This window comes from Empidonax traillii, unplaced genomic scaffold (assembly GCF_003031625.1).
Source record: "Empidonax traillii isolate 1590-97213 ecotype Southwest subspecies unplaced genomic scaffold, ASM303162v1 scaffold45:size3623477, whole genome shotgun sequence".
In the NCBI taxonomy this organism is placed as follows: Eukaryota; Metazoa; Chordata; class Aves; order Passeriformes; family Tyrannidae; genus Empidonax; species Empidonax traillii.
Window position 1 is genome coordinate 2,218,454 of NW_020955238.1, and position 115,639 is coordinate 2,334,092.

At 36.9% G+C, this 115,639-nt stretch overlaps 3 protein-coding genes across 11 annotated transcripts; 2 read left to right on the forward strand and 1 right to left on the reverse strand.

Annotated features, from left to right (window-relative positions):
* Positions 1-1,732: 1,732 nt before the first annotated feature.
* Positions 1,733-19,984, forward strand: COCH (cochlin). The gene is made up of 10 exons (XM_027878797.1): positions 1,733-1,738; positions 3,154-3,344; positions 9,412-9,545; positions 10,703-10,768; positions 11,633-11,677; positions 11,780-11,927; positions 13,355-13,458; positions 14,930-15,156; positions 16,986-17,502; positions 18,199-19,984. Exons 1-10 carry the CDS (start codon positions 1,733-1,735, stop codon positions 18,372-18,374), a joined length of 1,614 nt encoding a protein of 537 aa, XP_027734598.1. The 3' UTR covers positions 18,375-19,984.
* Positions 19,985-28,590: 8,606 nt separating this feature from the next.
* Positions 28,591-92,031, reverse strand: STRN3 (striatin 3). 6 transcript variants are annotated; one of them, XM_027878763.1, is made up of 19 exons: positions 91,534-92,031; positions 71,742-71,845; positions 66,198-66,271; positions 65,479-65,560; positions 64,999-65,178; positions 64,422-64,554; positions 62,578-62,719; positions 57,154-57,264; positions 50,829-50,969; positions 45,750-45,883; positions 39,314-39,489; positions 39,138-39,185; positions 37,280-37,401; positions 35,574-35,741; positions 35,173-35,313; positions 33,210-33,317; positions 31,636-31,722; positions 31,328-31,529; positions 28,591-28,809 (listed from the first exon to the last, which is right to left on the reverse strand). In XM_027878763.1, the coding sequence occupies exons 1-18, from the start codon at positions 91,846-91,848 to the stop codon at positions 31,360-31,362; spliced, it is 2,436 nt and encodes an 811-aa protein (XP_027734564.1). In that variant the 5' UTR covers positions 91,849-92,031; the 3' UTR covers positions 28,591-28,809; positions 31,328-31,359. The 6 variants fall into 6 exon arrangements, with proteins under 6 accessions (XP_027734564.1, XP_027734565.1, XP_027734563.1 ...); XM_027878764.1 differs by lacking the exon at positions 28,591-28,809 and having other exon boundaries at positions 29,834-31,529; positions 65,479-65,557; XM_027878762.1 differs by lacking the exon at positions 28,591-28,809 and having other exon boundaries at positions 29,834-31,529.
* On the forward strand, positions 91,163-114,768 carry AP4S1 (adaptor related protein complex 4 subunit sigma 1). Of its 4 annotated transcripts, none has more exons than XM_027878769.1 (7): positions 91,163-91,185; positions 97,567-97,714; positions 98,813-99,013; positions 100,391-100,477; positions 101,591-101,659; positions 104,728-104,751; positions 114,063-114,768. In XM_027878769.1, exons 3-7 carry the CDS (start codon positions 98,876-98,878, stop codon positions 114,189-114,191), a joined length of 447 nt encoding a protein of 148 aa, XP_027734570.1. In that variant the 5' UTR covers positions 91,163-91,185; positions 97,567-97,714; positions 98,813-98,875; the 3' UTR covers positions 114,192-114,768. The 4 variants fall into 4 exon arrangements, with proteins under 4 accessions (XP_027734570.1, XP_027734569.1, XP_027734573.1 ...); XM_027878768.1 differs by lacking the exon at positions 91,163-91,185 and adding an exon at positions 92,051-92,135; XM_027878772.1 differs by lacking the exon at positions 91,163-91,185 and adding an exon at positions 92,052-92,135 and having other exon boundaries at positions 104,728-104,739.
* The last annotated feature ends 871 nt before the right edge of the window (positions 114,769-115,639 follow it).

Consider the following 115,639-nt stretch of genomic DNA (forward strand, 5'->3'; position numbering starts at 1 on the left):
ACTTGGATTTAGAGTATTGCACCACATAAGTATCCAGAGAAATGTCTCCACTGCAACTGCTCTTGCATTCTTAAATTACAGTGATTAAAAGAGACAGGTTTTATCTCAGTTACTTTATATATATTTATATATAATCTCTTATATATATACACATACAATCTCTTTGGCAGTTTCTGCCATGTTGAAGTATATTGGATAGACTAAAAAACAACCGCCTTCTTCAATTTTAATAGTAATATCACATCATGTGAAATTTGTGAGAATGATTAGTATGTAAGCTGGCAAAGAAGTATTTTGTATTTTATAGTGTTCAGGCCTCATTAATACGTTTTTCTGTTTGTGATAGAATGCTTGTGGTTTTATGGGTTGAGTGGTTGATGATACATTAACAAAAAGGAAAGAAATTTACTGCAGAGCTGATATCTTAAGTCTTAATTGTGGTAGTCAAAAAAAATGGTTTTTATTTTGATACTGCACCTAACATTTCTAATATTAGTCTCAGTTATAGAGTTATAGCTTATAGAAAACTGTACCGACCTACACAGAAAACCAAAATTGTTTTTTGATTAACAACATTATGTGCTTCAAAGTGTGCGTTTTTACCTCTGCGCTGATCCAGCTGATGTATAGACTGCTAAAGCCCTTAGCTACAGTGTGTCAGCTCTTCAGTTTGCACAGCAGCCTGCTCCGCATGCACAAACAAGGATTGTGACATCCTTTAGGCTGCCAGTACTTTAAAATCCCATGGCTGGGCTATGATGGATTTCTGTGTTTTCATTGCCAGGTAAAACACAGAAAGATTACTTTTTTTTCTCCTCATCTCCTGTGCTATGCAAAATATTAGTCTTCCACATGACAGTAATTAGTAAGTACTTGGTGATGAGGGAAATACAGATCTCCAAGTGATAAAGCGTTTATTAACTAGACGTGTCTAATTACTGTCTTTGTATGCAAAGCCAGCCAAGGAATTCAGTCAAGTACAGTACATTAGAAATGACAGGAATTAAAACTTCCTGTGGAGTCTTGCGCTTTTAGAGGCTGGAAAAATGTTACAGGGTGCATGGCACAAGCAGAGCTGTGAAAGCAGAGAGTACTAGTGGTGCTCATTGCAGGGACTCCTCCAAGGATTTCCAGCCTTCCAGCTGCTGTTTAACTCTGATGCTCTTGCTAGTTGTAATTTCGTGGATATTACTTAATCAGTGCCCAGTAATAACCAAAAACAGTTACAGAACTTCCATGGAAGGATTAGGGGACTCAAAACAGCAAAACAAATTTACTTTTTTTAGCATAACACCAGTAATACAGCACTTTTAACAATGAAAATATGGACTTCTAGATTTAAACAGTGGTGATTCTGCTTGCTTTTTCCATCCTTTGTTTTTAAGGCAAATGTAGAAGACTAAGCACAGAGAGGATGTAGGTAGGTAAGACTAAGTCCTAAAAGAAACTTCTTTATTTCTTAGAATACTTGAGAAGCAGATTAAATTACTTTACAGTGTCTGGTTAGGTAGACAGCTTTTATTATCTTGAGAAGGGAAAAATGGAGTGCTTACTGCTTTCTTTTTTTTCTTATAATTAGCTATTTAGACAGATTTAGCATGTAAAGTCCCATCTTTGTGCTAACAAATAGCAAAGATTTTTCAGGAAGATGTGATTAGGTAGTTTTAAATAATTTCAGTACAGCATTAATGGGGATTATATATATCTAACAGTAGAACTACGTGCGTGGTTGATGAACGTAGGTATGTTTATGTAGCCAGGATGAACAGACACACTCCCCTGTACATCTCTGGCTGCAACTGTTCTGCTTTTCAATTCCAAAGTCAGTGAGATTTAGCAGGAGGTGTGATCTTTCCCATCCCCTTATGAAGAACAGCATACGTTTCAAATACTTTCAAATACAAGCAGCATATGTTGGTGTCAGTAAACCCCCTAGGATAAGAATGAAAATAGGGCAGTAAAGCACGTGAGAGACAGATCACTGATCCCTTAAGCATACTCTCCTCAGAATATAATGCTATAGTGCATGCACTGATACATTTGCCAGCCTCTGTCAGCTTTCATCATAATATTGTGAGAAAGTAATATCCCCAATGCATATAGAAAAGGTTTTTGCACCTTCTAGTACTCAGCAAGGGCAAGATGTGTCCTTAGGAAGTTCAGAATAAACAGCCAGTCATGGGTTGGGCTTAGATCAATATCAATTTAGCATAATAAGTCAAACCCCTAATTTGCTGTGCTACCAGACCAACTGAATGTGCTGTCTTGTGTAGTAGCAGGTTGGTAGTAACTATTCAAGATAAAAGATCTCTATGTTTTCAAAGTGAAAAGCATGTTTGTCAAGCAAAACTGTATACTGATATAAATCTCTGTTTGCATACCTACATTGCACATAGGCAAGAACAGTGAAAGCTTAATGATGATAACCTGAGGAGCAACTTTTAAGAAAAAAAAAGCAGAGTTCTGTGTTAAAAAAAAAAAATTCACATGCCTCAGCTGAATAAATAACTTTTGTCTCACTGTGTGATTCTGAGAGTCCTTTGCACAATGATAAAGATGTAAAGTTCATTGTAATGAATTGATATCAATGTTCTAGATGTTACTGTACTACTGGAGCAAGAAGAAGGGTATTTTTTTTTTCCCTGCACTGACCTCAGTTGGATTTATTGAAGAAGCTAAGGGAAATGCTGAATGCTGCTATCAACCTGCTTCATGAATGCTGCTAAAGAGAAGATTCAGAATTTCCCAAGTGATCCATAGATGTCTTATGGCTGGAGATTACTGTGGGCATGTCAGTCATTTAATTTCTCCCATGGAGAGTACCACCCATGTCAGTGGGCCACCAGCCCTCCAAGGTCTTCTTGTCCCTCTGTCTCTGCAGTAAACTTACAAATGCGAATTGGTTTTCCTCATGTGATGTTCCTTGAATGTTATTTTAATGTTGTTTGCACATGGTTGGGTTTTTTTTACTCTTTCCACCTTTTTCTGCCACTTCTTTCCCATAAATAATAAAGTGTGTTCTTCCTTGTCGTAACTGCACATTTGTAAGTTCCAAAGACACCTTTACAGGCACTGTACCTAGTTTCAAATTCAGATATTGCTTTAAGCTTGGAAACTGTAGAGATTTAAGAAACCCCATCAAAAACCCCTTAGATTTTCAGGTCAAAAGTTGTTCTTTTCTCTTTAGCTTCCACTGCTATCACGTGTTTTACAAGAGGACTTGACCTTAGAAAGGGGACAGAAGATGTCCTTTGCCCAGCAAACTGTCCTCTGTGGCAATTTTATGTCTTTGGGGATGGAATTTATGCTTCTCTCTCCAGTATCTGTGGAGCTGCCATTCACAGGTAAGTCAAATGATTGCTAATCAATGTGTTGAGTTTATGTAGTCTCTAGTCTTGCTATGCTTCTAAATCCTAATCTTTTGATGCCATCATAATAAAGATCTCTCTAGACTTTGTGAATCCTGTTAACTCAATAGGAATAGCATTACAAGGAAAGAGGACAAGATAAAAAAGAATATCTGGGCAGTTTGCAAGTTATCTGAGTTGAGTTTAAGTGCTCTGGAAAGCCACTTCGTTAACTTTCTTTAAAATGGTACAGCAGCAGATGGACTTTCGCTGTAAAATTATCTATGTGTCATTAGTAGATATGGAAGAATACAATGTAAATAGTAACTAATTAGGGAATAAAACCAGATTCCTGACTTTCTTAAAAGCTTAAGTCAACTCCTTTAAAGAAACGGAGGAATGGTTTCAATCTCTAGGGTTTTTATCATCAAGAAACAGAAAGAATCTCTTCCAGAACATATTGATGTGCTGCTGAAGCTAGCAGTATTTTTTATTTAAAAAATCCTACAACTATGGACTTAAATTTTTACAGAGAAATAAATTACTAGAAGACAAAGGAGGAAAATAACATGGGTTTTGAGTTAGTATTCATGGTTCGATACTTTCAATGCTATGAAAAACATACCAAGCATTTTAAATAATATTTAGCATGCTGTCATTACTATCCAGAATCTCATTTAAAGTATCAATTAAAATTCCATAACTTTTAATAAGACTTCAAAAATTCACACTACTTGTATAGTAATTAAACTCCAAACTAAAATTAACTTCTTTTTTTAAAACAATTGATATAAGGAATGGTTTTGCGTACAAACTGTCTGGAATTTCTCAAATGCTGTAAAGAAGACTTAAGAGCTAAGGTAGTATAGGAGGAGCTAGAGAGAGCTTAGAAGGTGTTGTTGGGGTCTGTGTATTTGTTTTTTAAAGATTTAGAGTTTGTCTCAAATATAATTACATGTCTCCATGTGTATTTTAGAGTGTTTTAAAAAAATTAAACTTTGGTACTTCACTTTTCCTAGTTTAGGTATATATAAAAAGTTTGTGAAAGAATGTCTGAATCAAATGCAGGTTGTGCTTTTTGTTTGGTTTTGTTTGGGGGCTTTGTTTGTTTTTTAACTGAGGAAAACTGATCTCTTTCCATTGTCATAGTTTTTCTAAGGCAATTTGTCCATAGTTTTTCTAAGGCAGTGTTTGTATTTAGTGATGTGATTTATTTTAAAGTTCCATGTCTTTACTGATTGCCAAAGAAGTCTTGACAGCAAGAGCTTTTTTCTCTTTAAGTAAAGACCTTTTTCTACAGAGATTAAAGACTTGAACATTTTGAAAAGACAAGAAGTTTCTAACCTGTTCAACTAGGCAGCATTCTTGAACGTCCCATGCCAGTGGTGTCTGTGACTGTTAGAGAAATCCCACAAAAGCTGCTGGGACTTGGTTCCATCACAGCTGGGGAATACTTTATAAAAGGAAGAGGTACAACATATGGAAGATGCAGACTTCTTTTCATGATTTATAGTCTTCCCCTATATAATAAATGCCTACATAATCGTTTATATGTCACTTAGCATTTCACTGAAGTCTGTATGCTCTAAACTATGTGTGCCGTTCTCCAGCCAAGAAGTGTAAGACTATAGAAAAAACCATATTTTTCCTTAGTAAGAATCAATATAGATTGTACTACTCGTGAAATATGTAGCCCTGTTTGTAAATCCTGAATCTAACAGTCTGTCTCCACAGACATTGTGAGAATAATGAGGGCTCCAATAGCAACAAAGGGATTAAAATATAGTCACCTTTCTAATCTGTGTTTTCCAGAATAGATGTAAATTAACATTGTTCAAACTTTCTGAATATGATAGAATGCAGTAAAGTGTTTTGAAAAAGCAGAATAATGGAGGACTGCTGTTTTTGAAGACAGCCTCAAACTTAAGGGTGACTAGACCTGTTGGCCTTTCATACTCAGAGTCAAATTTGCTACACGAGAACATTTTGTTGTCTTTGCTGCAGCTGTTAGCAGCCATAAATACTGACTCTATTGAAAAAAAAAATTGATGAATGGAGGACAGGCTGTTTAGTTCTCAGCTAATCACAGTGTAGGTTGCAAAATCCAACAAAAGACTTGTTGCTCTGTCTTGCAATGTCTAAACTCCATATTAGTGTGAAAGTAACTTCAGGAGGATATTCTTAATAGATAATCACCTTAGTTTGCTGTTATTGTGAGGTAAGAAGATATGTGCTTTGAGAACTTTGTAAATTTCTTTCAAAGAACTGAAATAACCACACCTAGTTTAAAACTAGGTATACCCTCCATTTGATTGCATGGTGAGTGCAACAGCTCCACACCTTTCAGCACCGACAAGTATTAGCCCTGTGCCACCTACAGTGGTTGCTGTTGTGACACTAAGGGAAAGCAGTCAGACAACTATCCACCATTTCAAGAAGCATCAGTCTTGGGAGCAGTGCTTTTTTTTTTTTTTTTTAACTGAAAATGATTGTAAGAACATGAGTCTGTTCCACATACACTTCAGTTTGTATGCTGGGTCCATATAGAGGCTGGATCTCTTAATTTTACATAAAAATAATGCGTATTCCTATGAGTTGTTCCATTACTGTGAGGCAGTTATTAACACAAGAAAATACTATACAATGCATGAAAAGAATTTAGGAGAATTCAGCTACAAATAATTCTGTGTACTACAGATAAATAAGCTTTCTGCCTGTTTTAGTTTGTTATATTTGGCTTTTTCTCTCATCTTATGTGTAATTACTCTCAGGAAACAGAATATTTGTATAATACTGTTCTTTTTCTGGGCAAGAGAATAAAACATTTCATCAAGGGAAGAATGGAGAACCTCCTACCAGGCTGATGCTATGTAGGCATGAAGAGCTGAGTTAAATCTACCACTGAGTGATTAATTGGATTAATAATCAGAAGGTCAAATGAAGGACTAGGTTCTCAGCTTGTGTAGTTCTGTTCTAGTGCCAGTTCCTCTAAATGGAAACCTAGCCCAGTGTAGTATCATTTAGATGTTAAATAGGCATGTAAGTTTTTTTCCATAACCTTTCTAACTTGTCACAGGGTGAAACCACTTCTAATTAAACACTGAGGTCCCAGAACTCAAGTCTAACAAAGGCATATCATGGTAATACCAAGCTGGTCACAAAGTGTCCTTAAACACACAGGGCACCTGAACTGCTGTAGTGCTTGCTAGAAGAATATTGACAAAAATGTTGTCTGGACAGAGGGATTTCTGAGCAGCTGTAGATTCCCTGGGAAACTTTGGTATAGTGCCTGCTTCTGCTGCTTAAATTCTTTTCTGCCAAAAGCAATAGGGGTGCAGAGAAGACAGAAGGAAAAAAATCTAGGGGGCTGGAGGAAATGCTGAGCAATTGCATATTGGTGATTGATGGCAATCAGGCAGCAGCAGGAGACTGCAGTTTGGAGAAGAGAAGGATGCTTCTGGGAGTGATTAAGAAAGGCAGATTTTGTGGAAGGAGTTGGCAGATGATAATAGTAGGAAGGAAAAATGGGAATTCAGGTACTTTAGCAGTCTTGTCTAAAGTTCCTGAGGATAAACTGACTGCGGGCACATCTGTAAGGCTCATCTCCCATGGCTGAAAAAGTTTCTTTGTGATCTAGGCATCAATTTTGATGTGCAGACTACTTGAAGAATGCATTAAAAATTCAGGAAAAAACCCATATCTTTTTCTCTGAGAGTGCAAATATACAGTTCTTGTACTTTACTTTGAGGAGGTGCATGAGGCTCATAAAAAGCTTCAGTTTCATCTGGTGATTTACCTCAATTCAGTTCTGATTTTTAAGTATGTTTTGGCTGAAATTCTTGTATTTCATTAGACCTTCCCATATGTTGTGCTGCCCTTGGCTAGTATACTTTCTTTCATGAGCTATTGTGCAGTGAGGTACTGGATTGCTGCTTTGTGTATCTGCTTTTCTGTTCAATTTGTGTCCATTTTTGAGTGAAAAATACTGCTTAGGTATAAATTGTGATTTGTTATTAACGATGAAGATAGCCAAGAGAATGGGCTGCAGCTTTTATATAAAGTTGCTGTCAAGCAGCACTGGCATTAACATGAAACATAGTGAGTAAGGAAGTGAAAGCTGTTCCTGGACAATCTAGAGAGTTCCAGTTTAATAAAAACAGCCACGGCGTGCAAGTCAATCACACAGGGGCAAAGCACAGCAGCAAAACTCAAGGCAGATTATAATGACATAAGTAATTCTGAGGAAAGGCATGGGCACTTCTTCACTCTTTAAAAACCACTGCAGATCTACACAGGATTGATCTCACTTTTAAAGTCAGTCATAAATGATTGCAGAAAGGATTTTGCTGATCTGATTCAGAATGCAAAGGTAGACTGACAATATATGGTTTATTCCCCATCAGCATATGTAAGTATGCATTTTGAGTAGACTTGCTTGAAGAAGCAGCCCAGGTAAAACTGATGAGATTGTAAAAGGTGGATTAAACTGTTAACTCACCTGCAGAGCAAAATGGCAAGAAAGGAGGAATAACTTCCATAAAGCTACAGTTCATGTTATATTTACATCTAATATCAGCCCCCACTTGCATTAAAAATAGCAAAGCTTTTGTATGAAAATATTGTATCTTCAGAAGGTAGTATAGAACTTTGACTTGTGTTTAAATACAGAAGCAAATGTTTTCAGCAAATAGATAAGGAACAAATAAATCTACTCCAGTTTCAGCGTGAGGCTTCCAAATTCAACAGAGACTAGGTAATTATTTTTCCCCATAATTACTAATTATATTTAATTACTTAATTGATGCAATTAAAATGTAAAGACCAATAGACAAAATGGAACAATATAGACAAAATGGAACAAGATAGACAATATTGCATAAAATGCAATAAAATAAGCTGAAAACACTGTTTCCAGAATAATTCTTAGGTTGAGCTTTCAGACTGAACATTTTCTTGAGTTCAATTCAGCCAGCGCTCAAAGTTGTGAGTCCACAACAAAAGAACTGGGAAGAGATACTAAACTCTTCTTAGAAGCTAACTTGGGCACAGATCAGGTTTGCATATGTAAGCCTAAAGTAGCCTCACTAAAGTTGCAAGTACAAACTTAAACAAGAAACTGTTCCAATTAAACACATATTCTCTATTTTTGACACCTTTCCTTATCTGTTAAGACTGAGACACTAGTGAAGACTTGAATGCCAAAGAGAACCAAGTACTGGAGAAGAAAATTATGTTCTAATTAGACTGAAGTATTCTAAATACATTTATATGTTATTTTTCTTAAAGATGATTTTGACTTACTGAATTTTCTTGTCATTTAAAACTAACCAGTTAAAGGCTCTGATCTGATTTTTCTCACACTCTTTTTTTTAAAGAACTATAAACTGCTGTTTGCCAACTTTATAATCTGATTTTAAACTCACTTGAGGTAACTTTACTAAAGCTCGTTTTTCTCCATATTTTACACAGTATCCCTAGAGCAGAAAGTATCTGTCTAGTTTGAAACTGTTATTATAATCTTCCAAGCTACAAGAATTAAATATATATAACCACAGCTGCATTTAGAAATGCAAGTCACGTCCATGAAGGAGGAATGTCTTTTAACAGCAGTCCACATAGAGCTTAAAGTGGAAGTTGCCTTTGCCACAGATACCCAAAGCTCGTATTACCAGAAACATGCACAAAGTTTCCTAAACTGTAGTCTTGATTATTCTACTTTCACAATGTTTTAAATCAGATTGGCCTTCTGCTTGAAAAGAGGTTCTGGCCTAAACAGAATTGAAAAGTAAACACAAAGGAACACGTTGCCGTGCTAAATAGTCTTGAAATTAGTGCTTGTCTCCCACATTTTTTTTTTTTTAATAAGTCTGTGGGATGCTGTGTAGAATAGCTTTTTTAAGGTCTTTTCAGCAAATCGCAGCTTGTTTTAGCCTAAACACAACGGTCTGCATATATGGCATCTCTTTCAGGAGGCAGGTGGACAATATTCCAATGACAGTATAACTGTATTGCATTTTCTTGTGATTAAAATGTCTGATTCATAAAAACTCTTTTTGTATCTCAGGGGGGTGATCACCAATGCAGGAGGAGCTGTGAGGGTACAAACTCTCCCAGGACAAGAAAACTATCCTGCTGTAAATGCCAATGGGATCCAGTCTCAGGTGCTCTCTAGATGGGCTTCATCTTTCTCAGTGACTCGTAAGTGGATCACAGATTATTTTGCAAACTGTATTTGAAATGTTGATAGAACTGTAGGAACCTTCTTCAGTGCTCCATGCATAAACAAATGTGATTACTATCTGTTGTGTAGTAATAGTCTAATTTATTGTTTTACCTTCATTTTTCCACAGTTTCCTAAATAAAAAACATTCCAGCTAGACTAACTAGTCTGTAGCAGAAGTTGATACATAAAAATGGATCTGTTATTCAGAATATAATGACTTGATGGCAGGCAGTTGACAGTTCCATGGCAGTTTAAGCTGGTCAAAGTCAGTGCTCTGATCCTGACACTGCTGTCTGGTCCTCCTACCACTTCAAGCCATATAGTGTTACCCTTCTCTCATCCTGCCTGCATTTGTGCAGGTAGTAGCACTAGTCAGGCCCTTCAGAGACCTTGTCCAGCATTCCCTGCAAAAAGAACAATGACTCTCTAAAAAATATCAATTACGTTGACTTACATGTGATGTGCGGTCATTAAGCTGCAGTGTGACATAGTGGCTTTTTTCCCAGAAGTTTTTGTCACATAGTTGAGATAGTGTCCCCAGCTGGAAACCCATTGTCATGCCTTGCCACTTAAGTGAGGTTAAACCACCCCTATCAAATCATATGCAAAAGCATATTGATTGTATATGTTGTGGTTTCAAAAATATTAAAGCATATGTGTTTTCTGGTATATTTCTTTCAAAGTTTGTGAAACAGATCTCTCTAATGTGTTCTTATGTTTACACAGCTAAGATTCAGCCTACTGTCTCTAAGATACCAGTAATCCTTGTTTAGTGCCCACAGCAAGTTAATAGCTAAGAACTTGGAATCACAGGTGCTTTTGGTGAGGGTGAAAGTGCAATCCAGTTCTCCAGATCAAGTCCTGACTTTATCTGCTAGAAATAAAGAAATAATGGCTATTAGAGCTCAAAATCTCTCATCAAATAAATATGCTGTAATTATGTATCAGCTGTTGTTGCTTCAAATGCAGAAATTAATTACCTGTAAAACAAGGAGTGCAATATTGGATTACACCAAAGGTTTGTCTAGACTCATAGTTAATGGCAGATGATGAAGAAAGATTATTGGATATATAGTGTTCTTCAAGCATCATCTAAATACACTAAAATACTGTAAATATATTCTTATTTTAGCAGCTACCAAGGAAACAGCGCTTGAAGCAGTTGGACGATCGGTATCAACAGCACGTCCTTCTACAGGTATGAGATCTCCACAACAAGGGAAGCATCTTGTGATATGATGTGCTGCAGTGTGTGAATCTCAGGCTAAAATTACATGTTTCATATGATTAATTTATTTTTAAAGAAGAAAATGTACAATATCTGGTTTTGCAGTGTATCTTTTACCAGAAAAAAAGAAGAATCATATGTGATCTTGGAAATCGATTCTAATTTCATTAGTGTTCATGTAAACTAAAAAAAAAAAAACTTGAATGAATTTGAAAAAGTAATACAGATAAAACAAAGGAAGAGTTCATGAGCTAATGGGATAATCATTCTTTTTAAGTAACAGAGAAGAAAAAAGTAAAGCATTTGTTTTTACAGAACTGCTCAACAGCTGAAAGCTGCCAGGACTTGTTTAGCAAAAATTTAGTTATGTGAATTTCACCACATAAAATGCTGCATTAAAAGGCTAGATCAGTTTATATGAAGGTTAGTGCTATATAAATATTGGACTTGGATGTTGTTTCTGAACACACCATTTGTTTTACAGTTTAAGTCATGGTTTGCTTCGAAACCATTAAAACTGTGCATTGTACAGCAAAATTGCTAACTGAGAAATAGTAGCAGTTAGGAAGGTGAGATCCAGAAATCCACCCATCTTTGTATGATTCAGTAATCAGTCAGGCAGGTGTAGAAAGGAAGGTTAAACTGTTTCATTTGCAAAAGAATATTCTCCAAGGAGCAAAGCAGTAGTAGTGCAATTTTAATAATTAAACACATTGACAGTTCCTACTGCAGATAGATTGTGTTGTAATTTTTGGAGTCTGAGCTTTTTCTGGTTTACTTCAGTCTCTTCATCTTCTTGTTCTTAAATGATCCATGCTCTTTTCTTCATTGAAGGTAAAAGACCTAAGAAGACTCTTGATAAAAAAGCTGGAAACAAAGGTAAGAATACCTTTGTTTCTTTGCAAAATAATCTTCTTTTGCAAAGAAAAATCCTAATATTTATTTGGTGTTAATAAGTCCAATTATTTTGCATGTTCACAGACTGTAAAGCTGATATTGCATTTCTCATTGATGGAAGTTACAACATTGGCCAACGTAGGTTTAATTTGCAGAAAAACTTCCTTGGAAAAGTAGCTGTAATGTTGGGAATTGGAATAGAAGGGCCTCATGTTGGAGTCGTACAGGCCAGGTAAGGACAGATCTACACAAAATATAACCGAGTCATTGGTAAGAGAAATTAATTAATACATCACTTCCTATTTTGCAGAACAATATCACTCCATAATGGTTGATGCATAACAAGAGAAAGCAAACTCTTTTGAGCTGTAGCTTTTAGGTTGGAAAAGACCCTTAAGATCATCTAGTATAACCATAGTGTGTATGTTCACAGAGTTTAGTCTAAAAACCACTGGAACGTCCAGCAGGAGGTTTTTCTGAGCCACAGCTTAGTTTGCTAATGACCAGCAATTGCAGTTTTCCAAGGTTTAACCACTTTGGCTATGGCATCTGGAAAAAAGGAAGCACAAAGAACCCACTTATTATGGAGATTAACTCACTTATTCCAAGAAGAAGCAGCATCGGCTAGATTAGCATAGGATTTCTCTATCCCATCTTTTTTCATCATTCAAGTCTGTTCCTCTCCCTGCCTTTAGGCAACTGTAGAGTAGATAGATACCCAAATCTGATTTAGTTACCTAGGCTTGCTGTTGCAGCCACTACAAATAAAGGCCACATTTGTGGCACAAACCATCTGAACTGCTTTGCATGCCTCTTGTAGGATGTGATGAACTGCATCCTGAAAAATCCAGTTTCTGTCCAGCAAAAGCTAGGGGAAATGAATTCCACTCTTGCTGTCCTGGGTTTATATATTAAAAGGTGGGGAGCAATTCATGGAGAAAGTAAACAGTTTAGCACCTTGAACATTCAACTCTTCATTAGAAATTAATCTTACAAACAATAATCTTTATAGCTCAAAATGTACTCTTTTAACAGTTATTCTGCTTGCCACAAGGGTTCATTCTAGTGATTCTGATGCAGAATTGAGCCATTTATTCATAGTAGCTCTTTGGCTTGCAGGTGTTTATCATTCTATCCTTCACTTGGCAAAAATAACTTCATTTCTTTTTGTTTTCTACTGTAAATCAAAAGTGAAATCTGGAAACAGTGTGGTTAAAATCTTTCATTTCTTACATGGAGTCAGTAGCTAGCATACCTTAAAACTTTTCAAATAATTCAAACTACATTGTGCAGGAATTTTTTGTAAAGAAGTTATTTCTCATACAAATAGTAGAAAGCCTGCCAATTTTATTTACACAAATGCATTTACTTTAACGTCTAGCAGGTTCATTTTTGTTTCCTTTATATATTTTCAACCAAGTGTTTTCAGCTGTTTGATAAGCATAAGAATCAGGCTGTTCTGAATTTACTCATTCAGGTAGATAATTCCTCTTGCTAATGATTGCGAGACTTACTAAGCAAGAAGCATACTTTTATTTTAAAATACAGAGAAGAATAGATATTACCAAGAATAAAATTATTCCAAGTGTGGTTTAGCTTGGAATGTCATAGCAATATGAAAAGTGAACTGCAAACCTTATTACTCTATTTTTCCCACAGTGAACACCCAAAAATTGAATTCTATCTGAAAAACTTCACTGCTGCAAAGGAAGTTTTATTTGCCATAAAGGAACTAGGGTTCAGAGGAGGCAATTCCAATACAGGTGAGTTTATACTTTCACTGAAATAGAAATTATTGTCTTACGTATTTTTATGTATGTACATTTGTGTGTGTATATTGAAGTTCATATAATTCAGATAGGTAAGAAAGTGTTTTTAGATGCCACACTTACCTTAATCGGGTTCAGTGTGTTTCCATTAGAATGTGGCCACATCTTACACCTCATCTCCAGAAGTCAGGGTTGCTTATTACACACTTACTACACATTTTATTGGAGTAGAACTGTAAATATCGCTTCCTGTGTTTAAACTGTAATTGATGCTTGATCAGTAACAGTAAGAGAGACAAATTCATAAAAGGTTTAGTGTTTCTTTCTTTTTGGGTGACTAATTAAAGAGTTAGAATAAACAGAGAGTAAGTAGTAAGTGGTTGTGAAGAGCAGCCAGCAGCCAAGCACCACACAGCCACTGGTGGTGGGGGAGAGAACTGGAAAGATAAAAGTGAGAAAATTCACAGATTGAGATAAAGACAATTTCATAGGGAAAGCAAAAGCCACACACACAAGCAAAGCAAAACAAGGAATCCATTCACCGTGTCCCATGGGCAGATAGGTGTTCAGCCATCCCTAGAAAAGCAGGGCTTCGGCACATATAACAGTCCTTGTCACCGCTCTGAACGTCCCCCCACCTTTATTCTTATTCCTCCAGCTTCATATGCTGAACATGACACCACATGACATGGAATACCTCTGTGGTCAGTTGGGGTCAATTGTCCCAAGTGCGTCTCCCTTGTGCACCTTTTCTCTAGAGGGGTGGTACAAGAAGCAGAAAAGGCCTTGGTACTGTGCAAGAGCTGCTCAGCAATAACAAGAACATCCCTGTATTATCAACACTGTTTTCTACAGAAATCCAGAACAGTCTCCTACTGGCTACTCTGAAGAAAATTAATTATCCCAGCCAAAACCACCCAAATGAGGAAACTGAGCTCCAAGTACACTGTAGTTCAGGAGCTACCTAAATTTAGTCGTGTGAAATGTCTTCCTTCCAACCCATTTGGCAGGCACCAATATATCTACTTCCTAGCACAAAACTAGACCTGTGGGGGGGGGGAAAAAAATATCAGTGAATTCTTCCTTTATCTGTGTTTTCTGTTGGGTTTTATTGTGGGTTTTTTTTTTTTTTTTTTTTTTTTTTTTTTTTTTTTTTTTTTTTTTTTTTTTTTTTTTTTTTTTTTTTTTTTTTGGTTGGGTGTTGGTTTTTTGTTTGGTTTTGTTTTGGTTTGGTTTTTGGGGTTTTTTTTGGCTTGGAGTGTTGGTTTGGAGAAGTTGGTTTTTAGCTTAGAGGTTGCTGAAGCTTCATTTTTATCAAATTTCCTGGGACACCATTTTAATACTACACTGGGTTAGCCTGTAATCATAGCATAAATGCAGCACAATTTCAGACAGGAAACTGGTACCAAAACATACCATCACTGTATGTATTATTTCTTCATATTCTTTTTGTGTTCAAAACAAGGAAAAGCTTTGAAGCACACAGCTCAGAAATTCTTCTCTTTGGAAAATGGAGCACGGAAAGGAATTCCCAAGATCATTGTAGTGTTTCTAGATGGCTGGCCCTCAGATGATCTAGAAGAAGCCGGCATAGTGGCCAGAGAATTTGGAGTCAACGTATTCATTGTATCCGTAGCAAAACCCACAACAGAGGAGCTGGGAATGGTACAAGACATTGGTTTTGTTGACAAAGTAAGGAAAAAAAAAATCATTATTTGTTTTTCAGTCGTGAATATCATTCTGGAGAATTTACTTTACACTAAAATTCTAATTAACTAATATATGTATATATAATAAGTTATATAGATATAAAAATATTCTCTCAAACCAGCCAATGAAATTATCCCTGCTTGTAAGTGATTTAAAAGAATAACACTAGGAAGGTTAAAGAAACACTGGAAGTTTTTTTTCTGCTAAAGGGGCAACACAAAGGTACCACTGTCTTCCCAGTTCAGAGGCTTGGCCAATTTGTAGTTCCTGGACTTTGTATTTGCATGAAGACTCTCAGTGCAGGAAATTCCCCTATCTTGAGAATGATTAATTGTGCCAAAACAGTGAAATGCTGAGACAATATACTCCCTCTCCTGAAATGGCAGACAGGGAGGCCTATCTTCCTGTACCTGCTCTATGGATAATTATTTACTTACTTCCAGTACGAAGAAGACAGAAATATGGCAAAACCTATTCTAGCAAGTTTATATACAAGACTTTCATCTTGGATGCAGTTTTGCATCCTGTTCTGTTTGAATTCAAACACAGATCCCCTACTCTTACATGAGCTTTCTGATCACTAGGTGTTACTTACTCTGCAGTGAGAAAACCACTCATTTTCCACAAGGAGGTCTTAGATGTCTAATTTCAGCAGAAATGGCATGAACAGAATGAAGCACTACAGCTCTGCTCGTTCTAGGTATAGGAGACCTAGCTGCTAATCCCAGAGATACTGCAGGCAGGTCCAACCATTATGTACTTACAGAAGCATCATAGAATGGTTTGGGTTGGAAAGGAACTTAAAGATCATCCAGTTCTCAGCCCCTTGCCATGGGCAGGGATGCCATCCACTAGACCAGTTAGCTAAGGCTTGGCCTTGAACATTTCCAGGGATGGGGTATCCACAACTATTCCGGGCAAACTGTTCCAGCGCCTCACCACCCTCACAGTAAAGAACTTCTTAATAGTGTGCCTAAATTTCTCTTCTTTTAGCTTAAGACCATCCTCCTCCCTTGTACTATCACTGTGTGCCCTTGTAAAAACACAGAAAGACATGACCTTTAAGAGGTTGAGGCCTGCCCTCCCCTTCTGCATTTTGATCTTAGCCAGATTAGTTTTTAAATTTAACTCCTTTCTTAATTACCTTGTACTTTACATGCATCTTATGGAAGCTAGGGGAAAAGAAATTTTACTTTGAATCACCTGGGGCTATATTTCTACCCATTCTATGTCTGTGCTTATGACACATTATAGATTAAAAAAAAAAAAGGTCTTACCAAGTTCCAAGGGAAACACAGAGGCTCATTTTCAGTGGACAAGCAAAAATACAGAACTTTCAATCCTTTGGCTATTCAGTATCATGACTTAGCTCACATTCACAAAACATATTTTTCAGTTCACAGATTATTCTGAGTTGGAAAGGACCCCCAAGGACCATTGAATCCAACTGTTGAGTGAACGGTCCATAAAGGGTTCAAACCTGGGACCTTGGCATTCTTAGCACCATGCTCTAACCAGCTGATCTAATCTCAGGGTTGTTGTTACAGTTCTTGTGAATAAAGCTAAATTATTTGAAACGTCCAGAGCCTTTGGGGCAGGATTGGCTTTATTCCTGGGTAAAATAAGCTATATTACAGCTTTCACTGATTTCAACTGCAGTTTCTTCAAAGACAAAACAGGCAAAAAAGCCACCTAAATTCCCACCATGAGGCTCCACTAACCTGCCTTTGAAGAAAAATCATAGGTGTCCAATTATTATCCATTCAACTGGTCTGTCAGCATCCATCCACTGACTTTCTGTTTTCCAACAGGCTGTCTGTCGAACCAACGGCTTCTTCTCTTACCAAATGCCCACCTGGTTTGGTACTACCAAATACGTAAAACCTCTCGTCCAAAAACTGTGCTCACACGAGCAGATGTTGTGTAGCAAGACGTGCTACAACTCCATCAACATCGGTTTCCTGATCGATGGTTCCAGCAGCGTCGGAGAGAGCAACTTCCGCCTCATGCTGGACTTTGTCAGCAACATCGCAAAGGCTTTTGAGATCTCTGACATCGGCTCCAAGGTCGCAGCTGTGCAGTTCACATATGACCAGCGCACTGAGTTCGGCTTCACAGACTACGTCACCAAGGAAAAGGTCCTCTCAGCTATCCGGAACATTCGCTACATGAGCGGGGGCACGGCTACCGGGGATGCGATTTCTTTCACGGTCAGAAATGTGTTCGGGCCAGTGAAAGATGGACCTAACAAAAATTTCCTCATTGTTTTGACTGATGGTCAGTCTTATGATGATGTGAGAGGACCTGCTGCAGCTGCACAAAAAGCAGGTAAATTACGTATTTTTAAAAGCGGTGCAAGTTGATCCATCTTGTTTCTGCTCTACTGTAAATGTTAAGATTTTAAACTTTGCAAAGTATCACACCTGCTTTGAATTCACCAAAATGTAAGCCCCAAGGAACTTGGGGGGAACTTGTTTTCCATTAGGATGAAAAAAACCCAACAATCAGTATTACAGAGCAGGGTAAGTATAGATTCACTTATGACAGCTCAGTGAACAACATATACCCAGCCTTACTTCCCTAAACGGTAGAGTAAGAACAAAGAGCCAAGTAGTGAAGCTCCATCATCATCTAAGAAAGGAATAAGCAGTTTCGGCCAAAAAGCTCATTGGACTGATAATGCTTGAAAGCACTAAGCATACACAAAGGAACCAAGCTCATTTTCAGAATCATTTTGACAGTGTAACCTGTGTTTCAAGGCTGACATTATAACTGCTGCATTCATGTGTGTCACTACAAAACCAACTAAGACACTAGCTTTTATACCTCTTATTTCCTTCAGGATTTTTCCTGAGACAAATCTTCTAATTCCTGATATTTCGTGGCAAACTCTAATTACCTTTGACAGACTGCAGATATTGAAACACACTTTTCCAATCCAGATTAACTCATGAATGTAGAAATGGCTGTTTTTCTTGTATCTACAGGCAAAACAGCCTTAACTAATTTTTTCCCCTTTTGTAGGAATAACAGTCTTCTCTGTTGGTGTTGCCTGGGCACCTCTGGATGATCTGAAAGACATGGCTTCTGAACCGAGAGAGTCTCATACATTCTTCACCAGGGAGTTCACAGGATTGGAGCAGATGGTTCCTGATATTATTAGAAGCATCTGTAAAGATTTTTTGGACTCTAAACAATAAAGAAAAATGTCTGCTGTTCACTATTACTACTTCAAAACTAAAAATCATGAAATTGAAATGGTCCCTCTAAAGTACAGATGTTTTACTCCTATATATACTATCATAATACAAAGAAAGAAGAAGGGCTACTTTTTGGTTCTGTAATCGGTCAAGGATTCTTGTGAGCTTGTTAGAAGTTGTATTTGATACTGAAGTGCAGAATTTGGCCAACAGCTAATATTTTCAATACATGCATAGTACCCCAAAGTTTAAAACTATGCATATCATGCACTTAAGGATAGCGGATATCCAGAGGAAATAATACAGCTCTGACTTTTCTCTGCCTCTTGCTAGATATCTTCTTACCAAAAATAATGTAATTTTAAATACAAGGTACTACCTTCTATAAGCCTTCTGTAGCTTATGATTTTGTATCTTTTCAAGGAGTTCTACTGGTAACATGAAGTACTCTCAGTGCTCCAGTTGCAAAACATCCATTATTGCCAGGCAGTTTAAGAAAAGATATGACAGATTGTAGCTAAAACAGTCTATTTTACCACTTAGGGTTTTGCTATTGTGAATGATACTGCCATCTGGTTGGCAAAATTTACACCAAAAGTAATTTAACTTCTGTGCACAGATTTCTGTGGATCTATTGGTTCTTTTGGCACAGATTTTGAAAGGTATTTAAGGCACAGTAGTTCTTTGAGAATCTGGATCCTAAAATATTAGCTGTTACTACTGCTTCCTGCACCACTGAAGTCAACAGTGATATTCCAAATATAACTGACAACTGGATATTTCCTGTCTACTGCCGTGTACTGTCTTGATTTAACAAAGTTGTTATTGGCTAGACAGTTAGAGACAGGAATCTTAGGTCAAGAGATTAAATTAGACCACACCATGGGGACTGAAAGCATTGAAATTCAAATCCAAAGGTATCCCAAACCTTGAAACCTAACTGATCTATATCAGATTACATGGTTAGAAGAGAGTAGGCAGACACATTAAGTGGGATTTAGTAGTTCACAGAATAACAACTTCATAAGGGTAGCAAAACATCTTTACAGATGTGTGAGGTTTTCTGAAGGTGAAAGAATAGTTTTCTTGAAAAAAAGGTTTTCATTCGATTACATACCTAGTAATGTTGATATATTTATGCACACGTGTGTTTAAAATGATGAGATATTCACAGAGCTATTCCAGATTCTTGGTGTGAATAACATATTTCAAGTATTCTTTAGAAAATAAAGGGAGTTTGCAAGTAAAATGTATAGTAGAAAACAAAATAGCACTTTCCCTATCAATCTGGGGTTTCCCTTTTTTCCTCTCTCCCAATATTGATTGTAAAATTTCTAGTAGTTACAGAGTGGCACAGAAGGGATTGCATTCATCAGGCTTTTGCTATGTAATTTTTTAAGAATTTATAACTGACTATATGTTACTCTAAACATGAATGGCAAAGATGCCTTGTATTTTTCTAGTAATTGTTATCTCTAATTTTGTTATGTGCTTGTAGATAAGAGTATTCAGCTTTTGCTGTATAAATTCATATGTTGTATCAACTTTGTGCTAAAGTTTCTTTCATTTAGTTTATTTTATAGAAATATAATACTGCAAGAAAACTGGGACTGCTGCTGTTTTAGTATCCCATAACACAAAAATCCTTTCATGAAGAACCTCATATAGTATAGGTTGAGTAAGTTGTGAGTGATGCTTCCTGTCTGTATTATCTTAAATCCCAAATCATCCTCAAATAGCAGGGGTACTATTTATACAAATATTTTGAACGATTCAATACCAGACTTTTAGTCATTGTTCATACTAGGTATGATACTAGTTAAATCTTCTGAATACAAATTGCATGTTAGCTAATAGAATCATATTTTCCCTCCTACTTTGTTTTTACTATTTCAAAGGAATAGGCAGTTTTAACTCATGTCATTCATTCATCAAACCAAAAGCAGGTTTGGATCCCTGGGACACTGGAACCTGCAGAGCTAACTGTCCATGTATTTCCATTTCACAGGAACGGTGATGCCACGTTACTTGTACCCTTCACAGAGTCCTGTTACACTCGGGTAGGAAGTGAGCACAAAGTATTTTTTTAAACATACAATGTTTATGTGTAAACAAGCATTTGTGAGCACAATTTTGATCTGGGAAAAACTTTGGTGGGATATGGATAAAAGAATTGAGACCCGATGAGATACAGAGGCAGGGTGGAAAGGATGTGGACTGTGCTATAAGTAGAAGGTAAATTTGGAGGAAGAACAGCAAGGTAGAGGGTAGCAGACATGATTTGAAATTCTGGCTTGGGTAAGAAGGTAAGTAAAGAATTCAGACAAGGATTCAGTTTTATGCTGCTGGACCAAGCAGTACAAAGAATGTGAACAGAGCTGCAGCTACCATCAGTCATGCAAACTCAATTTGGGAAAACTGCAGCAGATTTGGGGCTGCTGGGAGATATAGTCTGCAGGTGATCAGTTCTGTTCTCTAGTGAGACCAATGAAAACCATTGTAAAGGGGCTGAACTACATGATCTTTAAAAGGTCTTTTCCAACCCAAGCCATTCAGTGATTCTCTATGCCCCATTGCCCTGAACAGTACCCACAAGGCTCAGGGGCCCTCAGATTTGCAACCCTGCTGCTAATGACATACCACTGCACATAAAAAAAAATAAAGATTCCTCCACTTGAATAGAAAATTCTGAGCTTAGAGGTTTAGGTATTTACTGGAACTCCCATTGAGCTGTTTTGAATTTTACATTAAATACGTAACACAGTTCAAAACTCATCCTTCCCAGTGGTGCTCCCAAAGCAACCTAAATTTACAGAGTTCTATTAATTTTCTATCCTAAATAAATTAAAATTACTTTTTGTACTGTGGTAACTTCCAAGAAGGGCTACAACCTACAGCTGTTGGTTAGGACATACACCTGAGCACTGCAAGTGTTCACTGCAAGAAGACCAAGGAAGACACCAAATCTGTTTCTTACATTTCCTGGGTAAATTGTCCACTCACAGGCTATTTTATAACTGAAAGGAGCACACAACTTCCTTTGTCATTGGCAGTATGTCTTTCTCAGTCCTGGAAGGAAACTCAGGCCAGTGTTTTTGATTCTGCTTAGAAATTTTTTGCACCTCAAATATTGCACCTTGCACAAATCTTAGGCATTTAGGTCCTCTCTTTATCATGACTCACCTTGTATATACACTTCTTGATAGCATGACTCATTCTAGCTATAGATTTGTCTGATATACATCCTCAAGCAAAGTGCAAGAACAGGTCTCAGAAATTTACTGACTTTTATTACCATTTGTGAAACCTAATATTGAACCAGCAAGCAACAAGAAAGATCCACAAGAAAGACCATCCTAACAATCTTAAGAGAAAATAGTAACTTTAAAAGTATTTACTTTGCCTTTTAAAATAAATGCCAATAAAGAGCTATGCAGAAGTGAGCCAAAAAAACATTTGCATCAAAAGCCAACAACTATAATTGTCTACAACCTATAAAGCAATTTTGAAGTGGGAAGACAGAAGAAAGAACAGGGGTGTTGTTTTTGGCACAAAGTAGTATAGTTTCATCAGAACAGTAGATTCTCCCATAAAGGTTTTTAATTATTTCCATTTGCATTTCATATTAGTGTTGCCACATAAGCTTTCACTTCTGTGAGGTATGGCCCCATACAATACAGACATTATATTTTCACTTTCCCTGTTCTGAAGAAGTGGGGACAAGACTTAAAAGCAAGACATAAGTTGTTTCTAATGGGGCAACTCTCATTATCACTACCAACAATTTTTTCAGAACTTTCTTCCTTTCATTAGGCTGAAGGGTAAGTCAGCTCAAGGAGGCATCAAAGCCAAAAAGAATCACAGGAAAGTTCACTGTTTCAGGCAAGTGCCACAGAAGGCCTGAGCACACTGTCAAAGATGATGAACTTTTATTTTAAACAAACTGCATGGAAACTAGAGGCTTAGATCCCCAGCCTAATTAAATAAATGCAGAAAAATCTTAACTGACTAACTTTGGTTTGATCCTGAGACAGTAACCCTAAATGGTGTTCTTGAGAAGTGACAGCTGAATGTGGCTGAATAGGTTGTGATCAACTGTCATTCCAATATGGACACCAAATACATTGAGACTTCCAGGGGACAGTTCATAATTAAAATATGAGCAACTGTCCTGTTATATATGTCTGTCAACTGGAATACACATTCTTTTGCCTTCATTGGTTTCAACAAGAATTTTGCCTCTAGCTTCAGCTGAAGGAAGAATAGGTCCTGAAAATTTGCTGTCTATGACTAAATCCAAGGTCTTAATCTCTGCTTTGAAGCAAATGCCCACTTTTAAATTTAATCTCATTAGGATCAAAATTTTCTTTCCTTTCAAACAATCAAGTCTGGTTAGTGAAGTGTCCTTGATTATAAGCTGCTTTCTTTAACTGAAGGGTATTTATTGTTTTATTACTCTTAAAATTTGTTTACATTCATCTGTATACAAACCATTACTGTGTCCTTACTATTTTTCTCTACGTTTCACAAGCAGAGCAGTGGCCTGTAAACACTAGTAGGGGCAGCTGAACTTCAGCTATCCCAGGATAATGAAGTGAAAGAGCACTGCTTTGGCCAGTTTGTTTACTACAGCCAAAAGGAGCAGGTAGCATTTGCTTCCTGGCTGCCAGGAAGCCAAACCTCACACTGAGGGCACTCTCCTGGGAGCCAGGTGCTGTCAGCCTGAATATACCTACAGTTGAACTTCATACTGGACCAGTTCCTCAGACAGCAGCATGTGAATCCTCCATTGCTGTTTTGCTAGCAAATGCTAACTAAACTTGTCCAGCCTTTGCTGAGGTCAGATACTGCCTTTACTACTTAGCAACCGGAGTATGGCAGAATGCAAGCAAAGGGATAAGAACTATTTTTCTGCCCTGGTGGATGTGATCAGATTACAGATATGATAAACAATTATCTGCCAAAGAATACAAGTTAGAGACAACAATAAGTCAAAAGACTGAGAAAAAGATTGGCAAGACTTAGGAAAATAATTTAAATTAGATGGGAAAAATCACAAAAATTACTTACTATCTTAGCACTACTTTTAAATTTTTGGTAAATTCTAAATCAAACAAACTATATAATTAAAATAGTATTTTTTAAAATCAAAAACAAATTCACAAGTATGTAGTGACACCCTTGGGTATTTTAATAACATACTACTTGTTCAGACTGGTCATTCTGATCACATTATCTCCCTACACCTCCCCCTACACAACAAGCAACATGTTGTTCTCTTTAGTATATATGCCCCAACCCTCCAAGTTGACCCTGCCGAGAAAGATAAATTCTACACTGACCTACACCGCCTTATCCAAAAGGTTCCTGCAGATGATAAGATCATTTTCCTTGGTGATTTCAATGCCAGAGTAGGAAAGAACTCTGAAGCCTGGAAAGGAGTACTAGGCAAGCACGGTGTTGGGAACTGCAATGATAATGGTCACCTTCTGCTAGAGTTTTGTGCCGAGCAGCAGCTTACCATCACCAACACTATCTTTCAGCAGAAAGATAGTTTGAAGACAACCTGGATGCATCCTAGGTCCAAGCACTGGCACCTCAATGATTACATCTTGGTCCGACAGAGAGATACCCGTGATGTTTGTCACACCCGCGTGATGCCTAGTGCAGAATGCCAAACAGATCATCGCCTTGTGCGCTGTAAACTTAACCTCCACCTTAAGTTCAAACCTAAAAGGGGTAGCATTCCAAGGAGGAGACTTCAAGTTAACAACCTTCAAACAGCTACAGTGAGAGACATCTTCCAGGCCAATCTTCAATCCAGGCTCCAAGTTCATTCCATAGATCCCTCTCCCGAAGCGCTTTGGCAAGACGCCCCTAATCAAATGAGAAGCTTCATTCTCAGAAAAGCTTTTTCCTTAGAAAGAAAACAATCCCCACATATTAATTAAAACAAAATTCAAAACCAAGAAACTGACCCATTTCAAGGTACTAAAGAGCAACTGGAAAGATACCTGAAACAATGGAGAAAAACCTGCTTAAAAAAGCCAACCAGGCTAGTCACCACAAAGTCACCAACACAGTGCAACCACTTTGGAAAGTACTCCTTTCACAAGGGAAAACCACGTCCCTTTGGCCAGCTGCTGTTCATGAGCAAAAACCCAGCAGCTATCAGGCTCAGTCTGAGAAGTGTCCAGATGCAACCAGGAAGTGTCCAGGCCCACCAGGGTCAGAAGAGCAGTGACAGCTTTCCAAGAGCCATATAGCAAGTCAAGCTGCAGGTAGAGGCAAAGCCCCAGGAAACACCTCAGGGATATGTGACCAACAGTGGAGAACATGAGCAGCTGTCACCCTCTGCCAACAACAAAATATCTGAAGGCAGGGAGGGCAAAACCTCTCCTGCCCTGCCTAATCACAGCTTGCTGTGGGACTCCTGCAGCTCCACTCTGTCCCCAGGCCATTGTCACCTTCTCCAGATGGCACTGCTTGGTAAACCCCACCAGCTTCCTCCGCCCACCATGGCTGGGCCACAAGACCTTGTGCACAGAGCTTATCAAGTCACCCTCTCAACTGAAGTTCAAATGGTCATGTATTTCTGTAGATCATGCACAGATTCACAACCCAACATTTATACAAGCTACTTTTTCCTCCTCTCAGAGCCTCTGAAGCTTTCAAGAAAAGCTGAAAGCTGAAAGACAAAAGGAGATGGGAGAAGGAGGTTAGCAGGTCAGCTGGCACTGATGAACGCTTAAGACTGAATACAATTAAGAATCTTTATAATATGATAACAAATGTTCAACTGCAAAAAGCTATCCCGTTTATTTTTGTCAGAGAGGAACCTGATGATAGAGCTGCAAATGATTTGTCTTATGGTGGTATTCTCCCCTCAAGTTAAAGCGTCTCCAATACATCCAAGTCAAAGATATCCTAAAAGCAAGTAGTCCTTGATCACCAAGTGATATATTTATTCTGTGGTATCCAGCATTCTCTGAAGTAGAATGGAGCATTTAATCTAAAGGTTATAAACTCACACTGTGTACTTTGAGATAGCAATAAAGGATTCTACAAGTCTTGTAACAATTAAGCTAGCATTATCTTTATTTTTATTTGAAAGATCATCTCTTTTCAAAGAATTAATGCCATTTGTAAAGAATAGGTCAATATCAATACTTTGGAACAGATACAGCTCCCAGTAATAATCAGTTTAAAAGAGGCAGCCTTTAACACACACAGCTAATACAAGATCACTTATAAATTCCTACCTGTACTCTTGGTTTTCCAAATATATATATAAATTCACACACTGATCCTTTAGTTTAGGAAGTTTTAAATTCCGTAATAAATCCATTACTTTGAATCAATTTAAAATGAGAGTATCAAAATGAGAGTATCAAAAGTTTCACAGCACTGATAAGATTTAACTAACAGAACACTCCATGTAACTGAAGACAACTGTGTACGATGTTCACAGATGAAGATACTAAATGGGTAAGTTGCTACTTGCTATTTGTTAGTGGTCAACACCTAACAACCAGCAACAGCTTATGTTCCTAAAAGAATGTAAAGTGGAGCCATATGCTTGTAGGAATCAGTTCTCTCTCCCTCAGTTAAGACAATACACTAAAGATTTGGTATTACTCTCAGTGCTATGCCATAGCACTGCATACAATCATAGAAAAAGTTCTTCTAGTGCCAGGTTAAATGCTCTAGCACTGCTCCCAGACACTGTTGATATACTAGGGTGGCTGAGGGTTGGCCAGTGGCTGGCATCCCCAGTTACTTTGCTCCAGGAAAATTAGACCAAATCAGCTCGAACACGGCATGACCTTCCCAGAGGAAGTTCAAGACGTATGCTCATAATAAGGTTTTAGATCACAAAAAAAAACAAACCCAAACCCAACAGGCCTCACTGATATTTGTTCCATTTTATATGCATCTAAAGACATTAAAGCATAGCTACTGTTAAAGTGCATATCAACACTTACCAGTGTACTGTTTCCAGTGGAGACTATTACAGCACTGCAGTCAGGAGGGTCAGTGATTCGTGAAAACGAGAGTCTTATGACATAGGTTACCTCACATTGTCTTATTTTCATTACTATGGATTTCACCAGAACTCTGCAAATATTTTTTTTAAAGTATGTTGTTGCTATACATGCACTTTCAGAGAGTCTAGATGACTTCTCTTATGTAAGGGGCCATTAAGATACCATAAGGTAAGAAAGAAGACTAAAAAGAAGGTATGTTGTTTTACATAATCAACACAAGAGTTTTATTCTGTGTTAAAATTAGAAAATAATACATATCTAGGACATTTTAAAGTTTTTGTACCTTGAACTGCTTATTTTAAAATCTGTTAGTATATTTAATCTGCTTAGGACTCCAGGGTGTGCATTCTCCAGCTATCAACAGAGCAAGTATTAAATATGGAACTTAAATCTTCTTTCATGCTCACCTCAGAAGCAGCATTTCAAAACAATTCTGGAGCCTTCTGCTTTTGTTATTTCTTTTAAAGAACTTCTTAAAACCAGAACATAAATACATGTGTATATGTTTACATACACGCACTGTAGGGGTAACCAAGCATTTGATATACCTGAAGGACGGGATGCCATCCAGAGGAACCTGGAAGAGCTCAAGAAGTGGGCACGAGGGAATCACACGAGATTTAACAAGACCAAGTACAAGGTGCTTCACCCGGTTTGGGGCAACCTCCAGTATCAATACAGGCTGGGGAATGAAGGGATTGAGAGCACCCTGCTGAGAAGGTTTGGGGTGTTGGTGGATGAGAGTCTGGACATGTTTGGGGCTGCATCCAAAGCAGCGTGGCCAGATGGCTGAGGGAGGGGATTCTGCCTGTCTACTCTGCTCTCCTGAGATCCCACCTTGAGTACTGATCCAGGTCCGAGTTGCTCAGCACAGGAAGGACACTGACGTACTAGAGCAAGTCCAGAGGAAGGCCACAAGGTGATCAGAGGCACGTAGCACCTCTCCTATGAGGAAAGACTGAGAGGTTAGGGTTGTTTAGCCTGGAAAAGAGAAGGCTTCAGGGTGACCTGATTGCATCCTTCCAGTATCTGAAGGGAGCCTACAAGAAAGATGGACTTTCTACAAGGGCCTATAGTGGAAGGGGGAATGCTCAAGGCCAGGATGGATGTGGCTTTTAACAACATGGTTTAGTGGGAGGTGTCCCTGCCCATTGTGGCAGGGGCAGGGTGAGAAATAGATGATCTTTAATGTACTCTTTAACGTTCCCTTCCTTTGGAATTGGAAGCCTTTCTACAATTCCATGAAATGAAACCGAACTAAAACAAAGTCAATCATGTTTTCATACCCCGTACCTCCTCTACAGAAGAAAAAAAGATACACATCTTCCCAGAAGGATTTATGTAGACTACCCTATCTGTGTGTTTAGCCTCCCTGCAAAAATACCAGTTGCTCAACTGTTGCTTGTTTGAGACAACATTTTTATGTAATATGGTAGAAGAAACAGAAGTCAGCACTGCGACCAAGAGGCTTGCCACTGATTTAAGATGGGAAGTGCTAGAGGAGAGTGCTATCAGTTTTAAAGTAAATCAAAGCACATAACAATAAGAGCATGCCTAGAGAGAGTGTGCTGCCATGGATAGCCCTGATAATGTAAAAAAACTACCAGCTTTCTCCTGGCAAATAAATTCTTTCTTAGTACTTCTAAATTAGGGAAGGTTCTTGACCAGGGCTTTTTAAACTCGCTTTCATATGTATTTGCTGTTTATGTAAATAAGGTGCTGGACTACAGTCACCACTCCTCTGCTTAGAACAGTTTCTACAATAAGAAAGCAAGATGGAGAGTAAGTCTGTTAACATCAATCATACCCTAAATACTAAATTATTAAACATATTTATCTTTCAGGTTCTGAGCACAAGTCCTTTGGGTCTTACTTACAAAAGAGAAGTCAGTCCTTTCATAAGTTGAAGCATTTTTGCTAAGTAAAAGTTTCTTTCAGCACTATCATTTTTTCCCCCATCACCAATACTACAGCTCTTCTGTTCTAAAAAATCCCAAACCAACAAATAAAGGTTTTAACAAGTTATACCCCAAAACAAATAAACTAAGACTGTATTAGAGATTATTATTAATATTCAATAAGGGAAGCCTCACTACAGTATTTGATCCACTATGCAACAGCTCACTACGATGAGAGTTGAGATATCAATTAAGGAAAATAAGCAAATATTTTTGGTTTTATCATTTCAATTTTAATACAATTTAAAAAAAAGTAAATGTTATGCATGGTAATGTTTATTAAACAATCACATTTCATTTAAGCATTAAAATGCAGCAGTCTGGAAAAGCTGCCAGAAACAATGTTTGGCTTCAGAAAAGGCGATTATGAAATTACTTCCAATAAAATTCAAATACTCTCTTGTCTGTTGATTAGTTGAATGCTTTAGACTGGAAGGAACAAAAAGTGCAAATCAGCTGAATGTTACTTTCAAAAGTAAAGTCTTAGTGTCCTACAAGCAGTTACTAAAAGGCCTCACCTCAATCTTCATGATAAAGGACAAAGTTCTCCAATTCATATATAATTTACTGCAACATTTCAAGCAATGCAACATTATTACTAAAACAAAATAATCTTAAAATATGACTGCAATATTCTGCCTACCACAAGCACCTCTTTTTCCTTTTCTTTAAATTCTAATTTGCTTGACATGAGATGGCATGAAATACATTCTTACTGCAAAACTGGAAACTTACATGGAACAATGCAGTTAAACCACTTATAGGAACATGTTCTAACCTCAGGTAACATACCCAAATACACTCGTTTACATGAAAATCTAATATTCATATTCTGGTATTCTGCTTCTGCTGATAACACTTTGAGTAAAGTGACTCATCACAGAGTAGGCAAATATTGACCTGCAGTTGAGCCTTTTGTGCATCGTCTTTATTGAAGAACTTGTAAAGAAATGGACTAAGGTAATGTCGTGGTTTTTATCTGAACCCATGACAGGTAAATAGAAAACATTCGATACATGGGCAAATTTTAAGCATTTAAAAATCAATTTCTTTTTTTAAATCCAATACAATGATTCAGTAGCAGTTTGAAATAAAAACAGAGTACACCTTTCTGGCTCCTAAATCACTTCAGAATGATTTCATATACGGAGATAATGAAAACCACTGTGATTATCATCTTATAAAGGCTGTAAGAATACACTAGCAATTTTCACTTTGTTCTTGTAAAAATCTTTTAAAACATTGCGGAAACATGTTCTTATATGTGGGTACTGCTGCTTGAAACTGAACAGTTGGTTGACATCCAGACAACTATTACAATTTTGCAAAAGCAAAGCAGCTTATAAGCATAATAAACAAATGGTCATTTTGCTAAAATTGAGACCTAATTTAGTAATTTGTAGAATGACACTTTCAAACTGAGCAACACAAAATAATGTAGCCAACAGTAACATACAGGTACACCATTTAATATTTATTATATGCATTTTATATACATTATTTTTCAACAGCTGTACTTTTGCTATGTGGTACAATCTTAAAAATTTGCTGATTCATAGTTTGTAAAACAGAAACCTTACAAAACTCATCAAAACTCGCAAACTGATCAGAAAAGTTTTGTGGAAGACTAGAAAAAATACTTCTTTGTATTAATCATGCATTACACAAACAAAATTTTTAGTTACACCATAAACTGAAGCACATCTGGAAAATAAAATAAAAGCAGGGAATAACTAGTCAAAACACAGCAGATTTATGAATCTTGAATCAACTACTTTTGTATTCTATTTGAAATGTAAATAAAAATAATTTTCACTCCAAAGGTTCTGAAACAAGATTGGTTTTTTGGAGTCAACTCCACTCCAAGTACTTAACCAGATGTAAAAGAATTTCTTGATTCGCAACTTTAGGATTATCAAATGTCCCGTTTTCTCATCTATTTTAGACTGTTCAAAGAGTGCCATAACAGATATACAGGGCCCTTTAACACACTACATAAAAGGATATAAAGACCAACAAAAAGTGAAATAAATAACAATAGGCCATTAGCAAGATGGGTAATCCTTGATAAATAAACTCGTAAATACAGTAAGATGTACAAAATATCACATAGTGATAGGATGCCAAGATTAACTTTTTTTTTTTTAAGAGTTCATTCGGGGGTGTTAACCCCTCTGTGTTTCATTTGAACACATTTTACAGTCCTTTATTTATGAAGACAGTTATGCGATGATGAATTAGCATCCTTAAGCAAGGACTTAGCTGAGCTGTATTAGGCAAAAGAAGGGAAGAGTGTGGTTACACAGCAGCGGGTCAGTGAGATCTCTGTGTTTTAGGGTTCTATAATGCAGAAAAACATTATCAATACAATCTTGAGCACTGTTGTGACAGGCTAAATATATAAAAAGACTTATAAAAACTAGAATTTTATCCAAACATTTTGTGCAACTAATGCTAAAATATTTTAAGTTAAATTTCCTTTTCTTTAAAGCAAAATAAAAGTTTAAAAGGGGAATCTGTGGCATTCAACTGATAAACAGAAGATTACTAAGAGATGAAAAGAAAGCTACTCTTGGAGCTCACTTCCCTCCACAAGAGCACCACATTCCTAACCCTAAGGCAGCACACAGAGTCCAAAATAAAAATCTTTTGTAAGATCAGACTCCACGTTTGCTTAAAGACACCTAAAGAACAGACATACGCTCAGTTCATATCCAGTCAAGGCTACAAATACTGGTTTTCTTTTTTGTATTTGTCCCCACCCCCCCAAATACAGTAATTACAGTTAAATGAATGAGCCTGACATTGTTCAAGATGTGGTGACTTTTCACCAACTTATACCTGCCCCACTTAAGAGCCTTCACCCAGGCAGATCAGATGTAGTGTCTTATTGGTAACCTTATAATTGATGGCAGTGACGCATTCCCTCTTTTTTGTCCAAACAGACCTGCTGTTATGATGCAGGTTTGTTCTGCTATGTCACACGAATACTTTGGCAAGGGCATCAGCTCCTGCACTGGCAATATATGCTTTTGACGGATGAAATGCTACATCATAAATTGATTCATCCAGCTTTTTCCTATGAGCTGTTATTTCTTGCACACATGTCTTGCTGTCCAAATTCCATAACCTAATGGAACAATCATGGCCTGTTTTGGAAAAAAAAAAGACAAAAGGCAAAGTTATATTTGTCAGACACTTCAGTGCATCATAAATGCATAGAGTAAATAGAATATGAAAAAAAAAATCCCTTACTTCCAGACATTAAATAGATTCCATTAGGATCTACAGCTAGACTTGTGACAGCATCCAAGTGAGCAACCATAGAATGGATCATTTTACCTAAAAGCAAAATGAACAGTAAATCTCCTGTGAAGTATTGTTTATTAAAAAAAAAAAAAAAAAAACTCATTAAATGCAATATAGGATAACATGCTTATTTATATTCCAGTAATATCTGAATGATACTATTCCATTAGAATTTAAGAAGTTTCAACTGCAGACTCTTGTATGGCCATAAGAGTAAATGACACACAACTCTCAAAAAGGCATTCCCAATGTAAGCAACCCTTTTATCCATCTGGCATCTTTACCGGTAGCAATGAAAACTAAGACCAAGACTAAAACGACTAGGTGAGAACCTCAATTTTTAGTCTGTTAAATGTTCTAACAACTGCCCCAGTAGGACAGAGCATTGACAAAGCTTTGCAAAACGAGACTTACTGAGCCTTACCAAAGATGCATCTATCTCTGTCATTGCTAGGAGATGCCATTGGTGATAAACCAGGAGGAGAATAAAAACAAGGCAACTCTAAGTGACACTTGTCCAAAATATCCCCCATCTTCTAGTAATTAACTGTTTAGCTATGCCACAAACCAAAGTGTTACCTCTGCATTCAACTACTCTTAATACATTTCTTTTCAGTGACTTCCATTCCTGGACTCTTAATAACATCTTTTTTTAGCATCTCATGATGCTTTTTGGAAGGAGTTCTCAAACGTTTACTGCACAGGAGAACCATCACCTCTTTCTGTTTGGAACCTATCATCTGCTGGGGGTTCACAAATGAACCTCAGTCCATGTATTGAAAAAGAGCAAATAAATCCCCATAAGACCATAACCAACACGAAGAAACTCTATCATCTTTTTCCAGTTGTGTGTCTTTCTGAAGCATCTCAGTCTATTTAGTTCCTAAGAGTCTGTGAAGAAGCTAAAAGCTACTGAAGATCTTTTAACCATTCCCTGAAGCATTTTAATTTGGCTATATCCCTTCTGAGATAAAGGAGACTTCATTCAAAGTATTCATCTAAAGGTAGTAAAAACAGCCTTCTTTCCTTTCTTTCCTCCAGATCCTTTTCTGTTTTATAAATTTAATCAACATCTTAAGTATAACACGATTCCATTAGTACAATGAATTTAGTGTTATTTCTTGCCCTAATAGATACTAAGCAATGTTCGTTACTCATAAAAGTTGGAAAACATAACTGATACATGCTTAGAGTTAAAATCATAGAAATTATAAAGAAAGAAAACAGCAGACATACTTATATAAATTAGGAAAGCTCTAAATTAAAGATAGCTTTCTTGTTCCTCACAACTATCTCTGCCTGTTTTGAGAGTGTTTTCGGACTGCTGAAGTCAAAACTGCAACAGATACTACTATTTCGTAAAAAAGGCACTGAAGGGGTTTATTCTTAGAAACACCAAAAGTTCTGTTTTGTGTAACACTACATCACCAGTAAGTTTCCTACACATGGATTCTCCCTACGTCCATCCAACTTTCTTTAAAAACATTCATACATAAAAATTAGGTTCTCTTCATCCTTACCCGTTTTGTTGTCAAAAAATTTGATGTGTCTATCTTCATGTGCTGTAATAGTTACAGGAAGTGTGGGATGACTTACTACCTTGTTAATATGATTATTTGATTGTACACCTGAAAATAAAAGAAAAAATATGCACCTGTCTTAAAGAAAGTGTTAAAATGAGAGTATTTCAGCATTACACTTTGGATTACGTATTTCTAATATCACATAAATAATATTTCAGGATCAAAGGATCCCCTAATAAATAAGTAATAGTTTCTTGCTTTACAGGATGGGGCTAAGTGAGGTAGACTCTAGGCAATGTACTGTAAGGTTAAAGCTGTACAAGTGCTTTACACACATGAAAGATTCTTGAGAGAAACAAACTGTAGCATCTGTAATATAAATTTATCCATATCACAGCAAAAACTATTTAGCTGGGGGTTGCAGGGGGGTAGGGGGGAAGACAGAATCATAGAATGGTTCAGGTTGTAAGGGATACCTTCCACTAGACCAGAGAATCCAAATAACCAAAATCAATCTAACCTATCAGCTTCTGTCAGAAATATTTATGTCTTTAATTTCGACCTAAACAATGAACGGTTTAAAATCTCTTCAGAAGTCTTTAGAAGACTTCTTAGGAAACACTTTCTTATCTTGATATCAGAGTGTTTTAAGGTTTGTTCCCTTAATTTCTGTGTTTAATTTTTCTTGATTCCATTTAGGAGTTTTCAAACTAGGAAACGTATTGCTTCAAATTACAATGTTCCTTCTCACTTCAATGCTAAGCTTTGCCACAGTTTTCTAAGCTGTATTGAAGTCTGTAAGTGTAACTATCAAGTAAACCAGACTACTTGGAGGGGAGATGCAAATTTTTCCCTTGCATTATTTTTTTAATTACATTTCACAGAAAGGAGTGACCATAAACCGGAAATTTTCCTTATGAAACACTTTCAGAAGTTCACAAAACGAAGTCGCCTCTATCTAGAGTTTCATCAGATACATACAATGAACTCTTGAAGAGCTACATCTTTCTAGCACCTTACTTGCAGCAACAGGATTCCTATAAAGTTTCATAGGAAAACATGTTTAATTTCAAGCTATACAGAATTCTACACTGAACTAATATTCTGTTTAATTCATCTATTTACCTATCTTAATATCCTCCATGTCAAGACTATGTAATCAAAAATGTGGATTGATACACAAATCAGACAACTGAATCTTAGGAAATCTTAGCTTAGAGACCAATAACTGCTGCTTTCACTACTTTCAAATCCAGCTAATCTACAGTCATAAAATGGCTTGAGTTGAAGGGACATTAAATACCATGTAGTTCCCACCCCATGTGACATAGGCAGGATCACCTTCTTCTACACCATGTTGCTCAGAGCCCCATCCAACCTGACCCTGAACACGCCCAGGGATGGGGCATCCACAACTTCTCTGGACAACCTGCTCCAGTGCCTCATCACCTGCACAGTAAAGAATTTCTTCCTAATATCAGATCTAAACCAACTCTCAGTTCGAAGCCATTCCCCATTGTGCTGCCACCACATGCCCTTTAATTAAGTTCCTCTCCATGCTTCCTGCGGGCCCTTTAGGTACTAAAAGGTCACAATAAGGTCTCCCAAGTACCTTCTCTTCTCCAGACTGAACAACCCCCACCCTCTCAGCCCATCTTCGCAGGAGAGGTGCTCCAGCCATGGGATGTTGGTGGCCCTGCTCTGGATTCGCTACAACAGGCCCACATCTTCCTTATGCCTGGGGCCCCAGAGACAGACGCAGCACTCCAGGCAGGGTCTCACGAGAGAGGAAGAGAAGAGCTGAATCACCTTTCATCATGCTAGTCTAGTCCGTCTTTAAGCATCTAACCATCTTTCAAACTGGATAATGCAGAAGAGAAGTAAACTTCTTTCATTTACCATATAATACTACAGGCACCTCAACCAAGATTGATATTTATTACAGAAGAGCTTTACTTACCAGATTCTATTTGTGATGAAAACATTACCACTGACTGGGATGTTTCTAAATCATAGATGACTGTGCTGCCAGTGTTAAAAGATGCCACCATATGAGCAGGGTCACAACCTATAAAGTCAACTGATGTAGGTATTCCGTGCTCTGGAAAGAGAGAAAAATATCTTTAAAAAGAATGAAGCACTTTTAAAATTTCTGACAGTTTAAACATTTAGTTTATTTTATACTCTTACTTTAAAGAAGAAATTTGCTCTTCTAAAGTAATGCTACAGCTACATTAAATAATGACTATTTCATGTTCTTCCTTTAGCTTTGTTACCTAATTTGGATAACTTGAGTTAATGAGCCTGGATGCATCATCAGCTGCCTCACAGCTGATTTTCAAAACCACTGCAAAAAGTTACCTTTCTCTCCATTGTAAGTGCAAATACAGGGAATTTTTTCTGGTGGGTTCCACAACCTAATAGTGCCATCTGCTGAACAAGAGAGTAAGTGATTCTTTACACCACTGTAAGCAAGACCCCAGACTGCATCTGTGTGAGCAATTAATGTGCCAGCTAGAACGTTTGGCTCTGGAAAAAAAAAAGTTCAGAAATGAAACTTTTAGTGAAGAAACATTAAATAAGTATTTCTTGTACCTACACATAAATTAAATTCCACATAAAACAGTCGTATATCCCACCTGCCCTTTCTGTTTAAGCAACAGTTAGAATATTACACAGGAGGTCTGTTTGCACACCCACTGCCATCTTTCTCAAAAAAACCCAAAACAACCAAACAGAAAAGCAAACAAAAATACTCAAACCACAAAACCCTACCAAACCAGACAACGAAAAAAACCCCACAAACAAATCAAACAACTACCTCTTTTTTTCCAGAATTATATACTCTTATTACCACTTCCTCTCTTATTTCTTCCTACCAAATTTAGCATCTTAAAGATGCGTGATAACAGCCCTTCCTCTGTAAAAAGTGCAAAAACATCTAGTAAAATCAGCTTTCCACCTAAACACTGATGCTTAATGCTGTTTTTACTCAACATACTCTGCTAACACAAGGGTATGTTCTAAAACTCTCAAGCACCCTAATAATTAAAACAAGATAATTTCTGCTGGGGACTTGAGAATCTTATTTTCATCTCCTTGATAATTTGTAGTTGTCTTTTATAGAGGGTTTTTAAATCTATTCTATACCAGGTTTTGAGTAGAGAAGTGGGAGAAAAAGACAAATGGAAAGGCATAAAGTGAGATAAATCACTAAAATTTAGTTTTGCAGAAAACTTAGAAAAAACAAGCTGGTCTTGCAACCCAAGAGCCTGCAAACAAGCTTTAGGAAGGAAAGCAGCCTATCAGAGCTTTCCCTTTTAACAGTAACTTTGTCACTTGAGTATAGATAGTTTTGTCTGAGGCCCATAAAAACTACATCATCAATCCTACCAGCATCAACAAATTGGACTGTATTGAATATATTTTCAGCAGAGAGGCACAACTGGAGAATATATTGGTTTTAAGGGACAGGGTGTAGGGCTTTTCCTGAACTGGTGCAAGACAGTACCCACTCCTCCTCTCACAGCCATAGATAATGCAGCCTGAGTGTTGTAGCAGACCATTCATTACACTGACACGATCACCATCAGTGGATGGAGAGTGATGCACAGTTATCAGCTATTTAATTTTAGAGACATCTAAAATTAAAGATATCTAAAGACAGGGAACAGAGATGCAAATCAGAAACACAGGACACAGAATTTGAGTATATTTGTCTTAGTTTTCTGGTAAAATTCTATCAGAATAAATAAATAACCATTCAAAAGTTGGAATTCGGCTTCAAAATTTTTGCTTCTCAAAAATGAAACTTATGATTAACTTTTTCTTACTATATAAATCTCAGGAATTGCTACGTCTCCCTATTACAGTTCTACACAAAGTATAGCACCAATTCAAGTGGGAACTTGTGGTAAACTAATGGGTAAACTAATGTTTACCACACATAAAAAGTTGAAAATATACAGTTTAGATGATAAAAGCACTAGAAACAGATTAACATCAAGTAGAAAATTAATTTTGAAGAAGAATGGTTGTAAGTTGTTTATGTTTTAAAAGGTACTTACCATAGGTATCATATGGATCCACATTAGGGCTGGGCATGTTCCACCACTGGATGGTTGCATCAACACCACCACTGAAACACTGTTCTCCATTGGAACTAATTGCCAATGACAATACAGGTCCACTGTGGGGAGAGAAAGAAAAAGAAGGTGATTGATACTGCCTACAGAATAGAAGTGAAAATTTGGCTATCAACTTTCAAAAAACATTTGGATTGGATTAAGCAGTTAAAACCCCTTTAAACTCCAAAGAAACAACACTATTAAAACATTTTAAGTCTCAACAAGTGATACCAGTCTCTATTAAAACAATCATAAGAAATTAACTAAAACTATGCAAATTGAAGCAACTCAAAGATCACCACCTTATTTCTCAGAACTAAGTACACCTACAAATGGTGGGGTTTTACAGTGCATCTATGCCAATCTCATACCTAGCTGTGCTGAAATCAGTGGCTGTAGTTGCCTCCCTGGCAATTATTTACTCAGCCTACATTTAGAAATGGAAAGTAACCTACACCCTTGTAAACCGGTTCAGAGAAATGATCCTAGAAATTGTACCTTTTGACAAAGGTGAAACTTCTACTGTTTTAAGTTCTTAAATCTGTTTGCTATGATACCAGATAAGCACAAGCTGCAGCCCAAAGGAAGAAACAGGGCTACTTTTTTGTACACACTACTAACACAGGTTTAACTGTACTGTAAAACCATATCCCCAAAATTAGATGCCTGGGTCATTTGACAGGCCATGCTCATGATATAAATAAGAACAGATAAGCAAACTAGAATTATATATTTGAAGATGTTGAAGACTATTGGCTGAATCCATCCATTTATTCGGCAAAGTGAAGAATGAAGACAGGCTGAAAGGTAATGCTTAATGCTTGCTTGAGAGGAAAAATAGTAAAATTACTTTGTTATGTCACACTGGAGCCACAGGGTGGGCATTAGCTCTGTATTGAAACTTGCCCAAACCTAACCTTCTGGTATTCACTAACAAATATCCAAATCATAGCCCAAATTTAGAGAGAGAAAGATCTGAAGGAGAATTCAACTGGTCAGCAACCCTCTATCACACACAAGAACATATTACAACATGAGGACAAATCAGTCATCCAATCCTGGGGCAGAGAGTCTTACACTTTAGTTAATAAACACAAAAGTAGCACATTATGTTCTATCACATGGTGTAAGGGAAGGAGGAGGGTGAGACAACAGAATGCATAGATGTCCTAATAAAACTACAAATTTATTTTCTTTTGTTGTTGTTGTTAAGGTCAGGACAAGAAGTGTTACCCACTTCTGTGCTTATCAAAACTCTTGTGAAGCTTACCTGCTAACCAGGTTGGAGACTGAATCTTTATTTACATAAGCAAAGTACACTCAAACTACTCTGGCTATCAACTGAGTATTTCTGTCTTGCCTTCTTATTGAAAGAAAGCAGAATTCATAATTAGCAAGTGAAACTCAGGCAGTAATAAAACAGTTAAAACAATTTGAAAAAAAATCACTAAAACTCAGACCTGTATCTGAAGGTACTAAGCAAGACACTAGTAACATCTATCTTATTAATGTTTTCCATATATGTAAGATCTGCAGTTCAAGACATGTCTCAGGTGATTTCATTATCATCATCTACAATCTCTCCTTTCCATTGTAGCTAATCACATTTGCCACTTTTTTTGTCTTGTGTTACCATGGACAGTGCAATTAATGACAGGGACTCAGTATTAACCTGTTTTGCAAAGGATAACGCACCTTGTCTCTACAATGTAAAAACAGATTTGTGGCTATTACACTGAAGTTTCTTACGAATACACGACAATAAATTTGTCAACCATGAATGATGTCAAACACTTACATGTGGGCCCTAAATGTGTAGATGGGTTCTACATCTAAAGAGGCACTCCTGAAAGAGAAAGAAAAGTTATTAATTACATGAAGCATCTACTGAAAAACTCTGAAAATATGAGTGTTTAATTGATTTCAAAGGCATTTAAAGCACAACTGATGTTTTATAAAAACCCATATACTTGCTTTTTGGCAGGAACTGTTTTCTGCAAATTCCAAAGTTTTAGAGTATGGTCCTCAGAGGCTGTAACCAGCACAGGCTCTACAGGATGAAAAGCTAATGCTCGCACTCCATCAAAATGACTGCGTAGCGTATACTTAGGGTTCCATGTCTTTCGGAAGGCATCTTTATTAGCTGGCAACTTAAAAGGAGAAGAGGAAAAGAGTAATTTTATCTTGGATTTAAAATTATGTAATATATATATATATATATATATATATATATATATATATATATATATATATATATATATATATATATATATATATCCCCTCATGTTTTAGGAAAACACGTTATGCTTGATTCAGCTAATACACATTTAATCTCAAGTTTACATTTATCTATTGATTTTTCCATATGCATACCTACAATCCCTGTCTGGCATGTAAGGTAGTCTGCAAATTTTTCTATTGTAATAAGTTTCCATTGCCCCAGACTGTAATGGAATATAATGTTAAATACACAGACAAGAAGCCTTGATTTTCAAAAATTGGTTTTAATGCACAACAATACTTTATTCTTCTTCCTTGAAGAAAGAGAAATTGTCATTGCTTATCATGTTGTCACCACCTCAGGAAGAGATGACAGCTGTCGAAAGCTCATTTATTATGTAAACACAATAAAAACAAATTTCAGGTGCTTAGTAAGTGCTCCTCCTCAGATGAGTGACTGAGATTGACCAGAAACATATGTAATTCTTGAATACCTCTACAGGTGAAGGTATGTACACAGAAACAGGTAACTGAAATTTCAAAACACATTTATCGTGATTTTAAATGTAACATTACATACAAATATTTTGAAGTCTTTAATGAATTTTAAATATATTTGTGAGACAATAACTTAACTGCTTTGTGAAGTAATATATGCAAACTCTACATTTATATATGTTGTGAACATCCAATTCATATTCTTAACCTACAGACTGCTAGGTTAAAATACAAAAACTACAGCTGCTTAATATTAATTATAGGTAACTCAGAAGAATTACCGGAAAACCTCAAGCCTTTCTAGTACTTTACAATTTAAATTTATGTAGAGAGTAGACCCTTAAAAGACTACATCCCATCCTAAGCCTCTAGCGTAAGGAGAAATACATGAACAGGTACTTCTCTCCCTAAAGGGATTTTAGAAAACTGACTATAATTAGAAAACCAAAATTAATAAACTAAGAATGAATGGTAGTTAATCTTATCCTCTGTCTTACTATCTATTCACTATGGAACTGTTAAAGCATGTTACTCAACTGAAGCCAGAATATCTCAACATCCCAAACTACTTTCAGCAACACTAATAAGAGACTAAAATCTCCCATAGCTAATAAAATCTTAGTACCTTATATCTATCAGGACTGAAAATAAAAATCAAATAATAGTGTAACATATACTGTAGTAAGTATTCTTGGACCAAATTTGTAACATGGACTGAATTACCACTACTCACTCAAACTAAATTCAGTTCTATCCAATCAAAACAAATAGGTTCAGACCATAAAATTTACTGTTGTGAGTTAAAGATGGGCAGACATTTGCTTTTCCCTTATATTATTGTAAATTTTTGTCCTAAGTGCAAACTTGACCAAATTCAGATCAAGCCACAGAAACTTGTTCTACCAGACATGCAACCTGAATTTTTAGGTTTTTTTTAATACCAATCAAAGAATACATATAACAAAACAGCATCATGTTTGCAATCTTCCTACTTCAGTTTACACTGAATTCTGCAATATTTTTACCGAGAATCAAGTTATTTAGCACTACACTGAATATTATATACAAGTTTCATAAAAAGAATAATCTTTTGTTTCAGGAAGCAGAACAGAGTGGAATTCTGGAGTTCTGCATTAAACTTAATAGATTTCAGACCAAACTGCCCATTATTAGCCTCCCCGAATGGCTAAGAGAAGGGGAAAAGAAAGAAAAGAAAAAAAAAATGGTACTTTTCTAGAAAATAGGAGTCCCTTGGTGTTTTTAATCCTCATTACATAAGGTATTCACTCATCTCACTAACTCATGCTGTCTCATGTAATTGCAGTGATCTGGGGCTTAGAGAAACAAATGCCAAAAATTTGAAATAGCAACGTTTAATTTTAGCACATGATATTATGTCCCAGATTATGCAGAAGACTTTCAGTTCTTTGGGTGCAATGTCCATCCAGATCACAATAACTTTTATTACAGTTGTGATGAAGAGTCATTCAATAAAACCGGGACTGAATATAGTGGCCCTTATTTTTCAAAATAGGAAGAGAGCTCATTAAATTTGTTGTTGTTGTTGTTAGAAGAGTTGTTGCAATGCTAATTTCCTTTTCAGAAGTAGAAGGGAATCTGCTAAAATGCAAGTTACAGAATTTACACAAGTTATGAAAAATAAGGTACATTTCCCATTTACATTTCCCATATACATTTCCAAGTATAGCTTTAAAGCCTTCAGGTTTTTAAAACAGACTGGAAATCTCAATTCCTTTAGAACACACTTGACTAGAAATCTCGTTATAAATAAATCAATTTTTTTTTTTAATTCTTTTCCCCCATTCGTGTTTCTAATGCATCTTGACATCCTTACTGCAAGACATCAACTGACACATCTTTAAAGAGATCCTTGCAACTCTAAGAAAAAGCTAACCTGTAGCATATTAAAACAAAACAAAACAAAACAAAACAAAAACAAACAACAAAAAAAGAAACCACCAAAAAAAAAATCCAAACGAAAAATCCAACCCCACCTCAGAAAAACACAGTCAAGGACTTGGAAAGGGGACTTGATGATTACAAAGGACAAATGTGAGATACAAAATGGGCCAGAGGTATAATGGAAAAGAAGTAAAATGTGATAATGTATATCCATGTTCTAAAGTGTGACACCTCAAGGTGTGATTGTGCTACAAATCCACAGTTATGAGGAAACAACTTCAGAAATTAAGAACTATCAAGGAATTTTCAACCTGAGAAAAACTGTAATGAAGAACTAACAGTATCTGAATTTAAGTCTCTTTCAAATCCAAGACAGGACAAAAATCTTCTTAACTACAAATAGAAAAAAATTCTTTCTGTCTTTTCTGACACATGAAGTCAGAAGCCACCATGTATTTTTACCTATGCTTTAAAAGATAGAAGATAACTCAAGAGCACTGGGAAAGGAGGACTGGACAGCAAGCAGGGAAACCAAGTGACAATTTTGGTCAATCACATCTTGTTTCTGTTTGGTGAATGGTCCAGTAAGAAAACAAAACCCTACTTCTATCTTTTGTCTCCTGTATGTGCCAGATATTAAGCCATGAAATAGCCTCTCTTTCCACCTACCTCCCAAACCAAGCTGAAATTAATGAGCCTCTATTATACAGTCTCTGAGAAAATTTTGAAAATTCAACTACATTGAACCAGTAAGATTTCTTCTTCTTCTACAGGATTACTAACACTTTCAAACTTTCAACTAATTCTGCTGCAAATTCCTTATTAGTTCAGGCAGTATTTCATACTTGTGTATTTATCATTTGTTCTCTGCTTTAAATTTCCACAGAGCAAAAGCAACTTCAGACTCTATTCTGCATCACACTTTGCACCATGGAAACTGTACCTGTCACAAGTATCACAGATTCTCATGTAACAGTTTGATCAGTTGATGTCAATTATAATATTCATGGTAACACTTCCTGAGTTTAGTGTTGGCTCACCTGTATATATTCCTCCATCTCAGAACAAGCAAAATGGCAATGCACTGTTTTATAAAGAATTCATACTTGACAAAAGACAGTAATATACTGCAGAGTTGCAATTTGCAGTCAAGCATGATGTATTCCTCAAAACTAATACTGCTCCTGAAAGTCTCTCACAGACCATCCTCTACTTCCCCTACACTACTACGATCCTTGAGGGAGACATCACAAATTTCTTCTTTTATATAAAGACATTCTCACAATCTCTCTAGCATGGATTTAGCATATATTTGCCATTATGGCATCAAAACATATTAATGATTGCATCCTTTTGATCCAAGATACATCTAGTTCAGCGTTGGTGTCTGACAAGAGCTAAAACCAACTAAAAATGTGGAAGAGAAAGTACAAAACCAGGGATGCTTCTCACTGTTCTTCCAGACTGCTATCACACTTCAACCAGGAACTTCTTGTTACCTTTAATTACTTGTTCCTAGTAATCCTCAACAGAGAGCTAATTGGAGAACAATGGAAAAATAATGATCTATAATAGAGATATAAAGTATTCTGCTAATATGGGAGTTGTACAGATACTGAAATTTATGCTATTAATTGTAATTGACAATAATTTTCATGATATTAAAAATAGTCAGCCAAGAAAGGAGCCATGCAAAATACAGTACTATAGACCAACATGAAGACTCACCCTACTAATTAGTCCATGCAAAGAAGCTGACTTGGGATTTTGGTGGGCAGAAGGAGAAAGTAGGGTGCTTAACAAATATTTCAGATTTTTAAAAGAAAAAAAGTATCGTAAAAATCTGTGGTTATAAACATGTGCCTTAAGAGCTAAATGCTGTCATGCTACCTTTATATATGTAATGAGGTTGCTAAGTGTGACCCAGCAGAACTTCACATTCCAAAGTTCTGAACTTGGGAATAGAACATATATAAAATTCAGTGCAACTACAACTTCTGATCTAATCTCACAATTGTAGCTGCCTCATTACTGAAAGTACACCATTTAGATTTCAGATGCCTCATATTTACTGTCAGTAAACAGGAACAACATTTAAGGAAAATACACCAATCAACTACGAAGTTCATAAGCATGATTTGAGATTTCAACCCGCTTTAAAATAAACGGTTTTACTTTTTTACATTAGCATTAAAACACCTTTTGTAATTCCTTGATAAACCTAGAGACAGGAGCATCTTAGAAGTTAGAACCAAAGAAAGAAAACACTGTGCAAAACAAGTTCCCAAACTATTCAACTTTGTAATTTCCAGGGGAATTTACTAATAGTTAGGAGTAGTAGTTAGGAACATCCAGTTCTGGATATTTCAGGTTTAAGCTGCCTTAAAGCATTTAGAATTGATGTTTTTGAACCTTTTTTTTTTTTTTTAATGTCACTCATTCATAGATTTCACTGAAACTTCAAAAGAGAAGTGGTAATTTTCTAAACAATTACACATGATCCTCAAGTCAGACACATTTTAGAAGTGATTACACAACAGGTTTAGCTGAATAGAAGGCAAAATACTGAGAAAGTTAAGATGCAAAGATCTGATATGTGATTTTCTACAAGTGTTATGTCATGTGAAACGAAACAGAACCTGAAAACTATTCTCTGCTGTGAACAGGATGATTTATTAAACAAATTTACAAAGTACTCAAAATATTTTAAAAAGGTCTTTCATTTATTTTTATACAGTGCAGAAATAGGATGGATAATTAACATTTTCATTTGTTTTTTTAGGAAATCAAACTATGTAACGTAACACCCCGCAATAATGGAGAAACCTAAGTATTAGCTCTTACTTCATTAGTGCAATTAATAATGCTACCCATTTTAAGTACCGAAAGACAACTATGATTAAAAAATAGGTGTGTAGTCACACACAATTATTTTCAGACCCTGTAAAAAGCTATAAACAATTTATTTCTTCACTTTGCAGATTCTCAGATATTAATAAAATTCTTAGTAATGGTTTCCAGTGCAAACACCATGTATCTGACTTCAAAAGTTAGAGAAACAGAGAGGTACCTTATCAACCGTAATTTAAGAAACTCCAACCCTCCGCTGTCAACCAAGCAAAAGAAAATCCCAACAAAATACAACCAACAAGCCAATACCGCAAGAGATTTTAAATACAATACCACATGCAAAACTTACCTGAACACTTCCCTAACCAGCCATTCAGTGTTACTAACCAATGAAAAATTCATGTGACATTATTAGTAGAAGCTTAACGAACACGGTCAAAGGAATGTTAGAACACCCTGGATTATAATAAAAGTACCCCATAAAAGCTTACATCTGAAATTTATTACACTATATATTCTATGCTGTTAACACTACATAATCACAAAAGGGACAGTAAAGAAGTAACTTAATATTACGCTTTACGCTGTCTTCTCAATACTCCATTTCAGTGTATAATTGCCATTTCTGTTCAAATTCACATTAAGACATCGCCACGAATCTTATGTCATAACATATTCTCCCAGAGACAAAAATCTCAATTAAATTATTTACACCGAAAAAACTATGTCATCTCACTCAACTCTGGTTTACCCAAATTACTTAACTCATTCACCAGATGCTCTGTCCTCCCTCCCAAGGAGTAGCTTTTGCTAATGAAACCTCTGTTCTCTGCATCTGTAATGTTCAGGGTGGAGGAGGGGGGACCCAACTATTATTGATTAAACTGTATAAAGAATTTTAAAATAAAATTGCACTTACATCATAACTATAGTCTGCATCATTTGTAACTGTCAAGTCTGCAAGGTCTCCAAGGCCCAGTACACTTAACAACACATCATCAGAACCCATAATAAATGACTTGCCTCCTCCAGGTGGAAACGTTATTGGTTCAGCTACAAAGAACAAAACAGTTTCTTTAAATCTCAAAGTAATAATTCAAACTGATGAAGAGCTACATTATTCATCATTTAACAGCAACGCAGAGTTTAAAACCAAATTTGTATGTACTACACACGGCCCCAACTAAAAAAAAAAAAAAGCATGAAGACACACACACATGTGCAAACACACACACATTATATACACAATTCTTATGTCATGCTTTGTCATTTGATTTCAACTTACTTTACACAAGTGTTCAATACTATTGACAAGTGACTTGACTGACGTTACTTTACATTGCAACACCAAGTGTACATCTCAGGTCTTCAAATTGTCAGCTAAGTAAGTATTTTATTCACTACGTGCTTCCTGCCTTCTATCCAAGTCTCTGTGCTTTATACTAGTCAAATATCTCTACTTCTGTATTTAAGTCTTTTTTATCTCTCGGGTGAAAGACTCCTGCAAACATCTCTTCTACTTTGAGTTTTTTCAGATGACTGAAAAAATGAAAACATCTATTATTCATTCATCTCTCAGAATCCAAAATTATACAGAGAAACTAATTTGAAGTACACTCAACTATTACTTATCTTGGCTAGCTAAGCCTTCCCCAAATTAAAATTTAACAATTCTGTTAATTATCATTTAGAATGAACAGAAGTTATATATAACCATTTATTAGAAATTCCCATCTGAATAATAACTTTTCAAATATTCTCCCATATTCTTTACACTCCTCAACAATTCTGTAAATCTCTGTCTACCCACAAATATCAATTCAGCAGTAAGGAACAGGAATGAAGGCTTATACATTGTAATGCTTCATCTTAACTTAGAAGCTGTTTTTACTACTCAGTATTCCTTTCCATTCAGAAATTGCAACACTTGTTAAATAGAGAATATAAAATTAGGCTATGTGTGAGCTAAGTACAAGCATCTGCAAAATATGTTAAATGACATTTGACATCTTGAAAATTTAAACTTGTTTGACTTTTGAATTTAACTGATCTGGCAGAGAGAGTTATGGTCTCACTTTAACACCATGCCTTGTTTCTCCTCCTCTCAGAAATCCCCTGAAACCTAGAGAACATAAAGCTTCCAGATGTGAAAAATATCCATATCTTGTTTCTTTGTCTTATAAAAGTGGTTCCAAACAAGAGGACTAACAATTAACATATTGCTGTTTTGAACACGCATCTTCACTATTTCATATTGCCTCTATCTGAACAGTACCCTAGTTCTGTTCCACTCTCATCCAAGAAAAGTAAGTAAGACCAGGTGTAAAGTCATGGCATCCTTGTTATGGCTACACAAAGAGGAGCCAGTCCATCTAGATCAAAAAATTCACCTCTAAGGAATAAAACAAGTTCTAATGCTTGAGAGTTACTGTGTTATTAAGAAGTAACCTTAATAGCACAGCCAACATAACTGGATGTGAGAATCTAAGAAGATAATCTATGTAAGAATAAAGACTGCTGTTCCTACAATTACATAAAAAGAGCAGATAGTACTCTAACTATGCACAATCACCTCTTTTTAATCCATACACAGGTCTTGACTCATGAGAATGCAACATTACATCAACAGCCCAAAGTGGCTTACCATGCCCTTTTATGAATAAGTTTTTCGTGTCCATTAATATTTTACTAAAACCCTCAATCTGACAGTCTATTGCATAGAAAGCCATATTCCTACAAAGTTTACTGTTACTCCTATTTGATCTTTAGGACAGGCCTACAAGGTTTAGGTAAGTCCCATAACTTGTCATACTAATTCTCTGTGAAATATACGTTATCTGACCTTAACAAATCAGCTTTTCTATGCTTTATACTAAAAATGAATCACTACCACATTAAGAGTTCATACTATAAATTCAGCAAGTCTTATTCGCATGATGTGAATATCTATTTAAAGTTTCAAAATTAATGCTATCCAAAATTTGGAAGAATATTTCTCAATACTAAAGTTTTCAATATGAATTTATAATATGTTGTGTAATTTAATTTATTTGCACATTTTATTATTTTAAAATAAGGCATATTTGAGAGGTTTAAAAATTGTTGCAAGATGCTTTTGTAAAAAAGGCAGAATAGTAACACAACGAATGATGCATGCTATAGCTACTAAAAATAAAGACCCAATCTCTGCATATCAAAAACAATCCATCAATAGATATGCAAATGATAGTTAAGAAATGACTTTTTAGTGTTTCTCATATTTAAAAAAATATCCAAGTATTTTTCTAACAAAAGATTACCCTCATAGCATAATATATATGTTTAATTGAGTTTGCAATCAATAAATATAAAGTAAAAATATGACACTACAAGTTTCTTTGAACGTAAAACTAGGTGAAATAAATATTGAAATATTAAAATATAAAATGGTATTAATAAATACTTGCTCAGCCAATCCTAACCAGCACTTCTGACCTTTAAGTTCTAGACATCATACACAATTAAGTAAAAATGAAGCAGCAACATTTGTACAGATTGAAACTGCTTTAATCTCTAATCAGATACATATGTTCTATAGGCTGCTGTTGTCTATTACATGACAGCAACATTTAATCTCGTTTTCCACAAAGTTAATACATGGTATACCAAAAGTAGCTGTTAAGACCCAAGCAATTAGCTGTTACTGCTTTATTCTGTCAATCTGTAGACTGACATCTCCACAACCTATAGATATTAAAAAGGAAAACAACCAGCGTTGAGAGCAATTCTCTGTAGAATACACTGGATGGTGAATCATGCTGCAGTTGAACCTGTTTCTGAAAGTCATGTAATATGTCAAAATGGAAACCCCACTTTCTCATGACCAAAACTATTAAGTCCAATTACAGCATAACAATTTTCTCACCATATCCAGCCAGGCACTTGAGAGTGGGAAAAAAAAGGCAACAAAAACCATCCATCCCCCCCCCCCTTTAGAAGCATAAAAGATCCATTCCCTGCCAGTTAGAATCAGTTCCTCCCTGACACCCCTTCAAGAAAAAAAAAAAAAAAAAGTAAGCTCAATAACACTTTCTCCTCTTGATGAAAACAGAATTATCAACAGCTACCTCAGAACTATAGTATTTCAAAGTGTAACATAAACCCTTCATACACTCACAAGAAAACTACGGCTTGGTAACATTTATCAGCATAGGCTGATGTGTCCCAGGAAGAAAGCCTAACGTTATCTGCACAAACTCGGCTTTTAAAACATATCTGAATAAAGGAGTAAGATCTGCATTTGTACCACACGGTGCAAAATCTGCATTTCATGATAATGAACTATTTGGCTTTGTAACACATCTAGAAGGAATTCAAACGCTGTTTGTTTGCAGCTTTGCACCACATGGTAAAAACAAACTCAAAAAGCCACATAGTATTCAGGATAAAAACAGCAAAAGTTATATTCTAATATTCAAGTTTAAAAGCTGTGCAGAAACCACAATTACCAGATAAGATGACAGAGATATTAATATTACTCCTCTTAAAGAAAAAAGCCCAAAACTACACCGACAAGTTGAAAACATATGGACACAATTAACAGCATGAAGATATCAACCTGAAAGCAATAACAACAGTTTATTTGAAAACAGTGTGAACAATCTTTATTTTAAGGGCAGCACAGTGTTTGTGCAGGCAATGCAAAACAGGTCCCTAGCAAATTCAAATTTGGCATCTATGTCTTCAGAAAGACCGTTTTGTCCAGTATTATATTAGATGCAAAGTTTTATGGCCTGTTCTTAACAACGAAGGTCCGTGTTCCTTTGCACAATATGTATGGCCAAAGAAAAACAGCCCAAGACAGACTGAAGAAATTGTAACTGTAGGGTCATGTGTCCTTCCTACCCTAACAAGGCAAAAAGGCAACTTAAAGCAGGTAAACACTAAACCTAAATAGAACCTCAGCATATGTCTACAAGTTTTAGCAAGTGGAACTTTTGACCAGTAGGTTTTCCAATTGCACTCCACAAGTAAATCGGATACTGGTTCATCTTTAAGTTGTAAATAAAAATAAAGATGAAAAGCAAGGCAGTAAAAGAGACTTTTGTAAAGTAACAGTTTGGGAGAGCAACAAAAAACTTCTTTGCAACATTTCAATTTTTCTGCATGCCTGGTGACAGGCATTTGTGGGGCCAAGGGTGAAGAAAGAGCCGGAGAACCAACAGATGACAAGGATCAGTAGTAACACAAATTCCACTTCTGGTATAGGTGCTACTATGCCAGGGCTTATGGGTCAAAGATCATCCTAAAGGACCCAAACCTGAATACATTAGAGTATTTTGAATAAATGTGTTCTGAGTAGAGGACAGAATTTACATATTTTAATCTCAAAGTCAATACAAGGAGAAGAATTCCTTTAAAACAACATACTTAAAAGCTAAATACAGGATTTTTGACTTTTTAGACAAAAGCATGCCACTAACTTCCATTGTCTAAGATAATCCTGAAATGGAACAAATACTTCATAAAGAAATAAACAGTGTCTTTACAAACTTGTAAATGTAGACCAAAAGAATTTTTAAAAAGAGAACATTAAACTTGAGGAAAAAGAGACAAATTAATCTTGTAACTTTAACCATCACTTTTCACTTTAAAATCCAAACTGTGCATCCAATGTTAACATTCACCTTTTTTCCCCTAAATAAATACAACCTATCTGTGAAAGGTGTTGCTAATGGGGGGGGGAGGGTGTCTGCAAACAGGGACTTAATAGTGAATAGTTTCATAACACACTGCTGTATATAAAGTTATTTTAAAATACTCATGAAATAATGGTGAGTTACGATAAACTACAGAAACTCAAGCCACAATCTCATAAAATCATTTGGGAAGAACTGCAAATAAAATAACGTGGCAATCTGCAATTTCATTAAGCTTTACAGAGGGGACAATAAATTACAGCGTGTGCTTTCTAAAAAAAAATCTCCTGAAATATAATAAGTAGCTGAATTTTTTGTACCTTCCTCTGCTCTTGCACCTTCATGATCAGGCATTCTAGAAGAGGGTGACCTAGATTGATTAATGATTCCTGAAGGGATGTGGGGTATCTCATCATCGCCCAGATCAGCTATCATGTCGTGAAGTTTTGTCCTGTTGACTCCTGTAAATTAATGTCAGCAGCAAAGATTCATTTGATTGCTACCGCTTGACTTGACTGAAGTCTAAAAATCCATTAAATAAGAATAATTACTGATGGGACCTCCTTAAAATAAATAGTGCTTTGCTTTTGTTTATTAATATTTCGGAAATCAAAAGGAGTTCATACATCAAATCTGAAAACTACATGCAAACAACTTCAATTCACTAAATCAAACAATGACAATGCTCCTTTGTGTTCTGTAGATCTAGTCTACAATTTCCTGCAGGAAAGAGAAAAAAAATCATCTTACAGCCCTACTGAAGTCAAGCCAAATATTAAAAGAGCATGAACTATTACACAAAAAACATATGAATTAAACATTTTCTAATAATATTACACAACTTTAACTATACTAAACAATTTAACACTGAAAAACAGAGTGCAAATTAAAAATATACTTAAAAATGAGGGCAAAAGTACAGACAACTCATAATGGGGGTGCAACGAACAATTAACTTTCCCTGCTTTTGAATGATACTTAAATTGCATAAAGTGTTTATTAAACATGAGAGCAAGAATACTTCCATCACTGTATGAAACTGCAAATGTATATTACCCTTATTATAAAAGCATGCCTCTAGAAACAAAGCATGTTGAATTATATGTGCATTTAATTATGCAGACACTAGTAAACAAGAATAGTATAATTTAAAATATTTTTAAATTACTAAATTAATTTCTGCTTCCACTTTTACAGCTTCCACATCAAAAAATCAAGCTTCAATCATAAAGTGTATTTCAGTGAGAGAATCCAGAATGATGAAGGACATAACCAACTTTTAACCAATAAAACAGCCTTTCCTGGGACCGTGAGAGAGATATTGTAAACCATTTAGTAAAGGAAGCATTAGGGAACAAGTTCTTATACTCTGAGATGAAATGTACCACTTTTATTAAAAAGGAAATGGAAACTAAAACAAAGCCTTTATTCTCAAAAAAGTAAAAGGTAAAGACTATAACAACAGATGACATCAAAAGCAGAGCTGTTCATTCAACAGTTAAACACTAAAACACACTCTTTCAAAAAGTATCTGATCGTTTCAGACCTCACCGGGTAAAGGTCAATGTGTTCAAAAATAAGTATCTAAAAAACATTGAATTCTCTGAAGATAATGGAGAATTCCCTGCAGATAGGATGACATCAAAAAGTATTTCCTGAGGTAGAATCATGGCAAGTATATCACACATACCCCTATATGACAATTCTCATCAATACTTGCAAAACATTTTCATTTTGCCACGTAATACAGAACTTTATATACACATTTTATATTTTTGTGCTTTTGATATTTTTTCTTTCCTTTATGGAACATTCAGTGTTCCAGTTAAATCTACAAAGGCTGATACCCAGAAACTGTTTGAGAATAAAAATGGCTTCCTAAAGTTTCCCTTCAGTAACAGATCACTTGAGTGGTTAAGTTTCATTCCACTCTCGTGTAGAAGTATATCTAGAAACCTGTGATCTCAGCTACTGAAGTGAATGCAAAATAATAAAAATGAGGAATGACTTTTTTGAACAAACCTTTTTTTTCTAATAGCCTAGGCTGATAGGATTTGATTTCAAAAGTACAATACTTGATTGTAGTCAGGAGGTAAGATCTCATATACAGAAGTCATGCTTAAAATGGACAGGTCTCTACCACACAGGTCACAAAGTTTGCTTTTGTCTTTATTCCAGATGGCCATCAGAGGTACCTACCATGACCGACAGCAGATATATTCTTGTAAAGAGAAATTGATAAATGATGTGATAAAAGTAATGACTGGTACCCTAAACTGTCTACTTTAATAAACCCTTTGCTGTTCAGAAAAAAAACACATTTGTCTTCTCCATGTTGATACACATGAACCGTTCAACACATTGATGCAAAATGCCAAAAATGGATATTACTCATATCTAAACTGAAAGGATCTTTTGGAGACAGTTTGTCTCAAAGCAAACTCAGAAGTAACTAGAAGTAGCGCCTGTGGTCTGCTACCTTAAAACAGCCATTCATTTAGTGTATCACTTATTAGGGGATGGACAGCCTTGCCTTAAATGTTTTCAGTAACTTTGGGCACTTCTTGTCCTTCAAGCGTCACTTTAGAACAGTCCTCAATCCATCATACAATACAGAGAGAAGCTTACAAGAGAGTAGATGCTGTTCTCACAACTTCTGTGTATTTCATGCCAAAAAATGTCAATATTCAAGATTGTGCCACCACTACAGAAGACTGCACAGATTTCTGCTTTCAAATAAGTGCAAGGGTACCTTCATATAACTGGTGAAGTATTTTAAATGTTACAAAAAGATTTTTAAAGAAAAGAATGAGCTGTCTCTGCATAAACAGCTATGCTCAAGGCACAAACTGGCTGTGTTTTACCCTCAAAAAAAAAAAGAGGAAAAAAATAAATCGGTAAACAAACCCATTATGAATGAAAGCAAAACATTTACAATATCATCTCAGTGTATTCTCCTTCAGAGGTCGAAAGGGAAAATGAGCATTCAGTGATGAAAAGTTGTAGTATGAGAAACCCTAAGCAGATTTCTATTAGCTCTGAAGTGTACTAGTCCAAGTTTGAATATAACATAGGGATCTTAAAAGGTGATGGTAATGAAGATGGTAAAATTCAGATCTATTTTCATGCCTATAACTATTACACTGTATTTCCAGAAATCAAGGCTAGCAAAGTGAGTGGGATGAATACTGTTTCATAAATACAGAACAATTACACTAAGAGAAAAGAGCAGGAAAGTAAAAACCTGTGACAAGCTTCAAGAAAACTAAGGAAAAACATTAGGAGTATTTTCACATCAACAGTGATGTGCACATACATTTTAAGATGTGAAAACTATTTTTCAAATTGCTGAGAACGCACTATGTTGACCTGATAGTAAAAAATGAGATATACAACACCTGCACATTATGTCCTGCAAATGTGACAGGCTATATCTGAAAAACACTCATCCCAATTTACCTGCCAAAACTGATCTTATCAAACTTGGAACTCTTCAATAAACAGCTTTTGCATTATTTTACAGGTGATATTATGAAGGCAATTTCAGTGTGGAGGAGTGGATTTTTGTTGCTGTTTTGGTGGGGTTTATAAAGATTGTTATAAAGAGGTAGTACTCCCACATAACATGGTGATTGTCATGACAGACACCCTTCTCCTCCCCACCAAAAAGAGAAACACGTGTGCTGACAGAACATGACCTAAATTAAGGTGTTCTACCTAAAAGAAAATATATGAATACAGACTACAGAAGTATCAAAATAGAATCAGATCTACTTCTGTTCACTTATTTATATCTACATTTGGATGAAAGTTTCCCTGTCAGGGCTATGATTACCCTCAATGCAGTCAGAATGTAGATACAGTCTAAATGTAGATTATGGTAGTTACCAGATGCATATCCAACAAAAGAAACCATTAGAATGTCTGCTCTATTATGCTGTCTTCAAAGTATTGCAAGGAATGACAGTTAATGCACATTTGTTTGACGTTCATGACGATACATATACATTACTATGCAGGAAAAGTTCTGACAGTGCTCAAAATAAATTCTCATAGAAGTCTGACAAAACACTGAAGAGCAAAGTAAGAGATGAGTATTCAGAATGAAGTTCCCAAATGATCAGACATGAGAAGCAAGAATAAAGAAGGTCTTCAACATTATTTTCAATCTCAGAGTGTTAAAAAGCGGAGAAAACCAATCTATGAAGCAAACAGAACTGAAATAAATCTGCCCAACCTTGAATGTGTGTGTGTTCTCTCAAAAACCTCTGAATCACTGAGCTAATTAATTAGAAACTATCACGAATGTGACAAGCAAAGAATCTCTCAAACCACCCTATGAAACTATGAGTTCAAGGTTTCCCAAAGGAGAATTTCAAACTCAAAACCTAAATAATGACTTTTATGACCTCACCACACTGTGACACAGAGTTCATCTCCTAAATATTCTCTTATGTGAGCAAAAGAAGATTTCAAAATTACTTTAGATGAAGAAAACTTTGTTATTTTGCAGCCACTGTGCTTCCAAAAGTCTAAAATGTGAAGTTTAGTATGAAAACCTCAACACCATCCTGGTGTGAAGTTTCTAACCCTACCAAACACTTCATGTGAGTTTGGCGTCAACTGCTGATTTACACATTAAATGGTGATACCCATTAGCATGCAAATTACTACTGTAAGTTCTAATCAAACTATAGACTAGGTAAAAATCTTTGCTTTGTCAAAGATTTTCTGTTCATGTGTGTGTTCGTGCAAGTCATGCAGAACCGCTGAAAAAATAACCAACGTGCACTAACTGAAGTGTAATTGTTAGGTGTCACAAAGTAAATTCAAATCTTAGTGATTACAGAAATCTTCATGAAGTGTTATATTTTAATTATCACTTAATTTAGTTAGTACATTTTCACACATTTTTCAAATTGAGGAAAAGAATTTACTACATATTGCCAGAAACTGTTAAAATATACTTTAAAAAGAAAAACACTGCAAGCATGGGAGCTTCTCTGAAGTGACACAGGATGCCATCCAGAGGGACCTGAACAAGCTCAAGAAGTGGATACATGGGAATCTCATGAGCTTTAACAAGACCAAGTGCAAGGTGCTGCACCTGGGTTGAAGCAACCCCCTGTATCAATCCAGGCTGGGGAATGAAGAAATCGAGAGCAGCCCTGCTGAGGACTTGGGGGTGCTGGTGGATGAGAGCCTGGACATGACCTGACAATGTGCACCTGCAGCCCAGAAAGACAATCATGTTCTGGGCTGCATCTAAAGCAGCGTGGGCAGCTGGGTGAGAGGATTCTGCCCCCTACTCCGCTCTGGTGAGACCTCATCCAGAGTACTGTGTACAGTTCTGGGGCTCCCAGCACACAGACCTGCTGGAGTGAGTCCACAGCAGGGCCACGAAGGTGATTAGAGGGATGGAGCCTCTCCTATGAGGGGAGGTTGACCGAATTGGGAAAATTGGGATTGTTCAGCCCGGAAAAGAAAAGGCTTTGGGGTGGCCTAATTGCTTCCTCTCAGTACCTGAAGGGAGAAGATGGAGAGGGAACTTTTTACAAGTCAGGTCGCGCCAGGAGAAGGGGGAATGGCTTCAAACTAAAAGAGAATAGGTTTAGATTAGATACTAGGAAGAAATTCTTTACTCTGAGGGTGGTGAGACACTGGCACAGGTTGCTCCGAACCCCATCCACCTTGGCCTTGAACCCTTCCAGGGATGGGGCATCCACAGCTTCTCTGGGCAACCCGTGCCAGTGCCTCACCACCCTCAGAGTAAAGAATTTCTTCCTAACATCTGATCTAAACTAGATTAGGTTGGAACCAGATGATCTTTAAAGTCCCTTCCAATCCAAGCCATTCTATGATGACATAGATTTAATAATACTTTATCCACTAAGAACTTTGTGTAATTCATTCACAATTTCCAAAAGTATTTTTACCAGGTTGTTCAACACTGAAATTTGGTTTAACTTACATAGTTAAAATAGGTCAGCTATAAGAGAAAAGCTGTCAACCAAAATGTGGTAAATGCACAGAAAATTGAAGGGCACCATAAAATAAAGATTATATCATTGAACAAGCCATCAAAAAGTTCATATTTACATTATAGACATTTTTTATTCTCAATGCCTAGGACTGTAAGATAATTACAAGCCCATAAATAGCAATTATAGCTTGATTCAAGCAAATATTTTAAAAAAGCAACAAAAACCTGATCCCACCGCCCCCAAAAAAGACCTCAACACCCATCCTTCCCAGAACAGTATCACAGTACCATACTTTAAGAAACAGATAAAGTTAAATCTTTCAGAAAACTTCTTAGAGTAGGAATATCCTCAAAATGCAAGTTATCCATTATTTTTACACTCACATTTCAAAGTGTTTAGTTCTCTTCACCTATTTAATCTTGAATTTTTATGTGTTTTTTTCAACATTTCTCATTTAGGAAATGGCTGTTAAAGGTTTTGGCATATTCACATTCAGCAGGTAGAAAGTTAAAGTTGGTTGCCCCCATTACAGAAAATGATGTTTCATGAAAAAAAAAAAAAACACAAACAAACAACCAAATACAGAACTTGTGAGAAAAAATGTCTTCTATATAGATAGGCAAAAAAGTGTTGCATTACAAGATTCAGAATCTGCACTTACTCTTTACCCCTTTCTTCCCCTTTCGTTCCTTCTTGTACTGTTCCTTCAGTTTACTTATTAGTCCCTGGTCTACATCCCAAACCTCAGCAGTTGGGGACAGGTCATCTTTGTCTACATGCAGCACATTATTAAAAGAAAAAAAATCAGCAATTGGCAATGCAAGCTGTTGGTGATTTACTGTCATAGCTGTATAAGAGCACTAATAAAGTTATTAATAGATCTTTAAAGGTGCAGTCTCAGTTTTAAGTTTATAAAAGACTGAGTCTCATTTCATACAGTTTTCCAAGGCACTGTATATTATCAGTTACATATTTGAAAATTGGATGTTAATTTGTTACCAAGGAGCAAACAAATTAGGCTTCATAAGTAACTGTTTATGTTAAATACTTCAAAATACACAACAATTCATTGGTGTTCAGAAACAATTACTGCATCTTTAGAAAGACAGTGTTAAGAAATTATTCAGCCAGTGTTGAATAAGCAAATAAAAGTATTCATGCTATATCTCTCATGAAAATGCAAGCTTGAGTAAATCAGTGCCAGTTTATTCATGAAGACAGACCACCATGCATCCTTTCGCATTCATTCTACATGCACAGGAAAAAAACCTTGGTCCTACATTTAATCAGAGAAACAAGTCTATAAATATAGTTTTTTACATAAAGATGAAGAAAAGTATTTCACACAAGTGGACATCCTACTGCATCCAGAAATCAAATCATAATTAGCAGAAATACAACATTCCACAGTAGTTTCATAAGATATATCTTTTTCTGTTTGACAAACATTGCAGAATTAATTATTCTTTGTGAAAAGTCAAGTCTCCACTTTTCTAAACTCTCCATCTCAAATATTTCTGGAAACTTAGAATTAGTAAAAAGAGAAACCTGTTTCTAAGACAAGACAAATATAACATTTGCAGAAGCACTTCTGCTAGTAGACAACTAGGCAGAAAACTTGATTTGTGTGCCAGTTTAGCTTTATGCCCACAAATTCTTTAGGCATAAAGTATTAAAACTCAGATCCTCGTTTTCAGCTTCCAATCATACCTACAATATGATTGTATCCATTTTTGAAGTTATAACCATTATAATCATAAAAGTGCACATGAGGAGTCACACACAGCAGAAACAAGGAAACATGCATTTAGGGTGCAACACAAGAGGAGTTATTCCAAGTACATGTTTCATGATAAAACATGACAACGAAGGAGCAGACAGATACCCTAGGATACTGATGCATCTACCATCATTCAAATAGGACAAAGATAGGTCAGTCTTGATTAAGATCAATATAGAAATGGCAAGGGCAGTGAAAGCATGAAACCAGCAGCATAATGGCAGAGTCCCCTGAGTTGACTGCAAAGAATTGTGGAGAGGAAAAAGGAAAATGACATCCTACACCAAACTGCAGCTACAACTACTGAACTACAAACACAAAGACCTTTATGATCTTTATGATCTCTGGGCCAAAACACTGACAGAGAGGAATAGTGATTAGTCAGGAAACACAAGAGGCACAGAGAGATAAGTCAGAGGATATGCTCAATCAAAAGAGGAAGAAAATTAAGAAAAAAACCCAAAACAACACCAAAAAACCTAAAACTCAATTAAAAAAATATTCAGTTAAAACCAAATTAAAATGAATTAAAAGAAATCCAAAGCACCATTAATAAAATGAAAATAATCAGTTAGGTTGAAGTATGGCAGAGAAGGAATTAGGGAATTAAACTGAACGAGAAGATGACGACATGGAACAGCAATGCGCTGCTGTTGTAAAAAAGTCATTTAGGTACATTTTAAAAGGTGCAGCGTATTAAAGCAGGAGTAGTCCATACATTTCAGTGCAGGTGATGACAAAATTGAAGTAACATACTCAGTCTTTGTTCTACACTAGAGGTTTGGAAATGTCTGTAGAGCGCAAAACAAATAGGACATTAAATATCAAGACAAAGAATTTGAAGGAACCGTGGGCTCATTCAGTCAACAGAGAACACGAAAAGCACAAGTCTACAAAAGAATATTCAAAACCAACACTGCTGGCTGCTGAAATGTAGGTTGAAAATAGAAAACTAGATAAAACACTAACTCTGGTTGTCTGAGGAGGCTGCAAAATGAATTCAAAACAAGGTTTTGAGGAAAACCCAGCAGTGTTTCTCCGTAGTATGCCCAGAGAAACTATCTATTTCAGAACACAGCCATGTAACTAGAAGATCTCTGTAATTCTGCTCTAACAGTGAATTTCCTCAAATTGCCTGAGTGTTTATACCTGCACTAAACTGACACCAGAACAGCACAGAGGATCCAGGATGTCCACTAACCATTGTAATTTCGTGGAGGAAGGCTGGTTTGAATTTGTTTTTATTGGGCATTTGGGGTTTTTTTAAGTATTTAGAAGATGACCCAAGAGACTCTGAAGTTCAGTCACACTCTGCCTCCCAGAATTCTGAGCACAGTCAGTCATTCTCTGACTCATGGTTCAACTGCACACAGAACTTGGGTGTTTCATGGAGATGAGAAATCCAGAGATGAACACACAGTTAGTCTTTGAAACCATAAGGAGAACAAAAAGACTATAGAATACGTTAAATCTGTAACACCTAGCACAATATATAATAATATATATTTATTCCTTTTTGCTTAAGCAAACTCAAGTTATATATGTATTTTTTCTTTATAATAAATCACTACAAGGTATTTATAAATTTTTCAATCTGAAACTGTACATTTTTTTTTTAGTGTGTCACATACATTGACTTTTCATTGAACATTGCTTGAACTTGCTCATCTTTCACTATTTTGAAGATAAGCTGTTCCTAAGTAAAATGTGTCACATGACAGGACACATTAAATTGCAATGTTTGAAATTAATTTAATACTCAAAGTATGTTAACTGAGGCACTTACAAAAAAGAATGTGTTCATAAAAAGCTGTACTATAGGAAGAAAAGAACCCAAACTTCCCAGTGCTCACCAGCTGGTTTGCAGAAGTCTCCAAGAGCAAAAATATAACTACTCAATTTGGCGATGAAACATTTCAGCATATTTGAAGTTAGATCTACAGATAATACTTTGGCAGATAAATATTAAAAATATTAATAAAGGAAGACTAGGCAATATGTTTAGTCTAAAGATCAGAAGTTTGGTTTCCAGATACTAAATAAAAGCATTATAAATAGAGATGTAAACATTTACATTTTTTTCAGAGTGCTTAAACTTTTGCAAGAGAAGGATGCTAATCACAGGAAAACTAAAACAGGAAGAAAGAAAAACTATGAAAACAGAATATAGCAACTATTAAATTGTGAAGAAAAATTTGAATTTTAACCAATACTGATGTGCATGGCTGATGCAGTTGTTTAGAGAGTTATGGTAAATATTCATTTAAATTAAGTTCCCCCTCAAAACAAACAACTAAATGTACAGACCTAGAGATTTCCAGTAACAACAGCTTCATAAAGTTCCAATTAATGTGACAGGCTAAAATAAATTGGTTTAGGCAATTTATTATTTTAGAAAGCATTTAAATGGGACAATATTTAAAATGTTATTTGTGGTAGTTGGTAAAGAAGCCTTGTCATATTTACACTCTGATCTTTAAAAAAGTAATGCTTTAACCCCAAGATCTGATAGACCGTATCCTCAAACATTCATTTATGAAAAGAACAGTTGTACTAAAATCAGTGACATAATGTGAAAAAAACATTGTTACTACAGTTAGAAGTATGTCTTTGACTCATTTAAACAGTAAGTTTGCAGAAAATAAACAATAAACTTATGGATATTGTCTTCATATGGCAAAGCTTAAAACACATACTTAGAAAGGTGAAAAGTAGGTATATATTTTATTTCTTCCTTCCCACTTCCTTGTCTGAGACACGATTTTTTTGGTAACAATGGAATGAACTACATTTAAGTCAGTTGTCAGTTTTGCTATGGGTTCACTTAAACTGTAAGAAAAGACATTCAAACTGCTCTATGAAAATTGTGGTGGGTCAATTTGACTTTTAAAATAGACACTGAAAATAAGGTAACTATCTGAGAAGATGACAGAGATAGAACACACTGGAAAGTAATCTTGGGAACAATGACTTGGAATTTCAATGGACAAGATAGTTCAATAAGTTTCATCAGTCTGCTGTGGCAAAAACGGATAAATCTTTTGACTGCATGAATTAGAGCATCAAACAATCTTTCCTTTTATATACAATAGCAGTAAGACTGATGTTAGAACCAGAACATTCTACATCACTATGTATTTGAAGGAATGTTGCAAACAAAGTAAAAAAACTTGGATTCAGGTTCTTATACCAAGCCTATGTGCCTAAATAAAAAGATGATCAAGAAATGGATCAAATAACAGCAACGTCAAAGAGGATCAACACCAAACAACCAAAATTCTACTAAAAATAGACAGTTATTACCAAAACTAAAAGGTAACAGTTTGTTTGGCTTCATTTTCCAACTAGAAATAAGATGGAGTTTTAAAAATAAAGGTGACTAACCCTTAATACTAGTTTTCAGGAAAGAATGTTTTCTACTCCTTGATACCTTCAAAATCAAGACTGGATTATTTTCCTGGAACATGTGCCATTATTTTAATTTCTGTAGATCTTTATATTCTCTTTGCTCCCTGAGGTGTTTACTGAAGTATGACTTCATTGCCTCAATGACGCAAAATGGTCAAACATGATCTTGTGGTATTTTGGGGCTTACAATTAAAGACTCAGAGTATGAAACTACAAAATTGTTTGTATCACAGTTCAGAAATTAACATTTCAATTTACCATGTAAAGGCAGATATTAATTATGCGGGTCACTTCTTTTTCCTACACAAATTTTCTCCTTTCAGTTTATTCTTTTGAAACGTGTAGGTTACAAGAGTTTCTGACTTAACATATTTTGTTTCACATCAAATTACTAGTAAAAAGTTGGGCTATTACAAAAGTTTGGGGTTTTTTTTATTAATGTGAGCCATATAAGCAACAACATCTAAAAATCTCAGCGAGAAAAACTAAAAATACCAATGGTCCATATTTCAAGTACACCAAAGAAATTAATTTATGTACAAAAAGTTTAAAAGTCCTAATAAGAAACAAATAGGAAAAGCAAATCTAATACAGGTATAAAACCATTCAGAATCCTAGCCTTTCTTATCTAAGAAAGAAAATATTCTCATCTTAGTTTTGGAATTGAAAACATACCCTTAAACAAATACAACTAAACTCATATTTGTGGCAACTACGACAGCATACATATATGTGTATATATATATATGAAAGTTTCAGTATACAATACACCATTTTCTAAGCATTAACATTTGAACATCACAGTCATCCACACATCCACACCATTTTAGCAGGTACTGTAAATCTTATCATGAACAACTATTCCCTTACTCCTAAACGCTTTTGATAGCATCTTACCCCACTCTGTTCCATCTCCTGAACTTCGAGCTTCTCCAGCTCCCTCACCATCTTCAGCTGTCACTAGAAAGTCAAATTCTTTCAAAGCTTCTTCAGTATCAGGGTCATCTGTAAGGTCAGCAGCTAAACCTTCATTACCAATCTGCAAGCAGATAAACATTTTTCTGCATTCGAATCATGAATAGATTTTCTAGTCATTTAGGTTAGAAGAGACTAGATACTCTTGTTGAGTATCTAGTCTCTTCTTGTTGAGTTGCAGAGGAAAACATTTTTCAATGTGAAATGCAGAAAAAGACACTTAGATTTCAAGTTATTAAAAAAAAAAGAGAGTACTGCAGTCTAGTGATCATTAGGAAATAAAAAGAACACTGACACTAGCTTTAGCAACAAAAACAATCCCATTCATCCCAGTCTCCATTTTTTTTTATTCAACACGTAACAATTAGAAAATTTTGTTGATTTTCTTGCTTTATCAATAGGTCTAGAGAGAAGCCTTACAAACAAACTCTGCCTTTTATTGGTCAAGGAGCCTTTTTCCCTTTTTGCTTTCCAGTTCTATTTCAGTTTTAATCATAAATTTGGAAAAGGAAGCGTTTTAAGACAAGTGGTTTTTTTACCATTTCTACCATATCTTCACCTTCAACAAAACAAGTAAACCCCCTGCCAAGGCATCAGTGAAAAGTTTTATTTCATTCTTCAAGTGAAAAAAAGTTCCACGTGGGGTTAATCTTCTATTATTTGCACAATATTCTTACTTCTGCAGAAAGAGACTATTTTTATAAATATATTTTTAAAATATAAATATAATTTATAAACTATAAATGGTCCTTTTGCTTTCTATAAAAAATCAGGTTTTATAAAAAAAACCAAGTAGCAGCATAATATCTTCATATGTGCTAAGAGATTTACTTTCTAGGTAATCTTTTTATCAGACTATCTACTGCCTTAAAACAAAAGAGATTCAACTGATTGGTTGATTAATCTGTTTACCAGAAGTAAAAGTTAATACCAAAGTTATGGTGGAAACTCCTTCCTGACAAGTCAAGCTGGGACATGAACACTTGCATCAAGCCAAGCTAATGCTGCCAACTGTTTAAGAAAATCCAAGGCAGTCAGAAGGTCATCATGCTACTGAATACAGTTCTTTTTACTGTAAAAAGTAATAAAACTGTCAGTACAACATTTGTAAATCAATGTTTTTACAAAAAGAAACCCCAAAGACAAGGAGGCTTTTGGTACAGGACAAAGACCTAAAATAGGACAGGGAAGACGGTGTATCCTACCTAGAAAGCTGCTAACAGAATGCAAAACTAAAGAGAAAAATAAAGCTGAACAAAATTTACTGAACTTTAAATAAAAGGTGATTTGAGATGAGTCTCTGCCAGGCTTTTAATCTATTTAGTAAAAAACTGCCTAAAAGGAAGTTTTAAACATGTATTTGATGTGGAAGTAATTTTTTTTCACATTAAATAACTTTCTTTTCTCTAAGGAATTGTCTCTACCTTCTCCAAAATTCAGAAAGGAGGCACATTGTATTGTGCTAAATTTGCCTCATAAAGGGACTCAGAGTATGGAGAGAAGCTGAGATGGCCAATTCATCAATTAATTCACATTTGCAAATTCACATTTGTGAACAGGTTGGTTGGTTGTTTTTAATTTTTCTATGTAATATATTAAATAAACCACCAAATTTACTAATAACATATCTGCTCACAATCCATTCAGTTAACAAAGGTGCAACAAATACTTTAACGTCACACATTTATATCATCTGGGGGGAAAAATAACCTTTTCAAAAGAAATCAGATCTATTTAAAGAAAAAACAAAATAAAAGATTTTTTACTTTGTGTTTCTTATTTATCCGATGCTTTTCTTTTCCTTCTGCAATATCTTCTATCATGTCATTCTCCTCTTCTTCATCACTATCATCTGCATTTTCTAAGAAGTTAAATGTTTCAAGAACATCACCAGAATTCCTACGTAATTAAAAACATTAAGAGAATCTGTTTTATTTGCTGAATAGATTTAGAAGATTATCCAGATTAAATGAAATTGCTACCTGACAGCTTAAGAGCTTTAAAGCTAGCAAAACAAGAAACGGTTGTATGAAGTAGTTTCTACAGCTGCCTATGTCCTTATTACAAAAGCACCACTCAGCAGAATCTTTCCTTAAAATAACTCCAAAATGTATACATGACATAATTCAACTTCAATACACAATTTTTCTGTATATATTAGTATAACATCCATATATGTACATAATAGATGTACATGTTCCTATGTATAATCAGTTTAAGTTCATAATCATATATGGTCAGCTACACTCACAGGTGTTCAGAGACTCTCCAACTGAAAGTTCAATTTGCACTGACCAATGATTAAGGAAAACCAATTTATGCATTTATTATCTCTTCACTTACCTTTTGATTTCCTGTCCCTTTTGTTTTGATGAAGGAGATTCTCCACCGTTCAGGATCTGTTCTAAGTTCTTTGTCTCTACTGAACCATTTGGTTCTGAATTGGAGAGCCCAAGCAAAGACCTTACCCTCTGTGAGCGTACATCCAATATTGTATCTGTATATCCTACTTCCTGAAGATACCTAGTTGCATTCAGAGAAGAAAGAAAGAGGAAGGCATATCTGAGAAAAAAGGAAACTTAGTATTCACTGTTAGAAATGAATGCCACTATTATATCACTTACTGAAAAGCAAGTTTCATTGCTATCCATCTCACACAGAAAAACTTACTCTATACTGCTAAAAGCTCAACACTATGAAGTCCTAGGAAACAAACCACTCTTTGCACACCTCAACTACCCTGTTACACTGAGTAAGCCCATATACAGCTCCTCATCCTGCAAAAAGAGTTTGAATACACCAATATTCAACAATGTTACTTACTGTCGCAGTAACTGTCTGCCTTGCTTCCAGGTCAATTGGCTATTTTGAGGTACTGCAGGAACCTCTGTATCTTTGGTATCTTCTGGAAGATACAGTGTCATAGTTAACATTTAACTTACAATGCTTTCAAACACAAAAATTCCCATCAAACAAGAAATACAAATCATGATCTCTGGTTTCAACTGGGTATAAAAGTAACCAAAATGTGGCACTTATAAAAGAGAAGGGGAAAAAAAAAAAAGAGAGGGGTGTGGTACATAAATCTGTAGACCACAACTTTAGGGCATACTATACAAGTACAGGCCAAAAGTGTAACTTCCCAAAGATCAACATTTCAAAAGAAGCCAAATGAAATCCTGCTTATTAAATAGCCCAGTATTGTTATGAGAAATGCTTTCCTCTATCTGCAATACTGTGAAGAGCAAAACTGTTACTATCAACTTGATATTTACAATGCAAAATCAAATGCACTCCAGAGGAGCAATAAAGACAACTTATTTTTTCCTCTTTGGAGTTTTTCCCTTAATTTAAGATAAAAACACTCAGAGTTCCTTGAAAAAAGGAAAAGTCAATTAATTGCGATTTTTAGATTAAATAATATTTAGCCAATGCCAAATTTTTCCTAGATATATTCTCTATAAGACATTTACAGGAGAGTTGGGGGAGAGACAGAAAGCTGCAATAAGTTGAACAGACCAAATCTATTGTAAGAAACTTACCTGATTCAAAAGTTGGCATTTTCAAGTCACCTTGGTTCAATTCTGTGCCATATTTTAATTTATGATATTTTGCCCTGAAAAAGTATGCAGATGTTTAACAAATTAGCACACAAGAATTTGAATAACTCAAAACAGTCTACTATTCTCATTTAAAGCAACCATACCAACACAGCATAATTAATCCAAATAAAACTCTTGTGATAATTATTGCATCAAGCAATTATTTATAGTCTTCCTAGAACACAGCTTCAAGATAATATTTTTACAATTATTCACAATTATCAAATTACCTATAGATGAGAGTTTAGTATGTATTCTCCAGGAATGTGTGGTTTTCCATGTAGATCAGCTAATAAGAGAAGCCTTCAAAAAACAGGAGGTTCAGCTATCTAGTAGAAATGATTTTCCAGTGGTACCACTGTCACAGGTAGGCAATCACACTACAATGAATGAAGCTCTTGTTTGGGATTCCTGCCTGCCACTTTCAGTTTCCACTTCCATTTCCCTCATGCTCTTTCTTTGCTTATGATACATATCTTTCTCTCTGAAAAACCATGTTGGAGTGCTAGTTACTCTCATCACATGTATTCTCTCACTGATTTTCTCCTCCTCATTGACTGGAGCCTTAGCTTCCAATTCTTGCTTAGTTCATCTATACAAATACACCTCACTTCTTCCCATCTTCTGATCTCTGATACCATAACCCTAACCTCTCCTTTCCATCCCTTCCTAAAAAATTGGTCTTGGTGATACTATTTCCATGGAGGTATACATAAGCCTACAAAATCATCTTCTCTACCCAAGTTGCATATCAAAATGTCTTCAGCTCCCTTTACTTCCAAGAACATAATTTGAACTATCTACACCTATATCCTAGAGTTCTCAAACTTTAACACTGATCTTTCACAGTTTAACTTTTGCTTCAGACCCTTTGCAAAAATGCTCAAAATCTGAGGGTAAAGAACTCTAGATGTTCTGCAGTAGAACCAAAGGAAAAAATCTCTGTAAAAACATTAGAAGCCACATTTTAAAGAAGTTTGAAATACAGTTGTCTTTTTAATTCTAAATGAAACATTTGACCAACATTTTAAAAATAACTGAACCATACTTATCTCCCAGCAAGTTGAAAGACTACTCTTGAATATGAAAATTCTCAAAAAAAGATACATAATGGGACATGTGCTATACAAAATCAAGGACTTCGAAAAAAACTTCTCAAATGGCTGAGCCACTACTGCAAGTGTTTCTAAATTGAAAGTAGAGGTACATCTCAAATGCTGCCTGATATATTTGATGGTATTGATGCCTTTGAATTTTCAGGATTTTTAGGATTTTTCTAGATTTTAATGTAGGTATATAGTTTGACACACTTTAGAATTTATTTAACACTCACCAAACCCTATTCCCCTATTTCATATCGAATTTTCTAAATTCTTTAGGCTTGTTTAGGCTCCTTTCAAGGTAGAACTGTAGTAAATACCTTCTGTTTAAGGACATTTGCACCCCAGGCCTGAACAAGATACCATCATAGTCAAAGCAACTTCAAGCCCAGAACCTTCAGAGAAGCTCTAAAGACAGTACGTGCCATGACGAAGAGGAAGATGAGGAAGAAAGGTGTCTTAGGACCTCCGACTCAATTTTTGTGGAGGTGTGCCTGGGGGGCAGATTGGGGGCAGGTGGATCTTGGAGCAGACGATTAACTGTGGAACCCCTGGACACAGGTGTGTGCTTTTCATACTCCTTGAGCCAGAAGGTCTTCATTAAAGAGCTGCTCTCTATCTTACCTACACTAAATTTGCCTGGAGTTTTTTCTGTTCCCCATCTTTAAGACAAGAGTATAGAAGATTTTCTTTTAAGTTACACAAGTGTCTCCTAAAATTGCAAATAGGAAGTCTCACTGACAAACTGTCAGCAGATGGCACTATTGACCCTTTCTAGTAAGATAAAATCCCTCATTTCATGGCAATCACATTGTAACTGAAAAACTGTGAGGCTCCTGAAGACTTCTGAGTGACCTGAACCTGCCTGTCAATTAAATAGAATCGTATTTTTTAATTATTTATGAATAGGTTCATAGCTCATCCATGCTCTAGTAAAGACTGTCTGCTCCAGGTGCTCTCTTTAAGCTGAGACAAAGCTTTGTGCCACATGGTAATAGGGCAGTGTTCCACCAAGCTTTCCAGATATGGAAAGTACATACTATGATTTATATGCCCTATAAAGTATTGTATATTTAGGGGTAAAAAACCCCACAAAACAACCCTAAATAACGAAAGCGAAAATAAATCAAGTTAAATAAAGATGACAAAATATTTTTTTCTCAATTCATAAGTGAAGCCAATAAAGCACTGTAATTGAAAAGCCAAACTAAATTTGTTCAACTTAGAGCTGTGGCAACATTATTTAGGAGCAGTAGCTCTATTTTGGAGTTAGAACTTCAAAACATTAATTAAAATTCTACTTTGTTGATTAGAGCAGATAATGATGTATCTGATCTAAAATTATACAAATTACTAGCCACTACAAATAAACCAAAATATTGCTGCAGGCAATGAGATCAGTTGTGTTTCACAACACAACTTCAATTTCACAGCAAGAAATTAATATGATTTAATTCCAATAAGCGATATATTCACATATCTATTCCTTTTGTATGGTCACAAAAACCAGTCATTATTATATTCCTTCAAACACACTAACAAGCTACAGTGTTCTTGACAAGTCACTGGCATTACTCTTCCACACCACACAGTAACTGAATTCTACACCAGACAACTTTTGAATCCTTAGAGTATTGACTTATCTAAGACTAGGTTTCCATGAGAGAAAAAGTAAAAAGAGAAAAAACAATGCCTTAAGCTGATTTAACTGCTTTCTGCTACTTAGCTGCTGAAGCCTATTTAAAAGGATGTAAGTTAGCTCCAGTTCAAAGCCCACAAAGCCAAAACACAGCCCCAGTTTTATGATTTCAACTAGTCTCATTAAGTTAAGCACAGCACTGCGGTAATGAAGCTTGGGGTAGAGTGCTCAGAGCACACAGCAGACAATATCTTGCCGGGTCTGCAAAGCACCATAAAGGAATATATACTAGCTACAAACAAAAAAATCCCACACATATAACTACATAGGACCTAATTTTATAACTAAAAAAATTATACTGAACTACTGAAGCATTTCAGGACACTAAAATAATAACATTTTAGTTCTCAAAAACATTATTACACATACTTAGACATAAATACTAGAAATATCAAGCTATTTTGCATTTTATTTAATCCTACACACTGACGTTCAATTTCATATCCTTTTGCTGTAAAGTCACAACAGTTGATGTCCAAATTAGTTTGTTCCTGATTCCTAGTGATATTTCACTGCATGGCACTTTTTGATAGTGTGGAGTTAGCAATAAGAAAAGGAGAAAGAGGGTGGGGAGGAATCAGGTGCAACACTGAAATTTGCTGTCAACAATTTTCGGTTCGGAAATTCTCAAACTCTGTTTTGTTTTGGAACGTGTATTTTCATTAGCTGTGATTCTTCACTCAGAGGAACAATGGCAAAAAAATAACACGTGTTATCCTGAAAACTGAGTGTGACAAGCAAGAAATCAACATAGAATCATTCTTATATGATTTACTAACAAGTCAGTACCTGCTTGCTTTCCTTACTCAATCCATCATACTTTCACAGTTAGATCCCCTCAAATTACTAGGCATCTGTAGCTTCCTCATTGCCACCCACACACTCAACAATCAACATAAGTTTCAGTTCCTGTTTCTAGCAATCTCCATAAGATTTCTAGCTAGAATTTATGCAAGGATCTTAAAAACTATGCAGTACTCGCTTGTACCCACTAGCCACAAAAACTAAAGCAAATGGCGTGATTCTGCTGTTCTGCTTCCAGTGTACGTTTACAAGTTTCTTGCCCATTGGATAAATTTTGGATTTTCATGGGAAAACACACTATAAAGGCAGCTGCATTTCAGGAGAAAGCAGGAATACTGTTTCACCAATGCCAATAATCTCCAAATTGTGCATCTTGTTGTATGATGCCTTCACACTACAGCTCTAATTACCAGCCCCTGATTTATCTCAATAAGCAGGCAATCCTCACAGCCTCACGGTGTGCACTTGCAGAAAGTCTCTGTGCAGCTCATAGTTTATTATTGCCAAAATAACAAAAATCTTTTCCTTCACCTTCATACAGTTAATTATCTCCAAGACACTTGGGTCTGCCATAACAGCATATTGTTTCTTTGATATGCTCGATGTTCTTTATAGGAGGAGTAGAAAAACCCCAACACTCTGCATACATCTCATCTGCCTTGAATCCAGACTGTCTTGCACATTACCTGTTTGATATAACAACGTAAAACTTTCAATCTTATACTGGTTGGAAACCTTGAGCTACTTTCCATTACAAGGACAGGGCTGAATGAAATAATGGATCCTTTCTGCCTACTACTTCACCAGAAAAGACATGATGTGTTGATATGGCTTTCTGTATGAATACACAGTTTTCTGAAGCACCTTTACACAGGACAGTTCACACAGAAGAATGCAGCCATCACGCCAAAACATTAGTTTCTAATATAAAAACAACTGGAAGTTATTTCTGAACTAGTCACTTGCTCATAGTACTGATGTATAATGTAAAATATATTTAGATATACTTATGCTTGGATAACTAACTTAAAAATGTCTAGGTGAAGCCTCTCTAAACTTTGATATAAAATTTTAAATTTATTCTGGCAGGTATGTTCCCCTGAAATCAAAATAAAAAAAGAAACCTATTTTGTTGCCTGATCCTCAAGTTGCTTCCCTATTGGGTTCAGCTACTTTTTAAGAGCAAGATAAAATTAAGTATAAGAACCGAGTCCACTACTGAAAATATAGGCACCTGACAAGACTATTTTCCTAGTGTTTTTGCAAAATTAACTATCGATTTTGGTCAAATGAAATAACCTGGTAACAAAAGAGCACGTAGGTTTGAAGGACAGTTACCTGCACAGACTGAATGGAATTTTAACCTTTAAAGCATTAAATTAATGCATCTACTGAGACTAAACATGCTTGTGTCTACCTTATGACAAAACAATACTTCAAAATGCAAAATCAACTTTTAAAGGATTCTGTTCTGTCACAAAAATCCAGTTTTCATCATGTAACACAAAAAAAAATACTTGAAAGGGATTAAGAGAACAGTATTTTTTTTCCTTTCAAATTCAATTGCTCTGAAGCACAAGTAAAGGTATAGTGGTAAGGTATAAATCTGTTCTGCATGTTCATTCTCTAACTCAGAAAAAGGAAACTGTCCAGTTTGTTTAAGACACGAGTCCAAACATTTTGAAAATTATACAACTTTTTATTATAGTTGACACTAAAGTTTGTCAGAAAACACAGCGTAAAGATGACCAATGATAAAAACAGGTTACATAAAGGAACATAAAATCATCTAATAAAGAGAGTTCACTTAATGTGACAGAATTCCTTTAAGTCGGTAAAGTTTTCCAGGTCAGAAAAAAGCTGAACAATTCGTATACCTACCTTTCTTGTTTTAATGCATATTCTAACATTTTTATTCTTCTTACTAAGTCTTTCTTCAAATTTTCTTGACCCTTTCTTTCCCCTTGTAGAAATGCTATCCGAGCCTGAAAACACACACACACACAAAAAAGAGAAACAGATTTTATCCATTGTATTCCCAAAATAAAACAACCAAGTCTGGTTCAGAACGAAAAAGAAAAAAAAAAAAAAAAAACAAAACCAACTGTTCTGCATTAATTACTTCATTGAGCCAATACCAACAAAAATATTCCTGCCCTAGACACTATTATTTTCATCATTTTAAGATCAACAGGTATGAGTTTGTACAGTAACCTACAAGAAGGCACAAACAGCAATCTTATTAAACATTTTAATATATGCACACATTTTTGTCCTTGCAGCATTTCTAGCATAAATTCCATTATACATTTTCTTCCAAACCCAAAGCCATATTAAATTAGGTACACAGCAACTAGAAATTTAGCTTTTAATGCAAACCTACTGAACGGATTAAGAAATCAGTACATGAATTCATATACAGAATTTACAAATCCATTGTACAGGAAACAACTATTTTATGGATTCACACTTTACTTACTACTGAAGACAGCTGAAGGTTAGATTATCAAGGTAGAAAGATTATCAAGTGTGCTGTTGTATATTGGGAAAAATAATGCTATGTTTTTTTAAAGCATCAATCATACTACCCACCTAATTTAAAAAGAAGCAATGAAGATGTCTACTTGCCTGTTAACCTAGTAGCTAATAATAAATTCAGCAGAACATACAAGCCACCTCATCAAACTTTAAAGTAGTTGAAAAATAAAGGTAGTAAGTTTGTTCAAAACAAAAGTATTCTCTTCACTACAAAGTGAAAAGACTTGTGTTTTGACTTTTGCAAGCCAAAATCCTAGGTAAGATAAGGGAAACTGCAGGTGTGAACACAAAATTTAAACAGTCAATGATACTACTGGATTGGTCATCATTACACAGACTCATTTGTGCTCATTATGACTCTACACTGACTGAAGCCATTGGGTAGCTCACTACAAGATTAGATATAAAATTTCCTTGGAAGAGGTATTTAAAAAACTAGAATAAGGAAAATAAAGTAGAGACCACATTGCTCTACTAAGCTCAAGAGTAATACCACAATTTCATTATTAAAGGAGGCAGGGGAAAGTGCTATAATCCATACCTAAGATATCCTTGGAGTTTTTTTTTTTAAAGGAGTGGTTGTACATTTTCATTACTCAGAGGTTACAGCCCGAAACAGTCTAACCAGGATGGTAACATTCTTGCATCGTTCCTTTCTTGAGACTAAGTGATATCATCATACAAGATTTCACATATGAGCCCTGATTTTAGCCCCTCTGACCTTGTGCTCAATGGTGAGACAAATTAAAATGGGTTCCTTTAACTTGCATTAGTTAAGTGATGATTTAATCAATCAAAATCCTAGTGAGAACAAGGCAGTTTTGAGTATTTCAGTTAAAAGTCTGTCATGAAAGTATTCTCAACTAACCACTGTCACTCGGTAAGAAACAGTAATTTACCAAACAGTGTTTGGTAATAAAGGAGAGGTTAAGGAACAGGGCTAAACAACATCAACCCCACACCAAAAAAAAACCAAACCAAACCAACCAACCAAACAAAAAACCAACAAACAAACACTGAAACACACTTCATACTGATTGCACAGATATTTCAAGATAAAAAGGTAGGGATCAAGATCCAGAATCAGAAAACCCAACTATATTCAACGGCAATTACGTTACTTAGATTCTAAAAACACTACAAAACTGATTCTAACCAAATACAAAGTTAACAGCCTTCGGCAGAAAGTTACAATTACACATAACTTGTACTCCCTAAATACCTAAGGCAGCAAAAGACCAAGACAATTTCACAAGCCCAACATGTTGTTATGTAAATAACAAAGTACACATAAAATACTTACAAAGGTAGGGTTTTTTGGAAGGTAACGTGTTACACACACGTATGCACAACACTGTACTTCAAATATTTGGAAGTTACTGGCTGCCCACAAACTCTTCCTACAAAAATAAACCCAGAACTAAATACTTAAATAATTATCTAATAAAGGTTATAAAAGCTCTTCTGCCCCTTGACTTGAATGCAATTCTCAACTTCTTCCAAACTTCAGGTCTTCTGTAAGTGCTAGTTTTCTCCTCTTTCATTAGTCTTCTTTCAGTGGCCAACACCCTCTTATAACTATCTGATAAATCTTAGTTGCCAGATGCAACTGTTGGGCCTTATTTCAACCTTAGAGGGGAAAACATTATAATTATGATCATACACAGAGGGAGGCATCTGCTTCCTAAAGGCTCGCAGCCAATGGAAATACTTCTGGAGTACTTGGCCAAGCAGAATCAAGTTTCCATATTTAAAAGCTATTGCCTAGATCTCATACTTTTCAACCAGATAGGTTAATGAGCTAAGTGATCTTGAGAATTAATATACTACAGAAATAATGGTACAGAAACAAAAATAACCCAAAATCCACCCTACAAAAAAACCTCAAAAGAACAACAGTATTTATAATAATCTTTACAGGGTCCAGTAGGTTGAACAGAAAGGTTACCACAAAACACACTTTGTAGTTAAGGTTTTGACATTTTTGTCAATATTAGCAGACTTCTTCTATCATTGCTTTCTATAATTGCTTGGATATACATTTGACTGATTTTAGGATTTATTACTTTTTTCTCATTGTGACCATCACACGGCTAAAATGTAATAGAAGTTATGAGCTCAATATTTAGAAATACTAAAATCAATTTCAACTTGAGGAATACTTAGCTATCAAAACCTTCAATACAAAACCAAGAATCAGGTCACCAAAAATTTGCTGTATAAATTAATCAACTTGCTCCCTTCAGTCTGAACTGAGAAATCAGAGATGTCAAAACAACACACTTGATGCCTGACTATGAGCCCTAAGAGTTAACACACAAATTTCCCAACATCTTCTTTTCTGAAATGCAGTAAATCTAAGGGTCGATATAAACAGATAAAGCAAACAGATCAGTTTCCCTCAGGGGTACTGTACTTAGGTTCCATACACAAAGACAGATGCTTAAGAAATTATCTATCTCTACATAATACAAATTTCACAATCCTTAGATATTAATTTTCTTTGAACCAATTCTCAGGAGAGCTAGATTCGATATGATTTGTAAATATACCGATGATTTAAGATTGTCTAGCACAAAAACTGGGAAACAAAATGGTAAAGAAGCATTTGGTCTCACCTTTTCACCCCACCCTCCCCAGTTACAACAGAATTCTTTCCATTGTCTCACACCCATTTCTAAGTCCCCAGGTTGATACTACGATGAGCAATCCTCCTCCTCATACTGCTATTCCTTCTGCTGTGCTGATCGAGCTACTTGTGTTGACATATATCAAGTCTACCGAGGAAATCATCCTATTTATTTTTTACTCAGTTCTGAACTACATCAGTTTCCTGATCCTACTCTGTATAGCCATGGGAGTACTCAGGCTAGCACAAGGGATGCAAACAGGATACTGAAGTAACAGCTCTTTTCAGGGACAACATGGTCTTAGATCAGCCTAAACTGATACGATACCGTAACGTGCATGTCCAGGGCACAAGAGTTGCAAAAACAAGAGCAGAAAAACTATGAAAGTCAAATACAATACAAGTCTTAACTCTTTTGAACTGAAAATTCAATCAAAATGCATTTTAAAAAGTGTAGTAACAAGGACATTTTTTAAGGAGAAGAAAACATGCTCTTTTACACAACACATAATAGCTCTGCAAGCAAAAATATGGCCTTTCATGGGTTAAAATCCAGCTGTATTCAGCTGTGTGCTGATTCTGTTAGAATATTTTTCACTGCAGATAAGGGTTGTACTTCACATTCTTCAAAGCCCAATCAAGAGTCTTATTTTCAGGGCAGGTTCCTTCTTTTCTACCACCCTGTAAATTTCCAGTGTTTTCACAGATCCCTGGGATTCACTGTTTCTACAAAATTGACGTTTAATAACTCCAGTCTCTCTCTACACCTTGCCCCTCAGCTGTGAGTACCACCACACAAACTTGCTCAGCTTTATTATGAAAGTGAATTCAGGCAGCTTTGAGAAGTAGTCAGAGTGACAGATAGTTTGTATTTGTGCAAGGATGCATGAAATAATGCCTGAAACTAGGCAAGATAGAATTCAAGGATAAAAAGAATTACTGAATAGCTACTTGAACAGTATGGATCCCATGAAAAACAACTGTCTGAGGTTTAAAAACTACAGAATGAACATACAGAAAAGAACATGTAAAAATTCTAACATCTAATACTTTAGACTTTGTAAACTTAGCATTGTTTTAATGGCATGTTGCATTTCAGACATACATGCATTTTGGAGTTGGAAAGGTTTTTATCTTTTAAATAGCAAGTCTGATGATATGCAAACCAAGCAACAGTCTTTCACCCAAACTCTAAAATCTCAAACAAGAAACTGAAGTTTCCCTTAAATGACAGGAATAATTAAAATCACTGATTACATTGATAGTCCACATCCCTAGTATGCAATTACGCTGTTTGATCAAAGTGTAACAGAAGACTTAAACTAGTTTACTAAATTACTTATACATAACTTTCGATTCTTAAAAGTACTTCATTTCATACAGAAGCTCATAAATCAAAATTTAAAGAAAAAAAAAAAAAGTGTCCTGAGAAAAAAATGAGGATTCCCCCCCCCCTTCTTTCGAAGGAAACTAGAGAGGTCTTAGAACTTCAGAATTATTGCTCTAAATTTCATATCCACAGCAGAATTCATATTAAAACTACACTTCATTGCTTTAACTCCATAGAAAAGACTGACAATCCTCACACTGAAGTTATTACAGCATTTTGGGTAGGTAAAATTGCATATATAGTTATTATATAAACTTTTGGTTATGATATCCACATAGGATTTCATAGTCTTATTTTACTAATAAATCCTGACATGCAGTATTTGAAATACTTGTCCAACATCTCAAACCTAGTGAAACACATTAAAGGGAAAAGGAGGCAGAAAAGAAACCTGGATAGTAAAGGACTGATTAAAAGTCTTATCCTATGCTGTTGAAACACTAATCCTTCCTGGTACATTTCAAACAATTGAATTCTAATGGGTTTACCAATACAGGAACACACTCAGTAAGTGAGTATACTTTCTTTCCATTACAGTTCTAAATATTGTTAACTCTCAGTCTCTACAAATTTAATTTGAAAAAATTCAACTATATGTAAAGCAGTGCCAGCTACAACTCAATGCTTGTGTTTTGGTTTTCTGAACTCCATTCAGACTTCTAGAGGGAAGGTAGGAAAGGACTGCAGTAATTTTGAAAGAAGTGCAATACACTCAGGCAATTCAACTATATATACTCAGTGCACACACTACATCTGTGCTTACCCTACTAGGGATAACTAAAACACAAAACTAAAAACAGTAAGATTTTTTTTAACCTTTTGTCTTAATCACAAGTTTATTATTGCATAATAATCACAAGTTTATTAATCTAATCCTAAATTTTAGATACTTATGTTGAAGAGGAAGTAGAACACTCTTTTGTAAAATAAAAAATACTAGGGAGGTGGAAGAATTGACTCAGTCATTTAAGAGTGAACACATCTGTGCAGCTACTAATGTTCCAGCTCCCATTCACAAAACAGAAACTGAATATAAGATAAGCCTTCACCTTCTGTTTTCAATAAACACAGTCTGAAACTTAACCTCCTTCAGAACATCTAGAAGCATGTAAAAGCATTAGGCACTTAGAAGAATTTTAGTGCATTCTTACAGACCTGATTATGTTTATATATTTATTGTCCTTACCATTAATCCTTAAACTGTCAACTGAGCACTAAAAGAAGATACTTTACTATAAATATATAGATATAAATAAAAATCTATATTTATTTTGTATATTAAAGTCTCAAGATTCTCTCTCTAGTAAGTTACGCAGTAATGTGTCACTGGTCATATCAGCTTCATACATATATTACTTTTAAAGATCCTGTAGAATAGAAAATAATTGGAAGATGATAAAAAATAGAAATACCACCCCTCTTATGTTAACAGAAAAGCTTTACTTCATAAAGTAAGCTCAGGTTAAAGATGTGGGGAAGAAAAGATTTCAACAACTAGTTAATACCAGTGCACATTTGAACAACATTTGCAAATAAAGAAGATAATTTTTGGCAGAACCTTATGAAAAGTCAGTTAAATATCAGGGTAGTTAACTATTACACTTAGAGCTGCAAAGGTAAGATGTGTTCCCCTTTTTACAGATCTTTTCTATTTGAGCTGATGATCATTTCTTGCTTCCTAACTGATACTTTTTTCCAAGACTCAAGTGATTACTTCCTGATATCTTTTTAAAAGCAAACCCTAACTACTAGAAAAGTGGCATGCTTGAGCACCTGTCTCACAAGAGTGGCAGACACAACAAATCCAGCTAGCTCTAAGGAGGTTAATGACACAACTGAGGATTTTCTCATCCCGAAGTCCCCTTCAGTCCTGCAATGGGTATGGCAAAGACCAGGCTTGCAAAATTCTCTCCTTCCCTAAATCTGTCTTTTCTCTTTCCCACTACCACCATATCATTCACATTCAAATGTTTGCCTCTTCACTACAGCTCCAAATACTGTCAAGTTTCACCAGCATCTTTGAACAACTTACAGAAAATCCAGCCTTCGATTTCATCCTCTTCTGTGCTAGGGCCAAATTTCTAATACAACTTAAACTCAACATAAGACTGCCTTCACTCTGTCATTCTTCCTTAGAATTTTTTCATGGAATCATTTTTTTCTAGGATTTTTATAGGCACTCAACCAATATGGCATTTAGGAATAGTACAGTAACAAAACCCATACAACTCATAATTGTGTTTTTAAAGACTAACACCCTCTAAATTTCATGGTTTGGAAACAAAGTAAACCAACTGTCTGTCCACAGACTTACACCCAGTACAGAGAAGCCAACAGCAATGGGGAAAAAAAGTCAATTTAGACTACATGTCCAAAAAAAGCTGAAGGCACTAAAAACAATGGATTCACACTCTGTTACGAAAAGAGCATTGTCCTTGAAGACTAAAACATACATGTCTAAAAACTCGGCACTAAAAACATTTTTTTTAATAACAAATGCATATGCCTTAGAAGTTTATCATTCATTGACCACTGTTGTACTCAAGTGTTCTTCATGCAACAATAGGCTTCTAAAATTTTGTTTCAGTTAAAAACCTACAAGTCACTGAGCACAGTTTAATTTATAAATAAGTTTTCAATTTCAGTTTGAGACATTCCTTCAGAAAAGTAAATTCCTGTCGAAAAATTATTAAAAGAACTGTCATCTTCCTGAAAGAATGTTCTATTCTGCAAGACTGAATTATTACATTAACTTCACAAAAAGTGAAGGTAATCTGGTCATCATCTATACACTGTAAAAGAACTACTAAAATGCTCCATGCCACAGTGTCAGAATGTCAGCTACTGCCCCTATATGCCAGCTCTCCTTCTCCCCACAACCAGACATGAGACCCAAGAGCCAGCAAATTTTATCTGGAAGCTGTTAAACAGACATAATTACTTCTTTATTCAACTGACAGTTAACAGGAATGCTTGAAGCTACTGCATCACCTAACTAGACACAAATGCTCATTTTGACCTCAAAAACACTCACTCATTTTTATCTCCGAGTTCTTTCTTCACCAATATCAATACAATTCTACTGACAAATTAAAATCTTTCCATTCAAAAATCAAATTGAATACCACCACTTAAGATAACTAAATAGTTAAACAAGTAAAATATAAGCAATAAAAATACATTCTTACTAGTTATAAACACTTAATATTCTATGAAGAGTCTGGATACCATATTTCAACTGCATTTCTCAAGCACATTGGATAATACATGAATCATGTTTGAAGCTCTGAAGACTTTAAGGCAGTCACATTCCCAAAAATAATTTAAGAAAGTTTGTTTTACATTTGTGTGCGGAGCTAAGTTCTCTTTACAATCCAGACTGTTTGACAATATAAGTATCCTTCTTCAAGAAAGTATGTACTTCCTGAAGATCAAGTCACATAATGTAAAACTAAGAATCCCACATCTATTATCTGAAATGACTCTCTATGGAACTTCAATTTGTTTCACATCAGTTTTTCCAATATATAAAATAACAATATTAGCGTTCATATGCCTTTTACAATAAAAAGTTACTACAGAACGTTAGGTGCTCACCCACCACACGGTGTGTTTATCCACGTATGCTGGACAGTCTGTCCAGAAGGGTATTGTGAGAGACAGTATCGAAAGCTTTACTGAAATCCAAAAAGGTTACATCAACTGGTTTCCCTTGATCAGCTAGGCGGGCTACCTTGTCACAGAAGGAAATCAGGTTGGATAAGCAGGACTTTCCTCTCATGAAGCCGTGCTGGCTGTGACTGATGACTGCATTGTCCTTCAGGTGTTTTTCAATACCTCCCAAAATAATAATCTCTGTTATTTTACCAGTCACTGAAGTGAAGACTAGCATGTCTGTAGTGACCAGGGTAATCCTTCTTGAGAATTGTGACAACATTAGCCAGCTTCCAGTCAACTGGGACCTCTCCGGATTCCCAAGATGTCAAACAAAAATTAATATTCTTTTCATAGATGAAAAGAAATTGTTATTACACTACCATTTGGTAAGAAATTATTGAAGTTTGGCTTTTTCAAAATCTCTTAAGTCATGGTGTTTTCCAAATGTCTGTGCTGGAATAAACCCACAACACAATTGCAACACCAACGACAAAAATTGAGTCTTGCCAAAAATATCAGCTATCAACTCTAAGTGTTCCCTCTCAATTAAGACTGTATATAGCATTTCCTATGTAAATGTTCTGTTTTGGAACATTCTGTATATTAATCCAGTAAGAACTGCTTGAGAGAGTCAAAGGTTGTGACCAGTACCTTCTCTGAAAAAAAACTAATGAAAATATAGACACAGACAAGCTTGTGGACAAGTCAAATCACCATGTTGGACAATCAACAGCAAAATACACTGTAACCACAGCTTAGATAGTGTTTACACCACTTGAGAAATACTCCTGACCATCGCAGCTACAACACCACACTGCAGTAAGTATTTTGAAAACACTTAGCATCATCGTAGATGCCAGTTTATTAACGAAATGTTCTACGTGAAGTAATGCTAAAATAATGTCTAAAAAAATTTCACCTGACTTTGAAATCTCTGAAGTAGTTTGCTGCCCAGACCCAAACTCTCATAAATATTTAACCATATCACAATAATCAGAGATTCAAAAAAATCTGTTGAATACGTTTTTATCCTTTCTGTATATTACTGAAGCACAAATGATAAGGGCGCTCAAGACAGGTATACAATTTTCACATAACGCTACATAATAGTCCCAACTTAGAGGACAAACTGATTGTAAAACACAGGCTTAAGTGCAGTGCAACCAGAGCAATTGCAAGAGAAATTACTGAAGAAAGATCAGGATTATTTTGCAGTTGTGAGTCTTAGAATTTACAGTGCAAGGGTTCTTGTACATTTTCTTCTAACTTTAATTTTTCAAGAACAGCTTCTGGCCCTAGACAGGCACATTCAACAACCCACCAGCAAACTATTGAACTACTTGTACTTTGATACTGGCTATCAGCAATCTGCTTAGGTCTCTGTTTTAATTAATAAACAAAAGGTCATTGCCTTTCTTAGTAGACACCAGCTATATTGAGTACATTCCACCTATTAGAGGACAGATACTGCTGACTCCCTTTTCACTTAAGACAGCCATTCTTAAAAATCTCTTCCTAAGAACTAATAAATATCTTAGTTCCCTCAGTTCCGAGGGCCCAGTTCTTAATGAACTCTGATGCCTTACGAAAAAGCATGGAAAGAACATATAAACTTAACAGCAGTAGATTAGAAAACAGAGTAAGAGATGGCTTATTGTAAATCTATTTCTATTTCTTCTGTTGTCTCCATGTAGAAAGGATTCATAAATTTTCACTGCACAAAAATTGTTTTGGTATGTTTTACACTTGTTTCCTGATTATTTCTTTGGCTGTTGCACCAAAAGCAAAAACAAAAAAAACCACCAAACAACAACAAAAATTTAATCAAAACAACAACAAACACACAAAGAAAACAAGAAACAACAAGAAAAAGCAGTTATCCAACTTCACACATATATCTGTCAAACTATCTACACACTCTCACTGCAATTTAACGTTTCCAAGGTGAAGCTCCCATCTGCTGTGTCATACTCCTTAAACTAAAGTTTTCTACTGTAATTTAAAAAGCCTCTGAATAAGTCTAAAACTAAACCTCTAAATAAGTCTAACTCTAAACCTCTCAGACTGCTTTCTGATTTACCAACAAGACTGGATTCTAAATGGATATCTCTTCTAGATATTATTTCCAGACCTCAAACTGGTTTTATGTCAAATTTTCAGCATTCTTTTCAAAACTACTACTAAAGAATGGGACATTATATTTCAGTGTTGACTTTGCCAGTTCTGCACAGATCACAAGACAGAAATCACTTCCCAATTTGTGTATTTATAGCTCCTGCTTATAAAGCCAGGGATCATTCGGGGTTTTTATTAATTTCTTTTAGCAGGAAAGTCACAGCAGTCCTGGAGGAAAACAACTCAGCACGATTATTTATTTCAGCACAAGTTCATCCTTAGTTGCAGTTGCTCACTCTGTCATTATCATCTCTGTTTTCTGAATTAAATGCATGAACCTTACAAATAACATCTTTAAAACAAAAACAAAAAATAGTTACACACCTTGGACCATTTCCATCTAAAAAGATTCACATACAGTCTTTTAAATTGCTTGGCATTTTTTGGAACACATTATGCTAGTAAAAAAGATTTCTTTTCAATAAAGTCACCACTACAACCAATAGGACTAAGTAGGTACATACTAAGACAGTATTTGAATTTTATAAGATTAAAAATCTAAAAAAAAAAAAAAAAAAAACAAAAAACCCAACCCTTTACTGTCAGCATCACTATATTGGCACATTATTTCATTAATAAGGAGTTACTTTGTTAAGTTACGCAGCTAATGACAAAAGGTCACAGTTAGAGCTTTGTTAGATACTTAATATTTCATAAAACTGAAAATATTAAGCTCATTCTTTTTATTACTAGTACATGTAGTAAAAGAGTACATAAATAAGAATGAAGTTGTACACTTTGCAGCGTGGCAGGTTCTCATAATCACTGTAGAGTGGAAAGGGAAGGGAGGAATTGCAAGCAGGGCAAACATCCTCAAGAATATCCATATCCTTTCCAAAACCAGGAACATCTACTTAATAATCAGGAATATAAAAGGAGAAAGTATAATCCACAGCAGACTATGAACACAGTGATCTGAACTGACCTAGACTGTTCTAGTGATGAACACTCAAGTCAGTGTTCATCACCTGCAGGTCAGGGGCACACATGCCTGAGGAACAGAGAGTAGAAAGCAAGAATCAATAGTGTTTGAATATAAGAAGCCATACATATATACATACACACACACGCACACACAGAGGAATACAGTATTACAGAGCAGAGAGAGTTTGGCATCATTAAGGCAATTGCAACATCGACAGCAACAAAACTGAATATAATCAAGTCGATGGAATTAAAAGTTAAGAAAGAGTAAGACAATTAAAATAAATATGTTTAATTTCAAGTGTTTCCAGTGAGGCATCACAGAAGGTTGACGAGGGGCAGGTATTTTGCACCTCCTAAATGTTAATCCAGCCTCCTGGCACAGGACAGTGCCAGCACTCTCTAATTTACACCATTTCACCAGAGAGTTAACACAGCCAGTAGTCCTGCCTTCTACCAGTACAACCGTACTTACCTAGCTAAAGCTATGAAACAGAATAGCTCTTATAAAACTTGTAAACATGTTTACATGTTCTCCTTGAACTCTCTTCTGAGAGCCGTTTGTTAGAGCAGAATCTTTTCCCAGACTCTCAAGCTGTATTACAGGATTCTGTTCCTGCACCCCAGGGTCTAGGAGTTAAGCACATCATCCTCAAAGAAAGCAAATCACCACAGTTTCAAGTTAAATACTAGAGTCCAGCTTGTTATAGTGGTCACTGGTATAAAGCCAAGGGGCTTTCTTTGGTTTTTCTTCTTCTAGGAGGAGTATTATAGGATCATCATTTTCATATGTGGTAGTAGTTAAGGACTGGCAACATTTTGGGTGAAGAAAAAACAAGGTGAGCAAATGGAAGAAATTTTACAGCAACCAACCTGTTAAAAAATTTTATAATCATAAAGACCTTCAGGTATCTGAATTTTGTAATCCAGAAATTTTTACTTTCTAATTATCATTATCTATTTCAGGATCATTTCAGCATTCAGAGAAGGACAGTTCTTTAAAACATTACATTCAACATATGGAGGATTTTTCAACAAATATATATGTAAACATCCAAAATAGCTTCAAAAAAAGCTAGGAATGTGCTTCATCTCTGAGTAACATTGAATCAAATTTATTCTGAACTCAGAAAAATGTATTTTTACCTTTAATTGCTAACAGCAGGCTACCTCTAATCAGCCATTTTTAATAAAGATCCTATAGTGGCACAGAAACCTACAGACTCCTTGAATTCTTGCTGTAGATTCAGGACCGGTCCTGAACAATACCCAACTTCCTAATTAGCTCTTGATACCTGTTTGGAGTTGCACTGATAAAGGCAGAAGAAAGACTCAATATCCTGCTGAGCCATTGCTTAGGATAATTCAAGAACAAATTAAAAAAAAGAGTGAAAAAACCTAACAATCAGATAGACAAACAGAGCTCTTCCTGAAGATATGTTAAATCACAGAAGATCCAACTTCCCTGCCACACTCTTCATCAGTTAGGAAAAACAAATCATTATCACTTTCTCCCAACTGGTTAAATGACAAAAAGGATCGAGAATAACCACCAATACTGCTTTCAGCATGAAATAAATAATTACACCAACAGGTACTTCAACCCTCACAAAAAATTCCCAAAGAGACATTTCTCACAGAGGCATTAGATATGCACAGGCAGTGAAACTAAGAAATAAAATACATGTCCAGTGTTTAACAAAAAAAAAAAAAAAAAAAAAAAAAAAAAAAAACAGTACTTCTTCACCAGGAAGTGTTATATAAGTTATGTGCCACATAGTTCTACACTGTGCCTAAAAGAAAACCTCACCAGACTGTTATGATTAACAGTTCTGTGCACTTCTTCTAAGAGAGACTTTATTACAAATACACATTTATGAAAAGGCAATTATTAAACTTTTACCCCAAGTGTTGCTAGAAGGGAGTTATTTAGGAACAATATTCCAGAAAAAAATTACACAACTTCTACACTGACCAATATCTTCCTGTACATAAACTCCATAGCCATCCATGTATTTCCTGTTCACTGTCTACATGGATTTTTTACGCAACTCAGTGTCCTGCTTTCTTTTATTGTTTTGCCTCCATGAGATGAATATTGCAAGAAAATTTTATAAAAGCGTTAAAGATCTAAATTAACTGTTTAAAAAATTAAATGGAAGAATGGGGCACAGAGAAGTAAAAACACGGCATTTAGTGAAGATGACTCCAATCCTTTAGTGCCAAAAATCATACCTCAATTTTATAGTGAAACAAACGAAATGTTAACGATACTCTTTCCACAAAAGAAAATCGCCTTATTTCTATTTATCTTGAACTGTCTCAAGAAATCTCCTTACTCCAAATTTGCACGTGTATCTTTTAAGGTAAGCTCTGCTATACAGCAGCCATCTTTTAATTTACAATCATGTCCTCTCTTTATAGGCTATCCATACACAAAAAGGAAACAGCTCTGCACATTTTTAAATTGGAAGTCTTGCCAAGAAGCCTATGAGGAAAGGCAAGATTTATCCACAGACACACAGAACAGACTTTCGACCTTCAGTAAACAGGCACCTGAAGTTCTACCAGAGGCGATCTCCCTCTTGACATAGTTTAGACAAAACAGCTTATGGAAAGCCTTGAAGGAAATGGAAAACAGAAGGGAAATGCTTGATTATGTCTAATTGCCCTCTACTCAAAATACTCAGAACTCTCAGTTCAGTGCTTTAAACTGCAAAATGGACTTAACTCTAGAAAATATGTACCTGTTTTTGCCATTAGCTTAGAAAAATGATTAATGAACAGAAGTTTCTGGGGTTTAACTTCTAATATGTGTGTTATTTTATACAGAAAAAAGTTTCATTATAAAACAAAGGTATTGAATATTTAAATACTCTATAATGTGAATAAACATTACTTTGTACAAAGAAGTATGTCTGCACCCCTACTACAGGAAGCACCTTAAGAGCTTGCACAAACAGAAGTTAGCCAGTTCAGATGCATATATTACCCACATAACTCATGGCATTTACAGCTATCACAAATAAGAATGCTGATCAACTTTTTACAACCTACTTCACTTTATTTTCAGTCAGTGTTGATCAAGCAGCCTTTGGGTTTTTTAAGGACTGCTTAAAAAGGATTGATTAGTTAAGCCTAATTTTATTATAAATACTGAAATTCACCTGCAAGACCCAATGAAATAAATTTATCAATTAATCCTACTTCTAACTTTAACCACCTAGAATGCAACTGATAAACAATGCATGCAGTTAAAACACACTGTGCATTTCACAACGGCAGCATCTGCATTTCTTGCCTTAATTTTGCATATTCAATCACAATTAATGCCCATGATACCCACCAGGGTTTGTAACTTAAGCAAGATAGTATAAAAATAGCACTAAGTATACTCTCGAACAATCAAACCGAAGCATTTCCTGCCCATGGCAGGGAGGTTGGAACTGGATCATCTTTAAGGTCCCTTCAAACCCAAACCATTCTATGATTACATTTCAAAGGTATCTCATTGGTCATGAGAATATCAGAACAGCTTGCCTGGTCAGACCATCAGACCACCAATCTCAGTATGCCACTTCTGAGATTGGGCAGCCAATGCCACAGGAATAACACAAAAACAAAAGAATAAATCTCAGAAAACATTCCAAATCTCCAAAAATTTGTAAATCAAAAAGACAGTATCTTTGAATTTAGATACACGCAGGAAATTTTCTTCCAAGAACTTATGCAAGCACTTTTTGACCCAAGAACACTTTAGCAATTACAACAGCCCCTTGCATAAAATTCCACTAATTCTTGGAAAGATGGGGTTTTTTTAAATACTTATTTTTAATTAATGCTCCCTAGCTGCTGAGACGTACTTATTCTTTCCAACAAACTAATAAGCATTCTACAACCCTCATAACCACTTCTACTTGCAATCTACCATCAAAACAAATTATCTGCTTGCCAAAAGCAAGGCAAAGTCTACGCTATGAGAAGCAGTAATTGTTCCTCCAAGTTTGAGAGAAACATTCCCACATTATCTCCATCTCCCCTTAAAACCTGCAACAAAGTAAAACAAGCCACATACAGCCAAAGATTTCAGCAATTGATTCTTGCTACACTTTATAAACACTGAAGCATTGAAAAATGCCGAAATACAGCATAACCATATATATATACTCTAAACATGGTCTCAATTTAGTTCATGATATCAACACTTTTACATGTTATCTGAAGATACACTTTTTTAAAAAAAGAATATCCTGTATAAAATTCCTTTAATGAGCCTGTTCCGCACCCTCCAGCAAAAAGGGAAAAGGGGAGGCATGCAACTAAAATCTGAAATCTATGGGTTTTGGTGGTTTGGTTTTTTTAAATACTTACATAAAAAATACAAAATGTTAGATGACAAAACTTTCCCATAATGTCACTAAACAGTTGGGAAAAAGAGCATTTGTATAATTTGATAAACCAGGAACTTCAGATGTGTGTCACCAAAGACGTCAGGACAGAAAATGTATTAACAATCACATCAATCTTTATGCACATTGAAGTTACTTAAGAGGCTGCATAACGTTCAAACTGAAATTGCATGTATTCTGTTCTGAGTGTTTATGTTTCTTAATTATTCCTTCTATTCATTAGAGCATTTGGAAGTAGCATCTACTGATAATTCTCTCCCAGCATATTCGTGTGTGATTTTGAAGTACCAAAGAGTACTCCATCTCACTTCTATCTAGTTCACAAAACCTGAAGAAACTGCACAATTGAGAACTTTATTTCAGCCAAGTATTATCAGACTATAAGCCTCACAGGCAAGTGGATCTCTCTCGATTTTCACCACAAAGTTGCAACCTTTCCTATGATACACCTTTTTGACACAACTTTATCTTTCTTCAAATGTTTCTGTAACTCCACTGTGGTTTGCATCCATGTTTCTTTTTCTTTTAAGAGACTACGGAGCCACTTACCACCTAGAGCAAATAATTACTTCTAACAAATATGTAACATTCAACAATACGGACTTGCTGTAATTCCTCTTAAGTGCATAAATGTCTTAGAAAAGATAATGTAGCTCAGTTTAACCGCTATAAACATCAAGGTCAATAGACTGACAGCTTAAAGTTACAATTACACAACATTGCTACAGTAAAAATCTTTCTTTTAGTTCACCACAAAGGGAACAGATCAATGCGATGCCAGACTACGTATTTTCTACACAGTTGTGAGTATATGCTTAGAAAGTTACTGCAGCAGGCAATGTTACAAGTGAAAGGAAAAAAAATTTACTATGTTTCAAGTACTGCACGCCTGATATTTGACATTTCTATATTTGATATTGGTTTGCACACACAGATCTGTCCCATGCTGCTGCTCCTTCTCTTCTGCACACAAACAGAATAGCCATGCACCTGAAGAGTTGGAAAGACAGTGTGAAATTATTAACATTTTAGATTCAAAGTCTGATGTAAATGTAGACTTAAGTCTAACCAGTATAGGACTTCAGACTCAAAGGCTCGAGACCCTCTGTTAGTCATTACAGCTGTGGTATCAACACAGTAAGGTAATATGCAGTTTTAAATTATTTATAAAAATGTGTCCCACAGACAGGTAGAACAAAAGAAAAAAGTTTATTACAAGATCCATCTCTCCCTGCACCATCCCCCCTGTATGCAAAGAGCACTCTTACAAGAGGTGGGCAATTCTTCCACTCACTTTAACCATACAGGAGAAGAAAGGGGGTAGGTGGGTAAATCATAGGAGTCGCATTAATTTCATACCGCAGATAAGAAAGTATCTTATTCTTCGGAATAATAAAGTCATAAATTCAGAACAGGTAAATAAAATCACACATATTGCTAAGGCACTTGGTTTTCCACATAGTTTTTACAGAATCATAGAATCAACTGAGTTGGAAAAGACCTCTGAGATCAAGTCCAACCCTTGATCCAACACCGCCATGGTGACTAGACCATGGCCCTAAGTGCATTGTTTGCAAAGTTATAAAGAATTTGTAACTGCCAACACTGAGAAACAATTTTTACAGAGTTTACCATCATGCTGAAAGAATGAAGAAATAAGAACAAGGAAATTACCTGCATCAGGAGGGCTGCAACTAAATCATCAAACACTCACTTCCATATAAACTATCTACTGTCATGTTATGGACATACTGTTTTCCTTTCAACCCAGGAGCCCTCAATCATCAAAATCCTCACACTGGTACATAGCATCACACAAATGAACAATACTCTCACCAGTTTCAGTGGACAAAATTGTTGTCTGGGGTCCAAACTATTTAAGTTTTATTAGCCACAAAATATACTGTGACTTTACATCTTGAGTTGTAGAACAACAATAAACCCAACAAGCCCGATAAACACCTATCTTCCAAAAATATTCTCAACACATGCCTGTATCAGTCTTCACCACTGTAAATTTGATATTTAAAATCCAAAGGTAATGCCTTCCTTCCCTTCTATCCTGGGTTTCTGAAGTTATTAAAAAACCCTCCCTCATGCAGCCACAGCGTGCAGCAACTAAACTATGCTGTCTCTGGCCTTATGCACACATGTGTGAATCAACATGTATGCAATCAGGGTCAGAACTAGTACCATACCTCCAGAAAAAAGCAACCGAAACAATGCGGTAATGGATGACAAACAGCAACCACAAACAAAACGCAGCAGACTTGGCAAGAGTGCATCAGGGAGTCTAGAGGCCACATGAGTTCACAGCAGTGCTTTTTCAGTCAGACATAATTTGCAAAGTCTCCAAACTGCGCTCCACAACAGGGTACAGAATGTAGTACTTGGTTTTGAAGTAACAAGCCCATACTTAAAAATTTTGAGATGGTTTGCTAACAGATAGCACTAAGTAACTTAGTAATACAGCACTGTGCTTAGAATTAAGACGCTGGAGAAAACAGATGAAATAGCCAATTACCCTCTGCTAAAAACTCTCACCAGTGTCCACCACACTGATTTTAAAACCAGCCATTCCACAAGGTTTAAAATGGTAAAACTGGCAGTAAGCAACGGAAACAGTGAAACCTCTTCATCTGTTTCCCTTGGTGGTTTTTAAAAATTCTTTCTTAATTATAGTTGCAACAAAAATAGCACAAGTTACATGCTTATTATAGAGACAAGAAGCTCTGAAAGAACTGCCTAGGCTCAGGTATAGTTCTCGGTTCTGAAAGTAAATGCCTTGCAAACTTCGCTGCTGTTGCAGCAGGTTATTAAAAACTCTAATTAGACTACAATTTGATGGAATGCCAATTCAAGATAGTATATATTCACTTAGTACAAAAAATTCTTTGGAAGCAATAAAGTTTGTTAACATTTTTTAACATTGTTATCATGTACATCTCTGTCCTATAAAAGGATAACCACTCCTATACCAATACTTCACATTCAGTAGATTTTGTAATCTGTTCATAAATTTGTAATAGTCTATACATGATTTTATTTTTACGTGCAAAAGTAATTAGTAGAGTTATCCTTTTTATTACTAAAAGCAAACATTGGTGGCAAGAGATGCATGCTGCAACTCCAACACTTGCTCTCTACCTTGAGGAGTTATTCAATTTCTGCTCCTGAGATAAGTTTGTAGTTTTCCGTATAATGAAATGACCACATTGCAGACTTATTCACTCTTCACTCTTCTCTGATACGAAATCTCCAAAGAAACGAGTCCGAAAGAAAGTGAGAACACACACTCGACCTATCTCAAATTAGACTGCCTGTCCAAATCCTTTACTTGAGATTTACCTGAACTCCCTTTCCTCGTCCTCCCCCTGCTCAGGAGGTAGACATTCCTGCCCCTTCCCAACTCCCTCTTTTCCCTCCACAGCAGCCGCTGGCTGAGCTCCAGGGAGACGCCAGCCCTCGCTCGCAGGCCCGGCGGCTCTTGCTGTCCGCGACCCGCGCAGGGCTGGGGAGCCCCGGAGTCATTGTGCTGCAGGAGCCCATCGCAGCTGTCACGGCTCAGCCCAGCTCGCCCCGCTGGCGAGGAGAGTGAGGAGGGTCACAGCCCCTTGCCGCGACAGCGTCCGCCCGCCCCTCCCGGGCCGCGCCGCGGGCCCCGCACGGCGGGTGCGGGCGAGCGGCCTGCGGGGCCGGGGCCGCTCCGGAGCGGGCGGGCGCCATGCTACAAACCAAAATGGCTGCCCCGGGGAGGAAGCCCGGCCCGGGCCTCCGCCGGCACCGCCCGCCGGACCTCGCCCGGGAACCGTCCCCTGGCCACGACCACCGGCCCGGCCCCGAGGGCCCCGCAGGCCCGGCCGGCCTGGGCAGCGCTGCCCCCGCACCCCGCGCGAGGCCCGGCCCCCGTAGCCCCGCGGGCCTGTCCCAGCCCGCCCGCGCTCCCCGTACCTGGAGCTCGGCCCGCTCCACCTCCCAGTGCGCCCTCTCCATCTCGAAGCGAGCCCACTCGTGCTGGATGTAGTGCAGGATCCCCGGGATGGTGTAGTGCTGGGGCCGGGACAGCTCGGCGGGGCCCGCCGCCTCCTGCCCTGCTGGGGCCGCGGGGCCCTGGGGCTGCGGCTGTTGCCCTCCTCCGGCTCCGGCCCCCACGCAGCCCCCACCCGACTGCAGGTTCATGTTGCCTCCCGCCTGCAGCGGCGGCTGCTGCGGTCTCGGGGCGGCCGCCATCCCACCGCCTCCTCCGGCTCCAGGGTGCTCGTCCATTGTCTGCGGGGAGCCCTCCTCCTCGTCCCGCGGCGGGGGCCGGGAGCAGGGGCCGGGGAGGGGGCGAGCGGCGCTGGCTGGGGCGGGGAGGAGGGGGCGGGCCGGGCGGGGGGGCAGCGCCGAGCGGGTGCGGGTGTCAGCGCAGCGCGGAGCCGCCGCCAGCCGCCATTACAGCCCCGCGGCCCTCCCTCCTCCCCCCGCCGGGCGGGCAGAGAGCGGCGCCTGCCGGGAAGCGCGGCCCGGCCCCGCCACCGCCTCCCGCGGCCGGGGCGCCTGCGCGGAGCGAGGTGAGCGCCGGGCTGGGGGAGCGGGCCGGGCCGGGGCCGGGCCCGGCAGCGGGAGCGCCTTCCCGCCGCGGGGTCGCCTCGCCCGTCGGTCGGTGCCGGGACTGGTGGGTCCCGCCCGCCCCGGGTGCCAGAGGGGAGCGGCGGCGGGGATCAGTTCTCTCCGCGCCTCGGGAGCGCCGAACGGCCTCGGAAGAGTCGGCGGCAGTGCGGCTGGGCCGGGGCCTGGGTCCCGAAGCGGCGCGCAGCCAGCTTTAGGTCAAAAACTTAAAAGTTTTTGAGACTCGGCGCTGTTTAATGGTGCGTTGAGTTTGCTCTGCAAAGAGGTGGTTTTAGAATAGATTTATTGAATTAACGGTGTGTTTCAGGAAGCTGGTTACTGACCAGAGGATCATCTTGGTGATACCTCAGTCGTGTTGTGTGTAATGTATTCCACCCTGGATGGGAAGGAAGAGTGCACCATATTTGCTATTCAAAAGTCTTTTCCACGTGACGAAGGTTTTGCAAGTAATTACTGGTCTGTTTTGTCTGGCTCAGTTTTGTCAGTGATAGCAATGCAGTGCTTGATGCTGTATTTTGGATATGGTGAAATTACCTCAATTGCATAATCCTACTCTGAAATGCAGTATTTACAAATTATTGTCACATCCTATTTGAAATGATCCATAGGTCACCCATTGTAAGTTAAGGTAGCCCTTCGGTTTTGCCTCTCTTCAAAGTATTTGCATGCTCTGCTCATTAAGTAAAAAAATGGATGGTTTCCTAAACAAGGCCCATTCTTGATAGAGCTGGAATTCTGTTAATTACTGAAAAAAAATACTCCTTGTCTCAGTACTGGTGTTTCCTTTGTTTACTAATTTCTCCTCAGGTGTGTACTGATATTTCAGTTAGTTCATCCAGTCCTTCCTTTCTTCTCCATTAAATCATTTCCTACTAAAATGTCATTGTACAGTCTTCCTGATTCCATATGGATTAGGCAATCTAAATCCGACTCCTTTCCACCTCAGCTTATTTCTTTTGTCTACTACAGTACCTAATCATTCTTAAAAATTATGACTTAGCTCATAACTACTGTAACCTTTTGTTTAGCTCAAATTGTATGGGACATTCCTCATTCCTGAGTATGTGGGAGTTACTGCAGTTTGATTCCATTACTATATTCGGCCAGCATTTTGACAACTCAACAGCAAAGGAAAACTTTTTTACTCTTTGCTTCCTCCCTTGACTTCCCTAGGCTAATAAGGTTGCTTTTGTAAAATCCCTGATCCTGAAGTTCAACACAGTGTTTTATTTTAAACTTGCACAGTCATGCTTGTTTCATCCTTGGAAGAATGTGCACAGTAACAAGCTCTAGAATACAAAGATTACTTCTACAGATAAATAATGTTTCATATGACATTTGTTAAAGCCCTGTCCACAGAACAAAAGTAGGAAGACCAAAAATTCTGATTATGGGAGTGGTCTTCATTTGCTGCATGTTTTTGTACAATAAATTTATAGCCAGGAAGCTCAATAAACATATATATCACAAATATGTGTTCCTGTGCTACACCTGCTTTTGCCTCTTGCCTCTCCTATTTAGCCATTTTTAAATTTTCAATAATGTTTTAATTCCATTTATGTTTTACTTGTTCTGCATTTGGTGAAGGGCCTGCTGAGGCAGCTATATGAGGTCATTTGGCTTGTTCAGCCTGGAAAAGAGGAGACCGAGGGAGGATCTCATCCCACTCTGCAACTTCCTCATGGGGGGAAAAGGAGGGGCAGGCACTGATCTCTTCTCTGTGGTGACCAGTGACAGGACCCAAGGGAACGGCCAGAAGTTGTGTCAGGGGAGGTTTAGGTTGGATATAGAAAAAAGTTGTTACCCCAGAGAGTGGTTGGGCACTGGAACAGGCTCCCAGGGAAGTGGTCACAGCATCAAGCCTGACAGAATTCAAGAAGCATTTCAATGATACTCTCAGGCACGTGGTATGACTCTTGGGGATGGTCCTGTGCAGGGCCAGGAGCTGGACTTGATGATCCCTGTGGGTCCCTGTTGGTCCCTTCCAACTCAGAATATTCTATGATTCTACATTTAGTATGCATGTAAAGTGTCATTAGATCTCTGCATCCAGAAAATCAACTTGTTCAGAGGTAGACAGTGCAGTAAATTGTTTGCGTATAGTTCTATCTAACATTTATTTTTAATTCTTGGTAAAGCAGTTCTGTAAATATGTAGTCATGCACTTCTTCTTTTTGAGGTTTGATCCCTTATTTACATTCTAGCTGAGAGCCCTAGAATATTGCAAACCATTCTTAGAGTGCAATAACTAAAATGCTTCTAAATCTGTACACGTTGACTGGAGTGGTTTTAGCTTGATAGACACATGACTAATTTGAATTACAGCTGTACTGCAAGTACAACTCAAACTTAGATTGTGTTTCTTTTTTATAATTTATGTGTCAGAGTATGCATAAATGTTGGTGAAATTATTGACAAACTAAACTGAGTGCTTCCATCTATACTGGAGCAGTAATTAAAAATATGTTTAAAATACGTCTTATATTACTGCATGGGAATCAGCTGGGTTGGTCTCGCTGAAGACTTAAGATCTTTTTATCCACAGAACAGGTATTGCAGGCTTTGTCTCTCTGAGAGGTCTCAGCCAGTATCTGAAAAGACATCATTTAGGGGTGTGACTCAAACAGGGACAGCTTACTTTGAGGTGTCTTATGCGGTTAAGCAGTCTTTAAGCAGTCTTTAGAGCTGACATGTTCTGGAAGCAGATCCTGAAGCAGTGTGAGTCACACAAGCCAATCACCATATGAGTTTTCTCATAGATATTTATCTGCAAGAGATACTTTAATGAGGGTGAGATCTAACACACTGTAATAGTGCATATTTAAATCACAGTAGTTAAGCTGTATGTCCTCTGTGCACATGCCAAATTATCCTTACAGAGGAAATACTTTGTAAGGGTTCTGTTCAGTCACTCCAGAAGGTAATTTCTTTTGAAGGAAAGTTTGCAATTTCATGACTTTTTACATCTTCCCCAAATGATACCTTCTCCCTTGTTTCTAGGGAGTCTTCATTCAGAGACAGAGTTTTGCAGTTGTTTTGTAGATTGGGTACGCACGATATGCAGGAAGCATATACCATGGGCTATTCTGAATAAAATTTCTAATGCATGGTTGACTGTGATGGGGAGAGTTGGACTTGACAGTCCATCAGGATCCCAATAGTCTCTTCCAGTCTTCGGTTCCTAAGCGCATTTGTGATGCAGATAGTTGTCCAGTGACCTGGAATGAGACAGCCTATTCAGTTCTGACAAACAGCCTTCAGATACTAATGTCTTTTCATTACTAAAATGAGCAAAATAATGGCAGAGATATGAAAGGCTTGCATCTTGTCACCAATTCCCTTGAACCATTGGATTCTGCATTCATAAAAGCATTGTAATTCATGTGTATGTGCATTGATACACACAGGCATGTGCGTGAGAATGCACAGGAAAGCACGTAAGAGTTGTATCAGAAGAAATGGAGCTGCCTTTGTAAGTGGAATACTGGTTATTGATCATAAAAGTAGCTTCTCAAATACATAGAACTGGAAGGAATGGGGGTTTCTCCACCCATCAACATACACAGATAGGCTTTTGCTTGTTTATTTTACTTCACAGGTTTCTTTACATCTTATATAACTGAGATTAGCTCAGTTGATATGATACTAATAACACCAAGGTTGTGGGTTTGATCCCTGTATGGGCCATTCACTTAGGATTTGAGCTCAGTGATCCTTGTGGGTCCCTTCCAACTCGGAATATTCTGTGATTCTGTGGATTCTGTATATGCAAACCTCAATTCAAAATGTTGTATGTAAAAGCCAAGATGAAAAGAGAAAGAATAATCTTTGTTTGCTAGAAACAAGGCTCAGTAATTTTCTTCTTTTTTGCCTAAATGTGCAAGCAAATGTTTTTATTTCTACAAGCGATTTTTTTCAGAATTAGTTCTAAAGGAAATTTAAAACACCCTTAAGATATTTTTAACACTGGCATTTTTCTCAAAGTCAGATTCCACAGCTGTGCTTGCATGCTTTCGTAATTTTTAAAAGAAATTATTATTTGAACATGTTAATTTAATCCAGTGTTTCTGCACAGAACTGTGTGCTTGTGCTGCCATTTATCTGAACAAAATTTCTGGTTGAAATTTTGAAAGCTATCTTTGGGGCTGATGGGCAAATACAGAAATTACTCGTGATACTAGTGGATCTCTTTACTACAGATGTTAATCACCTGTTCCAATCTTAAGAAAAATAATTGTCTCATGATTTGCAGGTAACACATTTGAGTGCAACTGTGGTTCTACCTCTGTTACAACTTTTTTTTTTTTAATCTATTCTGGGTAAGAGCATTTGCGTGGATTAAAAAAATAATCTGGTCTAAAGTATATTCATATGTAAAACAGTCCAGGCCATTCATAGGAATACATGCAGATAAAATAGTCAGAACATCAGAAAGGGATTAACCATGTACAAAGATTAGGTTAATAAAGGAATAATTAGGATTAGGGTCCAATTCTGCAATAAGATCATATGTATCAATTTGTGCATGTTTTTCTGTCACATATTGCTTAACAGTAACTCAAAGTACCACAGCTCTGTCAGTGTCCTGGGATAGTTTATTCTCCTCCTGTTCTCAAGTCCCACTTGAATATCCACAAATATGACATGTTAAGCCTTATGTTACTTCTCTAGGGTGGATTTTTGCAACTTGCTGATTTGTGAAAGCAGGACTTAGGGTCCTTGGTACAATTTATGACTAAACTATTAAAATAGTTTGGAAACAACTTGTTCAAAATAGACAACTTGTTCATGCTTCAGCAGTGCCAAACACAAAGATGAAGTGTAAAACTAAGATGGAAAAAGAAAGGCTTTCTATGTCACTGTCATTATCTGTTTAGTATGGACAGACATGCTTTGCAGTTGGGTAGGAACAAGGTGCTTTTGGTCTCCTATTTTTAAGCTTGATTAAGACAATGGGCAGTATTTCTCCAATTGTTTCTGTTTCATGCCACAGCCTTTCTTAAGTAGCTTTAAAGCTTCAGGTTCCTTCTGTCATGAGGTTGGCCCTTGGTAGAGGGGCTCATTCAGAGCTGGGAGGAGTCACTCATCCTTAGTTCTTGGAAGGTTTGTACCAAAAAATGACTACATCAACTCACTGTTTCACCTTTATGCTTCAAAATACAAAGACATTGCAACTCTAACTTCAACCAGCAATACAAAATAGAACATGGGGGGAAAAAAGAGCCACATATTAAACACAGTAAACATTGTATAGATGGTACTCTGCCATTTATCCATACATGTCAGCCTACCTGCCATCCAGCAGTGAAGATCCCATTATACATTTCCACGTGAGCCTTTTTTGTCTTAATTATGTGGTTCATTCTTTCTCAGAGACCAACTTGTGCTGATTCAGAAGCCCTTGGTGCAGTGGACAAGCTGTGTGCACCACTGCAGCAGCACTGACCAGCCTCCATGACTCTTCTGTTGGAGTGGCTCAGCAAAAGTGAGTTCCTGAAGAGACTTCACGTGCCTGGTGGAGGTGAGAATGCTCTGAGACTGTCACGATTTTAAACAGATTCTCTTGTTCTGAGGATTCATCCTGTACTAAGCATGTGTCACTTAACTAAGAAATGAATTCTTAGTACCAAGTCAAATTAGTAAAAATATGTTTGAAACTACATATAGAAATCTAAACTTCCTTGTATATGGAGTAAACCACAGTACACTGAGGAAAATTACATCTGCAGTTTATCCTTTTTTACATCCTTTTTTACATGCTATCCAAAACATGAAAGATGTCAGTTGTTTAGCAAGGAAATTCTGATATGTGTTGTGCTCTTTTTAATACCCTTTTCATTGTATCTTGCATGGAGTATATTTGCTTTCTACAACTGTATTTCAGTGGTGGTGTGTGGATTAATATTTATTTAGATTGATATGAAGCTCTTTTAAATAATTAACTATCAAAGACCCACACTTAGCTTTCATTAAGTGCAGAATTTACCTTTTGCATCAGTGTGGGAAATTAGACAGGAAAAAACCTATTTCAATGGCTCCTGGTCCAGCTTAAGATGTGTGCTGATACTGCAGATACCCAAATATTTAGGAGTCTCTCATTCTGCAAGGATGGTCGTGTGCTGTGGCCCACACATTTCCCTTTGTTGTCTCTCCCTTCAATATGATATGACGATGGTATGAATGCAATTGTTAAATACAAGTCCGGGGAAAAATAGTGCTCAGAGGCCACTTTGCTCTTAGGAGCTTTGTTAACCTTCTGGTTTGGCATTGGATAAACTGATAATGTTTTCCAACCAGTCAGTATGCAGGAACAAAATGGTGAGTAGATTTATGGTTATGAAGAAGTAACTGTTTACTCCTCCAATTGCCCAAATCCTACAAAGAAATTAATTTGCCTGAAAATGTGAAAGCTGTTATTTATTAGATACTTTGTGATTAGTTGTGTGGGGGAAAAAAATGGAGTTTTACTCATGGGATGCATGCAAAAGATTAGAGTTTTTTTCCAATATTCTATGTTTTGGCAATAAATTCAGTCATAAATATATGCAGATCTGGGCTGGCTAACTTGTAGGAAGTCTTGACTCCTATGTATTACTAGTCTTTTTTTTCCCCCCAACAGAAATACTTTTCTCGATTCCTGCACTCAATATTCAAATCTACCACTGAAATCAACAAAAAAGAAATGATAAAATTTTTTCTTATGGTTAACAAGCAAGGTCAAACAAGACTTTCTAGGTATTATGAGCATGTAGAAATTAATAAACGGACAGTGCTGGAAGCTGAAGTGATCAAAAACTGTCTCTCCCGTTCAAAAGATCAGGTAAGTTTTGCCATTTTTATTTTATCTACATCTCACATCGTTCATAATAATAATTCTGAAAACCTATCAGTTTCCATTGCAGGTCATTATTTCTTTTGTACCCATAAAGAAAAAGATTTAGTTTCTAGATTTTTGGTTTAGTGAGTTGAACTGTTATTCTGCATTGAATAAATATGTTTTTCTGAGGCTTACAAAGATTTTGGAGTTTTGTGTATCACTTTTGTGATGATTCCTCTTGTTTGAAGAAACTCAGAAATCCAGACAAAAATAATTTTATTGTTTTATTGCTTGTCTAGTAGAGATGGATAAAGAGATATTACTGCTGCTTTGCCAGAATGTAGTAGGGAGATTACTCACAGCTCCGAGTTTAAACAAAGAATTTCAGATAGAGGATTCCAAATTATGAAAACACTACCTAAAGCACAGGAGCATTTGGAAACACACATTTTTAGGCCTCAGTATTAGACTTTTTTATCCAAAAAAAGTGTTCACACTTTCTGCAAGAAAGAAAACTCAGAAGTTGTAACATTTCTTAGATGAAAATTGGGATTTTCACGACTCACTTAAAAAGCACCAAACTTGCACATTGACTTGAATTAGAGGAGAAATATGTGACTTGGACTGTGAATGGAGTATTTTGATTTGTATTCTGAAGTCTTTATTTTTAATTAATTATGTATGTTCTTGCGCAGTCGTCCTCACATACTTCACTCTAGCAAACCTCAGAAAAAATAGCAGTTCTTATAAATTACCTTAGTCCGCAGACTTGACAGTGGCTAAAGAAATTAACCTGCTCCTCCTACTGCTCTTGCAAGGGCATTTCCGACCGCAAGCTCCAGCGCAGGAGCGGAGGGCGCTGCCGCTGCCATTTCGGGGACCGAGCGCAATGACACTGAAAAAAGGCGGCGGCGTGTCCTAAAGCGGCGTGAAATGGCGCCATCTCCTGGCTCCCGTCCTACGGGAAACACATGGCAGTTCCCCCTGAGTCAGAAAGTCTTAAATTCTTAATTTTTGCTTTAACATTTTGATAATTTTTAAAATAGGAAAATTACCTTCAGGGCTCTTTTTGGAAGGGCTTGCAAATGAAAAGTTAGGGGAATATTGGGTGCCTTATAATAAGTCACTTCAGTTATGTATGTCCCAGTTTTTCTGTTTAAAAAGTGGTGGCATGTTTTCTGCCAGTAGCTGAAAAGTGTTGTGTAATAGTTATCCTGCTAAATTTCTTTCAAGTCAGAATTGTTTGATGGATCTTGGGAAATCCATGATTCTTTGTGGATCTTACAAACCTGAAAGCTTAGTCTCTTTGACCACTGTGCTCTATGCTGTTGTGTGCCTTAAGGACAGCTGCTATAGTTGACTTGTTCTGCCTCTGCCTAGTGCTCTTTCATTGAGTATAAGGACTTCAAGCTGGTGTACCGACAGTATGCAGCCCTTTTCGTAGTTGTTGGCATCGACCAGACAGAGGTAAGGAATGATATACCCTCTTGCAGGGAAAGCTTATAGTGATTATCACAGGCAAGAGCTCAAGTCTTCTTCCAGTACAGAATTTTTCAATAGCAGTTACAGAATTTCAAGGAGTCATTGCAAAAACAAAAAACCAAACAACCTATCCCAAACAAAGAAACAAAAATACCCCCCCATTTTTATTTCTGTGAAATAAAAAGAGAGATAAAAGCAAATGGAGTATATGACTTCAGTCTTTACCAGTAGGCTTAACTGTTATCATGATGTAGTCTTCCTGAGCCTTGTACTGATTTTGTTTTCCAAATTTATGTTTGATTAGACACAAGTTTATGTGGGGTGGAGTTTCTCAAGAAATGTTAGCTTTACAGCCAAGTCAGCTGTCTCATCTGTGGTGACTCCCTACTGTTTTTAACTCCTTGGCCAAAGAAAAAATTCCCGTACTATTCAGCTAGAAAGATGCAATTTATTTTCTTTTTTTAAAGGGGAAAAAAAAAAAAGGGTGTCTGAAAGTTGACAAGTGCTGTTATTTCATTTGTTCAGTTGTGCCTGTGAGACTTTAGTGTTTACATTGATTCCCAGTTCTCACAAATTATTCAAAGCTTACTATTGAGACCTTAACAGGATGGTGTGGAAGGTAGCTACTGATTACCACAGTGTCTTCAAGTCAGGGTTATTATGGCATGCAATTTGGGGCAAATTAATTTGGCTTTGCTACAGAAATCACCCAGCATAGCCTGGCTCTGTGCTACAGCTGGCTGGTGTGACTTCAGCATAACCTAGGTAGGTATATCTGTCCATGTATCTGACCTGGCTGATGGTGGAACAAAGGATGCAGTGGGACAGCAGCGTTCTGGGAGAGACAGACCCACTGGGTACTGCAGGGCTTCCTTGTGTGGCTGGCCTGAAGCTTCTGCCCCAAGCACTGCCCAGCTCTTGGCACCTCTGCTGGGTAATGACACTGCCTCCTGCTGTGGTGGCCTGAGCTTCTGCACTCGAGTGTAGGTTGTCTTATGTTATTGAATTGCTTCTCATTCACCACAAATTGAATTAACACAAAGAATGCTATTGGATTTTCTAGATATTCATTTAATATACAGTTGTTTTTAATTTCAGAATGAGATGGCAGTATATGAACTAATTCATAATTTTGTGGAAGTTTTGGACAAATACTTCAGCAGAGTGGTGAGTGAGACACTAAATCTATTATGAAACATTTTTTCTCTTTCAAAGCTTTAGTGAATGTGTCATTTAGGGGATAAATCAAAGGAGAATATAATTATTTAATATTAATTTAGAATTTTGAATACATTAGTATAAATATTATCATGGGGGGGATAAGTAATTTTTCAGAGAAGTAAAAGTATATGTGGGTTATAAATCATCAGACAAGGAATTCCAGAAATGCTTCTGTTAGAAAAGCATGTTTTTGTGTGCTATGAAGTTTCTTTGGGTCATGTACCAATATTTTAGCCATGGGCATTTTATATGTTTTAAAGAAATAAAGAGTTTTTTCTTTGCAGTTCTTTTATGCAGTTCTTAGCATTGCATTCCCCAAATGAACTTCATTCATGATTAAGATGGTGTAAACATTAAGCAGGGAACTGACATCATCTTACTGAACAAGATCAGAGGGATGGAGCAAAAGAAACCCAAAAACCAGTTTGTACTTGTAGTCCTTATATTGTTGTGATGCAACAATGGATATCTGATAAAACAGCTATTATAGAGATAGTAGTTTTGTTAAGGATTCAACATCAGACATGGCTCCAGTGAAAATGACACTGTTCCTTTTGGTGGGAGATTTTTTTGCTTGATTGTTTTTACAAGTTTTCAAAATACAGCATTATAATCCTGGTTAGAACATGTGCTGTTTAACATACGGTTTTTAATAACCTTGTTACAAAAAAAAATTCAATTAACCTATACTGAAATGTCTTGGATATCCCTCTCAGAAAAGAGGACAGCGTAGTTTCCTCTGCAGTCCATGTACTTGAGGGTATTGCATTGGTGACTGTACAATCAAGAGATCAGTATGCAGGGTCTGTAACTGGTTTCTTAGTCCTGGTACCACAGTGGGCATGGCAGAGCTCCCTTTGTGATTTCAAGGACGTGCTTGAAAAAGTCATCTGCACCCTTCACGATTTAGACGCCTGGGAAATGTTTGAGGCTGTTATCTCCACTGACGCCGCACCAGCCCACTGAAACTGCTGGTACTAAGTGTATCACTTTCTGACTGCACTGAGTTCAGAATTTCTCTCTTAAAATTGCTGATTGCAGTCCCAACCTAAGCAGTGATAACCAGGAGTGGAATTTGATCCTCGCAGGACAGGAATGCACAAAAAATTTAGTCAAGATTATCTAATTGAACTAATAGTTGCCAACCACTTCTCAAGTTTTATTTTCTTCAATTAAAGCAGAATGAAAACAGATGCAGTTCTTAAACGTATAAATCTAGCATATATAATTCCTTGACCACACATATAACCCAACCACTGATAGTTGTTAGAAATTTGCTAGTTCATCATACCACAGGGTTTTTTTATATTTTCCGTAGCATTTCATATCTGAGACTAGAGGAACCTAAAAAGGGAGTGGTTAAAGAAATCTCATGCCATTCAATGGTTCTATTTTTAGTAGCATATAACATGATAAATGGCAGAGCACTGAAAATGAGGGCTATAATTCTAGCTGGGGTTACTGGCAGTAACCACAGAGCAAGTATAAATCTGTACTATTACGGATTAATGTTTAAGATTTGCAGAATTTTAGCAGAATCCCAAATTATGATGATGACAACAGGGAGAGAACTCTGGGAAAGGAAGGAACATCTGTCTTACTCTAGAAGGACATTTTGTCATCTATTATTTTTAGGCTTGTGAGCTTTAAACATTCTCACATACTCTATTTTTATCTAATGGAGTTTAAAGAGCTTGAATTCAGATATGAGAACAAACATTAATGGAATCAGGGGAAAAGCTTTCAGATTTGTTTGTGAGATGTAATTCTGAGTCCCCTTCTCTTGTATATGGCTACCCACAGAAAACTCTGCACATTGTTCAGAATTCCAATGTCTTCAACTGCTTTTTAATGCTTAGGAAACTTAAACTGGTCAGGCTCTTAAAATACAATTTTTGTGATGCATTAAAGAGTTCTGATTGAAGAATGGCACAGTCATGCAGCAGAGGCCTGTAGGCTAGAACTAGTCCAGTTTAGAGCATCTTGAGACCACAGAAGTAATATCAATTTTACCAGAAAAACTTTACCAGTGTTACTGTGCTTTAAAACCAGGGTTAGACCATGAATAAAAACCATGTTAGCAAACAAAATGCCCTTGGTAGCAGATAAAGATTCCCTCTCTTAGCAGAAACTGGGGAACCTTCACCCTACTGTGCAAAATCTTAACTGCTAAGGTTGTGATTAATTGTTTCTAAGTTTAGACCTTTAACTGAGGCACCTAAGTTAGCAGTTTGGTCATCCTAAGCTCCCATTACTGGCTGTGGAGATCTATGAGTATGTCGAGAAAGTGAGTCATGCCTCAAGTGTGCCGACTGTTGAAGATCTACATCTCTTCTGCTGACTGCAGAGAGACCACAAGGGCTTCTAACTCAGATATTTTGGTAAATGAATAATACTACTTGGGGTAAATCCAGGACAAAAACAGAAGGGAAATGATGACTGTATGAAAAATTGTGTTGCTGGGGCTGGAGAATACTTAGTGCTAAGGGTCCAAAGCTTGGAGTTGCCTTCCCTTTCCTAATATATGTAGCCACTACTACCACAGTCATAGGTATATACCATGCCTAGATTTTGCTGTTGAAATGATCTGCAGCAACATTTTTAACTGTGTGAACTTGGCATTAACATCCTGGTTTGCAAAAAGAGGAAGAGAGAATATAAGGCTGGAGCTGCCATGATTAGAGCTGCTGGTTTTCCACCCACGCACTCAGATGGCACTGCCTATATTCAGATTGTTACTTGTGGGTGACCTCAGTGGTTTTTCTATGTAAAACATTAGCTTTGATTACACAGGCAGGTAACACATGTAAGGCAAAGCAGTGTTGCAGGAAAGAGCATGTAATTGTCCAGTCCAGACCAGAAATCTGAATTGCCCTAAAATTTTCTATAGTTATTTTGAAGACTTTCTTTATCCTTTAAGGGGATGTGTAATGTTTAATGATTACGAGATGAGAGATCATTTTATCTGAGACATCCAACTGTAACTAATGACTGTCTATCTCTTTCCCTTGCAGAGTGAATTAGATGTATCCTTTTCAGTATCAGAAATCCGTTTGTATATCACTTTTTGGTGTATGATACAGTTCATACTGTCTTCATAGCACTGACTGTCAGTCAAGACAATGCAGAGGTTTAACCAAGTTTGCACTTAAAGTAAGTAGCACCATTTTGGCACCCTTCTGAAAGCATGACTGATGTTCACAATGTCACCTATTTAAATCCTCTATCATTAAGATAAGCCTGATTGCATTTAAAGTAAGACAGGGAGAGCTTGTTCCGAGAGAACTAAGTACACGAAAAGGTTATATTCGTAGGGGAACCTTCAGGCTTAAATAATTATTACTTCAGGGTTTCACTTTTTTTCTTTTAAGTTTGCAGTAAAATAGATATTGAAATGCCTGCAATAATAACTGAGTGTTACAGCTGTGTCTTGAGCCAAATAGCAGTAGCAGCATTGTAAGATTATGTTTGCACTTTGATTTTGCTTCATTAAAGCAAGAGTTGAGTTTTACTTTCTGTATCTATGGAGGAGAAAATTTAGGAAACCAGGTGTTGCCACAGTAACCGTTTTCTTTTTCCACCCGTCCCCTTTCAAAGCTGTATTTTCATGTGCATGATTAATTAAAATATGATTTAAAACTTAACCCAAATACAAACAAATACTAAAATACAGTCCTGAATAATTAAACACAAAGTAAATAAAACACAATTCTGGATTGGAAGAAAATCAAACGAGGATAATGTAGCACAAACAGTCTTCATTCTCAGTTCTTCCAATCCCAGTGCCTGCTCACTCAACTCCAACAATTCTTACACTTATGTTTGCTGTTGGTGAAATGCAGATCTAGTACAAAGAGTTTCAATTATACACCTGAAATACAGTTGCCATCCATGGAATGTAGTACTGTCATGTAATTTCATTTATTTATCTTATTTAAGAACTACAACTTATGAAAAGATAGATAGAAAATTCTGTAATTTTTCTTGGAATTATTCTTCCTTTTTTACTAAAAAGGGAAAAAACAAACCAAGGGGAAATAATTAATTTCCTTTTGTAAATATTTTAATGCTTGCTACTTGCTGGAACTCTGTCTCATTTATTGACCATATATATATATATATATATATATATATATATATAGTCTGTATTTCCTTCCTGAAATTTACAAAATGCTGTGGTATTAGTATAAAACTCTTAAATTCACTGATATTATAAAAGAGTAATAATGACATTTCAGCATGAAGAGACTCTTAAAATCTTTGAGTGATTGTAAAACTACATTTTTTGTATTCAGATATTACAGTTTAGGATTAGAACTATGTGTACTTGTATATGAGCTTTGCTGAATTAGTGACTAACCTGACCTATTCAGTAATTACACATAAAAAGAATCCCCTATGTTTCCATATGGTGTATTTAAGACTGCAAGTGTCTAATTATCTTAGATTGTTTGGTGTACTGATGATTCTTAATTCTGTTTGCCTCTGGTCATTGATTTCCTACTGAGAAGAATTTCCTGAAGTTCTATGCTTTGAACTATCATCAGTAGCCCGTTTAATTTCTGAGAAAGGCTGCTGCATATCATGGAAACATGGAATGGTTTGGGTTGGAGGGGACCTTCAAGATCATGTAGTTCCATCCCCTCTGCCATGGGAAGGAACACCTTTCACTAGTCCAGGTTGCTCAGAGCCCCATCCAACCTTTTCTTGAACACTCCCAGTGACGGGGCATCCACAGCTTCTCTGGGCAACCTGGGCCAGTGCCTCACCCCCCTCACAGTAAAGAATTTCTTCATAATATCTAACCCAAGCCTATTCTCTTTCAGTTTGAAGCCATTCCCCCTTGTCCTATCACCACATGCTCTTCTAAAAAGTTCCTCACCATCTTTCTTGTATGTTCCCTTCAGCTACTGGGAGGCCCCAGTTAGGTCATTCCCTAAACTGTCTTTCTTCCAGGCTGAACAGTCCCAATTCACTCAGGCTTTCCTCATAGGAGAGGTGCTCCATCCCTCTGACCATCTTGGTGGCCCTGCTCTGGACTTGCTCCAACAGGTCTACGTCCTTTCTGTGCTGGGAACCCCGGAACTGTAGGCAGTACTCCAGGTGGGGCCCACTTCTTCAGCTTGTCCGGGTCCCTCTGGATGACATCCTGTCCTTACTCTGCTCTTTTTGGAGAAGCTGTTGCTTTATATGCCAACACTAATGTTTGCAATGGGTACAATACGGGGTGTGAATGATTCCCGTAGAAATTTATCTAAGGGTCTCATCTGCATGATGGTGTAAATATAAATATTTGGAAAATAGGAGTGTGCATTACTAACTTACTTGATCATAATGGAAAAAATACTGGAAAAACTCATATCTGCTATTTCTCTCCTTCATATGGATGACATATGAATGATGTATGTAATTTTACCATTTAGAGATGCACTTTTCTATGATACACATTTCAGGAACAATTTCAAAATGAAACATTTTACTTCTATATATGTACAAAGTAATTTTCCCATTCAGGAAGAAAAGCTTTTCATAAGTTGAAAGGGTACCTAAAATAGTTGAAATGAAGTGGGATACTCTCAGTATTAAATGTAAAGCTGAGGTGTAGCTGCGAAGAAGTGGGTTGTTCAGGACTGTATTTATTTTTGACAACAGCTTGAATAGTGGACCCAGAAAAACAATACAGAGTCTGGACAAGTGTCTTAGCTGTTATTGCAGTGCAAGCAATAATTCATCAATCTGCCTTTCATAACATATAAGGTAAAATCCCCACCTGGGATTAAACCATTGCCTTTGCCAATGGTCTCACACGAACTCCTATATTCAGTACAGTTAGCTTGGATACAAAATAGCTCTTGGAGAAAGTACTGTGTCTGAAGGTCTGCAACACTGAAAACGAAGTAGAGTTTACAAAGTCTTTGTTTACAGACTATCTGGCAGGGGACTATCACAATTTCCTGACTCTGCTGTTATTTTTGTGTACGGATCCATAGGAAGTTTATTTTAAAAGTGATAGTGGCTATTCTGTAAAGCCACTAGTGTTTATTAACATGAAAAAAATAGTAGGAAATCACATGAAATCAAACCCCTTGTAAAAGAGACCATAATTACTCCATGACAGAGCAAAGCCCAGTTAAATCTAAAGACTGAGACCATCACACAATTTTGAGATGTCCCTGGAGCCCACACTAAGCTTGCAGCACATGCACTGATCCTTTCACCTTCTTAGACACAGGGCATTACCGCACTATTCCTGGCAATGCAGCTCCAGCTGTGGCAGGACTCCAGCTTTCATTTACATCCACACCCCTGAATTCACCCAGGGCACCCACAGCGTAGGTTGTATCATGGCCTGAATCTGGAGCCAGCTGTCAGGAAGGGCGCCTGGAGCACAAGGCAGGGACTGGGTCCAGTCTGAATCCTGCCCAACAGGATTCATAGATCACATTGATATGTACGTGTGATGCTAAGCAATGCATGAGCAATTGTGAAGTTACCTCATGTATACTGCAAAAATGAACACTGATTAGCTACTGTCCAGCTAAGTACTTCAGAATAGCCAGCTTTTTACAGATGTTTTCATGTGTGAATTTGTAAACCATTTAGTCATTATATGATGTCCACTTTCATATGGAAAGTCAGTTGCACACTTAAGAGTACCTATGCTAGAATAGCATAACATTTCTAAAGTTGTTCAAATTGTTTTTAAAATATCAGTAAGTGGTGGTGTTGGGCCAGTTGAGTGAACAAGTACTGAAATTATCCTAGGGGTGTTGTGTCCTGATGTGTTAATAACACTGGATAAGCCTCACTTTGTGTATAAAATAAGTGGGTGGGGTTTTCTGTAGCTCTAAAACTGCAGCTTGGATGGTGTAGGAACTACGTTCTTGCTATGATGATGACAAAAGAGACTATAAAAACGCAAGTGTTACCACAGCAGCTTTAGAGAGAACAAAATGCTGGTAAGTATGACAATTTTTAAAATTACAAAAGGAGAGTTTTCTATTGCTTGAACTGGTGAAGCAAAGCATACTTGGAGTCACATTATTAACTTACAGAAGAAACAGATACTTCCCTGGTGGGAAGGTGGGGGGAGGGTGCTCTAGGACAAAAGCATTTGAGGAATGTTGTCTTGATCCAAAAAAGCCATTACATTCCACTGCAACTAGCTGCTGCTGCTGCTCCTAGGATAGATAAGGAACTTGGGTACAGGGAATGCCTTCACGTGAATCAATTTTATTCTTCAGTCCCCTGTGGAATAACACTGAAAATACAGTGTATTTAAGGAGTGAGAAAATTGAATGATGAATTTATTCTGAGAATTTATAAGGATGTTATTCAGTTTGTACAGATCAACAGGAAGTTTATTTTAAAAGTGATAGTGGCTACTGTATGTAACATAATTTGGATAAAATGGGAACTTTTAAGGATTAGGTTAAAATTAGCTTAGTTTGAGAATTTCACAGAACTTGAAGGCACCTTTGTCACCTATTTAATATCAGCTTAGTCATTTGAGGAGGAAAAGGTCAGAAAGTATTCCATGGGTTTCAGTGTGTTTAATGTGCCTGCCATTAAATAGGCTAAGAGTCACTGAAAGTGAAGATTAGCAAAGTTTAACCAGAATGTGTGACTCTAGATTAAATAAAGAAGCAACTCCAGCTAATCACCAGTTGAAGATGAGTGTCCAGGATAGAAAACAAGGTTTTGTTTTTTGCTGTATATTCGGTAGCAGACCATCTGCCCCCTACATACCTGTGCTGTAATCTACAAAGCCTTTGTTTGCGCTCCTGGGTGTGTTTGTTCCATGATCATAAGGTGTTGGCTGCACTTCATCATCTGTTAAGCTTGGACACACCCTTAATTACCTGCCTGAAAAATCCTGAGATCTCTTAAAATGCCTCTATACTAAGAAGTTATTTATCACATTCAAGTCCTAACGTGCTTTTGTCCCTTCTTCCTTTCCTTCCTCTCTCTCCTGCTCAACTGTCTATATAATATTTTGGGGAAGGAGACAAAATACTTGTGTGACATTTACTTCCTCTTGGTATGTATTTGTCATAAAAATTGTGATAGTAGAAAGTACCATTAACGTCTTTAAGAAGGGCAGTTCATAAAGTTACCAAAAGCAAGCATAACGTGTTGTTTAGTTACATTGCAGTTGTTTAGGTACCATTTACTTCCATTGCTTGGTACACACCCACAGCAGCATTGCCAGAAATCTGTAAGGAAGAGCCAGGGAGGGCTCACTTTTGCCCAGGCTGACATGTAGGGATTAACACGTGTTTTCTTCTGCATACTTGTTTAAAAACTCCTATTAGCCTCTGCATGGATCTAGTGAAAGTCCCTTAATCTTCTGTTGTGGGCAGCCAGGATTCTTACTGGAAGCAGGACCTTATACGACAGCTCTGGGTGGAGCACACGGCAGTGCACACACCGAATACAGCTTTTTCCTGTTGCCAGCTGCTCAAACTGGTTTGCTTTGCTGCTCTTCGGCTGGGTGTGGATCTATGACTTCAGGGCATTAAACCCTGAAATTTGGGGTCACTTGCCAAACAAGTGACAGGTGGGGAGGGCAAGCCTTGCTGAGGATCAGAGATCGGTATCTCTCCCTGGGCAGAGCACTCAGATGTGAATGACTGAGCTGTGTGCGTATGGCAAGATGTAACCACAGAGCATAGGTGACACTGCAAGAAGGGCAAAAGAGCCAAGGCTGCTCCCTGTACAATCCAACTGTTTGCCAAGAACAGCATGATGAAGGGAACAGAACTGAGAAAGGAAGCTGGGATGTTAGGTTGAGGATAGAGGGTGAAGAATACTTTGGGACCTTCCAAAATCAAGTTGATAAATCTTTCCAGAATGGTATTAGTATCTCCATTCAAACTGCAGATGAAATTACTGGTTCTGAAATGATGACTGTGAGCTGACGAGATTACACAGGGAGAGAAATCATACCACTTTTCTGCAGTGGAATAGGCCCTGCCTGGAAAGAACCTGGAATGGCCCTGCAGGGGAATTTACATCTCACTGAACCACATTGGGTTTGAGTGGAACAGCTGCAAGATTCTTATTGGTGTGTTTTCCTTTGACATAGTATTGGCTCTTCTAGAAATACAGCAGGGTAGAAAGCAGTGCTAAGCGTGATTTAAATGTTTTCTTAGACAAGATGATGCAGAAAAAAAAGATGGGAGTGGCAGGCTGCTGCATCATCACTGATCCTGGTTGGTCCACTCATCTGGTTTTTAGATCCTTGGAACTGTCAAAGGAAGAGGAAGGTCTGGACTCTGCCATGGAAACTGGGGCACTGTGAATCAGTGATGGAGTATAAAAATTAAAAGCGAGGAAGAGTTTGCTATATCACTTGTTGAAACATGAATGTTGTCTAACTTCCTTAACAGATCCTCTAGCCCAATGCAGAGCAGTGCCAGAGGTGAACACAAAGCAGCAGAACAGCTGTCTTCCTACAAATTCTCACGTTACTGGCATAAAGAAACCGTATCTCTCAGATTAAAATACATCTGTAAAGGCTGACTTACTTGAGAAGTATATAATAGCAAGAAGTTTGCCTTCAATCTTTAATCTGCCAAGCAAAGTAAAGCTACCCCTTTGCCTCTGGCATCACAGAAACAGTGACTGTTGAAGCTGTAGGGACAGCACTGCTCCTCAGTACTGAAAGCACGAGTCTGATTTTTCGAAGGAATTTAGGCCTAGGGTCAGGCTCGGGAGGAAGCCTGGTATTTAAAATACAACGTAGAATTAAATTAGGTGGTTAATTTTAGGTCAGCAACTTAGATGCTATCTGATGAGTCATGGGCATACCCAAGATCCTGTTGACAACTCTAGTTTGTCAGGTAACGGTAATGAGTAGAAAAGTTATTTGAGGGCCTGAATGCTGCTCTTGCACATACCCACACATCCTGTGCACTTGGTCAAGCAGAACACTTCTGCTGGAGCAGCAATACAATTGATTCCTCTTCTGCACAAATATGTGGTAGCACCGAGTTCAGAGCATTCACAGGAATTTGAAATGGCAGAGAAGGGTGACAGCCTGCTAGCTGTGATCTCATCAGTTTGACCATTCTGCCTGAACAGGTTCAAATTCTCCTTTTCAGCTCTTAGAAGGGTGGTCACACACAAGGCTGAGATACTCTGTGCTCCTCTTCTTGCTTTAGTGTATGCAGCAGAAACAATCCCCAAGACGGGGACAAAATCTTCATCTTCTCTCATTGCCACGCCAGGCAGTCATACTTAAGAACTTTACAGATAACAGGAGAAGCTTAAGCATAGGGAATCTGGTGCAGCTGCTGCCAACTCAGCTAAGCTTGCACACAAAGAAAGGTGGGTTTGGAATTCCCTAGGCTGAGGACAGACTCAGCCTCTGTCCTCTGTAGATTTCAGGCAGGCAGCATCTCTACTGTGACATTTAAAAAGAGATCAAGCCAGTCATCATCCCCTAAAGTAATGACTTGGGCTTCTGCATCCAAGAGAAAGAACCCCTCTCTGCATTCCCAGGTAGTAGCTTCAGCTCTGGTTGTCTAGAACCTGTAACTTGTTTGATGGGTCTGGCTGTCACCACTCATTGTGAGGAAAATAAGGCACCTAATTCAGGTTAAGGGAATTCCCTTCTCAAAGCCAGGTGCTAAAAAAACAAGGCATGGAGATGTTCAGTGTTACCTAACAAATCCATTTCTTGACTTCAGCCCAAGACTGTTCCCTTGCATGAGCTCGTGCCATCACAGCTCTGGTGGTTTAAGATGTTGTCTTAAACCCCCACCACTTGCATTTACCACCTAGGAGGAACAAATATATAGAAATATGTGGCTCCTCAGCTGTTGTCATACACAGTTGACAGTACTCCCACTGTTCCTGCTCTTTGGCAGGGCAGTACAACTGACTACTAAAGTCAGATCCACTAGATCTTCTTCAATGCCTGAGTCATATTCAGAAAATGAGACTTAATTTTATCACACTGGGTAGAAGAAAATGTTGATGTCTTCAAAAACCTGGTTCTTGCAGCTCCACTGAGTAGCGGGGAAGTCCACTAATATAAATACAAGGACTAGAGCAAAACCAGGCTGTCTTCCTGTGTTCAATCCGTAGTGTCAAAAATAGCACGACGGACAGAGAAGGCACTCAAGAGACTCATGTCAAAGTTGGGCAAGAAGTGTGAGAGATGTATTTAGAAGTTACTGTACAGTGTCTAGCTGGCTGCACTGCAGCAGTCACTCCAGACACATCCAAGCATGAGAAGTCGCAAAGTGAAGGCAAAGTGGATCTGTTGAGCCCAGCAAAGAACACATTTAAAAAGCAGCAACAGGTGGCAAGCAAGGCAGATGGAGGGTTATTCACGCCTCTGTATATGTATGTGTGTGTCACTGAGGCACAACAGATGCACCCAGCAGGCTGTTTTGCTGTGCCCGTTTCCATTTCGGGTTCTGGTGATAAATGGCAACATACGAGTCTTTCTTCACTACGTAACCCTTTGCAGTTGTTCAGTGGATGCACCCAGCACTCGTGTCTGCACGAATGCACTCATGTATCACGAATGCCCACCACTTAATACCCGAGTGCGGCCTGTCAGCAAGGGGGGTTTTGAGACAGATGCTGTTAGATAATGTTAAGGAAAGGCAGACATTGTTATGGACAAATTTCATCTATCACAGCTGTGATTTACTGAAGCAAACTGAGCAAATACATACTGCTTTGGATTATTTTCCTATAAGTGAATATTAGAGATTATAAATGTATTTTAGAAAGTATTTAAAAGATGAACCATTCATTTACTTTTGCTCTTCTTTATGAGATTAATTGCTAGATCAATGACTCAACTTTACATATCAGCATATTCCTCTTAAGCTATTTCCAAGCAGATCAAATAGTTTTAAGTAACTTAGGGTAAGGAAAATTTGAGAATCCAATTTTTAAGAATTTGGCCATTACTTTTCTAGGAAGAATGCAGAATATTTGCATCTTCACATTCAAGGCTGTTATCCATGAATAACATTTTATATCCAAACAATACATGGTACTCAGGCAAACAGTAAAATTTACCACCTACATCTAAGTTTAAGTTTAGTTTGCTTTTACTACTATGTACGAGTACTGCTACTGTCTTCCAGGAGAGGATACTGCTGGGGCTTCAACTTTTCTACTACAAACTTCTGACTGCCCTGTGATCAGAAAAAAGTGTCCATTGAACTGTTTCCCTAGCTCTATTAAAATAAACATAGAATAAACTAGAATAAATTAGGAAATACCTATTTTTGTAAATTTTGATTAAAGACTTAGGTGCCTAAGATTTTTTCTGAATTATCTTCACGTTGTTCAAAATATCCTTAACTGGAAATGTTCCTAGATCATGTTCAATTTGGACAGAGTGCACATAATTTTGGATGAAATGGTGCTAAACGGTTGCATTGTGGAAACAAACCGGAACAGAATTCTCGCCCCTCTGCTTGTGCTTGACAAAGTGGCAGAAAGCTAGGAAGATGCAAGACTGACTGAAGCATTTTTCAAAAAGAAGGCAACAACTTCAACGATGTATGGACAACAGTTTTCTGGCGTTGCAAGACTGACTCGTAATACTCAAATTAGTTGGAAAATATTTTGCATTTCTCCTATAATCTGTGTTCCTAATGGGAAAGATGCAATAAACATGCCGATGCATTTGGATGTAGCTTTACTGACCCAGCAGAATCTTTCCAGAATGGTCAACGATTTTAAAACAGACTGAGGATGAAGAAATGGAAACTTACCAACCAGGTATAACATGGAATTACACAGCATCATGGCAGACCTAGAAGACAGAAAATATAGAAATATAAATTCTGAGTTTCAGTCCTTCCCTTAAGCACCAACCTGATTTATTTTCAGTTCTGAGACTTCTATGACCACTTTTAAACTAGATTATCTTTCATCAAAAAGCAGGCTTCTCTCCCTTTGCCATGCAAGTCATGGATACAAAAAGAAAGTACAGATGTATTTAGTATTTCTGCATACCATGAAAGGTGTAACTAGAAGTATTTAGCACTTAAATATTATAGCATTAATAAATGATAATTAAAATCAGAAGTTTAATGATCTTTTATCATATTGGTTTCATAAACTACACAGAACCTTTTTCATTTTGGCACACCAGTGTATTTTTTTCCTCTTGTATGTGCTATCCATGCATCAAGATTAAAGCTTTTACAAAAGATGAATAATAAGATATGCAAGTTTCTCAGTAGCAGGTAGGCACTAAATCAAATCTCCCTTCTTGAGCAGGAGGCCATAGCTACACTGCCTTGCATTCACAGGCATACAAGCATGCTGAGTCACACACATGCTACACTGTAAGTCATGGAAGAGTCAGCCATCCGAGCGTACTTCCACTTACCCTTCCACAATGAAGTTATCTGGCTCCTTCTTCATAACCCTCACCCCAACCCTCGGCATAGCTTGATACCGAATGAGCATACTCTGTGTGAGCTGTATGTGTGAGAGCACATATTGGTCACCAGAAACCAGAGTTTGAAGAGCAAAGAGTGTTGTGAGAACAGTCCACATGGCTTTAACACAATAACACATTCAGCAAAACAAGATGACATTGGGTCTGGAGCAGATAGCTCTATAAACCTGCACACGGGTGGTTTTACTGAAGCACGATAGGCAAAGGAGTGGGCGGGATGGAGATTTCCCTCCAATTCTGCATTGGGGAAAATCCAAAAAACAATAAAGTCCTACAAATAATGCTATGAAAAGAAATCTGGCATCAACGTGATCTATATGTGCAAGGCAGAATCTTCTGGCAAGGCCTCCTTCAGCAGTGGCCTGAGAAAAGGTGGTTAACAGAGAGAACTGGCACAGAACAAAACTTACCACACAGATTCAACTATAATAGTCTTTTTTTGCTGTTAACAAGTACTTAAATATCTTTAAAGACATATTTTC

Bases quoted from the DNA above. Each gene is read 5' to 3' on its own strand.
- COCH (XM_027878797.1), top strand. The intron at 9,546-10,702 runs GTAAGTGGATCA...TTCTTATTTTAG, and splicing joins TTCATCTTTCTCAGTGACTC to CAGCTACCAAGGAAACAGCG. The intron at 10,769-11,632 runs GTATGAGATCTC...TCTTCATTGAAG, and splicing joins AACAGCACGTCCTTCTACAG to GTAAAAGACCTAAGAAGACT.
- STRN3 (XM_027878763.1), bottom strand. From the start codon at position 91,848: ATGGACGAGCACCCTGGAGCCGGAGGAGGCGGTGGGATGGCGGCCGCC. The intron at 50,970-57,153 runs GTAAGTGCAGAT...ATTAATTTACAG, and splicing joins GGGGAAGAAAGGGGTAAAGA to GAGTCAACAGGACAAAACTT. The intron at 39,186-39,313 runs GCAAGTATATGG...TTTCTCTTTCAG, and splicing joins AAAACAGTTCCTGCCAAAAA to GAGTGCCTCTTTAGATGTAG.
- AP4S1 (XM_027878769.1), top strand. From the start codon at position 98,876: ATGATAAAATTTTTTCTTATGGTTAACAAGCAAGGTCAAACAAGACTT. The intron at 100,478-101,590 runs GTAAGGAATGAT...TTTTAATTTCAG, and splicing joins TTGGCATCGACCAGACAGAG to AATGAGATGGCAGTATATGA. The intron at 101,660-104,727 runs GTGAGTGAGACA...TTTCCCTTGCAG, and splicing joins ACAAATACTTCAGCAGAGTG to AGTGAATTAGATGTATCCTT.